At 47.0% G+C, this 144,179-nt stretch overlaps 1 protein-coding gene and 1 long non-coding RNA gene across 9 annotated transcripts; both read right to left on the bottom strand.

Annotated features, from left to right (window-relative positions):
- Positions 1-69,230: 69,230 nt before the first annotated feature.
- On the bottom strand, positions 69,231-142,043 carry LOC310844360 (uncharacterized protein). Of its 8 annotated transcripts, XM_083738526.1 has the most exons (5): positions 141,463-142,043; positions 141,162-141,235; positions 136,542-136,615; positions 70,676-70,831; positions 69,231-69,402 (listed from the first exon to the last, which is right to left on the bottom strand). In XM_083738526.1, the coding sequence occupies exons 1-5, from the start codon at positions 141,633-141,635 to the stop codon at positions 69,250-69,252; spliced, it is 630 nt and encodes a 209-aa protein (XP_083594652.1). In that variant the 5' UTR covers positions 141,636-142,043; the 3' UTR covers positions 69,231-69,249. The 8 variants fall into 8 exon arrangements, 2 of the variants coding, with proteins under 2 accessions (XP_083594652.1, XP_083594653.1); XR_014564050.1 differs by lacking the exon at positions 136,542-136,615 and having other exon boundaries at positions 70,676-70,835; XR_014564051.1 differs by lacking the exon at positions 136,542-136,615.
- LOC310852406 lies at positions 103,716-106,538 on the bottom strand. Its single transcript, XR_014568094.1, has 3 exons — positions 106,450-106,538; positions 105,320-105,395; positions 103,716-104,743 (listed from the first exon to the last, which is right to left on the bottom strand). It is a non-coding gene; the product is annotated as an uncharacterized lncRNA (long non-coding RNA).
- Positions 142,044-144,179: the final 2,136 nt, after the last annotated feature.

The raw sequence follows: 144,179 nt of genomic DNA, 5'->3' as shown, positions 1-144,179 counted from the left end.
CCATGCCGCTGCCTTAAAAGGAGATGTTCAATTCTGGGGGCATCTCAGCTGCAGAATAAGTATCGTTGCAACTCAAACACCCCCCTGGGCATTGTTATCTCCTTAACACATTCCCATATGTGCCTTCAGACTATTTTTATATGGAAATCAGGGAGCCACTTCTCACCTCTCTGTTTCTGCAAATGACATTACTCCATAAAACATCCTGTTTTAAGCATGTTCAACATAATATTCCATCTCCACCAAGGGAGATGCCATGGTTAGGGCCTCCGCAAAGAGACTCCCCACCCCCTCTGCTGGGTGCCTGCGGAAAAGCAAATACATTTAGAAGTTGGGATTTCCGCTTATCGACAAAGCATATTGGATAAAGTTCAAAAGCATTTAATAGGGAATGGTGTTAATAAGTGCCATTCTACTTGCAATTCATAATCCGCGTAGGTGTTCTCTAAAAATAAATTTCCCCCAGAAAAAAACAAACCCCACGGGAAAAAAGAGAGCTATGTAATTATTAAAGGTTAATGTATAATAATAATATAATAATAATAATAATAATAATAATAATAATAATAATAATAATAATAATAATAATAGGTGGCACTGCTACTTGTGAGGATGAGGGAGGAAGCTGTTTGGGTCTCATTAAAATTTGCAGCTCCTAAAAGAAATGTGCAAATTGAAACACAGCTGACCTTCTAACTATGCGCTTCTCTAAATTTCACAGTGTAGCTTTCCAATAACAAGAAACATGCATGCAAAACTGTATATATTAAGGAAAAGTGCACCCCAAAATGTGTATATGTGAAGAGGGAAGAACCAAGAGGGAAAATAGTGGGGGACACCAGTCCAGCTTTGGAGGTGGTATTCAGTTGTGTCTTTCTGTCTTTAGAACCAGGAGAGGGGGGAGGGAGCTTGAGGCTGTGAGCACCTGGGCTCAAAGCATCTCCAGCCTAATTTCTTGCAGAGGGTGGTCTGACCCCAATGGCAGGGAGAGAATGGCTTGCGAGGCCATCCCTTGCAAACCACTTATGATGTAATATGTGGTACCAGGGCTGGATTTAGGTTTGATGAGGCCCTAAGCTACTGAAGGTAATGGGGCCCTTTGTCAACAACAAATTGTTGCTGGTTTTTTTGTGTTGACTATATGTGAAACCACAGAGCCTAGGGCTTGCTGATCAGAAGGTCGGCGGTTTGAACCCCTGCGACGGGTTGAGCTCCCGTTGCTTGGTCCCTGCTCCTGCCAACCTAGCAGTTCGAAAACACATCAAAAGTACAAGTAGATAAATAGGTACCACTCCAGCGGGAAGGTAAACGGTGTTTCTGTGCACTGCTCTGGTTCGCCAGAAGTGGCTTAGTCATGCTGGCCACATGACCTGGAAGCTGTCCCTCAGCCAATAAAGCGAGATGAGCACTGCCACTCCAGAGTCGTCCTTGACAGGACCTAATGGTCAGGTGTCCCTTTACCTATATATGCTATATGGTAATTTATGGGCCTGATAGGTATCTAAATTGCACATGTTGCCATGCAGCCAGTACATGCAGAATGTTGGGACCCTGTATATAGAAATGAGCAAACCAGTGATATTTTAGGGAGCAGGCTAGCAGTCGGGGCCCATTACACAACACAAAACACTGTTGCTATATGTAGGTTTTATTTTATTTGTTTTTTATCTTATATTTTGGAAATGTACATCCAGTTTTTTCCCCTTTAAATTTTTTGGGGCCCCCAAAAGAGTGGGGCCCTAAGCTGCAGCTTGTTTAGCTTATACGTAAATCTGGAACTGTGTGTGACAACTGAGAATGAACCATTTGGAGCTTCAGATGAGCTCCTGGTTGTTCCTTTGCAAGCAAGGCTGCTTGACCCTGACAATCAGCTGATCAGGACTGACAAACAACCCCACTGGCATCAGCTCTACTAGGGAGCTGGGAACCCCCCAGGACAGCCAAGGGGACTCACGTTCTCCCTTTGGAGAGAGCGATTTGGATTCAGAGCCCTTCCGCCAAACAGGAATTTTCAGGTGCCTGCAGAGGTGAGCATGCTTCACTTGGAAGAAGCTGCTTGAATCCAAATTGCATCCTCCATATCATCTTCCAAAGGGCTCCAAGCATTGAATAGCTGGTTACAGCAAGCCTGTTTGAAGGTGCAGAGAAAGCGCATCTTCACAGGTCACTGCAACCACCCACCAGCTGATCAGCAGCTACAGCTTCAATCTCTGATGTCATGATGATGTCAGGAGATTGACAGGTGGACGATCCTGTCCAGATGTCAAAATTGGCCCATGGTGTGTGGGGGGGGAGGGGAGAATTAGGGGCCTGACCTGCCAGCCAGATCTAGCTCCCCACCTCTGATTCTCAAGAACCAGAGGAATGGCTGTACAACACAGCAGGAAAAGAAATGGCAAGAAGGCGGAGGCAATTGGTGCAAAAAACATAATTTAGCAAAAGATTGCTTTCAAAATGTTCCAAGTACTTGCAAATGTGGAAAAAAAATGAACAAAGACATGGGAAGAATAGGTACAGGAGAACGGTTTCTCTCGACAAAGAGTGCAGATGTTCAAAAATCAAATCAATAGTTTTGGTTAATTTCTAAACTGATTTTTTCCCCCAAGAAGTCATTTTCCCTCTACCTGCCTGGTTTTGTCATTTTTCATTCCATGCCGGCAATGTTTACAAAGAGAAAAAGGGAAGCAATATATCAGCCTCGGCGATCTCACGTACGTGGAACTTGTTCATCCCTAAGGAAATTTCAGAGGTTTGGAGTTAAGAGTTCGCAGCGGTTTCCATCTAACCCCTGAGCTGCTTCATCATTTTACAGCAGGTAAATTTTCTTCTCAGTGGGCAAACTGTGTGATAAAAACCATAGGCAAACTTTTGAAAAACTGCAAACACTTACACTTTACTGCATATGTAACCATAACAATTTAAAGTGCTAATTTTCTACCTCATAGAATATGTGTAAGTATGCCTTAGCAACACTCCCAGGAAAAATAATTTAGAAGAGTCTCTATCTTCCTTACCTCCAGCGGAGAAATTTCTGTCACATACTTAACAGAAAGCCTGCTGTCTCAGTTTTCCAGGTGCTTATCTGCGTGGGTTCTTCCCCCTCCCCCCAATGAACTTTTCCGGGAAGTGTTTGTTATGTTCTTTAACCCTTTCATTGCAGCTTTGCTCAGGAGGAAAGGACCATCGCTTTCCTCTTGCATATTCTACTACCACCAGTGTGGTGTAGTGGTTAAGAGCTTCAAAGATCTCTCTGTGTAGGGCTTTACTGGTGTGCATGAACATTTGTGTGCACTGGCTGAATGTTGCAAAAAGGCAACTTTGGGTGCAATTGCACACTCTGTTGGGTCAAGATTTGCAGGAGTGGGTGTGCAGGAAAACTAACAGATGAATAGCAAAGAATTTCTCTGCTGCACCAGAGAAGCGGACACGGAGCAATGGATCCAAACTACAAGAAAGAAGATTCCACCTAAACATTAGGAAGAACTTCCGGACAGTAAGAGCTGTTCGACAGTAAGAGCTGCCAAGGAGTGTGGTGGAGTCTCCTTCTTTGGAGGTCTTTAAGCAGAGGCTTGACAACCATATGTCAGGAGTGCTCTGATGGTGTTCGACTTGATGGCCCTTGTGGTCTCTTCCAACTCTATGATTCTATGATTCTAATTATGAAGAAGAAGAAGAAGAAGAAGAAGAGGAGGAGGAGGAGGAGGAGGAGGAGGACTTGATATCCTGCTTTATCACTACCCTGGGAGTCTCAAAGCGGCTTACAATCTCCTTTCCCTTCCTCCCCCACAACAAACACTCTGTGAGGTGGGTGAGGCTGAGAGACTTCAGAGAAGTGTGACTAGCCCAAGGTCACCCAGCAGCTGCATGTGGAGGAGCGGGGAAGCGAACCCGGTTCACCAGATTACTAGTCCACCGCTTTTAACCACTACACCACACTGGCTCTCTGAAGCAAATCAACTTGTTTTTTTTCCATATATATTGTGCATGTGGTATACTTGTGTGTTTGCACATTAGCACCATTGGGGTGGGGAGAAAAGAGATTGACTATCCATGTGGTAGATGGGGGTCTGCTCCACTAGAGTTCAGGTGCAATTGGCTGAAAGAAAATCCCATACAATTTCCCCAGTGAAGTCAGATGAACACAATTCCCTTTGTTGCAATTATATTCTGTAAATCTTCACAGCCCAAAGAAAATCCACCCCTTTTGAACTGCTGCCTCTGATGATGTTCGTAGAACCCAGCCAAGTTTATTTAGCAGATGACTTCAAAAAATGAAGCTAACTAATGAGTTTCAAAGAACTGCAACTGTGTAATAAACAGCTCCAGACAAGCCATAATAAGGCAGTTTTTACCACAGATGTTCATTATGCATCTGGGGATATTTAGCATTTCATGAATTTGGAAAGGTTGTTGGAAAGGGCAGTAAAAGCATGTTCCAAATGAAGGTTTTCAATACCACAACCACAGTTAAGTCATGCTCTTGAATTCCTGGGAGGGGAATTTGGAGAAAACTGTTATTCTACCAGCTGACCCGGTATACCACATGGAGCACAATTCGTAATTGTTGGTAAACTAAACATACAATTTTCTTAAATAATCTGAGGGCATGCTTGCACTCTATACTTTTTAAGGCATATTTCATAGGTAGGTATACTCATAACGTAATATCCTCAAGAACTTTTTAATTTGTGCTCTTGCAGGGAGGCTGTAGCTCTGTGGCAGAGTGCATCATTTTCATATAGAAAGTCCCAAATTCAGTGGTATCTCCAGGTAGGGCCAGGATAGACTCCCTCTTTGAAACCTGGAGAGTTCAGACAGACACTTCCAGACCTACCTGGGCAACAAACAGAGGCTTTTTGGACTTTTCAGATCAAGAGGTAAACTTGAATAAACTAGAAGATGCCAGAAATCAGGTGACAAATTGGTTACAATTTGTGTTTAAGTCAGATAAGCCCTAAGGGAAGAAGGACATTCTGGGGTCAAATCGTTGGAGAAATGTTGGAAGGTATGGAGTCATGTGACCCCCGAGCCCAGGAGATAAGTAACTATACAACCTTCAGAAGACATCAGAATGCAATCCTGTATAGGGAAGGTTTTTTTAAAAAATGTTTAATGTTCACATAAAACTGGGGAATTTATGCAGGTACAGTACATGCCAGAGAATGACCAGCAAATGTTTAAAGAACCTTTCCTGAAATTTCTAGGGAGATTTATCTACACAGATGCGTTCACATTTGCTTTGAAATTCTGCTTCAGGTGGAATAAAATGGCACTTCCAGTGTTTCCGTAGCTGTGACCAGAATCATGCCCAAACCATGGCAATGGGTGGCAGAAAGCAATTGGTTCAATGCTACAATCCTTCCAAAAGCTTGGTATGGAGAGCTGTTCTTTCATCACGGAGCAATTTGGCTTCTCAAATGACCTTGTTTCTCAAACCTGTCTATGCACCCCTAACTCATAAAGGCAACTTAATAAACCTCCAGGACCTGAAATGAACATTTTGATGACACTATGAATACAGTATATGCTAAAGATCCTCTATTCCATTTTTCTATAACCATAAACAGATACGCTTTAATGGTTGAATGCCTTTACCTTAAAAGATTCCAATTTAGTTCCCTAGAGCTATAATAATAAAAGCTGCTGACATTCTGTTTTTATTTCTCAGAGTAAAAAAATAACACACACACACACACACAAACACACACAACCTGTCTTATAAAAGCAGATTTTCCTCCTCATATTGATGGGATGGCGAAATGAAGTTGGGCCTCACTATTAAGCACCTTTGCTAATTGTGCTTCGTTTTCTCCTAAGAACACAAGAGCCCAACTGGATCAGGCCAAAGGCCCATCTAGTCCAGCATTCCATTCTTACAGTGGCCATCCAGCCCCAAATGGGAAGCCCACAAGCATGGCGTGAGCACAACAGAACTCTACTACACACTATGATCCTCAAACGGTATGTAGATGCATGCTGCCTGATACTGTAGGCAATAGATTGCCATCATGGCTATTACCTAAGTGAGAGCTGGACCATGAAGATCGCTGAAGAATTGATGCTTTTGAATTATGGTGCTGGAGGAGACTCTTGAGAGTCCCATGGACTGCAAGAAGATCAAACCTATCCATTCTGAAGGAAATCAGCCCTGAGTGCTCACTGGAAGGACAGATCCTAAAGCTGAGACTTCAGTACTTTGGCCACCTCACGAGAAGAGAAGACTCCCTGGAAAAGACCCTAATGCTGAGAAAGATGGAGGGCACAAGGAGAAGGAGATGACAGAGGACGAGATGGTTGGATAGTGTTCTTGAAGCTACCAGCATGAGTTTGACCAAACTGCGGGAGGCAGTGGAAGACAGGAGTGCCTGGCCTGCTCTGGTCCATGGGGTCATGAAGAGTCGGACACGACTAAATGACTAAACAACAACAATAACCCCGAATTTGTCTAATCCTCATTGAAAGTCATCCATATTGGGCTTGTTATATATTCTGAAGTGTGGGACATGAGGCAGGAGTTAATAATGCAGGTGAGCTGCAAGCAAGCTGCTGGCTAGCTCTGTGGAGCCTCCTTTTATTGGCACAAATATGCAAACCCAGGCAGATACATTTTGGGCTGTGACCTTTACACATCTTCCAGTCCCAAGATCGTGGGGTGGTACAAGGTTATTTTGGCACCTGTTTCCACCGTGTCATTTTCCTCTTGCACAGTGTATGACGAAGGAGACAAAAGGTCTCAGAGACAAAGGTTACAGACAGGGCACCGCAGACTACTGAGACAGCAAAAAGTTAGACAGAGGGCATGATGTTCAGACAGCTGTGGCTTTGTCTGTGAGGGGGAGTGTGCCCCGCACCCCAAGGTCATGCGTGCAGGCAGGCTGAGGCTGCCTGCGGGTGGGGAGTGTGCTCCGGACCCAGCGATCATCCCTACAATATTCTAACTTTATTTTTCAGTTTCTGAAAAACACTTCTAACAAAAAATCTCCACATACCACCAACCCCTCAAAAGCATTTCATGCCTATACAACGCAAATGATGCTGTCGAACGGGAAGCAGGTTTGCATAATGGTTTAGAGCTGATTATATCAGTTAAGCATCTTCTACTCCATGTCTTCAAAAAGGTCAAAGGTAGGTAAAGGACCCCTGGACGGTTAAGTCCAGTCAAAGGCAGCTATGGGGTTGCAGCACTCACCTTGCTTTCAGACCAAGCGAGCCGGCGTTTGTCCACAGGCAGCTTTCTGGATCATGTGGCCAACATGACTAAACCACTTCTGGTGCAATGGAACACTGTGATTGAAACCAGAGCACATGGAAACGTCGTTTACCTTTCCGCCACAATGGTATACCTATTTATCTACTTGCACTGGCATGCTTTTGAACTGCTAGGATGGCAGGAGTTGGGACAGAGCAAAGGGAGCTCACTCTGTCAAGGGGATTCGAACTGCTGACCTTCTGATCAGCAAGCCCAAGAGGTTTGATGGTTTAAACCACAGCGTCTCCTGCATCTCTACTCTATGTCTTAACAGCTTGTCCCAGAGAGAGCCAATGGTAGCCGGTGGTGAGGAAACAACACTGTCCTATCTAGTGTATTGAATAAACATGTACCATACATTTTCAAAATAATCTTTGTTCTTTGAGTTCCTTAGTGCTCTAAGATGCTTTGCTAGTTTCTCTGAAAGAGCTATGTTCCATAGTCTATCCCACCATGCCTCTAGAGCAGAGCTTTCCAAACTTTTCATGTTGGTCACACACTTTTAAAAACATGCATCATTTTGTGACACAGTAATTCAGTTTCACTAGCAAACCAGAGGTTAAACTATCCCCTTTCCAGCCCCAGGAGGAGTGCGGGGAGCATTCATGTTACACACTGCAGTGGACACACGAACGTGTCGCAACACACAGTTTGGAAAGCTCTGCTCCAGAGTTAAGAAAGTAGCTGCTTTCCAATATTGTGTTGATACATTTCCAGCTGCAGAAATATTTGGCTTCTTGATCTCTGGGTTGTTATCTAAGAGCTACAAAGGTGAGTTACTGATTAAGGTCAGACTAAACTGCCTCAGCTGGAAGGTCTATCAGCTGAAGTATTTTTGATTTTTTTATATTTATAATGGGGGAAAATAATGCAATATGTTAAAATAAGAGAGAGTCATTATTATTATTACTACTTGTAGTATTAGTATTAGTGATATACACACTGTACACACAGCTTTTGAAATGTCTGGATCTCCAAATCACCGGGATTCACTTTGGTCTTCAAAGAGATCCCTTCTTAGTTTTGGGATTCAGGGTTTTCTTCCACTAAGTGCAGCCAGCCAAGGATGGGCAATGGTTAAGGCAGATGAAAATTGCAGTCCAGCATTATCTGGAGGACCACAGATTCTCCAACCCTGAAATGGATTGATAGGTACAGGGCTTTTTGTCAGCCAGAACTTGCTGCAACTTAGTTCCAGCACTTCTCAAGTGAGCACCATTACCATTATAAGAGAACAAGGGAGGTTTTCATGGTGAGTTCCTGCACCTATTTTTTTTGGAAAAATAGCACTGGATCGATGGATAGATATTACTGGAGAATGAATTTGTTTGCTTGTTTTATTAAAAAAATAATAACAAAAAATGGCAAAAGGTTAGGCAAGCTCTGGACTGGATTCGCAGGATAGAAAAGAGGTAACAGAAATCACATTTCCATTATAATCTAAAAGAGCTGATACGAATATACAATATAATATTTAGAATACATTCAATATAAAAGAGGTAATAGAAACTACATTGGCACTAGAATGTTATTTTCCAGGCTTCACAGCAACAAATGATATAAATGAAATGAAATGGGGACCTATGATGAATATCACTGCATGCTGCAAAGAGCCTATCCTCCTATTATGACATGTCTAATCAGTATTATGTATTTGAGTCCAAATCTGAAAAGGCAATACCAAACAGGACATCAATACTGTCTATTGCTGCCTATTACATTAAGTGTTGGCTTTGTATTCGAAGCACAGCCCCACTGGGGGGGGGGGGTGGAACTGATTTCTTACACTGAACTGATGGAATTCAGTCACCAAACATTTCAGAACAACCAGCATGGGATTATTTCAGTGTCTGCAAAAGCCACCTTTCTAATAGATTTCTCCATGAATGATCCAGACATTCACCGGGCATGCCTGCTTTCCATTTTCACTTTGCACATTCGCCCACGTCTTTATGCTTAAATATCCATCTCTTTAATGTGCAAGCCTTTGCAAGGAGGGCCACAAATTCTATGCATTTCTAGCTCGGCTTCTCCTCTGCTGTTTCAGTCCTGCGTTGACCTCGTTCAAGAACATTTTTGTGGGAGAGCTTTCCTGCGCTTTCAAGCCAACACTTTTGAGCAGAAAAATGGTCAAAGATGGCCACAGATGAATGGATAGCTAGATAGATTGCTGAGCCAAAATGTCAGCAAATGTTTGCCCATTGTCAGGTGGCAAAACGTGTGTGTGTTGGTGATTTGGACAGTGTTTGTGTGGATGTAACAAGAGAAAAAAATGGGAAGCTCCTGGAGATATTAGTTAGGGAACTCCTAATATTTACATACAGTGGTACCTCGGGTTACAGACGCTTCAGGTTACAGACTCCGCTAACCCAGAAATATTACCTCGGCTTATGAACTTTGTTTCAAGATGAGAACAGAAATCGAGTGCCGGCGGCGCAGTAGCAGCAGGAGCCCCCATTAGCTCAGTGGGACCTCAGGTTAAGAACAGTTTCTGGTTAAGAACGGACCTCCGGAACGAATTAAGTTCTTAGCCTGAGCTACCACTGTTTTGCTTCACAAAGGTGTATGCATTACAGAACAACCCTATGTGTATCTACTCAGATGTAAGTACCGTTGAGCTTGAATACACCTTAGTGTGTTCGTGTGCAGGCACTTACATGCATGTGCAGCAGAGAATTGTATACTTCCCACTTACCCAAGAGATTTAATCTTTAGGGGTTGAAACCCTGAAGAGCTGCAAATCTAGCAACTCACACTATCAACATGTTGATGAGGTAGACTAGGAACGGAGGGTTGAGTCCACTGTGGCCCTCCTCAAATGGAAGGCACCTCCACTGGAGACTCCGATTGAAGGTATGGGGAAGAGGCAAGCTTTCATTGATTTCCTTCTTCCTGTAACCTCCAGCACAACATTCCACACTGTACCAGAACGTCCCTCAACCCTGCAGAACATCATTTATGGAGGAATATGTGGCAGGGAGGGTGATGGAGGAGAAACCAGTGAAAGTAGCCTCCTCTCTTGCTAAAGCAGCAGCATCCTACCCATGAGAACTCCTTATTCCCAAACTGTGATTTGCCAGGGCTATGGACCAAAAATGTGGGATTTTGTCAAAGATGTATAATTTGCTGTTGAAATGGAACACTCAGGATGAAACGGTGAAATCTGTTATGATTAAATGGGCACAAGATGTTGGACATAACATTATGTTTGCTGACTGGGAACAGTTGTGGACCACAGGTATGAAATTTACGGCATGTAATGCCTTAAGAGAGAATATTATGAAAATGATATACAGGTGGTACATGACCCCAGTCAAGCTCGCAAAAATTTATCATTTGCCCGATAATAAATGTTGGAAATGTAAAGAAACTGAAGGTACATTCTTTCACCTTTGGTGGACGTGCCCAAGGATCAAGGCTTTCTGGGAAATGATCTATAATGAAATGAAAAAGGTATTTAAATACACCTTTCTGAAGAAACCAGAGGCCTTCCTTCTGGGCATTGTCGGCCAATTGGTGTCAAAGAAGGATAGAACTTTTTTTATGTACGCTACAACAGCAGCAAGAATACTCATCGCAAAGTATTGGAAGACACAAGATCTACCCACTTTGGAAGAATGGCAGATGAAGGTGATGGACTATATGGGATTGGCAGAAATGACTGGCAGAATCCGGGACCAGGGAGAAGAGTCGGTGGAAGAAGATTGGAAGAAATTTAAAGACTACCTACAGAAATATTGTAAAATTAATGAATGTTAGAATGATGTTGGATAGAAATTAAGTGGTTTCAAGCTGTAATGCTTTAAGAGAATACGAAAAAAGGGTTAGAAACAGGTAAAAATTTAATGGTAAGGATTTGCTGAACCAACAATCTGAAGTGGAATACAAAAAAGGAAGGTATGAGGAGGTCCGGGAAACCAGCTAAAGGAAAATAAGCAATGGAAAATCTGTGTGTTTTTAATTATTTTTATTTTGTATTTTTGTTACTTTTTCTTTTTTTCATTTTTATTGTATTACTATAAAAAATCTTAATAAATATTCTATAAAAAAATGTGGGACATAGTGGGAAACTGGTAAATAGGAATGGTTGGAAGTTCTGCTGTTGGCTGCCTTATCCTGATACTGTAAGATACTTGCTCCCCGCCCCTACTGTTACCAATTGCCATGAGATCAGCTTTGGCTAGATGGCCTGGAGGGCCTGGAGAAAGTAGCTGGGTTGGATAGACATAAGAAGAGCCTGCTAGATCAAGCCAATGGCTCATCTAATAATTGAATCATAGAACTGTAGAATTGGAAGCAACCCCCTGCAATGCAAGGAAGCACAGCTCATTCAGCACCTGTTCTCACAGTGGCCAATCAAATACCTGAGGAAAACCAGCAAGCAGTGTAGCCTTGTTGGACTTTACTAATGGTAGGGTGAGCGTTGCTCCCGGACAGGAGGAAGGAAGTCAAATGACACAGAGGGTTGGTTCAGAGAAAGAGTTCTTTATTTCTGCTCTCCGGAACAGCAGAAAGGCACCTGCGTGGAGTGTCCACAGCAAGTCCAAAGAAATGAGAAATTTCATGCAGTATATATATCCTCCAGGCACCCTCTCCCCCTTCCCCAGGAATCTAGCTATGTCAGCTTGTACACGCAGGTTGACATCACAGATGTTCCTGCTCCGGCACTCTTAACCATAAAAGGGTATTCCTTCCTATACTTCTGACCATAAAAGGATATTCCTGTTCCTACTCTTGGAGCAAGAGGTCACCATCTCCAAGAACACCCTCTGGCACTGTTCCCAGACTGGGTTTGTGACTCTTTTGTGGTCAGGATATAAGATAAGGCACAGACGCATCATCCCTGCTCTACTGGAACTTGGCAAGGTCACTCATTGCTGTCATGGACTGATAAGCGAGAGAGCTTTGAGCACAACCGGGTTTTTGTTTATACATTGACTCAGAGCTCAAGTTAATGGATTTTAGCTAAGGAAAGTTTTGGGTTTGGGAAACCCATTCCTTCAGCAGGGCGCCAGCACAAAAGCACAATCCCCTGCTGTGTTTTCCAGCAACTGGTATTCAGAAGCATTGCTGCATCCGACTGTGGAGGCAGATCATAGCCGTTGTGGCTGGTAGCCACCCTCACCATGCTGTGAAGTGAGGGCTTCCAGATAACATGTTTCCGCCTGCTTCCTTGGGCAACTCATGACAGCCTGTCATTATGATAGTGTAAGGATAAAGTCATCACAGAATGTTTAGTTTCTTAGTTTGGGGTGTGTTCTTTTGGTTCAGAGAGAGAGAGAGAGAGAGAAATTAACCAACAGGATGGGGCTAGACTCAAGCACAATTATCTCAGGATAATGATAACAAGTTCTCAAATCCTATCTTAAATCTCATTAGTCAGCTGAGAGTCATAAGCACGTTATGTTTTTTTGTCTTTCCTGAAACAACAAATAATAATATGAGGATGCCACTGAAGAGATGCACCATCAATACAGGAAAGTCACAATGGATGAGAGAGGAATGATTAAAGCTGCTATGTGGTTGATAAGTTGAGAATATGTCAAGGTTAATGAGTTATTAAGTCTTGGAAGCCCAAGTGATGCAGATGGTCAGATCCATAAGGAGGTGAAACGAAGAATGGAGAAGTCAAGCAATTTGTTTTCTTTTTGTTTTGGAACTAGGAAATGCAAGGCGCTTGTCAGGGAACTGCCATCGGAGAAGCAGGAGGTGGAGGGGCTCTCAGAAGTTAGGAGAGACTCAGCAGCAAAGGAAGGCACCAGCAGGGGGAGTGTGGGAGAACAGAAAGAGAGAGAGACGAAAGAGTGGCTCAGGGAGTCTTCCAGCGATAACAGCGGAGAAGTCTCAGGTCCTCCCATAGCTACTCCAACTCCTCGCCGGAAACTGTCGAGCCGAGAGTCCAGACGACGCGTTTCTGTCAAGGAGCTTCTATGCTGGAGTAGATTCCGTAAACGCCCACTGTCGGATTCTGCCAGCGACTGAGGGAGCCATGCTTAAGGGCTCCGCTAAAGACAGAGCGTTGCTAAGTTGAGCAAACTCTGAGGGACTATTCTTTTACGCACAAGCAGCTCATCATCCCATCACAGCAATCCGACAGTGCCTGAAAGCAGCTTGTGCAAAGAGAGGCATCATGAGCAACCCAGCAGGAGCCGGAGAAGCGGGAGAAGCTGGAGGAGGTCCAAGCCTGGAAGAAAGGTACAGGATGTTGGAGGTCCAGCTAGCGCTGCAAACGGCTAGGCTCGAGGAGAGGAGGGCTCAGGATGCAGAAAAGGGGAAAGCCACCCCACTCACGAGGAAGGTGCCAGGATTGGTGCAGAAGTTTGGGGGGGATCCCAGGAACTATCAAGCCTTTAGAACAGAGATGCAATATGCCCTCAATCTACAGTTTGATGACTTTCCCGATGAGGAATCGAGGGTAGCGTTTGTGACTGGCCATCTCGAAGGGGGGGGGCGAAGGACTGGGTGAGGCCCCTGATGGCAGCTAATAATGACGCCCTAAAGGACTCGAGGAAGTTTTTTCGCGCCATGGACCTGATGTTTTCCAGCGAGATTGAACAGGGAGTGGTGCGCAGACAGTTAATGGGGTGTAAACAGGGGAGCTGATCTGTCCGTGAGCACTGGACTGAGTTCACCATGTTGATCCATAAATTGGGGTGGGATCTGTCGGCGGACCCCATTCAAATGCTCTTTGAAGAAGGGCTATCATCGGCGGTGAAGGACGAACTTTCCCGGGCACCCAGGGCGGAGTCTATGCACCAGCTGACTAAATCAGCGCTGACCATAGGAGCACACCAGGAGGCGAGAGCCTTGGAGAAGCGGGAAGGGAAGGGGGAACGTTGGAGGGATTTTCGCATTCCAGAGATTCCCGAGCAGCATTTACCGCCAGTAGAGCCGATGGAAATTGGAACTGCGCGCGCGGGGGCAGTTTCAAACCCCAGTGAAGGGCGGAAGAAGGAGGGAAAGAGCGCCAAGAAATGTTTTCTCTGCCAACAGCCAGGTCACTTTGCCAGAGTCTGTCCACAAAGAAAGGAATGGCAAGGGATGGCGGGAGCTGTTGGGAGGGAGGAGGAGGGAGTTACGGAGCAGGTAAAAGCCAACGCCTGGCTGCCACCATCGGGGCACAGCAGCCAGGCCAAAGAGCAGTGAATGTGCCCACGCCGGAACCACCAAGACCAGCGCTTGTAATAGAGGTGTTGCTAGAGCTGCCAAACGGACACCCACTAAAGATAAAGGCGCTATTGGACTCAGGCAGCTCCTGTAATTTTATGAGTAAGGAGTTTGCAGCCGAACACCAGATACAGACTATCCCTTTAAGTAACCCTTTGCAGGTGACCACGATTGATGGGAGGGCGCTGTTGGGAGGAGAAGTTAACCAGCAGACTGTCCCAATGATAATGAGGGTGGCAAGACACACAGAACTGATAGCGTTTAATGTGGCCACCTTGGGAGGAGCGCCCATTATTTTGGGAATGAGCTGGCTAGCGCTGCATGACCCGCTAGTGGGATGGCACCAGAGAATAGTCTCCTTTGGGTCAGCGCATTGCCTGGCACACTGCAAGGAAGGGGAAGCCCAAGTAAGAACCCAGGCCACACTAGCAGGGATGGAAGTAACAGATAAAGGGAAGGTACCACGACAATACGCCGACCTGATTGACGTCTTCAGCGAAAGAGAAGCAGATAAACTGCCCCCGCACAGACCTTTTGACTGTCAAATTAACTTACTCCCAGGAGCACAATTGCCAGTGGGCAAGCTGTACGCAATGTCAGACAGTGAGATGCAGGAGTTAAGGGAGTTCATTGACAAGAATCTCAAGCGAGGTTTCATCAGAGAGTCACGAGCGGTGGGGGGCAGCCCAGTGTTCTTTGTGGACAAAAAAAATACTAATAAACCCAGATTGGTCGTGGACTTTCGGGCCCTAAATGCAGTATCAGAACCAGTGACTTTCCCCATGCCCAGAATCGATGACATTTTGACCCGGGTGAGGAAAGGGAAAATTTTTACCAAGCTGGACCTAAGGGGGGCCTATAATCTGATACGTATGAGAAAGGGAGATGAGTGGAAAATCACTATGTTCACCCCCTTGGGGGCCTTTGAGTACCTCGTTATGCCCTTCGGTCTACAGGCGGGCTCGGCCTGTTTTCAATATTTCATGAATCACGTACTGGGACCATTGCTTTACAAGAACTGTGTAGCGTTCTTAGATGACGTCCTGGTGTACTCAGAGAATGAGGAGCAGCATGTGCGAGATGTAAGGGAGGTACTGAGGAGACTGCAAGAAAACCAGCTGTGGGTGAAACTGGAGAAGTGTCAGTTTCATACCAGGGAGGCGGAATTCCTGGGGTACCGGTTGTCAGACAAGGGATTGGCCATGGATCCCAGCAAGGTTCAAGCGGTACTGGAATGGAAGACACCGAAAACTAAGAAGGACGTGCAAAGGTTCCTGGGCTTCGGAAACTTCTATCGGAAGTTCATCAAAAACTTTGCCCACTTAACGGCGCCCATCACTGATTGTCTTAGCAGCAAGAAGAAATTTGTCTGGATGGAGGAGGCGCAGCGAGCGTTCGAAAGATTAAAGAAGGCGTTTGCGTCGGAAGAGCAACTTTTGCACGTGGATCTACAGCAACCGATGAGAGTGGAGACTGACGCTTCAGACCGAGCGGTGGGGGCTGTGCTTCTACAGCCGGGAAAAGATATGTCGGAATGGAGACCGTGCGCTTTCTTCTCGCGGAAGTTGAACAAATCCGAGAGGAACTACACCGTATACGACCGAGAACTGCTCGCCATTCATGAAGCGTTCCAGAGATGGTGACACTTGTTGATTGGGGCACAGCACAAGGTCCAAGTGCGGACCGACCACAAAAATCTGGAATATTGGAGAACTGCCCGAGTACTGAACCAGAGACAAGTGAGATGGGCCCAGGAGTTCTCCAAATTCCATTTTGAAATTCGTTACATACCAGGTCCAGAGAACGTAAGGGCGGACGCTCTTTCCAGAAAACCTGAGTATTTAGAGGAGGAGGGAGCGCCTGAGGAAAGGCATATCATCCCTGAGGACCACTGGGTGTGTGGGGCGGCATCGGTAGGGCAAAGAGAACTGGTAGAGGGTACCGAGAACGATGAATACGCCCAAGAGAAACTCAGAGAACTCAGGGGGACAGGGGAGAACACAAGGGGGTTTGAAGAAAAGAACGGGGCGTTGTATTACAAAGGGGCACTGTACATACCCGATGGGGAACTGAGGGGCAGAGTACTCAAGCAGTTACACGACAGCCCCACAGCGGGGCACTTCGGGCAGCACAAAACCATGTGGTTGGTTACCAGGGAGTTTTGGTGGCCCAAGGTGAGGGAAGACGTACGGGAATATGTCAGGGGGTGCGACAGGTGCCAGCGAGCAAAAGGGGAGAGGCTGGCACCAGCGGGGCTATTGGAGCCCTTACCCACACCAGAAAGGCCATGGGAGGCAGTATCCATAGATTTTATGACGGACCTGCCAAAATCCAAAGGGAAGACAGCGGTCATGGTGGTGGTAGACCTATTAACTAAGATGTGCCATTTTATAGCCTGTTCACACGCGGTCACAGCGGAAGAAACCGCCAAGTTGTTTGTAGAGCATATTTTCAGGTTGCATGGCGCCCCCTTGAGGGTGGTCAGCGACAGAGGGAAACAAATTACTTCCAGGTTCTGGAGGAAGCTCATGAGCTTACTGCACGTGGAAGTCAATTTTTCAACTGCCCGGCACCCAGAAACAAATGGGCAGGCGGAAAGGGCAAACAGGATTTTACAACAATACCTGAGGTGTTATGTAAGTGACAGAGAAAATGATTGGGTAGATAAGTTGGCCCTGGCAGAATTTGCCTACAACAACGCGGAGAATGTGTCCGCAGGGATAAATCCCTTCCTGGCTAATTATGGGTGTCATCCCAGGGCATTTCCAGGAGAAGGAGGGGAGAGATGGAGTGTCCCGGCTGCGGAACACTTTGTTGAAGAGATGGAAGCGATCCACCGGCAACTCCGACTTAACTTAGAGAGGGCCAAGGAAGAATACAAGAAGCAAGCAGACAGAAGCAGAAGGGAAGGTGAAACCATAAGGGTGGGGGACAGGGTGTGGCTATCCACCCAAGGACTGCCGTTCAAGGGAGGGTGTAAGAAATTGAGACCCAAACGGCTGGGACCCTTTGAGGTCATACAACAGGTCAACCCGGTGGCATTCAAACTCAGATTGCCCAACCACATGAAACTGCACCCAGTATTTCACAGGTCTCTACTGTCGCCATACCAAGAGGGGCGAGAGTGGGGGGGACGTGAGAGGGAGGTTACTCAAACGCCAGTCATAGAAGAAAGGGAACGCAACATACATGTGGCAGAAATCATTGATTCCAGGTGGAAAGGGAATCAGGTGGAGTATTTGGTAGTATGGGAAGGGGAAGCGGAGTCGGAAAACAAATGGGTACCGGCAGAGGAGGTCAATGACGAGATTTTAATAGAAACGTTTCATCAACGGTTTCCAAGGAAACCTCAGCCCGTGGGACGGTTCAGGAGGGAACACTTCGGTACCACCGATGAGGAAGAGGAGTTTGAAGGGTTTCCAGAATCAGGGCTGGAAGAGGGAATAGACTCCGACGAGGAGGAGGACACAGGGAGAAGAGACGGGAGGCTGTGGAGAGAAGTGTTTGAATCCTCTGATGATGAGGAGTGTTCTTTCCGGGGTTTTCCATCCTCACCGCCAGCAGGGGAGGGGGCGGGAGGGGGTGAAGGGGGCCCTGGAGGGGAGGTGGATGTCAGGGAACTGCCATCGGAAAAGCAGGAGGTGGAGGGGCTCTCAGAAGTTAGGAGAGACTCAGCAGCAAAGGAAGGCAGGGGGGGTGTGGGAGAACAGAAAGAGAGAGAGACAAAAGAGTGGCTCAGGGAGTCTTCCAGCGATAACAGCGGAGAAGTCTCAGGTCCTCCCATAGCTACCCCCACTCCTCGCCGGAAACTGTTGCACCGAGAGTCCAGACGATGTGTTTCCGTCAAGGAGCTTCTATGCTGGAGTAGATTCCGTAAACGCCCACTGTCGGATTCTGCCAGCGACTGAGGGAGCCATGCTTAAGGGCTCCGCTAAAGACAGAGCGTTGCTAAGTTGAGCAAACTCTGAGGGACTATTCTTTTACGCACAAGCAGCTCATCATCCCATCACAGCGCTCATACAATTGCTGGGACGACTTTCTTTATGTAAGATTTTATTGCTTGGGAAAAAAAGAAAACCATGAAGAATATGTGCCTTGTTTGTAAAGAGCGAATGGGAAAAAACCAGATTCATTCAGAAGCTAAATTTATCAGTGTGGGAAAAAACCCAACCCAACCCGAATTTAGATAGAAATGCAAGATTCATGCGTTTCTGTAATAACTGGTGCCGATCCAAATGATCAGCAAAAGTTCAAATCAAGTATTTGAATGGACAAGGTCTGAATCCAGGCCCTACACTCCTTCTCAAGCAAGTGATTGGTGCTCTCGCTTATTATCTGATTGAGGCTTCACAGTTCCTGAGAAAAGTGTACAACAAGCCTCTGAATGCTTAAAAAGAGCCCTGTAATTACTCAGCACACATAGATATTCCCATTTGGCAGTGAGTCATGCCATGAATAATCATAGCTCTAGGGAGATGGTACTGCCCCTCTCCAATTAAAGTACAGACCCAAACAATCTGGGGCTTGAGGCAGAAATTCAAATGAAGTGAAAATATAGCAATAAAAGATGGTGTTCAAGATTGCATGAGTTGTTGCAAGATTGCATACTTGCTGTATGGTTGTGAACCACCCTGGGATCTTTGGATGGAGGGCGCTATACAAATCTTAATATAGAAAAGGTAAAGGTAAAGGACCTCTGACAGTTAAGTCCAGTCGCAGATGGCTCTGGGGTTGCAGCACTCATCTCGCTTTACTGGCCGAGGGAGCCGATGTTTGTCCACAGAATGTTTTTCTAGATCATGTGGCCAGGATGACTAAGCCGCTTCTGGAGAAGCCAACGCAGCGCACGGAAACGCCATTTACCTTCCCGCCGGAGTGGTACCTATTTATTTATTTGCATTTTGACGTGCTTTTGAATTGCTAGGTTGGCAGGAGCTGGGACAGAGCAATGGGAGCTCACCCCGTTGCAGGGATTCGAACCGCTGACCTTCCAATCGGCAACCCCAAGGCTCAGTGGTTTACACCACAGCACCACCCACATCCCTTGTAAAATACTACTACTACTACTACTACTACTACTACTACTTTTTATTATTATTTCAGCTCCCTCTCACTTGCAGCCCCCTTCTTTCCCCCCTCAATAGGGTTTGGAGGGTCACCCATCCCTCTCAATCAAATTTTTGGGGTGCAGAGAGGAATGGGAATGTTAAACATTAAAATGAACCTTGCCATTCTATTTTCCATTTGACTTTTGATGGCATTTCCTTCCTTGTGCTTCGGGGATGCCAGCATTCAATAGAATAAATGCACAAGCAGAGTGATTTCTGTTTGGACAATGGGACTTTCTTTCCACTCCTTCCCCCATGCATGAGTGAATCACCCATAAGGCAATGTCAAGCAACCTCCTCAGGCAGCTGGATTCACAGGGACAGCAGATCCGGCCTTCAAGCAAAGCTTTGCCTGCTGTTGCTGCCGCTGCCCTCTCCCCTTGTTCCCAAAGTAAAATACTGCCGGTGATGGTGATGATAATACCCTGTCCATCTGGTTGGGTGTCCCCACCCACTCTAGGCGGCTTCCAACACAATATTAAAAACACAATAAAACATCAAACATTAAAAACTTCCCTAAACAGGGCTGCCTTCAGATGTCTTCCAAAAGTCCCATAGTTTTTTATTTCTTTGACATCTGATGGAAGGGCGTTCCACAGGGAAGGCACCACCACCGAGAAGGCCCTCAGCCTGGTTCCATGTAACTTCACTTCTCGCAGTGAGGGAACCACCAGAAGGCCCTCGGCGCTGGACTTCAGTGCCCGGGCTGAACGATGGGGGGGGGTGGAGAAGCTTCTTCAGGTATTCTGGGCTGAGGCCGTTTAGGGCTTTAAAGGTCAGCACCAATACTTTGAATTGTGCTCACAAATGTACTGGGAACCAGTGAAGATCTTTTAGGACTGATGTTATATGGTCACTCCCTTACATTCCTGATGTAGATCTGTATTCTCTGCTTCCCTCCCCCCCCCCAGCCCACCATTCGTGATATAGGTCTTTACTCATCCCTCCTTCCCTGAAAGGTTGAGGGGACGCCATTTTGTGGCTCACCTCAGGTGCCAAAATGTCTTTAGCAAGCCGTGGCTTCACACCATCCCCAAATCTTCTCCAGAGGGTTGGGGAGAGTAGGGAAAGCACCATTGTGCAAGCAGGTGGCTTTCCCGTTTGCCCAAAGCACTGTTTAGTGCTACTAACAATAGACCCTTTGTGTGGTATTCAACTAAGTTTTTCTCAGAGAAATGCTTTGAAATTATTATACCTAAATGTTCATTCATTTTAATGGGTCTGCTTAGCTAAATACCACTGTTTGTGCCTCTGTCGAACCTGCTTCTCTGCTTCATACATCTATAACTCTGCATTCTGCATAGCGAAAATGTTAGGAGTGGGGAACCTCTCTTTTCAGGGACCAAATAGTGAAATGAGTTGGGATGATATGGATGATTCCCCCAACCATAATCAAACTGTGATGTCAACCAAGTGTCATGAGTCAGATCAGAACCCATAGGAAGACACTTTTTCTGTACTCTCTACTTTTCCATCTATTATATCTCTACATGATCTATGTCTCTATACAGTAGTACCTTGGGTTACATACGCTTCAGGTTACATATGCTTCAGGTTACACACCCCACTAACCCAGAAATAGTGTTTCAGGTTAAGAACTTTGCTTCAGGATAAGAACAAAAATCGGGCTCCAGCAGCGCGGCGCAGCAGGAGGCCCCATTAGCTAAAGTGGTGCTTCAGGTTAAGAACAGTTTCAGGTTAAGAATGGACCTCCGGAACGAATTAAGTACTTAACCCGAGGTACCACTGTATTTCTCTACATCCATGTGATTTGCAAGTAGTAAGCTTCTCCAAATGCTGCATGCAGAGCACTGAAGAGCTCTTGATAGTTGTTGTTGTTTTGTTTCTGCAGAACAGTGGATTTTTTTTAAAAAAGAAAGAGCTAAAAGCTTCACTTAACTTCTTTTTTAAAAATCCCTTGCTGTTTTTCTTGGGAGGAAAGAAATTCCTTTATAGCTCTTCAGATAGCATTAAGGAGAACCTCTCGTTTCAATGCCTCTCACAAGATATCTCCTCCCAGCACAAACAAGCTCCAGGAAAACTAAGCTAGCTGGTGTGAAACGCTGAGAATTTAAAAAGAAAAAATTACAAGCAAGAATAGACTCTATTCAGCCACCTCTTAATTATTTTATGGTACGAAGCAGCAAGAGACAACCCCCTGTTCATCTCTGAAAATATGAGCCTTATCAATGCACTCATTTCATTAGCAGAAGGTATTGTGTTTTTGCAACTGAACACCATGCCCTCTCCAAATCCGGTTTAGAGGGTTGGGGGAACACCCAGAACAGATTTAGAGGGGTTGCAGAAGAAGGAAAGGGGGGAAAGTTCCACTGGGCAAATATGACTCCTTGGTCTGCCCAATCAATAAGGGCATTGCCCTAATATTGATTATGGAGGAAAGTCCTGCACTAAAGTACTTAGACCTGCAGCCTGGCAGACTTAAACTACTTTGGAGGGTTCCCTGTAACTTCACTTCTCGCAGGGGCTCTTGTTCCTGCTTGTACAAAAAGATTCTCCATAGCAATGAATGGGGTGTACAGAAGCGGGTAGAATGCAGAGCGACTCAGAAAAAAAGCAACTGCAACAACAACAACAACAACAACAACAACAATTTATTTGTATCTTGCCTATCTGACTGGGTTGTTCCAGCCACTCTGGACAGCTTCCAACATACAGTATATAAAAACACAGTAAAACATTAAACCTAAAAAACAGATAGAAGGTGAATCTTAAGTCCTGTGAACACCCCTAGTATATATTATATTTTGCAAACCACTTGGAGGTTTTCTTACAATCAAGCAGTGTGTGTATGTGTGTATGTATGTACACACACACACACACACACACACACTAAATGCCATATACATGCTTCATATATTCTCCATGCTCTAAATCTGGGCTTGCTCCAAGAAATGGATTGTTTAGGAAACAACATAGTGAATCATGAGAAATAACATAATAGAATCCAAATCTGCACTGGCAGATTGCCAGGGAAGGAATGCCCTTTGAATAATGAATTTGATTCATCTCCCTCTATTAAGAGACCAACTCCTTTTAAAGAAGAAAACCTCTCCCCAAATCCAACAATGTGAAAATGATTTCATGCCACGGATACTCGCCGGTATTCTTTAAAGTACCAAATAACTGAAGTATCATTAATGTACTTTAGATCATTAAAATAGTATGTGATTTTAATTAGATTTAGCAATTACTCTTCATCAATGAAGGCTTTCTCAATCAGGGTGTAGCATCACTGCCTTAAGCAACCTGCTTAGAAGGTATCAAATGAGTTGCATATTAAATCTATGCTTTCTTCAAAGAGGGACACCACCCAAGTCCACTAAAGGCATATTCCAACAAAGTTGTGGACCTAAATTGGATATATCTATATTCATGCTACTGTCTACCGCTGTTGCTGCCAGGCTGGCTATTCTGATGGCTTCACAGAAGAAGATATTTTGCATCTATTAGACACTTGCAAAATGTTCTCCAACTACTTGTGGGCTGCGAAGAGCAGTTCAAGGATCCAACCCAATACCCTTTCCTGCCAGCAAGTTGTGACAATTGTTGTGACATAGGCAAAGCCTCCAAAACGGCCCCATTTGTACGCAGGCAAATTCCTCGCTGGCCCCAAATACGGCGGTCGAGTAATTTCACAGCAAGGTCATACACATGCATCGCCCAGTTTCCTGAGAGCAGGGCCCAAATATGCATATGTCTGTTGCCAATTGCACTGCGAGAGGCAAGCACGGCCATTTAAATGGTTTGGAGGTGGACCTGGGTGAAGACAGACTTGACCCAGGTCCATCCCCCAAGGCCCTACTCTGCAAATTCAAAGTGTGGACGTGTACCATCACTCCCCATTGCCGGCTGAGTCTGATTGTGTTGCCAGTTGGCCGTGTAGGAGTTTTGGGGGCTCCCCCCTGGCTCGCCTGAGGCCGTGTCAAACCACAAAGCGTGTTCTCCTTAATAGAGAGCACGTGTTGCGGTGGGGTCTAGCAGGCCCCCCCACTGTTGCTGGGCAGATCTGTTTGGATGGCCACAGGCTGTGATTGGGTACTTCTGGGGAGATTTCAATGTTACCAATTTGTGGGTTGGGCTCAAAGGTTTTAAAGGTGCTTTTAAAAGGCACCCAGCTTTGGGCTTTCTCTTTTGCTGCGTGCACCGGATCACCCGCCCACCCTCCCTGAACTGGGGATTTTGCGCTTGACCTTGCTATGCCTGTCATGGGGTCACCTACTTTGGGGCAGGGGCCTGGTAGGAATTTTGGCCATTTGGCTGATTGGCGGGAGCCATTTGGTTTTTGCCTACTGCGTAGCAAATCGTCACAACTTGTAAGGTTTGCGGTTAGGCATTGGTTTAAAAATTGGTTGGTGGAGGGGTAAGTGCCTACCCCTCCAATGCTGGAGTTGCAAGGGAATTCCATTAAAGGAATCCAGGGGCTTGCCATGCTTTCGTCCAAGTCCCTGGCATCGGGCTTGGGCTGTGCAAGCCTCTCGGAGCATGCAAGGAGAGGTGAGGGTCTGGTGCCCAGCTTCATTTCTCCCCAAAATGTTTACCCTGACTGGCTTCCGCTGGAATCCAGAAGTCAGTTCTGTCCCTGGACAGGGGGGGACAGATAGTTGTAACCAATGCCTAAGCAACCACTCACAGTTATGTACAGTGGTACCTTGGGTTACATACGCTTCAGGTTACATAGGCTTCAGGTTACAGACTCTGCTAACCCAGAAATAGTGCTTCAGGTTAAGAACTTTGCTTCAGGATGAGAACAGAAATCATGCTCTGGTGGCATGGCAGCAGCGGGATGCCCCATTAGCTAAAGTGGTGTTTCAGGTTAAGAACAGTTTCAGGTTAAGTACGGACCTCCAGAATGAAGTACTTAACCCAAGGTACCACTGTATTTAAATAAAGTTGTGGCCAAAATTATGCCAAAAACCTTAAACAAAAATTATGTGTGATGTGTGAGTTTTTGGGGTGGCTTGGGGACCTCAACACGCAACTGCCTCTGCTGCCCAAAATAGGAAGCATTGTTTCTCCAGAATCCCTAAAATTTGCCCCCACACCACTATCTTGTTCCGAGAACTGAGTATTGGGCTGTCTGGCTTAATATACATTAATACCATCACTCTGTGACTGGCTATATATAGACTCTCCTTCAGATTTAGCAGACCATTGCAAGGGCATAATGTAATTAAAGGAATACTTTGTCAATGTTACTAAAGAGGGCCACTCAGTTTATTTAAACAGAAAGAACTTTAACAGCCTAATTTATTTTCCATTAGGTCTATCGCGTTTGCCATTTTTTCCTCGCTCGCCTCTGAAATGATCCAGTCTCTTTCACTTTTGTTCCGATCCCATTTGTAGTCAGTTTTGGTTTCAGATCCTTGGGCGTAGAAGCATCAGTACATGGTTCAGGTTGTAAAAGCATTGGAGGAAGGAAGCCTTCTGTGAGCTCGGTTGTTATAAAGTCCTTGAGGGCCTTTAAAAATTAATAACTTCTCTCGCGTCGGAGGGAGAACAAAACAGTAAATGGCATTAGGAGGCCTAGATCACCTCTCTCTCCCCTCTTTTCTTTGGTGACAAACTTTAACTGCTATAGTTTTTGCTTTTGAAAGAGAGAGAGAGAGAGAGATTTGATAGGGTTAGATATTATTCTTATTCTTATTCTTATTCTTATTCTTATTCTTATTCTTATTCTTATTCTTATTCTTTACTTATACCCCACCCATCTGACTGGGTTGCCTATGGCTTTCAACAAATATACAAAGACACAACAGAACATCACACATTAAAAACTTCCTGATACAGGGCTGATTTCAGGTGTCTATGAAAGGTCGTATAATTATTCCTCTCTTTGTCATCTGCTGGAAGGATGTTCCAAAGGGCAGATGCCACTACCGAGAAGGCCCTCTGCCTGGCTCCCTGTAACCTCACTTGTCACAGTGAGGGAACCACCAAAAGGCCCCCCGACCTAAATCTCAGTGTTTGGGCTGAATGATGGGGGTGTATACAGGTATACAGGGCCAAGGCTCTTTACGGCTTTTAAAGACCTGCAAAGGTCAATATATTGTGTGCCTCATAATTAGGCCCTTTGCATATTTTAGCCTGGAGGAAGAGGTGCCTGATTTTGCTTTTGAATATAATGGTGGATTGGCTAGTGTGCCACCAGAAGCGGTGGGTTCGTGATCCCAACTTTAGATGCACTGGGCAATTTATGCTTTGCACAGTAGTGACCGGCGAGGCAGCATGATTGGAGCTTCACTGCCGACCAGCCTTCCCAAAGCCATGCATTGGTGCTGCTTACAATTCAAATTACAATACAATTTCCGAGCACAATTCAAAGCGTTGGTGCTGACCTTTAAAGCCCTAAACGGCCTCGGTCCTGTATACCTGAAGGAGTATCTCCACCCCCATCGTTCAGCCCAGACACTGAGATCCAGCGCCGAGGGCCTTCTGGCGGTTCCCTCATTGCAAGAAGTGAAGTTATAGGGAACCAGACAGAGGGCCTTCTCGGTAGTGGCGCCCACCCTGTGGAACGCCCTCCCATCAGATGTGAAGGAAATAAGCAGCTGTCTTATCTTCAAAAGACATCTGAAGGCAGCCCTGTTCAGGGAAGTTTTTAATATTTAATGCTGTATTGTTTTTAACACTTTATTGGGAGCCGCCCAGAGTGGCTGGGGAAACTCAGCCAGATGGGCGGGGTATAAATAAAATATTATTATTATTATTATTATTATTATTACTACTACTACTACTACTACTACTACTACTACAAAGCAGTGGGACCTTGACATGCTATGGACACAGCATCTTTGGATGAAGGATGTAATAATAATAATAATAATAATAATAATAATAATAATAATAATGTCATTTGAAGACATTTCTGTGTCATGGGATTCCTGGAGCACAGACCTTTTTTAGTTCTCAAGGAGCAGCTATAAAGGGTGTGTGTGTGGAAGGGTTGGGCCCATGAAGATTGCCAAGAGGTCCAGAGATTGTCCAGAAGGAGTTCCACAACCAATGGAGAGACAGTGACACGGCATAGGTTTACAACACTATACCACTCCAAACAGTCATCATGGCTTTCCCCAAATAATCCTGGGAGCTGTAGTTTGCTAATGCTGTTGAGAGCGGATGAGACCCCTATTTTCCTCACAGAGCTACAATTCCCTGAGTTCCCTGTGAAGATGTATTGACTGACCACTCATAAGAGTGTTGAAAGAGCTCTGCTAAAAGTTCACCTAGTATACCCTCCAATGAAAATAGGGACATCCTGTGGGTTAAACCACAGAGCCTAGGACTTGCCAATCAGAAGGTCAGTGGTTCGAATCCCTGCGACAGGGTGAGCTCCCGTTGCTCAGTCTCTGCTCCTGCCAACCTAGCAGTTCGAAAGCACATCAAAAAGTGCAAGTAGATAAATAAGTACTGCTCTGTCGGGAAGGTAAACAGCGTTTCTGTGTGCTGCTCTGGTTCACCAGAAGCGGCTTAGTCATGCTGGCCACATGACCTGGAAGCTGTATGCCGGCTCCCTCGGCCAATAAAGCAAGATGAGCGCTGCAACCCCAAAGTCGGTCACGACTGGACCTAATGGTCAGGGGTCCCTTTACCTTTATTCCATAATAACAATAATAATTTTTTTATTTATTCCTCCTTCCATCTGACTGGGTTGCCCCAGCCACTCTGGGTAGCTTACAATGTATATAAAAACATAATAAATCATTAAACTTTTTTTTTAAAAAAAACACCTTCCCCATACAGGGCTGCCTTCTGATGTCTTCTAAAAGTTGTGTATTTACTTATCTCCTTGACTCGGGGATCACATAACTCCATACTCTCCAACATTTCTCTGATGAAAATAGGGACGTCCTAAGGAAAAGCAGGACATTCTGAGATCAAATCAGAAACTTCTCTAAATCCGGGACTGCCCCTGGAAAATAGGGACACTTGGAGGGTTTGATCCTGTTCTCTCAGTGGTCAACCAGGTGCAAACAGGACCGAACTGCAACAGCACTCTCCCCACTTGTATTCATAGCCATTGTGGCTTGTTTCCACTGTTAGCCTCACCTTCCAGGAATCTGTCTAAACCATTTTTTAAAATGGTCCTTACTGCCTCTCGTGGAAGCGAATTCTGTAGCCTAAGTACGCACTGCATTTTCTAACCCAAAAGTTGGCGTCCCTTATTCCAACTTCTGGGCCTGCGCATGGAAAAGTTACGACTTCAGAGTGAGGCATCCATCCCTGGCTGCGAGAGCCTCTGTAGCGAGTGCTCACAAAAGGAAATAAAGAGTAAGCAAACTATAATATAAAAGATGAAGCTGTTTTCTTTTAACGCGGCATCATCTCAGGAAACTTCCCCTTCCCCTCCCCTCCCATCGGTTAAATTAATTTCTACTTGTAGTAGGAGCATCTTTCTTTTTCTCTACTGGCATGCTCAGCATTTATAAAAACACACATACACACACACTTCAGAAATGTGATTTGGCAGCAATCTCCTAACTATTCTGTGCCAAACCTGAGAGGAAAATTATTGCCCAAAGCAGTCTGAATTATATTTTGTTTCTTTTTCACATTTCTCAGCTGCCTATCTTCCTCGTTAAATTGCCGTCTGTTGCCACTCGCTACAACGCCTTCCTCCGTGCCCCTGCCTCCCCCCACCCTCCCGAAATTAAAGTTTTGGGAACCGCTGGGAGGTGTTTTTGCTCTAAAACCCACACAACTTTGTATTCCTGTGCCTCAAATGGAAGCCAGCATGTGGGTGGCTTGGAAAGAGATTTCCTCCTTTTCAGAGGTCTATTCTCCTTCTGCAATTTAACCTGGGAAACTGGAGGGGAGGAGGGAGCTCTGATATTTTTGCCTGTGGTGAAATAAACTCATTTTGCGTTTTCTCTCTCTCCTTCTGCTGTCTCATTAATAGGCTGAGATTACATCTTTCCCCTCTTAATTAGGCATGTAAATGATTCTTTGGCTTGTTTTTTTTCTTTCTTCCAAAAATTATTCCCTCTTCCCCCCCGCCCCAGTATTTTTACAAACTTGATTTATTTTTTTTGGCAATTTCCCTCTCGTTTAAGCTTGGCATTGAGGTGACTTGGTTTCCTTTCAGTATTAAAGTCCTCTAAAATAGGGACAGGAACATTGAAAGCGGCCTTATACCAAAGCAGGCCATTGGACCATCCAGTTCAATATTGTCTGTTTTGATTGGCCGCAGCTTCCCAAGGTTTCAGGTAGGAGTTGTTATTTCCCCCCTGCCCTACCTGGAGACTCCAGAGATTGAGCCAAGGGCTTTCCACACAGGCTGCCAATGGCTCTCACATTGCACCTGTTGTGTTATGCAACTGTGGCATGCCACACTATATGTAATTCACACCAATTGACATGGTGTGACACAACAAAGAATGTCATTGGAGAACATCACCATCTTTTCCAGACATGCATGTTTCTGTTCCCCCATGATTCTCCCATGAAAAGAGAAGGAAATAACTGCAAAATGCTAAACCATCGTAAAATCCATCACTTTGCTCCTTTGATTTTTGGGCTCAATGGGGTTAACCTAAGAACAGAAGAGGATCCTGCTAGATCCATCAATGGTCCACCTAGTCCAGCTTCCAGTTCTCACAATGGCTAACCAGATCCCTGTGGGGGATCTGCAAGCAGGATTCAAGCGCAAGAGTGATCTCCCGCCCTTTGGTTTCCAACAACTGGCATTCAGAAGTTGCAAACAGATTTTTCTGGAAGGAATTAAAGGAGTGCTAAACATGGGCTATATTCTGCCAGATATATTCTGCCAGAAGTGGCTTTTGCGTCATGTGAAAGCTCAGATATAAAGTGGAAATTAACACTTAGGGAAAACTTGGAGAAATAAGCTGCTGTATGAATGCAGCCTAAATGTGCACATGCTTATTTATTTATATAGACGCAAAATTGAGAAACAATTTCCATAATTTCAATCAGAGATGGGGAACTTGTGGCTCTCCAGATGTTGTTGGACTCCATTTCCCTTCAGCCTCATCTAGCATGGCCAATGATCAAGGGTGATGGGAGGCCACAGATTCTGTATCCGTGACCTTGCCATAGTAAGGAAGACTGACCAGGCACTCAATCAGGCAGGGTCCTCACAAATCAAACAGGTTGCTCAGACTGAGATCATGTTCCAAGGCTGGGGTTTTGTAGAATCTGGTGGAGCCAGATTGGTTCTTTGGGTCAACTGGCTGAGTATTAAGCTAGGAGTCAGCTGGCAAAATGCTTGCCTTGAAGTCAAGAGGGCATCCTTGACTGACATAGTCCAGTCTTCATGGTAGTGCTCTTTCTCCCCCCCACCTGCCTGTCAGGAATGAGCCAGCTCCTAACAAAGGTTTGCAGTCAACTGCAGAAACTGCAGAGAGGCTTAGATGTTAGCCAGACAGGGGAGAGCTAGCAGCTGCAGACTTCGGCTCCTCCTGACCTTGATGGGCAGGCTAATAAGGCAGGAGCTGAAAGCAGGCTAGAACACAGCCAAAGCTTGCTGGAAGCACAAATAGACATGAATAGATTCATAGACAGCCTCTCAGAAAAGGAAGAGGTTGGAGCTGATCCACTAAGTTAAAAGAGTCGGCAAATGGGAGGGCTGCTAGATATGAAGCAAAACAAAAGACATAAAGGTTGTAAGTTCAATATCTGCTGGAGAGGCCGGAAGTAGTCTTCAGAAGGGTCATCTTGAGTAATGATGCCAGAGGTTTTGTCAGAGCTGTTCGGAGCTGTTTGTTTTCGCAATAAATCCTCCTTTTAATTACCTACGCTTACTGTGTTATCAAGCTGGGAACCTGGACTCCTGACACTGCCTGATCTTTGTGCTGCAGCTACCCCCACCTACCGCTGCCTTACCTTAGCTGGTTGTCTCTCCTCCACCACCACCATGGTGGCTAGGCCTCGGCTGTAGGTTGTAGGATTGGCTTCTGTGAATCTGTGTTGTCTCGCTTAATTCGGGACTATGGAGTGGTATTCAAACACCATGGAAGAAACAGAAGCTCGAAGTGGGAGACCAAATCAGGGAAATGGTGTGATGGGGAAAGTGCATGCATTTGAAACTGATCGATCATCGCTTTGTGCAGCAAGAAGTTTGGCCCTGGAAATGTGTGGTCTTCTGGACCGCTGAAGGGTTAGTACAGAAAGGAAAATAATTAGTCAGTTTTCCAGCTGCTGTAAACTAACCAAGCTTTTACTAGAGGCAACGGCACTACTGCGACTCTCATCAACTAGCAATCTGGCCTGAAACACTGGCCCTGATGCGCAAAGAAACAGCTGCAGGTAAGGAAGAGAGAGGTCAGGGTTTTAAGCTGCTTGAAAGCAAATCTGGCTGCATATCTTCCATGCAGGAGGTAAGCAATCACCTGGCTAGCGAGCGGCCTGGAGCAGGCAGGAAAATTGGATAATAAACAGAGCATGATAATGTATCAGATTGCTAAGCAGTGGTTGCAATCTCCTGGTTGGGAGATATTGTCAGACACAGCTTTATGGGCTCGCAAAATGATGCCTGCCTCCATGAGTAAGTAAACAGAAAAGGTCAGCACTTTCTGATATAGCTCCTGGCAGCCTGGAATTATGTCTGGCCTCTGAGTTCGAGCGGCAGTTCTAAACCATACATTATTGAGTGTGTGTTTGGGATATTTCTAATCATCTGGTGTTGGCCAATAAAACAGCTGTTTTCACACTGTGTCTCTAGAAGGCCTGGGGTGATAGAGAAGTTCAGCACTAGAGACGAGGCTCTCTGAAAAAGAGTTTTCATGCTGACTGATCTTCTTTTGCATTATGCCACTACAGTAGAATATTTTGCGTGTGTTGGAACACAGTTCTTACGAATTGCGGCTGGTTTGGCCAAGTCATCGTCCACCCATCTTTTAGGTTTTTGCCCTGTTCAGCTAGCTTACACAGATCCAGTGATTTTCTGTACCCTCCACATCACTCTCAAGGCTCAGCTCTACCATCTTCCATTGCTTTAGGATGGCTCTGTCAAGAGTGCGGTGTGTGTGTGTTCCTGTTGCTATCTTCTTGGGTTTTCATGATTCAAGTTTCTGCTCAGATTGCTTTGTTTCATTTCACAGATCAGGGCTTCTTAGATGAAGAGTTTGTGAGTACAGTCGAGTTTTAACACTGTCTTGTGTATCTCATATATGGTCTCATATATTAGTTACTGTGCATTTAGTTTTTATTCTCTTGTAAGAAGCTGATCTTTTGTGTAGACCTGTGTGAGAGTGTAAGAGTTTGCTGAGGTGCATGTGGTTGTCTCCATACACAAGTTTTTGTGTATTCGGGATCATATGTTGTCTTTGTTCCAACATATACATGTATAACAATAGAAACTAGCCAGCTGTGAAAGTTCCATTTGCATCCACTTCTGCCTCTGGCCTGGACCACCAGCGACAAGTGGCCCCCAGAAGATCTGGAACACCTTCTGGTAGATGTAGCTCAGAAGCTGAAAAAGTCTCCCTCTTCCCTAGAATTGCGGGATGTAATCCACCGGGCGGAGTCAAATATAACATTCCTTGTTTTCCTAGAGTGGACATGCAAGGGGATGTTGGTCTAGCCAGTCGAAACTTCCTGTTTCCTCCTGGGCTGGAGCATCCTTCCTTGCATGTGACTAGAGATGGGCGTGACTTTACCTGTCCAGGTAACAAAAGGACAAGGCATGCTGCCACTTTCTCTCTTTTTGACTTCCTTCTTCGTTGGACCAGATTTTTAGCTAGGAACTGCTATGCTAGCTTCCAGCTAGCATAAACACTGTATTATTCCCCCATATGGGGTAGATCCACATTCAGGAATCCAACTGTGAACTGAAGTGAGTAAACTTCTTTTATTGACTTTGAATAAGATTGTCATGTCTTTATTCTTTTAAGGGGGATTAAAGGGAATTTACCAGGAACTATACAATTCAATCTGAGACAGACTGAATTGTATAATAGTGAGAGGCTTATACAAGCCTGCAACCAGCTATCTGCTATGAGTGCAAAGGGGAATGTAAATTCTGCTAAGTAAAGGAACTTGCTGAGGAAAGTTAGGAAGGATATTAATAAACAATATATCCTCTCCTGCCACTCTGAACATTCCTACAAGAATTTAGGGCTAAGTAAGAGTTTCCCTAAAAATAAATTTCTGATGTGTTTGTGGACATTTTATCTTTCAAGGTCTGTTTGAAGAATGGGAGATTTTTCAGCCCTCTCCTGAAATCTGTCTAAAGCAGCCCACTTCCGTTCTGGATTCAGAACTCCTCTGAATCCAATGCACACCCCTAATGCAGACATTTTGTCTGTTCCTCATTTATTTCCATAAAGGGGGCAGCTCTCGGTGTACCAAACAATACAAAATGTGCTCCCCTTCATTAGAGTGAACTGAAAACTCAATGTATGCCTCATAGGACTAATCTATACTGGTGAATTATAAGGTTATAAATGCGTTATGAAATGTGACACCAGGAGGCGCAATGGAAATTAGCATTGAGAGCTATATAACGTTTTCCCACCTTGGTGTTTCAGTATAAATTCACCCATAGTTCCACATTTGAAGGGTGTCAGGGAACTGCCATCGGAGCCAGAGGCGGAGGGAAGGCTCCAGAGGGATGCCGGAGAGGGTCCCAGCAGGCAGAGAGGCAGCCCATCTGCTGGGGAAGGAAATCAGCGAAACACCAGTGGAGAAGGGGGGCAGATGGGGGAATCGGAGAGGAGACTCCAGGACTCTTCACCTGAGACCAGCGGAGAGAGCATGGGTGCTCCGCTGCCCACACCCTCCCTGCGCAGAAGACTTCCACGCAGGGAGAGTAGGAGGAGACTTGGCATCAAAGAACTTCTGTGCTGGAAGAAGTTCAAGAAACGCCCACTGACGGATTCTGCCAGTGACTGAAACATCCACAAAGTGAAGGGCTGTCCAGACAGAAAGGGTTCAACCAGGTAACCTAGCCAGGAGTGGCGGCAACTTACGCACGAGCAACCCCTAGAACCATTACAAAGGGCTTGCCAGTTCTGGTCATTCCTCTTCGCGAAATAGCCACCCATGATCCCAGTGGCTGTTGTTGATCTGGTAGGATGGAAGTCAGGGAGGCCAACAGTAGGTGACGCCAGAGCGACTGTCAGGCAGAGACAATTATTTCAGTTGTGTCCCCCATCCACCACCTGCAACACTGAGGCTAAGGAGGAGGAGGAAGCAGCGCCTCCACCTGGTCTGGTTGTAAGTAAGGAGGCAGGCAGGCAGGTGAGGGCAGATGGGTTGGTGAGGCAGTGCCCCATTTGCCCTAATGGGGCAGCCTACACTGCATGATCCTCATTCAAACAGCTACTCTTAATCCTCATTCAAATCTCAGAAGAGAACCAGGGTATGTATTCCCACTAAGATCTGAGTTCTTACAAGCAGCTGCAACAGAGTGATTTAGGATGGGCTAAGTATTGCAATTACCTGGGGGTTGCTTTGAATACTACTTGTATTTTTTTTTTTATGGTCTCCAGCTTCTCCTGATTACCAGAGGTAATAGACTTTTATGCTACGATGCAACTGTTGAACATTTTAATTGGAATGCCATGTCAAATTTTTAAATTAAAAATCAAATACTCAAAGCACCAGTGCATTTTTGATTACTGAGATTAAAACCTAATTGAATTCTCTCTCACAAGCAAAAAGGAAAAGGGGAAGAAAAAAAAAGTCGGCTGGAAATTTAATTAGAGCAATGTAAAAAGCAGTTGATTTTCTTAAGCAAAAGAAAATACATATACAGTATATATTTATTTTTGATGTTTCTTAAAATGAAATGCAAAATGGCAGCCTTTCCATTTTCTGCACACCCGCTCCCAAATTCTGCTATGGAGATATCACAAATATGGTGCGGAATGAAGGCCTACTTAGATCTCACTTTCCAAATGATTGCATAATAAAAGACCTGGGTTTTGCTTGAGTGAAGACTGCTTTGCCCTTTGATCAATACTGAATTATTCATGGTGGGTTCTTGGCAAACTTCCATGAACTTACACATGTCAGAGAGCGAGAACAAAAACAACAGACACATCTGCACACAAAAAAAGAAGAAGAGCCCCAAAGAAGTTTTATTTGATAAGTCAGAAACGCGTTTCAATCAATATCAGTGGAAATGCCATTGCCAATATTATCCTAATATTTGGATAAGTTCTACACCGGCAGCCCAAAGAAGGATAATTGGCAGTAGATCAGCAAGGATTTCTGGCTCCCAATTGTTCAAGAATAGCAATGGCTTTTTGTTTCCTGCATTAAGGACAAGAAACTAATAACGCTGGCGGGGGGGGGGGGGTCAGATGCTGATAGTGAAGAGACTGCGCTGATCAGTTCTGGTGCTGAAAGCACATCTTTGGGTTGAGCATGTGCTCAGAGGCAATCTAATTCTAAGCGCACTAGTGGGATTTGCAGCAAAATGTTGCAGTGCTGGGTGCTTCTGTTCAGAGTTCCAGCCAGCTGTGTACCATTTCCAGGATACTCCATTCCACCATACCTGTCAGGCTTCGGGGACTTGGCTTCATCCCGCCCCCCTTTGCAAAAGAGCAAAGCAAACATTCTTGGAATGAAGGCGCTCCCAATTAAGGTTTCCACCCACTCCTCCCCCCCGTCACTTCCGCACCTTGCAACCTGGTCTCGCGACCACTGTGCTTTTTGTGTAGCCACCTTATCTGCTCTATGTGACCTTGGACTGATAGGCTGGACACTTTCTAGCAAGAAAGCCAGTCTGGTGTAGTGGTTAAGAGCGGTAGACTCGTAATCTGGTGAACCGGGTTCGCATCTCCACTCCTCCACATGCAGCTGCTGGGTGACCTTGGGCCAGTCACACTTCTTTGAAGTCTCTCAGCCCCACTCACCTCACAGAGTGTTTATTGTGGGGAGGAAGGGAAAGGAGAATGTTAGCCGCTTTGAGACTCCTTTGAGTAGTGATAAAGCAGGATATCAAATCCAAACTCCTCCTCCTCCTCCTCCTCCTCCTCCTCCTCCTCCTCCTCCTCCTCCTCTTCTCTTCTTCTCTTCCAGTTCTTCTTCACCTTGCTGTTCACCCCCCAGTACTTCCCAACTTCTGTCTTCTGAACTATGCCCCTCTGCAAACCACTGTTCCAAATCTATACTGCTCCACTGCTCCTGGGCAACTTCAGGATCCTGGTCAGGCGGAGGGGGAGGCTCCCAAAATTCCTCCTCAGAGCAGTACTCCTCAGCCTGGTCTCTGACAATGCCCTTGCGATTTCATTATACACCCGTCCAGACTGGTGTTTTAGTGCAAGAGTACTCTGCAACATGATCCTGCCTGACACAATAATAAGTGTTGGATTTGTTCCACTTTATTAGTGGTTCTGTGATGTGTTTAGAGGACTGGGAACAATGTGCCCTCTGCCCAACAGATCCAATGCACAGGGGCCCATTTTGCAGAGTTGTACAACTGGTTTTCTGGATAAAATCCAGAAATAAACATACTTTCTGGGCTATTGCATGGACCCAGGGATGTGGGTCAGGTATGGAAGGTGGATCGGAAGCCTCATTCTTGCTCCTCTCCACATGCGTGGGACAGATTGGGGGCAGATATTGTCTGATCCAGCCCAATTGTCAGGCAGCAGAGGAAACAACCCGCACGGCAGGTTGCCAGAAAGGGACAAGACAAGGGAAAAGTCCTTACCATCGGCTATTATTCAATATTCACAGAGAGAGGCTTGGGAACGTGGCTTCTCTGAATAATGACGTTGCTCCGAGTGAGTCTCCACCCCCGCTTCATGCATCATCACTACTGGTGCTGAGCAGTGCCCTCTGCCTCTGAGCTCTCTGCTCTCCTACTTTCAAGGCTCGCCGGGTTCTGGGGAAGGGGTGGGTGGGTCTGGAATGCTTTCTTTAAAGACACTGTTTCCATCTGCTGTCCCCCCCTGGTGCTTTTTCTTCCTCCTCTCCCATTATTTCCCAGCTTCCACCCTCATCTTCCTCTGAACTCTGAGCTCCCTCAAGCCCCTGTTCTAATTCTGAGCTGCCTTCTTCTTCTCTGGAAGGTTGAGGCTGGGAGAGGCGGTCTCCACCATTCCTCCTCTGCCCAGTTCCTGACACCAATAATGTTTAGCCCAGGGGTTGGCAAACTAAGGTCTGGGGGCCGGATACGGCCCCCCAGGCTCATACATCTGGCCCATGGACCCTGCTGCCCGCTCGGTCAGTCCCCGCGCACTGCAGACACCTCACTGTGTGGGGACTGACTTCTGTGACACTGGCACGACTTCTGGTGTGGGCGGCAATGCTGGCATGGCTTTGGATTGGCTGCAGGAGGTTCCTGCAACCAATCCGAAGCTGCGGATGGCTCTGGGCAGGCAGTGATGCAGGAGTGGCTTCGGATTGGCTGCAGGATATTTTATGGTGCGGCCATAGACGGAGAGGCTGGTGAGTGGGCGACAGGTCTGGGCATTGTGATGGGTGCATCGTGGGGCTTCAGCCGGAGCTTGGTGCACCTGCTGGCCCCGCGTCTGGCACCCAGCTTGGCACTGCTGCTGGTGGCGCACTCGGCCATGCTGCAGCAGCTGGAGGGTGAGCTGCGTGTCACCTGCCCGGCGCTCTGCGTGCGTGGCCTGCCCGCTGACCTGGCCTCAGATGACGGGCCGCAGGGTGTGGTGCACACTGCCTCGGAGCTCCACAGGGACGGGCCGATGGAGCAGCTGCTGCTCCTCAACAATGCCAGTGAGCGGGCGGAGCCAAGACTCGCTCCTGAGTGCGTGCAGAGTGCATTCCTCCTCCAGGTCTGGAGGTGGCTGTGGGACCGGCTTGCAGTTTCTTTATATTTTTCAAAATATAGTCCAGCCCCCACAAAGTATGAGGGACAGTGGACCGGCCCCCTGGTGGAAAAGTTTGCTGACCCCTGGTTTAGCCCCACATATAAGAGGAGCCTGCTGGATGATGCCACTGGCCCATTAGTCCAGCAACCTGTTCTTACAGTGGCCAACCAGATGCTTGAGGGAAGCCTGCAAACAGGATCTGACCACACAAGAGCCCTATCCCATCCTCTGATTTCCAGCAACTTGTAATCGAACTGGCACACCGTTATAGGAACTCCTAAGCTTCAAAACCAGGTTTAGTTTCTGTCTTTGAGTAGCAATGAGTCCCATCACACATATACTTACCATTTTAATTTCCAGCTACTTCCAAGTGACACCGAAAAGTGACAGGAGTATAATGAAATACTGGTCTCATACAGCTTATACGGCAGTGCATTCGGTCCCTAACTTATCACTGCTTAATTAAAATTTGTTACTGTGACACCAGCCTCATTGTGCATAGCAGCCCCCTGCATACATTATCAGCGATTTGCCAGTTTGATAAATAAACATTACATTCACGTGGCGGCTTTTTGCCATCAAGCATGAAGTAAGCCCTGTGATTAAAATAAAAAAAAAGAAGAAGAACAAGGAAAGACGTGAAAATCTTTTAATTACAAAATTCATTAAAATCAATCTCAAATAATAAAAATAATAATAAAGCTTTGCATTTCTAATGCTAAAGCGATAAAAGTGATCAATGAACAACAGCCAAACAAACCCAAACAGATTCATTGGAATTGTCAAGTTGGGGGGCTGGAGAGGGAGAGAGCAGTTTAATTGATCAGACTAATATTACACATACTAGAAGGAGAATAAAGGCGCAGAATTAAAAAAGGTCTTGATTAGAAAACTTCTGGGTTCAGAGAAGTTCATTGGAAATGGGAGCAGGAATTCCCACCGTTCGCATGTTTGTCAGAGGTCACCAACAGAAAGCACACAAGTAAGAGCAGTATTTGCTACCTTTTTTTGGTGTGCAAACATTATGTAAATGATTACAATATTTTCTGCATGTTTTCCTTCCATTTAAATTAATTATGTAATGTATTACATTCGTTTTGGCCATAGTAGATAGTGAAATCAGTGAGTGACATAGGTTTCAGTGGAAGCCGAACTGCAGCAGAATGGAGACAGCGCTGATGTTGGCGACCCCAGGATGGCACATGAATCTCTGCCTCCTTACATCCCTAGTTCAGAGAGATACTTGCATAGGGTAGGAATATATGTTTGGGGACAGTGCACTGATATAGGTTTGGGTGGTGCACTGATAAGGCAACCATGTCTCCTACTTTGCAGAGGACAATCCTCTGCATTTGAAAGTGTCCTCTCTTTGAAGTCCTTCTGGTCCAAATCTGATTCAAAGATAATGAACCCAAAGACAAGAAAGAAAAAAGTTGCCCATCAACAGTTGAAATGCATGTTCTTGCAATTATTTCTAAATGTGCATTTGTGCATATAAATTAGCCTGTGCACATTTTTGTCAAATCCGTGTCTTCTTTTGTCCTATTTTCTTGCAATGCCTAAGTGACCAGAGTGAGGCTGAGCTTGTGCACTACCACGGTGGGACAGGGCAAGCTGTCACACAACATCCATAACCCTCTTGCATGTGCTTTCAGCACATAAAGGGATAAGGCAAACGGCTTATACCACACCACTAGATTGGCTGAGTGAGTGGCAGAAAACCCTGGAGTTGCCCACTGTTCATCTAAACAGCCTTGCAGACTGTCCTATTACCCGTTTGCTTCCTTGCTTGTGTGTGTAGATTCTGTTCTTTCATCACAGCTGCTTGCAGCTCGCCATCACTTCGTTTTATGGCTCTCTGCAGCTCAGTTCTTTGTTGATTTCAACATGACAGCAGCTGAAAAGACGGCATATTCTAAGTAGATAATTAATGTATCACCACAGCTTGTTGCTCTCACCCGCTCATCCTTTCCCCCCCTCCTCTTAGACAAACTGATGATTCATTTTAAATATTTCTGTCTTGCATGCAGGCAATCAGAAAATTAAAATGAAACACGACAGTACGTGTAGAATTCCATTTTGGAAGGTCCTTTGATTTAAATGGGATGGCCTTGGAGACTAAAAAACAGGGTGGTGTAAATATGGATCAGAGTGTTGTGCCTCTCTGTATCCTGTGCTTTGTGGTATCTACAAACTTAAAGGTTTCTTCCACCGAAGGAGGGTTTGGTCCAGGTGAACCTTACCTAACTTACACTTTCCGGAACAAAATGAAAACTGAAACACAGCCATCTTTTTAAAAATTGCACTTCTCCAAATTTTGCAATGCAGTTCACCAGCCAGAAAATGCATACAAAAATACATGCACTCGGATAAAGCATGCACAAAAATGCATACATAACATGCAAAAGAAGATTGTGTTAGTCTTTTCCTGCAAAGTAAGAACGCGGGTGGCACTGTGGGTTAAACCACAGAGCCTAGGACTTGCCGATCAGAAGGTCGGCGGTTCGAATCCCTGCGACAGGGTGAGCTCCCGTTGCTCGGTCCCTGCTCCTGCCCACCTAGCAGTTCAAAAGCACGTCAAAGTGCAAGAAGATAAATAGGTACCGCTCCGGCGTGAAGGTAAACGGCATTTCCGTGCGCTGCTCTGGTTCGCCAGAAGCGGCTTAGTCATGCTGGCCACATGACCCGGAAGCTGTACGCTGGCTCCCTCGGCCAATAAAGCGAGATGAGCCCCGCAACCCCAGAGTCGGTCACGACTGGGCCTAATGGTCAGGGGTCCCTTTACCTTTACCTTTAAGAACAGCACATGAGACAAGCCTGCTGGATCAAGCTAATGTCCCATCTATCCAGCTTTCTGTTCTTACAATGGCTGACCAGATGCCTGTGGGACAGTGGCGTAGCGTGGGTTGTCAGCACCCGGGGCAAGGCAAGTAATTTGCGCCCCCTAACCCTAACCGCCAGATGTTGCGCCCGGTGCGGCCAGGCCCCCCCTGCACCCCCGCTACGCCACTGCTGTGGGAAACCTGCAAACAAGACCTGAGCACAAAAGCACTCTGCCCCCTCTTGTCCTGAAGCTGCTGCCTCAATCTGCCTAACTGTAGGGCCGAACCTCTTCTTTTAAATTCGCCGCAGAAAGTTCCAGGTAGAAAGGACATTCTGTTCCGCCAGTCACTGAGCATCAGGGAGCTGGTTTTCCCTGCCCTGTCAACAAATTCTGATTCTGCCTCTCCACCTTTCATCTCACTCCCTAGCGAAGGGATTATTTGCTGCGGCTGTTGACGAGTCACCTCGTTTCCATCTGTCTTTTCCTCTACCAGCTGAAAAGAAAACCCTCCTTACCTTGTCATCAGCTTGTGAGGAGAGTGCCTACTGAGGGCTGTGAGTGTCTTAGAAACCAAGGTCTCATAAATGCAGTAAAAAGCAGGAATCATCAATACCTGTTGGAAACGAAGCCTGGGTCAGCTCAGCAGCCTGAACCAGAGAGACCGCTTTGCAAATATAGCCCACGTCAAAACACTCTACTTTTTTAAAATTATTTTTCCCACCCTGAATGTTTAAAGACAACTGAATCTGTGAGCAAGACAGCATCGTTGCTGGACTGCATCAAGAGATTTTGTATGCACCTGTGTGTGTATCCAGGTGTGTCAGGAACACAAGAACAGCCTGCAGGATGAGGCCAATGGTCCATCTAGTTTGGCATCCTGTTCTCACAGAAGCCTACCTGTGGGAAACTGGAGAGCAGAACATGGGCATAAGAATACCCTCCCCTCCCATGGTTTGCAGCAGCTGGTATTCGCACTGCCTTGCACTGTGGAAGCAGAGCGTAGTCATCATGTCTAGTAGCCGTGGACATCCCTCTCTGTGAATTTGTCCAGTCCTCTTTTAAAGCCATCCAAGTTGGTGGCCATCACTGCCTCCTCTGGCAGGGAGTTCCCTAGTTGCCAGTCGGGAGAGGATCCAACCCCCATGGCAGATTGCCAGTAACGAATAAGACAAGGAAAGTTCTTACCAACTGCGTTTTATTCAATATTGACACAGGGAGAGGCTTGGAAATGACGCCTCTTGGAATACAGTGGTACGTCGGGTTACAGACGCTTCAGGGTACAGACTCCGCTAACCCAGAAATAGTACCTCAGGTTAAGAACTTTGCTTCAGGATGAGAACAGAAATGTGGCGGCAGCGGCGCGGCGGCAGTGGGAGGCCCCATTAGCTAAAGTGGTACCTCAGGTTAAGAACGGTGTCAGGTTAAGAACGGATCTCCAGGACGAATTAAGTTCTTAACCTGAGGTACCACTGTAATGGCTGTGCTGAGCCCGGGGGTTAACCCAAGCAATGCAGTCCAGGTCTGGTCCCAAATCCAAGGATTCCGTGAGCAGTCAGTCCAACAGGGCCAAGGCAGGACATGAGGCAGGAAACCAGGCTGGGTCAGGCACAGGGTCTCAGGCAGGTTCCAGCAAGCATCAATGTTGCTCCCGCAATCTGGGGCGGGGTCTGACAGCCTTTTATCTTTGTCGGGGTAATGGCCGGTCCTGATCACCCGGTGACTCACCTCCCTGTCTCGCCCAAAGGCGGGCACTCCTCCTGCGAGTACTCAGGTCTCTCCTTCTGTCTGACCTTCTGTCTGCAGCTCGGGAGATGTTGGTGGGTTACTAGACCCAGAGGCAGCCACAGCGTCTCCTTACCAAACCGGTAGTGGAGCAGCTGTAAGTGATGGCCCAGCTGGAGGCAACGAGGTAATCCCTGCATCTGGAGCCAGGGCAGGCTCAGGCCCCTGACTCGGCCCAGCTGGTGTTTGTTGCAGGGGAACCTGTGCAGACTGGGCGTCTTATGAATCAGGCCCCAGACTTGGTTCAGATGCTGCCTGAGGCAAAGGATCCGGTGCGGACTGAGACTCTTCTCATTCCGAGCCCGAGTCCCAGGCCATCACAATGGCGTTGCCTGAGTGAGTCTCCACCCCCTCCCTCTCTCCCATTACACATCACCACTATGGGTGCTAAGTCTCTGCCTTTGAACTCTTTTCTCTCCTACTTTAAATGCCTGCCAGGTTCGGGGTGGTGGTGGTCTGGAATGCTTTCTAAAGACGCTGTGTCTGTCAGCTATCTCCACCTCTAGTACTTCTTCTTCCTCCTCTCCCATTATTTCCTAGCTTTCCCCCTCATCCACCTCTGAGCTGTGATCTCCCTCAAACCCCTGTTGTAATTCTGAACTGTCTCCTTTTTCTCTGGGAGGGTTAGGCTGGGGAGGTGGTCTCCACCATTCCTCCTCTGCCCAGTCCCTGATGCTAGTCTGACTACATATTGTGTGACAAATAACTTCTTTTTATCTGTCCTGAATCTTCCAAGTTCAGGTTCATTTGGATGCCCATGAATTCTAGTGTTATGAGAATTATAACCTTCTAGCCCATGAACAAGCAATAATTCCAGAGTGTGAGAAGAGCCCTGCTCAATCGAATCCCCAAAAGCTTTGCCTTCCTTCTCACATGTGAGAGAAGATGAAACAAATATTTTATGACGGTACCTAACACCTGGGACGCGGGTGGTGCTGTGGGTTAAACCACAGAGCCTAGGACTTGCCAATCAGGAGGTCGGTGGTTTGAATCCCTGCGACGGAGTGAGCTCCTGTTGCTCGGTCCCTGCTCCTGCCAACCTAGCAGTTTGAAAGCACGTCAAAGTGCAAGTAGATAAATAGGTATCACTCCAGCGGGAAGGTAAATGGCGTTTCCGTGTGCTGCTCTGGTTTGCCAGAAGAGGCTTAGTCATGCTGGCCACATGACCCAGAAGCTGTACGCCGGCTCCCTTGCCCAATAAAGCGAGATGAGCGCCACAACCCCAGAGTTGGTTATGACTGGACCTAATGGTCAGGGGCCCCTTTACTTTTACTAACTCTTGAAGATGATGCAACTCCCTGAATTAAAAATATTTTGCATTTTTAAACAACCTGATGCCTGAGCACATTTTCAATCATCCCAAAATGTGCTGTCCTTTTCTTTTCTTTTCAGTCATTGGATCTAATCAATTAATTGACTAAGCACTGGGTCTCATCTAGCTGGGCAATGAAGACTCATCGCCAATCTACAATTACCAACTCTTGCTCAAATGAAGTTGTTTTGGAGCTAAGTCCACTTCATGCCTGCTCTCTCCCATCCACTGCTACGTGGGCACGTGGCTCACTGAGACATAATAGGCCTAATTTATGGCTTATTTGTTATGCCAACTGCACACCTATAGAGCCCTTTTAAATGGATGAAAGAGAAATACAGGTTGAATGCATTACAGCAGCCTAATTGTGTTTTTACTGCTCATTAAATTTTCAGTTAATTGCATAGCAACCCGGTTTATGTTTCTTCACATTACATTTTACTCCTTGTGCTCTTAACTTGAAGGAGAAAAGCTATTTTTATTGCTTTATTTATTCTTTTCTCTTTTTTGAAAATGCACCTGCAATGAATAACTGCATACAAATGTGAAAGGAGTGGAAAGCGCCTTGGACGATTTGACCTCTTTGTCAACAGGGGTGGTGCTAGAAATTTTGCTTCCATGAGCTGTGGTGAGAGTTGCCATTGGCGATCCCTAGAAATCTGTTCTCCATTCTCACCATACATTTAAAATACTGCTATGCCATTTTAAATGGCTGTGTCTTCCCCCAAAGAATTCTGGGAACTGCTAAGGGTGCTGAGAACAGTTTGGAGACCCCTGTTTCCACTCAGAGAGTTACAATTCTCATAGTGGTTTGACAATCAACCCATCTTTACAGGGAACTCTGGAAATTTTAGCTCTCTAGGGGAAATAGTAGCTTCTGGTGACTGGGAGCGGCCGCTGAGACCATATAACACTGGTCTTGAAAGACCTACACTGGCTCCCAGTACGTTTCCAAGCACAATTCAAAGTGTTGGTGCTGACCTCTAAAGCCCTAAACGGCCTCGGTCCAGTATAACTGAAGAAGCGTCTCCACCCCCATCGTTCATCCCGGACACTGAGGTCCAGCGCCGAGGGCCTTCTGGTGGTTCCTTCACTGCGAGAAGTGAAGTTACAGGGAACCAGGCAGAGGGCCTTCTTGGTAGTGGCACCCGCCCTGTGGAACGCCCTCCCACCAGATGTCAAAGAGAACAAAAACTACCAGACTTTTAGAAGACATCTAAAGGCAGCCCTGTTTAGGGAAGCTTTTAATGTTTAATAGGTTATTGTATTTTGGTGCTTTGTTGGAAGCCGCCCAGAGTGGCTGGGGAAACCCAACCTGATGGGCAGGGTATAAATAATATATTATTATTATTATTATTATTATTATTATTATTATTATTATTCCAAACAACTCTCACCACCCTTAACAAAGGGTGAGCGCTGGTACAAACTGCCAGTACAGATGTTTGTATGACAGAGGTCTCATCCACACTTCCACACTCCTACTCATAGAAAGTATGGATCTGAGTGGTTTTCTACTTGTCAGTGTGGTGTAGTGGTTAAGAACGGTGAGACTCGTAATCTGGTGAACCGGGTTCACTTCCCCACTCATCCACATGCAGCGGCTGGGTGACCTTGGGCTAGTCACACTTCTCTGAAGTCTCTCAGCCTCACTCACCTCACAGAGTGTTTGTTGTGGGGGAGGAAGGAAAAGGAGATTGTGAGCCGCTTTGAGGCTCCTTAAGGGGAGAGGAACTGGGACGCGGGTGGCGCAGTGGGTTAAACCACAGAGCCTAAGACTTGCTGATCAGAAGGTCGGCGGTTCGAATCCCCACAACGGGGTGATCTCCCATTGCTCAGTCCCTGCTCCTGCCAACCTAGCAGTTCAAAAGCACATCAAAGTGCAAGTAGATAAATAGGTACTGTTCTGGCGGGAAGGTAAATGGCATTTCCATGCGCTGCTCTGGTTTGCCAGAAGTGGATTAGTCATGCTGGTTACATGACCCAGAAGCTGTACGCCAGCTCCCTCGGCCAATAAAGCGAGATGAGCACCGCAACCCCAGAGTCGGTCACAACTGAACCTAATGGTCAGGGGTCCCTTTACCTTTAAGGGGAGAGTAAGGTGGGATATCAAGTCCAAACTCTTCTTCTTCTTTTTCGTCTTCTTCTTCTTCTTCTTCTTCTTCTTCTTCTTCTTGTCATTTGCTTTCTGATAAATTGGAACAAACAGCAATTCGTGGATAACCCAATTGCTATTTGTTACAATTCAGCGCTAAAGACTGGGTTTCCCCAGGGCAAATGTGGCAGGGCAAATGGAGGTGTGGCTCAACACCCTTGCTGTCAGTTCTGATGGGTGCAATGTACATTTAAATTGTTGGGTTTTCCTGCAAAAAAGTGTTTTGTGTGTGTGATCTGGGTGCTTTAATTAGGGCTGCCCTTTGTCTGAATTTTCCCAGACATTACCGGGAATTTTGGGAAGGCGGCAGTTTGTCCTGGTTCTTTGGCAAGTATACCAAAAAATTGTGGGTTTTTGGCATTTTTGTAAAAAAAAAGGGGGGGTTTGTCGAAACATTTTTTTTAACAATTTCGGTGGTTTCATTAAAAAAAAAGAAGCTCAACAATCTGGTCATTTCCATGTAAAGTGTACCATTTGCAGCTGATGAAACCATTCTTGTATTTTTCCATTTAAAAAACTCCATTGGTGTTTTTCTTTTTTCTGTACTCAAGTTCACAAAGTAAAGGCTGAATCGTCCCTCGCTGGGACTCGCTTCCAAGTAAATTAATTTCAAGCCAGGGTGAAAACGATGCAAAACAAGGTTTAGGATTTGGATGTTTTTGTTGGATGAATCTCCAATATAGTAGAACTTTATCTGATTAGGTGAGAACAGAATTGTCAACGAAGCAGAAAACAGGACACAACTGATAAAACATTTGAGCGAGAGATAAAGCCAGCGCTGTAGAGCCTGCCAGATCGTTCCATATAAATTTGTTTCAACCTGGTGTCAACCCAGCAGGCTTGCGAAGTCAGCCAGTAGGAATGTTCCTTCTTCAAAAAGAGAAGCTGCATTTGTGTTGTGTTTCCTATTATTTGTGAATTATTTGTGAATGGTTACTTATACATGATAAAGTTCACAACACTGTGCTTGATAACAAACGTAATCTAATAGGCCGTTTTATTAAATCCACAGGAATGGCAGTCTCTGGTGTGAGGATTCAATTGTTTGAAACCAGAGGATGGAAGGAGAAGGGCTTTCAAAATCGGACTGCAACACCATGAGGTTGTGGGGAAGGGCTGTAGGTCAGTGATAGAGGCAGAAGTCCCAGGTTTAGTCCTGAGCATCTTCTGAGTCTGAGAAAGACTCCCTGCCTGAAACCCTAGGGAGTTGCCTCCGTGTTTCCATACTGAGGTCAATAGCCCAGTATTCTGATTCTGTATAAGGCTTCTTCTGCTCTTTTCAGTCCAACTGACCGAACCACAAAACACTAAAGGAAGATTCAGGGATTTCACGCACCTCAAAATGGTAAAGGCTGCCCTTAAGGGGAAATCATGGCAGCTGTCCTTCTGAAATGTAGCAGGATCCATCACCTTGTCTGCAGATCTAGTTGGGCCTCTTGGGCCTGCCGATCAGAAGGTCGGTGGTTCGAATTCCCGTCACAGAGTGAGCTCCCACTTCTCTGTCCCAGCTTCTGCCAACCTAGCAGTTGAAAAGCACACCAGTGCAAATAGATAAATAGGTACCGCTGTGGCGGGAAGGTAAACAGCATTTCTGTGCACTCTGGCTTCCATCACAGTGTCCCATTGTGCCAGTAGCGATTCAGTCATGCTGGCCACATGACCTGGAAAGCTGTCCGTGGACAAACACTGGCTCCCTCGGCCTGAAAGCGAGATGAACGCCACGCCCCATAGTCGCCTTTGACTGGATTTAACCATCCAGAGGTCCTTTACCTTTTTACCTTTTCTGCCCCAAAACTGAAAGGTAATAGATGCTTCCTCTTTTTAAAGATACTGGACTGCCCATTGCTTTTGTTTTCAGAAAATGCTTTTCTGCAGCATTTTTGTTTCATGTCTGGGTCATCGAGGCACCATTTCAGAAATCCCCACTTTGACTTCTTGCTTCCCAATCCAGTGCATACTCCTAGTATACAGGAAAGCTGTGCCTGAGACAAAAGCAATTCCTCCCTGCCCCCCCCCAACCCATAAAAAACAAAAACAAACAAACCTTGAATGGAAAAATATGCTGCAGAAAAAAAAAAATTATGCTCTAATTTTAAGTGAAAGAGACTCTTCTGTCTGGCTGTTAATAGATCAAATGAATTATTTGCATTTGTTTAGTTGGCTGGTGCTCTTGGGCTCAGAAAGGATTGCACAGTAATTTCCAACTGATATAAATGCTTGGAATAAGAATTGAGAAATGTTTATGGTTACTGGCCAGCTGTGGAAGAAATAGGCTCAGGGCAGAATATCAAATACCTTGTAATTATTCTGAGGAGACGATGGAATCAGACCTTCACCTTATTGTCCCAGTTCTTTTCTCCACATAAACAAGAGGGTGGGCCACCGTTGAAAAGGAAAGCCATTTTCTCAGTTGAAAGGCATGGATTTGTTGTTATTTATTACCGGAATTATTAGTATTAAATGTAATTGATTGTTATTCCATGGACCTTGTTAACCATGTGAGCCTCTTTTGAGAAAGATGTGAAAGAAACAAATACTGTTAATGCTTTAAGACAAGTGTGAAGAAGCTTTCTCCCTCCAGATGTTTGGCCTACAACTCCCATGATCCCTAGCTAGCAGGACCAGCGGTCAGGGATGATGGGAATTGTAGTCTCAAAACATCTGGAGGGCCAAGGTTGAGGAAGCCTGTCCTAGGCCATTGGCTGTGCTTGCTGGGGCTGATGGGAGTTCAGCAGCATTTGGGGAGCCAAATGTCCCCTCGCTCCTGCTCTAAGAGGTATATTGGCTGGATTTCTCTGCAGCTGAGGAAGGCTACATGCTTAAGCACTGAGGAAATGAAAAAGTCAATAACGGGATGTCTAGAAACTTCTCAGTTTCTGTGAGGTAAGCAAAGGTTATTTATGGTACTCATTTGAACTGGAATGATCAACTAAATCGGGCATGGAGAGCAAAGCAGGGGTCGGGGCGGGAAATGTATTTGAAGAGACTAAACCTCAATAAAAACAAATAAACCAGAGTCACAAGCAAGTCAATATAGGCCAGTGTGTGTTTGTGTGTATCTAAAGGCCTCCATTAGCCATTCTCCAGTGTGCTGGTTGCCTTTTGCCACTAGCACTCTGGTTCATAGAATGATAGAAATGTAGAGTTGGAAGGGACTCCAAGGGTTAAGTAGTCCAACCCCCAGTTCCTCAACACACTTAGCTCAGGGACCTAAAAGGTTGCCTTGAGGGAAACCTTCGGGAAGCTGTTGCTTAGCAGGAGGGATGAGGTGTTGTGGAGATTGGCATGGTGTGAATGCACTGGCAGGAGAGCTGCATTGGCTCCACCAATGCACCCATACATGTTGACCTCTGCAGTGCCTCACTTCTCTGTGTCTCCCAGGAAACAGCAGCACCCAACCTTCAGGCTGGCAAGTGTGGTGGCTCCACTCCACCCAGTGAACCAGTTCTGATCATATCTCTGGAACCAGTGGTTTCTTAACATCCCCCAGGACAAAACACGCACCCCCAACCCACTTCAGCTGGTGGAAGAAAACTTAGAGAGAGCCAGGCCCTTTCAATTGGCCTAGCAAGAGACCTAGTATATTTAATAGTACTTGTGTTGGCTACCTTGGTTTTCCGTCTTTCATGGAAGAAAGTTGCCATATAAATATGAAGAACTAAACAGAAATGCCAGGGGTCAGGGAGTGCTTTGGCCGTCCATCATTTTGACTGCCAGCTGTTTTTCAGCTTGATGTTAGCCGTTTTTTCGGTTTGATGCCCCCTTCTCATCCTTTGACCCCTCCGAAACAGTTGCACCTCCCTTCAAAACAACTGATGAAATAAACATCTCCTTTACTTTAAACAAAAGAAAAGGGGTGGTGCTTTGGCACTAGTCCACAGTACCACTCACTCAGGAGCGATCCAATTATGGTAATAGGACTACTTTGGAAAGAACTGCCATAATGCGTGGGGAAACAATTGTTGCGATTATTATTCCTCCGAGTTGCATTTCTTATTACAATTGCTGCTGGTTTGATCAACACGGGGTGATTTTGCAAGAGACACTAAACAGCTTTGTGCGTTTCTGCACAATGCCTTCACACCAACTCCTGACAGTTCATGCGTGCATGCTAATGTTTTTGTCGCCTTAGAAATAGCACCCTCTCCATCTTCTGGTGCAGGAGGGGTCAGACAACAGGAAGAGAGACAAGTAAGTTATAATCTAATAAAGGTAATAGCTAAGAAACAGCAGCCAAGAATGTGGCAGTTTAGTTCAAATCAGCACGTGAAATTCACCCTGCCTTTCACACTTTGACACTTTGTGCCGGTTCTCATTGGCTATAGAGCTCCCTTTTCACGAAATTCACAGTTTATATACATCAGTAAATGAATGGCCCTGTCAATGCTTTTATTCAAATGCTTAAAGGTTTTTTTCCAGCTGTCTCCACCTCTGCCCTGGCCATAGGTCACAGGGGAAGGAATGTGGCTCAGGGGTGGAGGACATTACATTCGTGCAAAAGTTACCAGGGTTGATCCAGGTAAAGGTAAAGGTAAAGGGACCCCTGACCATTAGGTCTAGTCGTGACCGACTCTGGGGTTGCAGTGCTCATCTCGCTTTATTGGCCGAGGGAGCCGGCGTACAGCTTCCGGGTCATGTGGCCAGCATGACTAGCCGCTTCTAGCGAACCAGAGCAGCGCACGGAAATGCCGTTTACCTTCCCGCCAGAGCAGTGCCTATTTATCTACTTGCACCTTGTGCTTTCAAACTGCTAGGTTGGCAGGAGCAGGGACCGAGCAACGGAAGCTCACCCCGCCACGGGGATTCAAACCGCCAACCTTCTGATCGGCAAGCCCAAGCTCTGTGGTTTAACCCACAGCGCCAGGTATGGCTGGGAAATACTCCTTCCTGAAACCTTGAGAGTTGATGTCAGTCACTGTTGGCAAGACTGAGCTTGATGGACTTGGCTGGGGCAGATGGGAAGTTTGGGGGAAGGGCCATAGCTCAGTGGTAGAACATCTGGCCTATATCTGGCTGCTCAATCCTCTGCATCTATTTTTTTCCTTTTCTTTGCATCAGTTAAAATCTTAAATTTTATTCTGGGCTTCTTGCCCTGCCAGACAAATCTAGAGATATCTTTCTGCCACTTCTTGAAACAGTCCATCTTGTCCACAATTTGTAATGTTTGAAACAAAACCAACATTCTAGGCAATACATTCATCTTTATAGCTGCAATTCTGCCCAACAAGGAAAGCTTCAAATTCGACCAAATTTCTAAATCGTTTTTCACTTCTATCCAACATTTTTCATAATTATCTTTAAATAAGTTCACATTTTTAGCTGTCATGTTAATCCCCAAATATTTCACTTTCTTAACCACGGTCAAACCTGTCTCATTCTGAAACCTCTCTTTTTCAATTGCTGTTAAATTTTTCTCTAGAACCTTAGTTTTGGACTTGTTCAGTTTAAATCCTGCCACTTGACCAAATTCTTGAATTAGTTCTAAAACCCTTTTGGTACTAGATCCTCTGCATCTACAGGTAAGGTTAGGAATGTCCCTTGTCTGAAACCTTGGAGAGTCACAGACAGTCAGTGTCAACAATTCTGAGCTAGATGGACCAATGGACTGCCTATGTTGCCTGCTGCCCATTGTTGAAGAGCAAGAGCGGACTAGGCTGGTTTACCTTTTCCTTTAAAGCGGACAGTTTCTTAGACCTGGCTTCCTCACAACAAATGAGCAGCATCTGGATTCCCCCAGCACAACTGAGTGATGTCCGTCTGAGCCCATCTAGCACTGAAAATGATTGTGTGGGAGGCCCCTTGGCAGCCAACCCCTAGGCCTTATCTGAGAGCCCAGGGATTGAGATATATGATATCTCAGCAGGCCAAAAAAACAATCAATCCATCACTTGTTTTCGCTCAAGACGTCTAAACTATTGACACGAGTTCTAACCGAGAAGATTAAGAGCTGTCCCCCAAACAATTTAATATTGAGAGCTGGGCCTCGCGTGTGCCATAAGGGAATGAGATTGCCTGTCTGACTTTCAGAAACTCTGCTTAAATAATGGGACTCTAGTTGCTGAAGGAAGGAGTGATGGGTTGGCTTCCTTTCCTATGTGGCAACAGAAAAAAGAAAGACTTCCCTGAAGTCATCACTTCTGAGATTCAGGTGCTGCCATAAGTGAGGCAGGAACATGCTAAAGAATAGGGGGTCAATCCACCCTCAAATGATAACTTTTTTAGTCCATGCTGGGGGAGGCGGATGGGAGTTATTATCACCAGGTTCCACTATTGCCACCATTTCACTAAAAGTTCATGACTCCATATCCATTAATACAGAAAGCCAGAACTAATCGTCAGACTGGCACAAACCTGTGGCCTTCCCAAAATTTCTGAACTACAACTCCGGTAATTCCTGACTATTGGACATGCTAGCTTGGGCTGGTGGCAATGGAGTCCAGCAACATTTAGGGTCATAGGTTCCCTGCCCCTGGGGTGAATGGACACCAATCTACCAAGGTGATAAAGGGTCTGTGAAAACCAAAGCTAATGAGGAACAGTTGAGGGAGCTGGGTATGTTTAGCCTGGAGAAGAATAGAATTGTAGAGTTGGAAGGGACCCCCAAGGGCCATCAAGTCCAACCCATTGAAATGCATTCAACCCCCTGCCCATGCCCCCAACCCATGACCCCCTTCCCAGCTTCAGACCCCTGAAGGTGGTGGATTCTCCTTCGTTGGCAAACACAGGTTGGATAACTGACAGGAGCGAGCCAGCAGTAAATCACACCGAGTGAGTTGGTGTTAACTCTTCATGAGCCAAAACAGGATCTGCACAGGAGTATCAGGCCTAAAGGGCACAGCAACTCATCTCTGGCAGGTCCTGCCTACATGAAGCAGTTGCTGAGACTGAAAGTCACCGCCTCCCCACAACAGTCTCCCTCCTCTCCAGGGTTTTCCCCAAGCAATCCAATACTGCGCCTGTGTGAAGCTAACTTCTTCTCTGCCCTCTTCATGCCTCTCGTGATTCTGGGAGACTGGGGAGGTAAAGGTAAAGGGACCCCTGACCAGTAGGTCCAGTCGTGACCGACGCTGGGCACTCATCTCGCTTTATTGGCCGAGGGAGCCGGCGTACAGCTTCCAGGTCATGTGGCCAGCATGACTAAGCCGCTTCTGGCGAACCAGAGCAGCACACGGAAACACCGTTTACCTTCCCGCTGGAGTGGTACCTATTTATCTACTTGCACTTTGACGTGCTTTCAAACTGCTAGGTTGGCAGGAGCAGGGGCCGAGCAACGGGAGCTCACCCCATCGCGAGGACTCGAACTGCCAACCTTGTGATTGGCAAGTCCTAGGCTCTGTGGTTTAACCCACAGCACCACCCGCCTCACACCTGGGGAGGGAGGGGAGCTTAACGCAGCAAGAGGGGGAACACCTGTGCCTCTTCACTAGATGGACTCATCTCTGCTTCTTGGCCTCCCTCCTCTCCTGCTTCAGCTTCTGGCCCTGATTCTGGACTTTTCACTGCCACAGATGCCCCCACCCAATAAGCCCCCCTCAGTTCTCTCCCTCTTCTCCCTCTGACCACTCATTGTTGTCCCACCACCAATCTCCTGGCTCTGAGCCTTCTTCCCTTGGGGGTTTCCCAGCTGGTTCATCCCACCATTCCTGTGCATCCAGCTAGTCTGTGACAATGTCCATCTGTCAGAGATGCTTTAACTGTGATTCCTGGATTATAGCATGGGGCTGGACTAGATGAACCTGTGAGGTCCTTTCCCAACTCTACAGTTCCATGATTCTATGATCATAGCTGAAAACTTCTGACACCGATACCCATGCAACGGTATCTATTACAGATGCAGTGGTGAACCCAACCTTTTCCCATTTCCTCAGGCTACCTAGATCAGAAAATGATTAGAATCATTATAATCAAGTTGGAAAAACTGTTCGCCAATAATTGCTCTATTATGATGTATCTGTAAGAGCAAGGTATTCTACTTCTAACCATAATTACTATGATTTTTTAAAAAGCAGTTATAGAGGATAAAAGGTAGACTGTACTGGGATCAAGGGAATTGTTATTAATAAATTCCTGCCGCTGTACAGTGCTAATTAATAGGGAGCAGAACTATGAGTAGCTAATAGGTATTGCTGTCACAGATGACAGTAATATCAAAATTGGAAAGCAAAGGGCTTTAAAATATGTGCTATTGGCAAATGAATTGAGAACCATATACACTTAAAGTGTAGCCAGCTTTGTCCCAGTAGTAAGAGCAGAATATGGATTGGTTTGGTATCCAAGGATAGTACATCATTACTTGGGGGGGGGGGGAATGATGGCACACTAGAAGTGTTTTGTGCAATGCAAAAAGGGGAACAAGACCAAAGCAATCAGTAACATGCCCCCCGCTCTCCTTGATTTCCTCACCTTTGGCATTATGTTGAAAGACAGACTTTTTGCATGTACCATGGAAGGCAAGGCAACCAGTTGTGATGGCTGTATATTAGGGATTTGCCCCCGATTTGTCTTAAGCCCAAACTGAATCCATAGCTGTCAACATTTCCCCTTTTTAAATGGAAATTCCCTTATTCCAAATAGGATTCCTCGCAAGAAAAGGGAAAAGTTGACAGCTATGACTGAATCAGGCCAATCGAAAAGGATCCAGGCTTTAGCTGAGTTGGATCAAGACATCTCCGGACCACTCCAGGTTGGCATCAGGCGATGAGCCTACTCAGAGGTGCATTCCCAGGATCATTGCAGGGGGCTGAACCAGACTGACCCATGGGGTCCCTTCCGACTCACAATTCTATGATTCTTTGCTTCTATGATCACAAAGGTAGTTTGTATTGAAAACCCCGTGAAAAGGGATCAGCTGCTGGGTGGTTGGAGACTGCCTTGCTGCACCATCACAAAGGTGGTTTGCATTGAGATTCCTGCTAGAACAGATTCCTCCTTTTTTTTGCCAGGAACAGCCTGGTGGGCCAAACTCAGACCCCTGGTGAGCCAAAGTTGGCCTGTACGCCGGAGGCTTCCCAACCCTGAGTCATATTCTGCTTGATAGCCTCAAGATGCTCTCACCCAAGATTTGCAAAACACACAGCGAAAAGGAGTCGTACTTATAATCGGAAATAACATGGTGCCACAGGTTTATTCAGGCAGCATTTAAAATTGTATATTTTTGTAGGAATTACATTCTGTTATGTCGTTTTATATTTTGTTTGATTGTTTTGTTAAGGCTGTTGGTTGGCTGACAATTCTTTCTATATGCTGTGTGGATTTGTGTTATTCACACCGTTGGTACTTATTCACACATTGTCCTTTCGATGAAGGGTGGGTAAGAAATATTTGAAATAAAACAAAACTGAAAAGAAACAACACAGCTACTAAATCTTTATCAGAAAATAAAGCAGCTAATTTGCAAATGCCAACTACGACTGCAGCACAGAAGCTTTATTGATTGCTGGAGGTTCTCCTTCTCCAACCTTGTCCACTCCAGATCACAGAATTGTAGAGTCCAAACCCCTGCAATGCAGGAATCGCAGCTAAAGCATCCATGACAGATGGCCATCCAACCTCTGCTTGAAAACCTCCAATGAAGCAGAGTCCACCACCTCCTGAGGGAGTCCCTTCCACTGTCGAACAGCTCTTACTGTCAAAAAGTTATTCCTGATGTTTCGTCAGAATTTCCTTTTTTTGTAGCTTCAATAATGTAGGACTCCAATTTCCCTCATCCCCAGACAGCCTGGCCAATGACCAGGAATGATGCGAGTTTGTAGTCTAAAATTGTTGGAGGGCTTCAAGTTGGGAAAACCTGCTCTGAGTAAAGAGGTTCATAACGGAGCCACCACAGAGAAGCCAGTGCTCAGTTCCCCGCATTGAGAGATGGAATTCGAAACACAGCCTCATTTGGAAGGACAGATGGTATATAAATTTAACAAAACACAAGCTCTTATTTTTTGAGGGGTGATCAAATCATTCTATTCCCCCCCCCCAATAAATTTTTATTGTTTTTCCTTACACACTTTTTCAAACAACACATTGATCAACAAATAAATCTTTTTTTGCTCCTCCAAGCTTACAACTTCCCTCATTTCCTTCAGCTGGTATCCCATATCAAATCCACTCATGCATTCTGATTCTTTACAATTTCTCTACATTGTAGGATTTACTTCAATCCTGCTAGTGTCTTCAAATTTTTACAATTATCATTTAAATATACAATAAATTTACTCCATTTTTTCTGAAATTTCTCATCATCCTGGTCTCGGATCCTGCAAGTCAGTCTGGCCAAATCAGCAAAGTCCATCATCTTCGCCTGCCATTCTGCAATAGTAGGAGTTTCTTGTAATTTCCATTTTTGGACAAATCATTCTATTTCCAGTCTCTCATATGCATTCACCTATTGGCCAATTCGATTTCGTTTTCTGCATAGTTAACCGGCACACAACCTGCATTCAAATATGTGTGAAGACATATTTCTGAGCATCGTTTCTCTCAAAATGGGTATTTCAAGACGTGCTGAAAATACTTTCTTTGAGATAAGGCCTGCACTGTAACACGCGGAGAACTACCAAACCCAGTGGACAGCTGTGTCCTCCTGATTTGCACATTAGCCTGAGAGGTGTGCATCAGGGCAGTTTGTAGTGGTATCTGGGAAGACCAAATTCCTCAAGCATCCCCTCTGCTTTTGTAAAAGCCTAGCTGCCCTCCTGAAAATGCAAACACTGGAGTATTCCCAGTTATGTAAACAGGGTTGCTGCAGAGTAAGCATCCTTTTCTTGCAGAATACATAGTGGCATGTTTATTCCATCAAACTGTTTCTTTTATAATAGATTCCCCGCGGCTTGTTGTTTTCCGCCAAAGGGCACCTTGCTTGGGGACAGCCTCCGTGCGCTAAGCCAGAAAAGCAGAGTGCAAGCAAACAAACATTATGCCTAAATGGATCCCTCGGAAACCTGCAGCAACCTTGACTTTTAAATAAATGCTTAGTGCAAACGGCAAAGTATATCTGACTTGCCTGCGTCAGGTGGCAATTATACATTTCCATTATCCTTGGGTCTGCTGGGTGTTCTTCAGGGGGAGAGGGTCTCTTTCTTTATCCATTTTCTCCCATGGTATTTGGCGAGTCAATATTTATTCTGCTTTCCTACAACAAAAGGGCAATTGCTTATTTCGATGGAATGCAGAGGAAGCGCTTGTTAGACAGGGGAGTGTCGAAACCTTTCCCATGCTGGGAGTGTGTGTCGGAGCGCAGAGATGCACACGCAGTCTAGTTCTGGGGTCCTCCCCTCCCCCAACCCCATCCTCTTTGATCAGGTAAAGCAGCTATGGGTGGCTCCCTCAGCTGAGGAAGAGAGGAGAGGGCTGTTTGACTTGTCTCTGCAGTTTTCTTGCTCAAACTCATTGCCTTGGCTCTTTTGTTTCCTAAGCCACACAGGCTGTTGCAGTTTGAACATCATAATACTGGCCCACTTTATGAACCTGTTGTAAGGAAGGAGGAGGGGTGGCTTGGGGGCCTCTTATATAGTGTTGGTGCTGACCTTTAAAGCCCTAAATGGCCTCAGTCCTGTATACCTGAAGGAGCGTCTCGACCCCCATTGTTCAGGCTGGACACTGAGATCCAGCACCGAGGGCCTTCTGGTGGTTCCCTCATTGCGAGAAGTGAGGTTACAGGGAACCAGACAGAGGGCCTTCTCGGTAGTGGTGCCTGCCCTGTGGAACGCCCTCCCATCAGATGTCAAAGGAAATAAGCAGCTATCTTATTTTTAAAAGACATCTGAAGGCAGCCCTGTTTAGGGAAGTTTTTAATGTTTGATGTTTTATTGTGTTTTTAATATTGTGTTGTGTTGGGAGCCGCCCAGAGTGGCTGGGGAAACTCAGTCAGATGGGAGGGTATGTATGTATGTATGTATTAATAATAATAATAATAATAATAATAATAATAATAATAATAATATTCTGCATCATCCAGTAAGACAACGCATGGGAAAGAGCCATACCAGTAGTATTACTAAATGGTCAGCAGTTGAAATTTTGGGGGCAAGTCCGACTTTCTGATGGTTTAATTATTCTGGATGGAATTCAACTAAATAATTTCACCACCAGAATGACTTCCGCTTGATCAGAGAAACTTCCCTCCCTCTTCTCCCCCCCCAACCCCAAATCTGCTCCAGAGGGCTGGAAGAAACCCCAGAAAAGATTTAGGGCCATTCAAGGGAGGTAGAGATTTCCTTAAAGTTTTCCTACCAAACATTTGCTTCCAGGTCTCTTTTTCTACTAGTGCATTTACTGTTCTGTTGGAAGCGGAAAGGCATATAAAGAATGGCTTCTGAAAAGCCTCTGTGCACTAAAACTCCTTTACATTACAATGAAAAGCTATCCTTACCAAGTATATGACACTCCATATCTAGCCAATTCATTGCTATTACCATATATTGAATGTCAAATGAAACCATAATGTTGGCAAATTGAAAGTATAATGTTAGGCGAGATTCAAACGACTGAGTAAGTGTTGGAAACTCAAACCATTTGTTTCACAAATGGGGAGTTCAAAAACAACGAAGGAGGAGGTGAGGCAGGTGAATGGATCACCTATTCAGAGACTGATCCCGGAAGAAGTTGAAATAGGGCAGTTGCACAGAGATGGACATGCTCTGGTTATCTCCTGCTTGGACTACTGCAATGTGCTCTACATGGGGTTACCTTTGAAGGTGACTCGGAAACTACAACTAATCCAAAATACGGCAGCTAGTCTGGTGCCTGGGAGCGGCCACCGGGGCCATATAGCACCAGTCCTAAAGGACCTACACTGGCTCCCAGTACGTTTCCGGGCACAATTCAAAGTGTTAGTGCTGACCTTTAAAGCCCTAAATTGTCATGGGCCAGGAGTCAGCTTCACCTGTTGAGCAGCAGCCTGAAGGAGCAGAAAGCAAAGTGACTCCACCTGCTGCTCATCAGCCTTCTTGCTCCTGATGTGAGGCAGCTGGCTCCAGCTTTCTTCAGCAGGGTTTCCCACCTCAGTCAGATGCTGGAAACAACATTCATTGTTCCTGGGCAGACCTTGCTGCTGCTTCTTGATTCTTGAGACCTTGGACCTTCGGCTTTCTTGACCCCCAGATCATCTGACTATGTGAACTGAGATACTCTTGACCTTAGGACTGGACTAAACATTGTATACAGACTCTGCCTCCAGGCAAGTACCCCCCCCCCCGAGACTCAGCTGGTGGTCTAGTTTCTTCCTCCACTTAATTCTGCTGTGGCTGGCAGTAGAGGACTATGGCATAAATGGCCTCGGCCCAGTATACCTGAAGAAGCGTCTCCACTCCCCATCATTCAGCCTGGACACTGAGATCCAGCTCAAGGGCCTTCTTGCAGTTCCCTCACTGTGAGAAGTGAAGTTACAAGGAACCAGGCAGAGGAGAAGAAGAAGAAGAAGAAGAAGAAGAAGAAGAAGAAGAAGAAGAAGAAGAGGAGGAGGAGGAGTTTGGATTTGATACCCCGCCTTTCACTCCCTTTAAGGAGTCTCAAAGCGGCTAACATTCTCCTTTCCCTTCCTCCCCCACAACAAACACTCTGTGAGGTGAGTGGGGCTGAGAGACTTCAAAGAAGTGTGACTGGCCCAAGGTCACCCAGCAGCTGCATGTGGAGGAGCAGGGGCGCGAACCCGGATCACCAGATTACGAATCTACCGCTCTTAACCACTACACCACACTGGCTCTCTGAGGACATTCTCAGTAGTGGCACCCACCCTGTGGAACACCCTCCCATCAGATGTCAAGGAAATAAGCAACTATCTGACTTTTAGAAGACATCTGAGGGCATCCCTGTACCTCGGGTTAAGAACTTAATTCATTTCAGAGGTCCGTTCTTAACCTGAAACTGTTCTTAACCCGAGGTACCACTTTAGCTAATGGAGCGTGCCGCCATGCTGCCACCACACAATTTCTGTTCTTATCCTGAAGCAAAGTTCTTAACCTGAGGTACTATTTCTGGTTAGCGGAGTCTGTAACCTGAAGTGTCTGTAACCCGAGGTACCACTGTATTGCAAAGTTTTTAATGTCTGATGTCATACTATGTTTTTATATGTCCACCCACATGGGTGGGGTATAAATAATGAAATGATGGTGATGTAATATTGTCCAAAGAGGATCTTACTTAAAGGAGATGTGGGGTTTTTATTCACTTCTCTATCTCATGGGGCCACACCAATAATTCCTGCTTGAGAACTTTCAGCTTCAGTGTGGGAGAGCTCTTAAAACTGTGGGTCATTTCAATACCCCAGTTCAATTCCCAGAGAACCTTCAGGGGCATAGGAATCCCCTAACAGCTCTAATGCCCTTAGCAAATGCCCAAGGTTCTTTGGGTCAAACCAAGACTTTGGGTGAAGCCACATTCCTGGGATAGAGCGCTCACATGTTCAGGCACATGCTGTGATGTAACAGCTATTCCTTCAGACACTTGAATCAGCCTTAGGAAGTTTTCCAGTAGCCTCCTAAGGGAAGTGTACTTATTCCCAAAGAATGCAAGCAGAATTTACTAGCATGTATAGCAATTTCTTGCAGTCACTTTTTTTTAAGGGGGAAAGGTAAAAACATTCACAAATCTCCTCCCCTTTCCTGAAAATATTTGTGTCTGCTTAGATAGTTCTTAATTATGAGTATCATTCTGTTTCCTAAACCAGGCCCATTCTAATGGTACATGGAAGGAAACTAACATGACAGAGGTCAAGCCAAGGCAGCCAAGCGCTCTGCCACATGTTTCCGCTGAATGAATATATATATTTCCATCACATTGCTTAGGCTGAATTTAGCAGTGTGCATAGCCCACAACCAAAACAAAAACAGAGCCATGGAGAAAAAGGTCAGCTGTCAAAAAATCCCTCCCCAAATGGGAGTTCATGCAGGACATTCCACCTATGTTTGCATCCATCCTCCTCTGGAGAACAATATTGTAGAAATGTTTAATTGTAATTTATCTTTAAGAATAGTTATTATACAATCTGTGGCACTTAATCTCAAGGCAGGGTATGTGGTGCATGTCAAACAACAATGCTTCTCAAAAAGCATACTGTGAGGAAGGGATGGGGGGCGGCCTCTGGTCCTTCCAGATGTTGTTCTACTGCAGCTCTCATCAGCTCCAGCCAAGGATGGCAGGCGTTGTAGTCCGTCAATATAGCGGCACAGAAACATATGAGGTTGCCTTATAACAGGTCAGTCCATTGGTCTATCTAGCTCAGTATTCTCTACACCAGAGTTTCCCAAACTTGGGTCTCCAGCTGTTGCGTGGGGATTCCCGCCCCCTCCCACAGATGGAATAAATAAAGACACTGGACACCAGAATTTAGGTTAATGGGCGAAAAATGGCCACAACTTTATTGATTGCAGGTAAGAGCGGTATTGGCTTTAGGCATTGGCCCTATCAGACTAACCGGAATAGAACCAGGAAGGGTTAAGCACCAACAGGGGGAGCCCCTGAGATGCACATCCCTAAGCGCTCCCCGAGGGGTTACTGCTTGGGAGCGCGCTTTAGGCCCTAGCCTCCATAGGTTTCGGACAAGGCGATGCCCCCCGGAGCCCTTTATTGGACTACCCTTCAACATTTGGGGGAGGTGATGGCACTCCTCCCCCAACTCATTTGCATAATAATACCCCTGCCAATTCCTAGCCGCCCAAACCAAAGGTGTTGTGACGTTTTGCTACGAGGTAGGCGAAAAAACCAAGTGGCTTCCAAAATAATGCCAATTAGCCAAGTGGAAAAACTCCTACCAGGCCCCTTGCGGCGACCAACCGAAGTCCATAGCAAAGTCCAAATGACAACCTAGAGGGTGGGTGGGTGGGAAACCGCAGCTGGCTGTAAAAAAAGAAAGGGGCGAGCACGGGCTGCCCCGACCTTAAATGAACTCTACTAAGCCCGCCCTCGCTGCCAGCCGATTGGCTGGCACGGTGAATGATGAATAATGATGAATCCTGGGATTCCCAAGTCTGGTGGGGCTGCAGCCAGCCCCGCGAGGATGTAGGTGGGGCGTGAGCCCGCAACCCCCTCTCCTTATGTCGGGAGTGGCTTTGTGGGACTACAACTCCCATCAACCCTAGCTAGCAGGACCAGTTGTCCGGAATGATGGAAATTGTAGTCCAAAAACAGCTGGAGACCCATGTTTGGAAACCCTGCTTCACATGGACTAGCAGTGGCTCCATAGGGTTTTTGTTGTTGTTTAGTCGTGTCCAACTCTTCGTGACCCCATGGACCAGAGCACGCCAGGCACTCCTGTCTTCCACTGCCTCCCGCAGTTTGGTCAAACTCATGCTGGTAGCTTCAAGAACACTATCCAACCATCTCGTCCTCTGTCGTCCCCTTGTGCCCTCCATCTTTCCCAACATCAGGGTCTTTTCCAGGGAGTCTTCTCTTCTCATGAGGTGGCCAAAGTATTGGAGCCTCAGCTTCAGGATCTGTCCTTCCAGTGAGCACTCAGGGCTGATTTCCTTAAGAATGGATAGGTATGATCTTCTTGCAGTCCATAGGACTCTCAAGAGTCTCCTCCAGCACCATAATTCAAAAGCATCAATTCTTCGGCAATCAGCCTTCTTTATGGTTCAGCTCTCACTTCCGTACATCACTACTGGGAAAACCATAGCTTGAACTATAGGTAGGGGATATTCCCAGACCTACATGAAGAGGCCAGTAATTGAACCTGGGGACTTCTGCGTACAGAGCAGATGTTCTACCACTGAACTACAGAACAGGTTCCCTCCACCTGTTATAAGGGGAAGCCCAGACACTTTAGGCATATACCGTATTTTTCCTTCTATAACACGCAGATTTTTTCTTCTAAAAAGGAAGGGGAAATGTCTGTGCGTGTTATAGAGTGAATGTGTGGTCCCTGGAGCCAAATGGTGCGTGGGGAGGCAAAAAAAAAGCAGGCAAAAATCGTGCGTCTCCTAGAAGGGAAAGCTGAAAACAGGAAGTGGCTGCTTTCCTGCATTCTGCCTCAGGGTCTTACTGCCCACCCACCTCTGTTTCCTTGCTGTGTTTGCTCAAACGGAACAAAGAGCAGGGAAAGCCCCTCCCCTCCAGACATGCAGAGGGGGAAACATGCAGGAGGGAGAGAGAGAGAGAGAGCGTGCGAGCCGGCTGGCTTGGGTGGGTAGGTGAGGGAAAACTTTTGCCTTCCTTTCCTCCCTCCCAGTTATACCCCTCTCCTGCATTCTTAGCCAGCTGCTTCTCTGCACACCCCTCTCGTGCTCCTTGTCCGTTCTGTGTTTTTCCTTCCCTCCCCACTTAAAATGTGGTTAAAAAGCATGGATCCACATGGATCCTCAGGATCTTTGCATTGGGTCAGCCCAAATTCACCATCAGATCACATAGCATGTCCATGGCTACAGCCTGCCCCCCAAAAATCACGCACCCACTGTTGCCTGGGGCTGCAATGGTGCAAAAACGTGGTTAAAAAGCATGGATCCACATGGATCCTCAGGATCTTTGCATTAGGTCACCCGAAATTCACCATCAGATCACATAGCATGTCCATGGCTACAGCCTGCCCCCCAAAAATCACGCACCCACTGTTGCCTGGGGCTGCAATGGTGCAAAAACGTGGTTAAAAAGCATGGATCTACATGGATCCTCAGGATCTTTGCATTGGGTCAGCCCAAATTCACCATCAGAGCACATAGCATGTCCATGGCTACAGCCTGCCCCCCCCCCAAATCACGCACCCACTGTTGCCTGGGGCTGCAATGGTGCAAAAACGTGGTTAAAAAGCATGGATCCACATGGATCCTCAGGATCTTTGCATTGGGTCAGCCCAAATTCACCATCAGAGCACATAGCATGTCCATGGCTACAGCCTGCCCCCCCAAAATCACGCACCCACTGTTGCCTGGGGCTGCAATGGTGCAAAAACGTGGTTAAAAAGCATGGATCTACATGGATCCTCAGGATCTTTGCATTAGGTCACCCCAAATTCCCCATCAGATCACATAGCATGTCCATGGCTACAGCCTGCCCCCCAAAAATCACACACCCACTGTTGCCTGGGGCTGCAATGGTGCAAAAACGTGGTTACAAACCATGGATGCACAGGGATTCTCAGGATTTTTGCATTGGGTCACCCCAAATTCACCATCAGATCACATGTCTGTGGCCACAGCATGAAGCACAAAAATGATACATCCACTGTTTCATTCAGAATGTTTTTTCCCTTGTTTCCCTCCTCTAAAAACGATGTGCGTGTTATGGTCAGGTGCGTGTTATAGAGCGAAAAATACGGTAGCTATGTCAACTCCAGGTTTGTTTGTTTTTTTGGGGGGAGGCATTCCTCAGGTAAAATGCCCTTAGGAGGTTCCCCCCTCCCAACTGAATCTGCCTCTTTGTCAATGTCAAATCTCTCCTTTCACCAGACCTCTCCCTACAGGTCCAATATGCACTACCGTCCAGAGGTACAGGGCAAGCAGGCAAGTAAGAGCTGCATCTTATTTACCCTGTTCATAGGTAAATACATCAAGAAGGAAGGTCTGGAAGTCACCAGTGGTTTCTCCCACGGAAGTGTGGGCTTCAGCAGGTTCCCAGTGATGCTAACCACTGGTACCAGCGCTGTGTAGGACTCTGTTTCGACCAGCAGAAGTGCATCCTGTTATAGGAGGAATGCATTATTCACAACATACCTGGCACAGACTAGGAGACGGTGGAAGCCATTATCTCGGGGAGAGGCGCAGCTTAGGAAAAAAAGCTTTTTCCTTGTTACTGCAAAGTGCTATCAGTAGGAGTTCCGTGTGATTTACAGCTATTCTGAGGAAAATGCATTTTGTCATCAAGCCGAGTGGGAAATTGCCCAGATTGCAAGACTCCTTTTTTCTTTTTTTAAGAAAAAGAGAGAGAGGAAAATAGATACATTCTATATTCTGTATCGGGCCTGGGAGGAAACAAAAATCTCAACTTGCTCCCTCCCACATCCTTTCTCCACGGTCTTTCTCAGTTTTGGTTCACAGTTTCGTGTGATTCCCCTTTTCCTGTGTTCTGCATTTCTCCAGTGCTCCTTACTTTCCCGTCAGTAGCTGAAATATTGGAAATATACCCTCAGTATGCTTATTTTCTGTGTGAAGAGCTGGCCTATGATTCTTTAGTGCCGTCAATAAATCTATCAATGGCTACAACCCATGACAGCTATACAGAAGGGAGTCTGTGTTGGGAGACCTGTTTGCGGTTTTCAGGAAAACATCTGATTGGCCGCTCTGGAACACAGGATGCTGGGATAGAGGGGACTTGACTAGATCAGTGATGGGGAACCTGTGGCTCTCCATAAGTCGCCGGACTAGTTGATGCTGTGGAAGATGAAGCAGAGCAAGAGGTTGGATGACCATCTGTCATGGATGCTTTAGCTGAGATCCCTACATTGCAGGGGGTTGGACTAGATGACTCTTGGGTCCCTTCCAATTCTACAGTTCTATGATTCTGAGATTCTTTAAGGTTTTTGTTTGGAGAATACATGGAAGATGCTTGTACTTAGCATAGGGTGGTTCCAAAATGGTAGCAGTTCCTGAAGTATGTTGGCTGAGCAGCAGAGCCTGGTTTGCAATTTGGCTTCAGGACATGGAACTGTTACATAATGTGCATCATGTGTTGTAATATCTATGCACTAGAAACTGAACTGTTCAACAGCTCTGTAAAAAAAACTCTGGGATCTTTTCTGCTGTATATAAATACTTGATATAAATAGACTGCCATTACCCCTGGCCATTGGTCATGATAGTTGAGGCTGATGGGAAGTGTAGGCTGATGGGCCAGTGTGGTGTAGTGGTTAACAGCGGTAGTTGAACCGGGTTCGAGTCTCCGCTCCTCCACATGCAGCTGCTGGGTGACCTTGGGCTAGTCACACTTCTTTGAAGTCTCTCAGCCTCACTCACCTCACAGAGTGTTTGTTGTGGGGGAGGAAGGGAAAGGAAAATGTTAGCCGCTTTGAGACTCCTTCGGGTAGTGATAAAGCCGGATATCAAATCCAAACTTTTCTTCTTCTTCTTCTTTTAGTTCAAAACATCTAGAGAGGTCCAGGCTAGGAATAGCTGATCTAGACTAATTTCTTCACAAAAATGAAGGATCTCTTATACCCAGCAAACACAAAAATCCATATAAAGAATCCAGAAAACATGGAGAAATGTTCTTCAAATATACCTATAGAACATACACTCTTTCTAATCTTGACTATTTCCAAGATAGAACCGTTTCAAACTTTGCTACAAAACCTGTCCTACCCGTTCTGAAATTCACAGATAATACACCTCTAATCCACACCTAAATCTGAAATAACACCTGCTGAGATAAAGGTTAGAGGAAGAAATTCAGTTTGCATTCCCAAAACAATATGCAAACTGAAACATAGTTATCCTTCAAAAACACAATTCTCTGAATTTTGTGATGCAGTCTTTCAACTAAAAAAAAAAAAAAAAAGGGCGCTCATAAACACAGGAGAAAAATTAAGAGAGAGTGTGCATAAAACATTTTTTAATGAAAATAACATATAAAAATTCATTAGATGAAGGGAAAATATATTGCAAAAATGAGTATTAGGCAAAGTTGCATACAGAAATGTGTAAATTAGAAGGAATGCACTCTAAAGTGCCAGCATTTGTGAAAACTGTTGCAGAAATGTGACAAACTGTACTTAAGATTGTAAAAATGAAAAACTGACAATCTAAAATTGACAGATTTGGCCATCCTTTCCCTGAGATTGCTAGGAAGAAGGAAACTGTGGGCATCCAGATATTGCTGGACTACATCTCTGGTTATCCTTGGCTATCAGCCTTGATGGGGCTGGTGACAGCTGGTGATGGGACTCCAACACCTGGAGAGCCACAAGTTCCACACCCCTGGATAGATGTTCCACCTTGGAATGATGACACCTCCCATAATCACCCAATAACCCTTCAATTTTTCAGGTGATAGGAGTACAAACAAAGTCAGCTTGGCATCACAACGATGCTATTTATTGAAAACCATCCTAGTCAAAGGACAAATCTGCAACCTGGAGTGGAGGCCAGCAGAAAGCAGTTAAAAGTATGTTGCCCAAAAGCAGCTTTTGCTGTAAACATATAGAAGCAAGTTGCTAAATTTTGCCATGGCTCAAATCCTAGATGAGTGTAAGCAATTAAGCCCATAGCATCTAGAATTGATGCTTTTGAATTATGGTGCTGGAGGAGACTCTTGAGAGTCCCATGGACTGCAAGAAGATCAAACCTATCCATTCTGAAGGAAATCATCCCTGAGTGCTCACTGGAAGGACAGATCGTGAAGCTGAGGCTCCAATACTTTGGCCACCTCATGAGAAGAGAAGACTCCCTGGAAAAGACCCTGATGTTGGGAAAGATGGAGGGCACAAGGAGAAGGGGACGACAGAGGACGAGATGGTTGGACAGTGTTGTCGAAGCTACTAACGTGAGTTTGACCAAACTGCAGGAGGCAGTGGAAGACAGGAGTGCTTGGCGTGCTCTGGTCCATGGGGTTACGAAGAGTCGGACATGACTAAACAACTAAACAACAACATCTATACCTTCTGGAGCAGTATAGCGTTATTGAGTAAATGCAACAACCCATCATTAGTGTTCATCAATTTTTTGAATCAGCTTGCAGCAGTCAGTCTGCTAGGGCAATAATGGGAGGAGTGTATACATTTATCTGTAACTGGCTATGACGTAACATGGTGTTTTTTCTGATTTAAAATCCCACCAAAACTAGGGGGAGGGGGTTGTTTTGAGTGACCCGGTATCAAATGCAGCCTATGTGATCATCGAAAATGCCAACACAGGCCAGCTCCTATTATTGCAAATAAAATAGGGCATGGGGCTATCGAATGCAGATCAATATACAGCGAAGCTTTCTGTTTATGAAGGTCTGTCCCTCTCTTGCTGTATACAAGCTATCTTCATACCCCAGCTGAGATCAGCAGAGATTAAAATGGCTGTCAGATACCAAATTGACCTGCAATTAAGTCTCCATGGATGCTGAAAAGGCTGATGTCCTCAGAGAGCCATCAGTGATGGATGGGGAAAGTGGTTGTCCCTGTACTAGGAGCCTAGCCAAATACAAATAGGAGGTGAGAGTTCAATGTGATACAAGGCACATGACTGCACAAATAAGAGTGGAAAGAATGGAAAGCTGTTACTACAGTGTTTAGATGGAGGTGCCCCAGGGAGCCATTGGACATTTGACTGGTTGCCAGTGAAAATTCTGGGCATGCCAAAAGCTTTCAACGTTTGCAAAAATCTGGCTCAAGCTACGTATCCCCTGTTGAGACTGTCTGTGGAAAACCAACTGAGGTAGGAAGAGTCAATAATGTCAAGGCTCTTTTCAGCTGGCAATGGCAAAAGGATTCTGCATGGAATGCGTCATGAGATTCTTTGGCATATTTAATAGTTCTCTATGACATGCTTTAGTTGCTTTTCCAGTCTAGCATTGACCAGCTCAAAGCACTAAATAAATTTTAGTGTTGTTGTTGAATAGGCCGTCCCTATTTTCATCTGTTTATTTCCACCCCTCCCATCCATAGCTGTCAACTTTTCCCTTTTCTTGGGAGGAATCCTATTCGGAACAAGGGAATTTCCCTTTAAAAAGGGGGGAAATTGACAGCTATGCTCCCATCTGACTGGTTTGCCTCAGCCATGTTGGGTGACTTACAACATATATAAAAACATAATTAAAAATTTAACACCCCCACCTTAAAAATGCTGTATTTATAACTGACAATGTATCTCCCTTTAAAGTGGTTGCCATCTAGTTTGGAAGGATCAGGCACAATGGTTGGACGCTCTGCCTTTCGAGGGGGCATGGGGATTGGCATTGGGTGGGGTGGGAGCTGGCATAGTTGGATATGTTTTTTCTGCTCCCCCCCCCCTTTCCCCTTGCCTCACTCCCCCTTGCCCCCCACCTCTATGGAATGCCCACACCTCTTTCCTCCTTGCCTGATTAGGTGGTTTTGGTTACATGCCCCTTGCCTGCCCCGACTCCTGAGCCCATCAACGGGGTCTCGTCACAGTGTTTTAATTGGCTGAGTCCAAAAAGACCAAAGTTATCTGTAGAGAACTGTTAACCTCTTTGTATAGTAAACCTTAAAAAAAATCCCTATACAGGGCTGCCTTCAGGTGTCTTCTAAAGGTTGTATAGTTACTTATTTCCTTGCCTCAGGGGTCACGCAACTCAGTACCCTCCAACATTTCGGCGATGAGAATAGGGACATCCTAAGGAAAAGTGGGACATTCCAGGATCAATTCTGAAACAGCAATGCCTTCTGTAAATCTAGGACTGTCCCTGGAAAATAGGGGCACTTGGAGGGTCTGGTGAGGTAGGTTAGCTTAAGCAGCAATGACTGGCCCAAAGTCATCCAATGAACTTCATATCCGAGTCGGGATTTGAATCCTGGTCTCCCTGGTCATAGTCGGACACTCTAGCCACCACACAACACTGGCTCTATGGTCAATCATAATTGACCAAAGACTATGCCAGCTTGTCCTCATGGGAAGTGGAATCCAACAGTATTGGCCAGGCAACAGATTCCTCATCCCCATGACATACAGTGCCTTGAATTCTGCATTAAGCTACAGTCTTTCCAGCAGACTATTTGCCCATCTAGTCCCGTATTGTCTCTTCTGTCTAGTAGCAGTGTTCAAGTGTCTCAGAACGAGGTCTTCTGCATCACCTGTGACCTAAGCCTGGGAGATGCCAGGGACATGCTTTGTTATCACTCAGTGACAGTCTCTCCTTGAATCTTGCACAAATGGGAAGGGGTTCCTCGGCAAAGCAATCATCGTGGAGAGGCTCCCTGAAGATTAAAAAGAAACAATTGCAAACCGCTGCTGTGGCAAAGCCCACAAAGGCGACGCAAAAGGGGAATAGCAAACCAAGATCTCATTTCACAGAAGCGAATTTACTTGAGTTCTCGACATGGCCTCCGATGATCAATTCTTTTCAAAACTTTCCTCTTCCCATCAGAGAAGGAAGCGAGAGCCATCACATTCATCACAAAGAAATGATCAGCCGCAATATCCTGCATCTGAGCTGAAACGCAGCCTCCCAGCTCCTTACATTAATAAAACAACACCACGTTTTGGAAAAGGATTAGTTATTTGTTGAATGAAAGGATATTTCTGTCAATAAATCATTCTGGCTTCTGTGGGGGCATTTCAAAGGCCATTTTAAATTAAGGGAAGGGTGGCTGGCCTGCTCCATCCACTGCTGAACAAACAAGGTTTTTGTCTGTAAACACTAACTCAGATTCTCCCCACAACCAGCACCACCCTGATCTTAACTAACACAACATGCCATAAATATTGCAGGTGGAATTTTCCATGTTCCATGAGCAGGACTTTGTCAATGTGATTTTCCACTCCCAAATGGAAAACATAATAATAATAAAATGAACCTACTACACAAAGGAGGGTCCTGAGTTTATGCCATGGGTAGGCAAATTAAGGCCCAGGGGCTGGATCCGGCCCAACCACCTTCTCAATCCAGCCCATGGACGGTCCGGGAATCAGTGTGTTTTTACACGAGTAGAATGTGTGCTTTTATTTTAAAATGCATCTCTGGGTTATTTACGGGGCATAGGAATTTGTTCATTTATTTTTTCCCCAAAATATAGTCCAGCCCCCCACAAGGTCTAAGGGACGATGGACCGGCCCCCTGCTGAAAAGGTTTGCTGACCCCTAAATTAAGGAGTTACAAACTATGGCAACATCAGAGCCCATGGTAATTTTTTCTAGCCTTGTTCAGATTCTTTTATCTTTCTTCAACGTTCCTATAACTTTCTTACCTTAGCAAGTCAGTATCTACATTATAAACCCTAAATCTGCATCCAAAGATTATGCAACATGTGTACATCTCCCTCTGTACTGACTACTACACTGATTGACAGCAGGTCTCCAGGGTTTCAGGCACTGGTCTATCCCAGACCTACTTGGAGATGCCCAGGATTTAACGTGGAACCTTTTGCATGCAAAGTAGACACAGTACCACTGAACTATGACCCTTTACCAAACTACAAAAGGTAGCATACTTTTATATTTCCAGTATTTTCCTCTATCTTCCATAAAGCACATAAAGTAGCTTTGATTCTTGAAGGCGTCCGGGCAGGGGAATTAGAAAGATTGATTCTATTCTTGTCTCAGACATTTTCTTTGTGAACCTGTACATATTACTTAACCTCCTGATTTAACACTGCTGCATCAAGTCTCTCTCTCTCCCCCATCCTTTTTCTAGGATTGCTGTGAAATTCACGGTTCAAAAATGGCAACTGACTATTATTTGTAGTTTTTGTCCTGCTTTCAAATTATCCAAGAGGAAATGATAGTTACTTTCAGGAGGCTGGTTTCGAAAACATTGTTCAGGTAACAGAATGTGTACACATCTGTCTTTGTTACACATTCAAATATTGATCTTTTGCAGCTCTTGTCAATCAGCCTGCTGTGTTGCTTTCTTATCCTGGAGTTAGAGGAACCGAGGGCTGTTCCCTTCCTCAGCACAATGGAGAACAAAGGAGGCATAGGATAAAGAAAAGGTGAATGATACTTAGTAAGACTGCAAGCAAATACAGATTCAAGCCCATTGTAGGAGCAGAACATACATCTTAGCAGAAACAGTTTGCTGGGTGGGATAAGAGCCACTACACTAACTTCATGCCAGGTGAGTCACAGTTGCTTGCTGGAAGGCCAAGCTGGAAGAGAGGTCAGCATGGTGCAAGCACACCAGCAGGAGCATCAGATTGGTTCTGCCAGGGTGTTTGCACCATGCACCACCTCACCTTGCTAACTTGTGGTGCTTCATGTATGCATTCTTGGGGAGAACCTTGAAAGGAGGACCCTGGAGATATGCTCTTTGATAGATAACTCTAAATAAATGATACTGGGGAAAATACCAGCTATGGCAATAGTGGCCAAACTTGGCCCTCCAGCTGTTTTTGGACTACAACTCCCATCATCCCTAGCTAACAGGACCAGTGGTCAGGGATGATGGGAATTGTAGTCCCAAAACAGCTGGAGGGCCAAGTTTGGCCACCACTAAGCTATGGGAAAGGCTTAATGAGAAGCCTTTAAGATAAGCTAATGTGGTAAACTGAGTATATCGAAACCCCTGCTGAGTGCCTGAGGGCCCCTTTCCTGCCTCTCCCCACCTGACCTAGGGCGGGGACTGACAGGCCTTATAAGGACTGTTGCTGTGGCTACTGCCCAGCAAGGATGGAGTATTTGGGGGGGAAGTCTTGTTGGGAGTTTTTGCTGTTGTTACTAATATTAACTGATATTACCTTTTTGTATCTTTCTTTTTATGTGGAGATTGTTCAGTTTGGTAATGTAGTTTTAAATGTGTTTTATTTATTTTTATGCCTGCTTTGCTACGTTTGTAACTATGTAAATCTTTTCATATTGTAAGCGGCCTTGAGCGTTGTTTTAACTGTGGAAAGGCGGCATACAAATAAGGTGGTGATGATGTTGATCATGAGATGAGATAGATGTTGAAAGAGTGGGGATGGTTCTGCTAGAGTATAGTCATTTGTAAACAGCTGATAGCAAGAAATAGTAAATATGCTTAGGATGAAGGAGACTGTTTGCTGATGAACAACACAGCAAAAACAAATCGAAACCTTAGTCATACATTTGGTCCCATAAGATAGTGTGAAGATGTGACATATTGGAAAAACACGAGGGGTGTAAGTTCCCAACAAGCCACATCATTGGCTAACCAAGTGAGAATCACCCAAGGTGAGGACAACTCTATAAATTGACCAGTGTTAGCCTTTTGGGAATTAATTGTTTATAGTCAGCCACAACCGACCGCTTGAAAGTGGATCACTCAAAAACCCGTGTGCTCCAACATCAAGAGAAGCTGATCCAATTAGTGGCATCTCTCCTGGGGACAACCTCTCCCGCTCTAGGCCCTGTCCAACTGGTGAAGTCGCCTTCAAGGACCCATCCTCAGTTTCTTCTTTTAAAAAAAATATATCAAGAAATCAAGAAATTAAAACATCTATCGCTGAGGTGGTGATACATTTCCAAACCAAGGGTCGGATTCCTTTGTGGGCAATTTTCCAGGGCAGCATGCCAGTGGTGGGCAAGGCCAGAGACAGAAGCGATTGGGGCAAAGGCTTGGACTCTAACCTCTCTAAAGTAGGATGTGTTTCTGCTGCAGAAAAATCAAAGGTCTACATACACTCACCCCCCCCCCCACCTCTTCACCCTCAATCAAAAGGTCTCAACATAGGGAGGCAGTCGCAGCTGCTGCAAACTAGGTCTGGTACGGCAATAGGTGGAGCCAGCAGTAGGTGGAGTCAGAGCCAATGAGAGCTAGAGCCAAATAATTCTTGTTCTGTCACCATCCTCCTTCCTGCTCAGTTCTACAAAGGCAAGACCAAGACTAAGGAGGAGGAAACTGACAGTCAGGGCCACCCCTTGGGCTGGCTGTAAGTAAGGCAAACAGGCAGGTGGAGGCCGGCTGAGGGCTAAATGGAACAGCCTCCATGGGATTCCAGTCAGGCCAATAGCACTCAAGAAGCAGGCAGAGCAGGACTGCTGATGAGTGTGGCCTTGAGAGAGAAGGTGTGGCCTCTGGAGAATCTCAAGGCCCAAATAGATGGGCTGATGGGGGCTGCCTGAGGTCCATTACCCCTGATCTATCAAAAACATATCCTTCTCTGTGCTTGCCCCTGTAATATGGGACCCACCTTCTCAATTTTAGGTTCCTATGTATAAAGTTTGTCAGTTCTTAAAAGCACTTGGAGGGGTGATTAATAGAGCTTCATTGTCCGATGGCTTTTTTTGGTGTGATTGCTGGTACAATTTAAAGCTTGCACTTTAAAACAGAGCTTTAATGTAAAGGATTGTTTTTTCAGTCATGCAGTCAGCTGCCTTGAGCATGCAGGAACAGCAGGACAGAAGAGTTTTCCTTATGATCCTTAGATTTTCTACAGACTGAGCTGAACTCTTCCTATCAAATACCCAAAGCGTGAATTATTATTATTATTATTATTTGCACAGCTGGTTGTAGCATTTGCTCACCGTAGCCAAAGGCACAGATGACTGACAAGAAGAATTCCTCTGTAAAGTCACTCAAAGAAGGAGGCAGTAATGGGTATCTCTCCCTATTTGTTTACAGCAAGATAAGACAGTTCTTCAGCTACCAAATAAAGTCCATGACTGCCCACAATAATCTTCATGGTAAGTCCCAGAAAAACAATAAACAGCACCCAGTGCATTTTGTTGCTTCAGGCTTTTCTCTGTTGATTATAGTGAAATACTGAAGGCTCAAACTATAGGAATTATTTTTTTAATAAAAAAAAAATCCATAACAACATTTGCATATATGACTCCCCCCCCCAAGCATTCATATTTTTGAAGAATTGTTTATCTATTTGTTTGTTTGCTATAATGCTGCACTTCCTTTTTGCCAAAGCACACAAGATGGTTTGCAACTTAAAGTAATGGCTAATGGACATGGGAAAGGGGACAGAGAGATGAAAGGAAAGGCATCAAATTCCCATTGCAGTCCTATACCTGCCTACATTGAAGGAAGTCCCATTGGGTGGCCAAATGTTGTTGGACTGCAACTCCCATCATCCTTGATCACTGGCTATACAGGCAGAGGCTGATGGGAGTGTTTGAGGAATGGCTATAACTCACTGGAAGAGCAACTGCTCTGCATGCTGAAGACCCCTGGTTCAATTTCAGTAGTGGGGTAGGAGAGCTGGGGGGAAAAATTCACAACTGGCAACCTATGCTCCCCTTTGGTTTCACATACTACATGGGTAAAGGGACCCCTGACCATTAGGTCCAGTCATGACCGACTCTGGGGTTGCAGCGCTCATCTCGCTTTATTGGCTGAGGGAGCCGGCGTACAACTTCCGGGTCATGTGGCCAGCATGACTAAGCCGCTTCTGGCGAACCAGAGCAGCGCATGGAAACGCTGTTTACCTTCCCGCCAGAGCGGTACCTATTTATCTACTTGCACTGGCATGCTTTCGAACTGCTAGGTTGGCAGGAGCAGGGACCGAACAACGGGAGCTCACCCCGTCGCAGGGAATCAAACCACCGACCTTCTGATGGGCAAGTCGTAGTTCTGTGGTTTAACCCACAGCACCACCCGCGTCCCTTTAAGTACATGGGTAGGCAAGTCTAATAAGCCTGGGAAACAAAGCCTGGGCGCTCTAGCAACTTTGCCAAAATTTATTTAGCATTAACTCTGGAAGTGTATACAGTGGTACCTCTGGTTCTGAACAGGATCCGTTCCGGAGGCCTATTCGCAACATGAAAAGAGCACAACCTGCAGTGGAGCATCTGTGCACACATGGGTTGCGATTTGCTGCTTCTGCGCATGCGCGTGACGTCATTTTGCAATTCTGCACATGCACGGGCGGCGAACCTGGAAGTAATCCTTTCCGGTACTTCCGGGTCGCCGTGGTACGTAACCTGAAAGAACGTAACATGAAGCAAACGTAACATGAGGTATGACTGTACTTGATTCTGACCAAACTAAGCCTCCTAGAGCAAAATATCTGTGGAGGTTTAGTTTGGTCAGAATTGATGTCAAGATGTCCAGTCCCTGAGGGCTTGATAACACAATGATCGTAGTTAATTAAAAAGGATGATTTCTTGTCAAAACAAACAGATAACTCCAGACGGCTTTAACACAGCCTCTGCCATCATCAATCAAGATGACCCTTCTGAAGACTGCTTCCTGCAAGACCAGAAGCAACTGAACTTTCGCTTCATACGTCTTTTGCTTTGCTTCCTATCTTGCAGCCCTCCCATTCGTGAAGACTTTGGACTGAGTGGCTCCCACTCCCTCCTCTTCCCCATTCTCTGAGAGGCTGTCTCTTAACTCTTTCCCTGCTGTTTCTGCTTCTGGCAAGCTTTGACTGCGTTCTAGCTTGCTCTCCACCATTCGCTTAGTCATGCTGGCCACATGACCCAGAAGCTGTATGCCGGCTCCCTTGGCCAGTAAAGCAAGATGAGCGCCGCAACCCCAGAGTCGTCCGCAACTGGACCTAATGGTCAGGGGTCACTTTACTCATGTACTATCTGAAACCCAAGGGGTGCATTGATTGCCAGATGTGAAATATATTGGCATGATCTTCAGCTCTCCTGCTCCCACTACAGGCATACCCCGGGTTGAGAGACAACTGTGTTTAAAATCCTGGGGAGTCACTGCCAGTCCATGTAGACATTGCTGATGGGTCAGCTTAGTATAAAGCAGCTTCCAATCTTATCACATGTACATAACAACATCAGAAGAGCCCTGCTGAATCGGACCAATGGCCTGTCTAGTCAGTCCAACCAGATGCCTATGGGAAACCTGAGTCCCACAGCCGCCTTCTCTCCTGCAGTGCCCAGCAACTCATTTTCAGAGGTATGGCTATGGAAGCAGAGCCTAGCCATCATGTCTAGGAGTCACTCATAGCTTTATTCTCCGTGAATTTGTCTAATCATCTGGTAAAGCAATCCAAGTCGGGGGATGCTTGGGAGAACCGTCAGGTTTGCAGAAATACTATCCCTCCCCTTATTTTTGTAAACCTCTCTCTGATGAGGAGTAAACATGTTCAGTGATCGCACTGAGTGTCAGCTGAACAACCAACAACTGAGAGTGAAATGGAAGGGAGAATTGCCTGGCTGCCTGGCTGGCTAGAACTCTGGGCAGGAGCACTGCCATTAGAGGATATTCTGCAATTCTTTGTCACAGTTCATAATCTCCACAAACCAGAAAATTCAGCCATATCTGTGAGCTTTTCTTTTCCTGGCTAGGGCTTTTAAAACTTAACAAACATCCAGGAGTTACTGCTTTACCCGTCGTGGAAATTCACTGGCAGCAAAAATTTGGCTGGCAGATTTCATTATTTCATTTTGTAAATTCTGGCTTTTATCTGATCAGTTCCTCTATGCCACTAGGGCCCAGATACTGCAGTCCACATGCCAGACAGGTTCTGTGATTTGCCCTTGGCCTCAGAAAGAACAACATCCTTGCAAATGATTCCCCCCCCCCCCCATGAATGAAGCAGAAGATAAGATTTCTATGGATGGAAACTGAGCCACGCGCTCTGCACAAACTATTTGGCTTCTGAAAATAATGGAACTGGCCCAAATGGGCAGGCTTCCCTACTTTCAACCACTTCCAAGAGCAACACTTTCACCTCGCAAGTGGACTGAAGGATGCAGTTGCAGCAGCGATTTAATGTTAATTTAGGGCTGCCCCAGCTGCTAGGAAACCATCTGTTTATTTCTAACATCGGCATACCACTTTTCCATTAAAAAACATCCAAAGAGGCATGCACAAATGAAAATGGCAACAATAAAAGCTTCCGTCATAAGAACATAAGAAGAGCCTCCTGGATCAGGCCAAAGCAAAGCTGTCAACTTTTCCCTTTTCTTGCGAGGAATCCTATTCGGAATAAGGGAATTTCCCTTTAAAAAAGGGAAACGTTGACAGCTATGGGCCAAAGGCCTTTCCAGTCTAATCAATTCCTCCATATAAATATGTATTTATGTATTGCCTTTCTATTTTAAAACAACAACTCCAGAAAAACCAGCAAAAAGATTATATTGAAAAATATGTGTATTAGAATGGAGAAATAAATGAATTTTCATTTACAGATAGGTAGCCGTGTTGGTCTGCCATAGTCAAAACAAAAAATTCCTTCCAGTAGCACCTTAAAGACCAACTAAGTTAGTTCTAGGTATCAGCTTTCGTGTGCATGCACACTTCTTCAGATACGGAACATGAATTTTCATGTTCATCTTTCCCTCCTCCTCATACTCATTCCTCTTCTCCTACAATTCTCTTTTGCCACTGACTTCCTCACTGTGGTGCATCTTCTGCTAAGGTCTAAATCCTATACAAATCTGGAGTGGGGGCCCTAAGATGGTTGCATGGTGCCTTATACGTCTCCTTCCAGAAACTCCTGCAGCCCAGCTGGTGCCAAATGTTTTGCTCTGCTTTCCTTTGGTGCTTGCTAATGCAGCGGTTTCACTTCAACCCCAGAGGTGTAGTCCATTGTCTCTCCAGGCAGATGGGTGCCAACAACTGCCTTTGACAGTAGGGGAAGAACTTAGCCATCATGGCTTGTGGCTTTCTCAGCAGTCAGCCCGAGAACTATATGGAACAATCTCCCTCAATATCTTTGGCTATGCTGCTAGCGAATGTGCGAAGCTCATTAGCTGAGAAAGGCCTTTGAGAAAGCCTGAAAGATATGGCTGGATTGGAAGTTCTGCTGGTGGTGGATTGGCGCTCAATCACCTGTCATGAGTCATGTCACCCTTTGGGTGTTTATTTACCAAGATTACATAAAACAATATAAAATATGCATTCCAAATAATCCGATAGAATCAGCCTTCAGAAGCAAGTAGATGTAGAAATGACCAAAATATAGATAAAATCAGCATAGATAAAATTACGTGTCTGTTTAGCCTTGACCAGACGCAGGTGGCGCTGTGGGTTAAAGCCTCAGCGCCTAGGACTTGCCGATCGAAAGGTCGGCGGTTCGAATCCCTGCGGCGGGGTGCGCTCCCGCTGCTCGGTCCCAGCGCCTGCCAACCTAGCAGTTCGAAAGCACCTCCGGGTGCAAATAGATAAATAGGGACCGCTTACCAGCGGGAAGGTAAACGGCGTTTCCGTGTGCGGCTCTGGCTCGCCAGAGCAGCGATGTCACGCTGGCCACGTGACCCGGAAGTGTCTCCGGACAGCGCTGGCCCCTGGCCTCTTGAGTGAGATGGGCGCACAACCCCAGAGTCTGTCAAGACTGGCCCGTACGGGCAGGGGTACCTTTACCTTTACCTTAGCCTTGACCTATACAATTTATTTATTAGGTACTGGAAATAATACAGTAAAGGAACCCAGCTAACATCGATAGACAGGGATTTCCAGAGATTAGATACCACCTTTCTGACATGGGTGGTGCTGTGGGTTAAACCACAGAGCCTAGGACTTGCCGATCAGAAGGTCGGCAGTTTGAATCCCCATGACGGGGTGAGCTCCCATTGCTCGGTCCCTGCTCCTGCCAACCTAGCAGTTCGAAAGCACATCAAAGTGCAAGTAGATAAATAGGTACCGCTCTGGCGGGAAGGTAAACGGCATTTCCGTGTGCTGCTCTGGTTCACCAGAAGCGGCTTAGTCATGCTGGCCACATGACCCGGAAGCTGTACGCCGGCTCCCTCGGCCAAGAAAGCGAGATGAGCGCAGCAACCCCAGAGTCGGCCACGACTAGACCTAATGGTCAGGGGTCCCTTTACCTTTACCTCTGAATGATTAATTCCTTGCAAGCGGTACATAGATGGCTTTTATTTTTCTTCTGATTCTGTTATTTGAATGTGAACTCCTTTCAGCTCACTTGGGACATCAGCATTGGCCAGTGTACAGAGAACCACAAGAAGTGCTCTTCTTGAACAACTGTGCTTTCTTTTCTCCCCCCCCCCCAACTGTTCTTGTGGGTCAAAAGAACCTTATAGAATGGAATAAGACATAGGAATGGAGGGAGGAATCGCTGGCAGAAATCAGCCAGTGCAAATGGACTCTCTGGATCCCATCCCTTTTTAACAAATGCAATCACATCATTTGCAAAAATGCAGCACCACCTATAGGTTTGTTAATGCTCCTCTTCTGCCACGGTACTGAAATCCATTCTTAAGAAGGGACTGCATGACACATCAATAGGAGCAATGTTTCTTGATCAATTGGTGCAAAAGAACTATGATGATTTGGAATGCATTTGCTGTATACTGGGGTACTTCCTCTGCAGTATTTAAATGTGTTTATTAGCTTTCCAGTTTTGCGATGTATACCCTTATGTACTCATGTACAGTATGAAAATATCTGAACAAAAAATATGTATAAAAAAAATCAAGGAATTTAGCATCTCACAAGCTCGGTCAGTTTGCATCCCTCATTACTGCAATATTTTGGTTCCAGCAAATGTCTTTGTTGACTATAGTAGCATTAGTATATGCAGAGGAGGCTTGTCTGGATGAATTCAGTAATTATGCTTTTAAAGACCTAACTAGTCAATTAGTAGCTGCCTTGGTGCATACACACATATGCTGACAATATTCATGCTCATCTGTTACTGTCGTTGCCTATTCTCTGTCCATTCGCTTTGCCTGTTTCCTTCACCTACCCAGAGAAGTCCTATTCCCTCGCAGGGAGTGCCTGGCAGCTGCACTGCTCCAAAGCCAACGTCTGGAATTGGCCTGGGAGAACCTGCCTCTTGCCTGGCACTGCTCTCTTCCAGGTAGGAGACTTCCCTACGCTGCCCATTTTGATGGGCCGATGCTGAACACCATCTTGGCAGCTGGGTGGCAGCTGGATTGTGAATCTGGCATGGGAGCAGTTTGCTGATGGATTACATGGCCTTTCACAGTGACATTTCTATTTGACCCACCCTGAATTTATCAACCTTTACTAATAATTAGTATGTGTACCTATGCGTGTGTGTGCACATGTGTGTGAAATAGTATCAGGAGACATGCACGGTGACTGCCAGATTTGTCTGCTTGACAAGAATGCTCTCCTACGATGCTAATGGGAAATAATTAGTCTGGAGGAGAAAACGGCTGTTCGGTGGTAACTTATGGGTCTCTGAAATGGTTGGATTTCCATGCTTTCTCTGTTTAAGCGCTAGTTCAAACGTGACAGCAGGACGCTGTTTATTATGCAACTGGAGAAGCGGTAGCTAAAGTGGTCCCACTAGGTGCACAAACACCATCTCCAACTCCTCGAAAGATTCCATCAATGGTGTCTCCGAAAAATCTTACACATCACTTGGGAAGACAGGCGAACTAATATCAGTGTACTGGATGAAGCAAAGATCACCAGTGTTGAAGCAATGATTCTTCAACATCAGCTTCGCTGGGCTGGTCATGTTGTGCGGATGCCTGATGATCATCTTCCAAAGCAACTACTCTATTCCAAACTTAAAAATGGAAAGCGTAATGCAGGTGGTCAACACAAGAGGTTTAAAGACTGTCTCAAGGCAAATCTAAAAAAAAGTAGAATAAACACCGACAACTGGGAAACACTGGCCTGTGAGCGCTCCAGTTGGAGAACAGTCTTGACCAAAGGTGTCATGGACTTTGAAGACACTCAAACTCAGGATGCAAGGGAGAAACGTGCTAAGAGGAAGGCACGCTTGGCAAATCCACACCGTGATCAACTCCCGCCCAGGAACCAATGTTCCCACTGTGAAAGGATTTGTGGGTCCAGAATTGGCCTCCATAGTCACTCATTGTTAAAACCATGTTTATGGAAGACAATCTTACTCGGCTACAAGGGATCGCCAAAGAAAGAGACTAGGTGCTGCAGACTACAGCCGGCATTGACCCTTGATCCTTGGTCATGCTGGCTGGGGCTGATGGGAGTTCTAGTTCACCTCTGGAGGGCACCCTATTGGCTATCCCTGATCTACAGGGACTGAAAAGCTTTGAACCTCGCCAACAAAGTTTTTGGCCAATTCTTAGAAGCGGGTCTGCTATGCCACACACCCTGTGCCATAAACCAACAAATTTAGTCAATTGACTGAAAGCTTTCAACGGCTGAAGAAACAACTGTCTGCGTACTGCAGATCTTCTGGCTTGAGGAAGTACTGGATAAGAAGCTTCAGGACCAAATCGTTTGTATTCCCTGTTCTGCAGTGTGTGTCACTCCAGCCTCCAGGAAAGATTTTTTAGCAAACACGAGGATTGGTAGTGGGAGTATACACATGGCACTGTTCATGTGATGATTTAAGTTAGGGATGTGGAATCTTTTTCAGCCTAGGGGCCTCATTCCCTACTACACAACTTTCCAAAGGCCACAGGTCAGTGTTGGGTGGAGCCAGAGGGGTGCAGCAGTGAATCCAGATTTTAACTCCGTACGATAGGCTCGTTTCAGCATTCAGTCACAGATCCCTCTGTATCCTCAATCCACACAAGCGAGAAGTATGGTCAGAGTTCAAGGACACATTCCAGCCAGCAACCCCCTTCCCCACCTCCCAAAAAAACACTGGGTGAGAAGGACCAGTGAGGGCTGTGACATGGAAAGACCAGGGCCATGTTCATAACATACATCTACAGCTGTACCTTGTTTTGCGGCCAGGATCCGTTCCGGAGCCCTGGTTCCTAGCCGAAACAAGCTGTGCTATCATAATGATTAAGGCCTTAAATGATAATTTTAGGTTATATGCTAGTGACTAAGTTTTAATTTATATATTTTTAAATTGTTGCTATATCTGTATTGTCCCTGTTATACCTAATTGCAAATTCAAATGTATCCCTATCATGTTTTATGACTTCCTTAATATTGTATGTGGGCTGGAACTGGTCTATGACTCAGGGCAAAGCGCAACGCCTGTGCACACGTGGAGCAGTTTGCGCTTCTGAGCATGTGCAAAGTGCGATTTAGCATTTCTGCGCATGTGCGAGTGGCAAACCCGGAAGTAACCCGTTCTGGTACTTCTGGGTTTGCCGCAGATGTTCACCAAAATGGATGCTAGACGAGGTGGGCGTTCGTGAAGGTATTACTGTAAAGTGCTACAATGCCCGCCCCTCATTTCCCTTACAACAAATTCCAGAGTTGCCCACAAAGAGGGAATGATTGCTAAACCGTTCTGGAAATTGTAGCTCTTTGAGAGGAACAGGGATCTTACAACAACTCTCAGCACCCTTAACCAGGGCAGCCAACTTGTGTCCCAGATTATGGGTGCCCAGTGTGCATGATGTCACGTCATAATGTGACATTATGACATCAACCACGCCGACCAGCCTCAGAACCTGACTTCCAGTGGTACCGAGGTCTCAGAAGGCCTTAGAAAGCATCTCTAATGGCTTCCAAGATGCTGTCTGAGGCCTTGTGAGACCTTGAAAGTTGCATGGGGGCCCTGCGGTATTGGGTGCTAACCACCCACAACAATTTTTTGTGTGTGCTCAGGCACTCAGAGCCACCTATACTTGGCTCCCCTGCCCTTAACAAACTGCAGTTCCCAGAATTTCTCTGGGGAAGTTATGAATATTTAAAGTGGTATCACAAAAATTTCATTGTATGGTGTCAATGTGACCCAGGTCTGGCTTGGGGAGAGCTCCATGGGACAGATAGAGTGTCCTGGGGCCCCACGTTTAAATTCTGACTAAAGAAGGTTTACCGTGAATGCTCCGTCTTTACGTTGAACAAATACCCTGACCACTGAATATAAGCATGATGCTTTGTTCTCTTTGATATTTGATATTTAAGTTATTGTTGTATCATTCCATTTTATATATACCTTGACGACCTTCATTTCTTTGCCTAGTTGTGAAGATCAAACCCCTTCATCCTGCAGCGAGGAGGCCGAAAGCCTCCCTTTTCAATTATCATTTTATTATATACCTTTAAATTTATAAGAAGTCCCTCTAAATTTTGAATTTAGGCCCTGTGGCCCGTAAACAGGGCATTTCTTCTCAATTAGCAGTGGAGGTGAAAGGGCCTTATCAAAGTTTATTTGTTCATATCAAAGCTTCTCTTTTTTTGATCTCCTGAAAGGGATTGGGGAACGCACCATTAAGAAATCCCCTCCTATGTTCTTCCCCCAAAGGACAGAAAGCAACCTGCTAGGGCCCATTAGCATTTCAATATATTTCTCACCTCAGGAAATGAATTGGCTTCCCAGGCTAATTTAGCAAAAGGAAAAAGGAAAAATCTTGCACATGAATATCTACATCATGTTTAAAGGCCCACCACATCAATGGGACTACTGTATTCCACTTAGTCTGCTGAGGATTGAGCAATCATAGCAGTGCATTAGAAAGGTCAAATATATAACCATTTCAGCACTTGACAAGGGGTTTGAGGTGTGCTTCATGGCCCACTCTGACTCTTTATAGTGGGCTTAGGTTTGCAAACTATCAACCCGGAGGTCCTATGTGTCCCCTTAAGCCAGGGGTCTGCAACCTTTAAGACAAAAAGAGCCACTTGGACCCGTTTCCGAAGAAAAAACAACAACTGGGAGCCGCAAAACCATTGCGACATTTAAAACAAATATAACACTGCATACATTGTTTCTTAGCCCAATGTTATCCTCGTCATTATAAAAATAACTTTTTTGACACTTTTTAATTATTTTTTGTTTGACCCCTCAGAATTACTCCTCCTCATAGAAATAAACGTTATATTAACAAGTTACCTTTTTTTGAGTGTGTGTTCTTCACTCCCCTTCAAAACAGTAGCTGCAAATTGCAAAGCAATAGCAGCAAATCAGCCAGCAACAAAGACATGCTATATACCGTATTTTTCGCTCCATAGGACGCACTTTTCCCCTCCAAAAATGAAGGGGAAATCTGTGTGCGTCCTATGGTGCGAATGCAGGCTTTCGCTGAAGCCTGGAGAGCGAGAGGCATCGGTGCGCACCGACCCCTCTCGCTCTCCAGGCTTCAGGAAGCTATCCGCAAGCCTTGCAAGCCCGGCGGGAGTTCCCACAGGCTCACAAGGCTTGCGGGCAGCAGCCTGCAGCCCCAGCGAGTGTCCGCAAGCCTTGCGCGCCTGGCGGGAGCTCCCGCCAGGCGCGCGAGGCTTGGGGCGGCAGCCTGTTGCCCGAAGCACAGGGAGCCCTCCGGAGGGCTCCCCGTGCTTCAGGCGAGTGTCTGCAAGCCTTGCGCGCCCGGCAGGAGCTCCCGTCGGGCGCGCAAGGCTTGGGGCGGCAGCCTGTTGCCCGAAGCACAGGGAGCCCTCCGGAGGGCTCCCCGTGCTTCGGGCGAGTGTCTGCAAGCCTTGCGCGCCCGGCAGGAGCTCCCGTCGGGCGCGCAAGGCTTGGGGCGGCAGCCTGTTGCCCGAAGCACAGGGAGCCCTCCGGAGGGCTCCCCGTGCTTCGGGCGAGTGTCTGCAAGCCTTGCGCGCCCGGCAGGAGCTCCCGTCGGGCGCGCGAGGCTTGGGGCGGCAGCCTGTTGCCCGAAGCACAGGGAGCCCTCCGGAGGGCTCCCCGTGCTTCGGGCGAGTGTCTGCATGCCTTGCGCGCCCGGCAGGAGCTCCCGTCGGGCGCGCGAGGCTTGGGGCGGCAGCCTGTTGCCCGAAGCACAGGGAGCCCTCCGGAGGGCTCCCCGTGCTTCGGGCGAGTGTCTGCAAGCCTTGCGCACCCTGCAGGAGCTCCCGCCGGGAGCTGCTGCTGCTGGGAGCCCCCACAACCCCCGAAAGAGGACTCGCTCCAGAGATCCTGGCGGCTCCCAACCCGGGGTCGCTTCACCGCGCGGGGCAACAATGAGTGAAAGGAGGCGCACTAAAAACAATGGCTCACGGGGAAGGCGGGCGCGTGCCGCTCGGCCCTTGGGGAGCCTTCCTGCTGCCGCTGCCCTGCGCCCAACTCGCGAGGAGAGTGGCGCTGCCTTCTGCTCTCCGCCGCCGCCTCACAGATGACAGCGACTGCACGGGAACAAAGGAAAATGCGCCTCCTCCCCTCGCCTCCACCCCGGAGCCGCGGCAAAGGCGTTAAAGAGCCGCATGCGGCTCCGGAGCCGCAGGTTGCCGACCCCTGCCTTAAGCCATCACCACAACAGCTCTACCTCCACTGTCAGAGGCAGTAGGCCTTTGAATACCACTTGGAGGGAATCACAACAGGGGAGAACAGCGGGTGGCGCTGTGGTCTAAACCACTGAGCCTCTTGGGCTTGCCGATCAGAAGGTCGGTGGTTCAAATCCCGCAACGGGGTGAGCTCCCGTTGCTCTGTCCCAGCTTCTGCTAACCTAGCAGCTCAAAAGCACACCAGTGCAAGCAGATAAATAGGTACTGCTGTGATGGGAAGGTAAATGGCGTTTCCGTGTGCTCTGGCACTCATCACGGTGTTCCGTTACACCAGAAGCAGTTTAGTCTTGCTGGCCTAATAATAATAAATCATCATCATCGTTATTATTATTATTAATAATACTATTATTATTATTATTATTATTATTATTATTATTACAGTGGTACCTTGGATTACATATGCTTCAGGTTACAGACTCCACTAACCCAGAAATAGTACCTCGAGTTAAGAACTTTGCTTCAGGATGAGAACAGAAATCATGCTCTGGCGGCGCAGTAGCAGCAGGAGGCCCCATTAGCTGGTGGTGCTTCAGGTTAAGAACAGTTTCAGGTTAAGAATGGACCTCCAGAACGAATTAGGTTCTTAACCCAAGGTGCCACTGTATTATTTATTTATACTCCACCCATCTGGCTGGGTTTCCCCAGCCACTCTAGGCGGCTCCCAACAGAATTAAATGTCTTCTAAACCGGAAAGTTGTCTGTGGACAAATGCCAGCTCCCTTGGCCTGAAGCGAGGTGAGCAGCGCAATCCCATAGTCGCCTCTGACTGGACTTAACCGTACAAAGGTCCTTACCTTTTACCTGCTTGTGGGCTTCCTGCAGGCTTCTGGTTGGCCAGTAAGCGAACCAAATGCTGGACTAGTTGTTTTCAATGTGACCATACCCTGGAAGTGTCCTGGAAAAACTGGGACACCCCATTTTTTATTGTGAGAGAATGGCAGCATTTCCTCCCTGAAGAAAGTGCTTTTGGGGGGCACAATCTTGTGCAGTAAACCAAAACATGTGTTTTGGAGCATCGTGCCTGATAAAAACCAATCCTTTTTTTGGGGGGGGGGGTGGCACAAAGTTACAGCAACCCAAATGACTGCTGTGCTTTTGTGATAAAAAACAGGAAGATGGCGTCCCGGACTTTGGCATCAAAGTGTTGGCGGGTATGTATGACTCAACAGGCAACATGGCCTACAACATCAGGGGCACTTCAGGAAGTAGTGTGTCATAGGGGCAGCATTTCTTTGTTGTGCGCCATTATTATTCAATGGGTTCACTCATAGGTAGCACAGTGGCCAACTATGCCTCACTTAAGAAAAGAAGAAATGCACCAGTCCAAAAGAGGACTTTTATAAATTTTGCATCTGCTAATATATATGTATAAGCATAATTTTAGAAATAATTATTGCAATTGGAATTGCAATGCAGCAATCTCACCATAATGAGGGAGATGGCGACTGGGCTACTGGGTTGTCTGCTGAGTTTGTTGTCCTGTTGATCACTGTTGACATACGGTTTCAGGGACCCAGGTTTACTTTATGGTTTATTTTATCTTCAGGTAGAAAGCAGTTCCCTGACATCCTTTCAAACTGATGGATGCCCTCTGCAAAGCAGGACCCTATTCTAAGAAGCCAGGGCTGAAATTTCAGTGATCCCCCACCCCCGAGAATGTTCTTTTTTGTGAGTCTTTGGGGAGCATACCATCCCATCCCTGTGAATATGCAGCAAAATAGCACCCAGCACCAGGAGTTTCTCTGCCCAGGAAGAAGGGTGGAGAATTCCAGGTGCAAATGTTGATCCTTCAGCAAAGGTGATGAATGCATTGTCTGCATGACTGTTTAGAAAGAAACGTGCTTGTCGCCCAGCAATCGATAAGAATTCATTTGAATTTCAAAGCGGTGACGGCAATCAGAAAGGATTCATTAGGGAGTTTGTAGGCAATGTCATAAGCTCTTCCGCAGTCATTCCGCCATCATTCAGGATTCATTAAGTGCTATTTCATGTTGGAAATAATGAGCTGTGGAAGCACTGTTAGCAGAGAATAATGGAAGGAAAGCAGGTTTACATATTGTAAATACTTTTCAGCTAGAGGTCTTGACTGCCTCACCGCAAGAGAAGATGCAAAAGGCTACTCTTCTCCTTCTCCCCCACCCATAACCCGATCTTTGCTAGTTGAGTACACCTCAATTAAGTAGTGCATTAGAGTCGTGCAAACTCAAAATTGGAATTTTTAAAGTTCTCTCTGACTTAGTGGCTTCAAAATGTCAATGGTTTAATTATCATATTGTTTCCAAGTGAGTACCGTTTGTTCAGGAATCCGGCTGCTTAATAAGAGTTTTACTGTAATTGGATCTGTGTAAAACTCCTCCTTGTTTATAACGGTGGAAATTTTCCACATCAGCAACAAAAACAACCTTTCTCTCTTTTTCGTCCTGCCTGCCACTGAGCTGCAGCTCTTCTGTTGACAAAGAGCCTGGCTGCTGAGTTAGGCCAAGGACCCATCTAACCGAGCATCCTTTTCTCACAGTGGCCGATCAGAAGCCTATGGGATGCTGAGAAGTAGGACCTGAGCTCAACAACACTCTACCCACGTGATTCTTAGCAGCTGGAATTAGGAAGCAACAGAACTCAGTCATTTTATAAAATATTAGTAGAAATAGAGAATCAAGAAGATCAATTAAAAGAGGTGCGGGGAAAGGAGACAACAGGGCATATAGATAGTCAAAGCTGGGGGGAAATACGGGAGCGTCGTACACTGAAAATGTCTGTAAGAAGAAAAGAAAATTATTATATATATTTTAAAAATATTTTTAAAATTTATTTAACATAATTGTTACAAACTATAAGCAAAATATTGCAAATACATACATATATATTTCAAATAAGCACACACAGACACACATATATATAGGAACAAAAGAGAAGAAAAGAAAAAAAGAAGAAAAAATTAAGAGAAAAGAAGAAAAGTTGGAAGAATTTCTTCCAAGTTTATTCTACAAATATCTCAATATGAAAATAATAATAAAATTTCATTGATTGACTTCCATCACTTACAGAAAATTATTATACCGTATTTTTCGCTCTATAACACGCACCTGACCATAACACGCACATTGTTTTTAGAGGAGGAAAACAAGGGAAAAAACATTCTGAATGAAACAGTGGATGTATAATTTTTGTGCTTCATGCTGTGGCCACAGACATGTGATCTGATGGTGAATTTGGGCTGACCCAATGCAAAAATCCTGAGAATCCCTGTGCATCCATGGTTTGTAACCACGTTTTTGCACCATTGCAGCCCCAGGCAACAGTGGGTGCGTGATTTTGGGGGGGCAGGCTGTAGCCATGGACATGCTATGTGCTCTGATGGTGATTTGGGCTGACCCAATGCAAAGATCCTGAGGATCCATGTGGATCCATGGTTTGTAACCACGTTTTTGCACCATTGCAGCCCCAGGCAACAGTGGGTATGTGATTTTTTTTGGGGGGGGCAGGCTGTAGCCATGGACATGCTATGTGATCTGATGGTGAATTTGGGGTGACCCAATGCCAAAATCCTGAGAATTCCTGTGGATCCATGCTTTTTAACCACATTTTTGCACCATTGCAGCCCCAGGCAACAGTGGGTGCGTGATTTTGGGGGGGCAGGCTGTAGCCATGGACATGCTATGTGATCTGATGGTGAATTTGGGGTGACCCAATGCAAAGATCCTGAGAATCCCTGTGGATCCATGCTTTATAACCACATTTTTGCACCATTGCAGCCCCAGGCAACAGTGGGTGCGTGATTTTTGGGGGGCAGGCTGTAGCCATGGACATGCTATGTGATCTGATGGTGAATTTGGGGTGACCCAATGCAAAGATCCTGAGGATCCATGCTTTGTAACCACATTTTAAGTGGGGAGCGAAGGAAAAACAAAGAAGGGACATTAGAGGGGTGTGCAGAGAAGCAGCTGGCTAAGAATGCAGGAGAGGGATTTAACGGGAGGGAGGAGAGAAAGGCAAAAGTTTCCCCCCACCCAAGCCAGCCATCTCTCTCTCTCTCTCTCTCTCTCTCTCTCTCTCTCTCCCTCCCCCCTTCCTCCCTCCCCCCCTCTCTCTCCCTCCCCCCTCTCTCTCTCCCTCCCCCCTCTCTCTCTCCCTCCCCCCCTCTCTCTCCCTTCCCCCCTCTCTCTCCCTCTCCCCCAGCAGCACCGGAGCTTGCCTGGAGGGGAGGGGCTTTCCCTGCTCTTTGTTCCGTTTCAGCAAACACAGCAACGAAACAGAGGAGGGTGGGCAGTAAGACCCTGAGGCAGAATGCAGGAAAGCAGCCGCTTCCTCTTTTCAGGTTTCGCTTCTCCGTGCAGCGTGCAGCGCCGCGATTTGATTTTTGCATGCTTTTTCGGCTCCAGGGACCACACATTCGCTCTATAACACGCACAGACATTTCCCCTTCCTTTTTAGAAGAAAAAATCTGCGTGTTATAGAAGGAAAAATACGGTAAATCAGTTTGGAGATGGTATTTAACACTAGACAGATTAAATCAAATAAACAAGGAATATTTCGTGTTATGTTGGAGGGGATGCCAGGAAACCGGGAATTATGTTCACATGTGGTGGAGGTGTAAATATGTACAATATTTTGTGGCAAAGCGTGTTTAAGGAGATAACACAAATCACTGGGTTAAAACTGACTGAAAGTCCAGAGGTGGCATTATTATCAATTTGCGATGGGGTGGAAGGTTCGCAGGCTATGAAGGACTTGCTTGCAAATTTATTGACAGCTGCACAAATTATGATAGCTAGGAAGTGGAAGGGGCAGGCAGAATGTAAAATGGAAGAATTGTATAAAGAGGTGTGGGATATAGCTATTAACGATAAACTAACATGTTCCGTTATGGTAAGACGAGGAATATGCAGGAGAAATGATTTTGAGGGGATATGGAGGGTGTTGGTAGAATTTGTACTGTTGAAATGAAAAGGGGTTTTGCAAAAGGCGTTGAAATTTTGGGAGGTGGGATAGTTACAATGGAATGGTCTCGGTGGTGGGCTGCACATTTTTATTCATATTTATGTACGATTATTATTTTGTCAAAAACAAAAAACTCAGTCATCATGGCTAGTAGTCATCCATACATTTGCTTGCAGAACGTACCAGGTTTAGCCTCTGGCATCTCTTGGTAGCTATGGGAATATCTTTGAAGAATCACTGCTGAGCTACACTGACCAATGGTCCTATATGCTCAAGTCATATGTGCAAAATCCAGTGCAGAGATTTGCACAGTTGCCAGTTTGCTACTGGGCTAACTTCAAGGTGCTACTATTAGTATATAAAGCCTTTAACAACTTGGGGCCAGTTTATCTACGAGATTGTCTTACCCCATATGTGCCCATCCAACCACGTTCATCAGTAGAATTGGCACTATTACAGGTGCCCCATAGTATTTGTTCTGCTTTTGTAAGAACTCGTTTAGTGTGGCAGCACCTGCACTTCGGAACTCCCTGCCTTATTGATATCAAGCAAGTGCCTTCAATGCATTATTTTTAGACCTGATAAAATCAAGTCTACACAGGTGTTTAGAAATGCAGAATGCAGCAGCGAGGCTCCTCACGGGGTCTCTGCCATGGGAGCATATTCACCCAGTGCTTTTCCATCTGCACTGGCTCCTGGTGGAGTACAGGGTCAGATTTAAAGTGCTGGTTTTGACCTTTAAAGCCCTTCACGGCCTAGGACCCTCGTACCTACGGGACCGCCTCTCCTGGTATGCCCCACGGAGAGCCTCAAGGTCCATAAATAGCAACGCCCTAGTGGTCCCGGGCCCTAAGGAAGTTAGATTAGCCTCAACCAGAGCCAGGGCCTTTTCAACTCTGGCTCCGGCCTGGTGGAACGCTCTGCCTCATGAGACCAGGGCCCTGCAGGATCTGATTTCTTTCTGCAGGGCCTGTAAAACAGAGTTGTTCCACCTGGCCTTTGGCTTGGAGCCAATTTGATTCCCTCCCCCTCTTTCTTTTTCCTTTTTCCTTTCTCCTCCTGTGACGAGGCTGCATTTTAATATTTTAATGTTTCAGTATTTTAATTGTTGTATTTTAATCTTGTTTTTAAGTTGTATTTATTCAGCTTGTTTTTATTATTGCTTGTTAGCCGCCCTGAGCCTGGCCTTGGCTGGGGAGGGTGGGGTAATAATAATAATAATAATAATAATAATAATAATAGAAAGCTAATGTGAGCTTTAATTTCTTCCAGTCTATTGTTGTTTTAACTTTCTATATGTTTTAAATTATTGCCGTATTTTCTTTTAAAGTGATAATTTTATTGGGTTTTCTTTTGGGGGTTTCTACTTTGAGGTCCCCCCTCCCCCCATAATTGAGCAGTGAATACATTTTATGAAATAAAATAAATAACTAAAACCTGAAGAACTGCAATATATTGTCACTTAGAGGAGGTAATGGAAACATCCTTTATCCAAAGCTCTGGAAGTTTTTGTTTAATTGGAGTTTGTTCAAGGTGCATTGTTTTCAGAATGACATTGGTTGGTGCTGTTTCAACCTCTCAATCAGCCTGGCATTTGCTCTAACCTTTATTGACTTACAACACCCGTCCATTTCCTCCTCTAGCTTTCCTCAGCTCTGAAATCCAATATATAGGAGACAGAGATGTAAGAAGGCTTTGAATCTTAAATGAATCAGCCTCTCTCAAATGAGAGGTTCAGTACACTACATTAGCAAAGATCCCCTCTTCTCTTCCCTCTCTATTTCAGTCTTGATATATATGTATAGCTTTTCGTTCAGCCATGACCTTCTGTTAAAAGTGAAGAGCCTTTTTGTGAAGGATCCAAGAGATGGAGACCGTCTGAATTTAGAAAAACATGCTAGGGGCTGATGAGAACTTGAGTCCAACAACATCTGGAGAACCACAAGCTTCCCCACCCTTGATGCAAAGCATGTTCTCTATCACCAAACACTGAAAGCTGCCTTATATCAAGACTGATCACTGGTCCATCTAGTTCAGTATTGTCTACACCAGGAAAGTAGAATGTGGGTACAGTGGTACCTCGGGTTAAGAACTTAATTCGTTCCGGAGGTCCGTTCCTAACCTGAAACTGTTCTTAACCTGAAGCACCACTTTAGCTAATGGGGCCTCCCACTGCCACCACACGATTTCTGTTCTCATCCTGAAGCAAAGTTCTTAACCTGAGGTACTATTTCTGGGATAGTAACCTGAAGCTTCTGTAACCCGAGGTTTCCACTGTGCTTGTTTCTGAGTAGCTCTTTATAGACAGTTATTGGGCTGCTTTATCTGTTGGGGTAGAAGGTATGAGAGCAAGCTTGCCCAACCAGTCGCTTTGTTTAGGCAATGTTTCTGACTGACTAGTTAAGTACCATGATCAGCATCACCAAAGAAGCTGCTCCGTGCTATAGAATGAATGAGTTAGCCTTCCCCACTCATCTGGCTGCTAGGTGGAAGAACAATTGTGAGAGAGGGTGTGGGTTCGCGTAAATCTGTGTTCAGATCTCAGCTGAATCCCTACATAATACCACTTGTACATGGGCTGAAGTCTTTTGTTTGGGCTTCGATTGCTACGTAAAGTGTGTGCTTCCCTCTGTTGCTTCTTTCCATTTCTCCAAGCGGCAACTCCCCCCCCCCCCCCCGCATACTTGGCTTCAGACAAAAGGAGATGCTGCAGCTTTAATGAAAATTTAAAAGTCAATGAGACACAGACGGGGGTTGGGGTGGTCGGGGAGAGAAAGGGAGAGATGGAGAGGGGGAGAAATGACCCGGGATGAGAGTAGTCCAATGAATAAATTCAAACCATTTAGAGAATGTTTGGAAAGATCAGAAGGGCATCTTTGCTCGCAGCATTTTAACGAGCCTTGGAGAATTAGCGAGAGGGCTGAAAAATGAGTGGCACTGGCAAAGAGTAATTTGGTTGCGATCACTTGAGGGTGATAAATGAGGATGTGGCATAGCCTCTGCAGAGAGGGATTGTCTCTTCTCAAACAATTGTGTTTCGCCGACATGGGAGGGAGACATATTACAGCTGGCTTTGGATGCAATGGTGATGTGGGACACATCGGAATTGCCTTGCTGGAATGACACTGAGGATCCGATCTGCATTCTCTTGTTTATGGTGGCCGGGAAGCTCAAGATCAGGCTTGAAAGCAGCGGTGCACAAAGCGGTCCATTTAGATTTTTCTCTGATGCAAAACCCTTGCCCATATTTTTGCACACAATTTTTCTTAATGAACACATTTTTGCAAACAATTTCCCCCTCTTTAAAAAGTAGTAGTAGTAGTAGTAGTAGTAGTAGTAATAATAATAATAATAATAATAATAATAATAATTTATTATTTATACCTCGCCCATCTGGCTGGGCTTCCCCAGCCACTCTGGGCGGCTTCCAAAAGAATCTTAAACTACTGTGATACATCATACATTAAAAGCTTCCGTAAACAGGGCTGCCTTCAGATGTCTTCTAAAAGTCTGGTAGTTGTTGTTCTCTTTGACATCTGGTGGGAGGGCGTTCCACAGGGCGGGCGCCACTACTGAGAAGGCCCTCTGCCTGGTTCCCTGTAACTTGGCTTCTCGCAGTGAGGAAACCGCCAGAAGGCCCTCGGTGCTGGACCTCAGTGTCCGGGTAGAACGATGGGGGTGGAGACGCTCCTTCAGGTATACTGGACTGAGGCCGTTTAGTGGTACCTTGGGTTACATACGCTTCAGGTTACATACACTTCAGGTTACAGACTCTGCTAACCCAGAAATAGTACCTCGGGTTAAGAACTTTGCTTCAGGATGAGAACAGAAATCGGGCTCCGGCGGCGCGGCAGCAGTGGGAGGCCCCATTAGCTAAAGTGATGCTTCAGGTTAAGAACAGTTTCAGGTTAAGTACGGACCTCCGGAACGAATTAAGTACTTAACCCAAGGTACCACTGTATGTGGATTTCATTACAGCACACTTTTCAGCATGCACTTTTCCCAGATAGATGCATTTTTGCATTGGCTGGAGAATCCATTGGCAAGCTCGGGGATGTGCAAATGTTGAAGGCTTGCTGCACTTCAGTTTGAGTCCTGCTTCAGGAAGTACATGCTAGATAAGTTAAAACATGGGTAGACAAACTAAGGCTCGGGGGCCGGATCTAGCCCAATCGCCTTCCAAATCCGATCCGCAGATGGTCCCGGAATCGGTGTGTTTTTACATGAGTAGAATGTGTCCTTTTATTTAAAATGCATCTCTGGGTTATTTGTGGGGCATAGGAATTTGTTATTTTATTTTTTTCCAAAATATAGTTGGCCCCCCACATGTTCTGAGGGACAGTGGACTGGCCCCCTGCTGAAATGTTTGCTGACCTCTGAGTTGAAATGAAGGGGCAGGTTCACAGCCTGGGGTACTTCTGGATTCAGCCTTGTCCCTGGAAGCCCAGAAGGGTGAGACCTTGCCAAGACAGAATCATAGAATTGTAGAGTTGGAAGGGACCATGAGGGTCATCTAGTTCAATGCCCATATAACAGCTCAGAGCTCTGAACATGTTGCCAGGTTACTATTAGTATATAAATCCCGTGACTTCTTCAATCTGTGGAACCGGCACTGTTACACGTGCAATAAAGAAACTTCTTCTGCATTTGCATTTCCAATGGCATTTCCACTAACATTTTTGTGCACACATTACCCTAGTCCATGAATTTCTGAACACACCCATTGGCTGATGGACTGCACTGCGAAATCTGGGGAAATGCAGATTCTGGAGGATGCCTGTGTTTCGGTTCACAAACTGTTTCAGAATGCAAACCGGATCAGCTTGCCTTGAAATGTGAACCGAATTATCCCCCTTTGTCACCCATTGCTCTGTGGCAAGAGATCTAGATTCAATTCCCGGGGGCATCTCCAGTTATAAACCTTGGAGATCTGCTGCCGTTCAGAGTAAACAGTGCTAGGCCAAGTGGACCAAAGGCAGCTCTGTGTGTTCAAAACCAAGAAGCCTGTGGAGGAGAAAAAACCCAAGTCAATTGATCTCCAAAGACTGAAATATTCTTTAATAGTCCCTGCTGCTGTAGGAGGCTGATGAATTCATCTTGAGCCAGGAAGATTGAACTCAGTTTAAGAGCAAGGGGGGAGGACATGAGATATGTATTAAGGTAGATGAAGGCTGAATTAAGATTAATGATAGCCTTTTGGAGTGGACTGGGATCTTCAACCCTGATATGAAAGCAGGAAGTCCAGAGATGGAATACAAATTACTTGTATTACCTACTGGTAGCCTTCAGCTGTTATTAAGTCTCACCTAAAGCAGCCCATTCATATGCAGGCTGGAGAAGCATGAATGTCCCCATATTTCCTTCACACCTACAGCGGAAGCCATTAGACTGAGAGCACACAAGTGTTCACAACACCTCTTTCCAAAATACCACTTCAGGTGAGGGTATAAATGAGGTCTAAGCAATAACAACAACAATAATAATGCACATTTCTCTCCAGGCTTTCTTCCATCATGGTACTCAGAGCAGAACACTCACAATTCCCAGGTGATTTCCCATCCAGGCAATGATTAGGGCCAACCCTACTCATCTCATGAAACAAATATGGATTTTGGAATTTTGGTTGGCCTCATATGGATTATGGAGGGATGTTCCTCCACAAAAGGCCCTGGACCTATTTCTCGGCTATTTGGCAGGCTTAATCCAGAATGGGTGTGCCTGTAAATTTTATCCACTTTGGCCAAAAGGGGGAGGGGATTTATAGCTGTTTTCAGGTCCTCCATGATAGCGAATGGGGAACATGGAACTTCATTTTCTACAGAACAGCTTGGAACTTAAACACAGATCAAAGTGTAGAGAGAACACAGACTTAGAAACAGATTGGATTAAAAAATAAAATCATGAAGAGTATAAAATCATAGAATTTGTAGAGTCAGGAGGGTTATCTAGACCAATCCCCTGCAATGCTGGAATCTTTAGAGATAATAATAATAATAACAACAACAATAATAATAATAATAGTAATTTATTATTTATACCCTGCCCATCTGGCTGGGTTTCCCCAGCCACTCTTGGCGGCTTCCAACAAAATATTAAAATACATGCCCCCCCCCCACTTCTACTGCCGAGGCATTTGGAATTGGCAGCAGGGCAGGCCATGGACCTTCCTTAGGACTTGGGCCATTAAGAGCCACCCAGTCGTGTTGACCCTTGTGCTGAGCCTGAGATATGGCTTCCCCACTCACTGAAGTACCAAGATGGCAGCCGAGTACTCTTGGTAAAAGTCCCCCTCATGTGCCAGAGCTCACCTCCTCACCATAATATTCCATTCCCTCCTTACTTGTACCTTTTTTTTGCCCTTCCCAGTAGACATTCTGCCTTAATCCCACCACCACAGCCTCTCCCTCCCAAACTCTGAACTCGGCCACATCCTGCTATTAACGTACTGAAAGCTAACTAGACCTAACAAAGCGGCCTTCAAATAAGGCCGCAATGGTAAGGGTTTAACGACACCGTACAGACACCCATCCCAGCAATATAAGCATTAAAATTTGTCAAGCATAGAAAGGAAATGGCAAAACATTGCCCTGGAGCAAACTCGCTGTATCAATGCAGCAAGGAAAACTGCTTCAATTGGCTGCTTTGGATATTTGCTCCGCAATCTGAAGTTGCAGGACTCTGGTTCCATCTCCTCGAAGGGCAGGGGTTCACAGTTTTTCATGGGGAAGGAAGGATTAAAGGGATTCACCTTCCATGAAGGGTTGCTGCGGCTCAGCTGAAGATTAGTGCAGAATTTCTAATAAGAAAGCTGTAGGACAATAGCAGTACGTACGTCCGGAAAAATGTGAGAGACGCCGAGCGGGTGTCTTACGGAGGCCTTTGAGTTCCCAGAAGCGTGTGGGCCTGATTCCACATGAAATATCCTTTGCATCGAAACAGTTGGCAAGAAAATTGGTAGCCCAGAAGATCAGGTCTCTATCTTGCCAACACAGATAATCATTATTATGCAGCCCGAGCTCCAGGTGTGCAGTCATGTACTGTGGAGTTTACAGGTGTCTCTGGAACATGCAGCACTACGGGCATTGCCCAATGGAGGCTGAAATTGAGAAAGGCCCCAGTGTCTTATGAAGCTCAACAAGGGAAGATTACCTCCGGCATTAGGAGAGACATGAACTACGGTTTGCCAAAATAACATCTGCCCTACGTGCTTGATAGTAGGCTCGTTCTCCAAGCGTGGATTCTTGTGCAGCTGAAACAGCACCAGCCCTGTGCAAAAGGAAGGTATTAGGAGGCTCAGGGGAAGTCCAAGTATTAAAAAACAAAGCAAAATAAACTCCTTTGCTGGAGCAGGGGATCAAAATGGGGGAAAGCTGCAAAAAGTGCCGTGAGTTTTGAGCTCACTTGACAGTCACAGAATGCCAGCTGATTGTTGAGAAGAAAAATGGGGGAAAGGGAATAGTGTAGAGGAATAATGGGAAATGACGCGGGTGGAGGGAACCCTGAAGGGTGTACCTGTCCACGCTGCAACATTTTGTTGCAGATACCTCTTGTCAAGAATATCAGGATAAACAGCCAGAGCTGTGTTGTAATTCATGGATTTCATTTTTCTACAGCAAAAACAGTACCTTTGGGGGGAAAAGAGTGTTATTTTCTTCTTCAAAAGGGCAGTGATCCGCAGGGAGGAGGTGATGTCACCCAAGTGGCTTCCTCTGCCGCTGCATAGAATAGGAGAGACAGAGGGGTGGGACTCACTGGGAGCAACACCACTATCTAAGATAGACTGCTTTCTTTTGTCTCTCTCTTTCAATATTGGATAAATACATGGTAAGAACTCTTCTCGTTTATGGATTGTGGTTCTAATCAAAGATACATTTTAGACTATTGAGCAGGAGAGGTCTAGAGTACAAAGCGATACCATGTTGGTTTCGTGGTTCACTTAACTATCTGCTGAGTCAATATACAAAGCTGCTGAGCACTGTCTGAGTATTGTCTGTACCAGGGTAGGGAACCTCATTACAGCTGAAATCCTACCAAAACGATCTGTGAGCTGAAATCCTACTAGAATGATTGGTGAGCTAATAGCCTATTGGAATGGCTATTCATAGTTGCCAGCCATACTCTAATGCCAGCCATACTCAGAGTTGACTCACTTAAATTAGGAAGCAAGACTAATTTAAGTCCAGTAATTTTAGCAGCTGCATGCAACCCATAGTCAGCTAGTGTTTTCCTAGGACATTTATATTTCTTGAGTAAAACTGATTTTCAGATCCACCATGTAAATAAAGACAACATTCTTAGCTGTGAGTACTTAAGAGCAGAGTAAAACATACCTTTTTTTTCTTGTTGGAGCTCAGTTTTCAAAAATCAATGAGATGAGAAAGGTCTGCTGTCCAATTTGATTCTCTTGATACTCAAACATTGCAAAGATTAATGACAGACATAAGAATGGAAAGGTGTGCCCTCCTTCGATCTGGTCTGGCTAATGCTGCTTAATGCCTCCATCCATGCTGTGAAGTCAGGCAAGAGGCCTCCTTGAGATCCTCCTAGGTTCAAAGGAAGTCCTGCTCAACCACAACTTCCTGGCTCATAATAAGGGGGTCCCCTATGCATCTTTGACAGAACATCAATGTGTGCACTGAGAAGCCTTTGATCTCCAGTAAGCATGCCCATGTTCAGAGTAGGCAGCAGCGAAGAGGGGGGTGGGGGAAGCCTTATAATAGAGAAGAATCTATTCCAGTTGCAGGTCTCCTCTAAGAACTCAGAGACGGCCCAGGTGAATTGCATGCACTTATGTCAGAGACATGTAGGCATCTTGCTGATTTACTAGAGGTTTGCAGGTTTGCTCCCATTTACAGGATTTCTTCATTTCTGAATGAATTGTGCAATAGATTAGGGATGTTCAGTTCTGTTCAGGAGGAGGGGAGGCAGCGGAATTGTGTGTATGTGTGTATGTATGATAAGATTTGGGCAAATAGCCTTTTATAGCATTTTGCTCCTGGCTTTGGAAGAAACCTAAACAGATGATGCTGTAAAGAATATATATATATATATATATATATATATATATATATATATATATGCTTTCGTAGATTTTCACGGGTACAGGAATGCAGGTTTTGGTGTCCTCGGGTGTCTTCCCGTGTAAAAGTTGGGGTGTCTAGGCGACGTTTCGACGAGGTCTCACTCGTCATCTTCAGGCTGGTGCTTTCGGCTTCTTGTTCCAGTAACAAGAAGCCGAAAGCACCAGCCTGAAGATGACGAGTGAGACCTCGTCGAAACGTCGCCTAGACACCCCAACTTTTACACGGGAAGACACCCGAGGACACCAAAACCTGCATATATATATATATATATATATATATATAATAAAAGCAACAAAAGTCCATTTTTTTCCTCCCCCACCCCATTCTGGAGTTGCGTACTGAAAGACCACCTCGGTGGATTGTACCTAATCACAACCTTTCAACACTATCAGGCATGGCCCATTAGAGGCACCAGTCTTCCAAAACAAATTACTTACTGTAATCCCTCTCCTGATGTATGCAGTAAAAGACAATAGCACAGCTCATCGGCCAGCATTGCTCTTTGAGATTTATAGTGTGCAGCTAAGCAAACTTCCATTTATAGTTATATCCCCAAACTGACCCACAAGCCACAAAGAGTATTAAAACAGTTGCACTCTTAATGGCACAGGCCCTTTACTGCTACAAAACTAATGTCGGCTCATTGTGGATTCATGGAACAACAGAGGTTTACAGCCGATAAGGATCTCATACACCTTTTCCCTCTGCCTGATACTGTGCTGTCATTTCAGCAGTGCAAACAGAGGACTCTTGATGGTTGCAACAGGATCAGTACCCCCAAGTGATGACTTGCTAAATTTATGGAAGCAGCGAACGCTTCCGTTCTCCCATTGCCACTGCTACATATTTCAAAGGGATAAGCGTCAGATCATATTAATATGTCCTTCTCACAAGTGCTGCAGGACATATTAACTTGTAGACATGCCACTATCCTGCTGTCAAAAGCCTCTTGCTATCAGAAAGTTATTCCTGATGTTTAGTCAGGATCTCCTTTTTTTGTAACTTGAAGCCATTGGTTCAGGTCCAACCCTACAGAGCAGGAGAAAAACAAGCTTGCTCCATCTTCCATGTGACAGCCCTTGAGATATTTGAAGATAGCTATCATATCTCCTCCCAGTCTCCTATTTTCCAGGCCCAACTGCCTCAACCATTCCTTTAAATCCTTGGTTTCCAGATCCTTGATCATCTTGGTTGCCGTCCTCTGCACACATTACAGCTTGTTATTATTTTTCTTAAATTGTGGTGCCCCAAACTGGACAAAGGACTCCAGGTGTGGTCTGACCAAAGCAGAATAAAGGTAAAGGGACCCCTGACCATTAGGTCCAGTTGTGACTGACTCTGGGGTTGCAGTGCTCATCTCGCTTTATTGGCCGAGGGAGCCAGAGTACAGCTTCTGGGTCATGTGACCAGCATGACTAAGCCGCTTCTGGTGAACCGGAGCAGCACACGGAAACACCATTTACCTTCCCACCGGAGCAGTACTTATTTATCTACTTGCACTTTGATGTGGTTTTGAACTGCTAGGTTGGCAGGAGCAGGAACCGAGCAACAGGAGCTCACCCTGTCGTGGGGATTCGAACCGCCGACCTTCTGATCGGCAACTCCTAGGCTCTGTGGTTTAACCCACAGAGTGGTACTATTATTTCCCTTGATCAGGACACTAAATGTTTGTTGATGCAGCCTAGAATAGCATTAGCTTTCTGTTGTTGTTGCTGCGGCTGCAGCATATTGTTGACTTGTGTTAAGCTTGTCGTCTACTAAGACTTCTAGATCCTTTTAACATGTACTACTGGGAAGCCAGGTGTCCCCCATCTTATATTTGTGTAGCTGGTGTAGAACCTTACATTTATCCTTTTGTAATTTACTTTATTAGTTTTGGCCCAGTTCGCCAATCTGTTAAGGTCATCTTAATATATGTGATATAACTTTATTTCACCTGGGAAAAGACACAGGAGAAGTATTAACACATTCTTCCAATGGTGTGACAGGGGTGGTCTGCGAGCTCCAAACCAAAATTTCAAGGTATTTCGGTTGCAGCATGTTACACAGATCATTAGAGACACAAAACACATTCCTTGAGTTCAACTTGAATAAACTTCATAACCCACAATCAAGGCACGGCCACTTCTGAACCCACCTTGGCCATTGATTTGGAAAATTAGCCACCCTTTTCTCTTCATTAGTGTAATGTTATGGGGAAAGTGCAGTTGTAGCCTTGCCTGCATCTCCAATCAGTTCCTCCTTTGTGGGTATATATTTCCCTTTCCAATTTTTCACGAGAAGTAACCTTGCTGTAGCAGTTGCGCATAAAAATAATGTTTTCCTGTCTTGTGGTATTTCTTTACCTATTATAAAAGGTAAAGGGACCCCTGACCATTAGGCCCAGTCGTGACCGACTCTGGGGTTGTGGGGTTGTGGCGCTCATCTCGCTTTATTGACCGAGGGAGCCGGCGTACAGCTTCCGGGTCATGTGGCCAGCATGACTAAGCCACTTCTGGTGAACCAGAGCAGTGCATGGAAACACCGTTTACCTTCCCACCAGAGCGGTACCTATTTATCTACTTGCACTTTGACATGCTTTCAAACTGCTAGGTTGGCAGGAGCAGGGACTGAGCAACGGGAGCTCACCCCGTCGTGGGGATTCGACCGCCGAGCTTCTGAATTGGCAAGTCTTAGGCTCTGTGGTTTAACCCACAGTGCCACCTGCGTCCCTTACCTATTATACTCAGTAGATATACCTTTGTTTTTTCTCTCTAAAGTAACTCTGAGCATCTTTTCTATTTCCTCATTAATTATACCCCCCCCTTTTTAAAACTTTTCCGCAGCCCCACCATAGATGTATCAGTGTGTCCTCTGCCTCCTTGCATTTCCAACATAAATTGGAGTTTGATTTGTATATTTTGGAAAGTTTTACTGCGGTCATATGCCATCTGTAAAACGTTTTCATTATATTTTCTTCTATAGTATAGCATGCAGTAAATTTTATATCATTCTTTAACAGCCTTTCCCACTGCTCCAATTGTATTACGTACCCAATGTCCTGTGCCCATTTAATCTGTACTTCTTTTACTTGGTCATCCTTTAAACTCCATTCCAATAATAAATCATAAACTCTTGATAATAATTTTTGATTACTTCCTAATAAAACTTTTTGTAATAACAAATCTTCTTTTCCAAATCCTCGTTGCTTAATTGCTGATATTGGAGCCAGTCTGTGATATAATGCCTTATTTCTACAAATGTTTTCAACTTTGGTTGTCCCCGGTCCTCCCTTAATAATTGACTGTATGTTCCCAAATTTCCAGTCATATTTAGTTTTTTAGCTGAAAAGGCCTCTAGTGGTGATAGCCATCATGGTGTGTATAGTTGTAACAATGATTGATAAGCAGTCTAAACCTTATACAGTGCACCTCTGATTACAGTGGTACCTTGGGTTACAAACACCTCGGGTTACAGACTCCACTAACCCGGAAGTAGTACCTCGGGTTAAGAACTTTATCTCACGATGAGAACAGAAATTGTGTGGCGGCATCAGGAGGCCCCATTAGCTAAAAGTGGTACCTCAGGTTAAGAACGGTTTCTGGTTAAGAACGGACCTCTGGAACGAATTAAATTCGTAACCAGAGGTACCACTGTAAATGATTTGTAAAACCTTTATGGACTTTAACTTTATTGTAGGCCAGATAGGCGTGCCACCCATATCTATTGTCAAAATTTTCTATATCCAAAATATCTAATTTATCTTAACAAAATCCTATCTTTAATCCAAATTGTACACTCTGCTACATAATATATTTTTAGATTTGGAAGGGCGAAACCTCCTCTCCCTGTCCTATCTGTCATTAGTTTATATTTGATGTGGGGCTTTTTTCCTTGCCAGATAAATTTTGTCAAAATTTTCCTCCATTTCTCAAAGCAATCATATTTTGTTATTATTGGAATCATTTGAAATAGGAAGAGAAACTTTGGAAGCATATTCATTTTTAACACAGAGATTCTTCCCCATAGTGATAATTTCAATCTTGACCAGATTTCTAGGTCTTTTTAAATTTCTTTCTAAATCTTTTTATAATTGTCTTCATATTAATTGACATTTTTCATCGTAATTTCAATACCCAGATATTTTGCTTTAACTATCTCTAAACCTGTTTTTTCCCTTTAATTCTGTTTTCTCTTGGTTCTATATATTCTTAACCATTAATTTTGTTTTTACTTTATTGAGTTTGAACTCTGAAACTTCACCAAATTCTGTTATTTTTTTCTAAAGCTTTGGGAATGCTCTTTAATGGATCTTCTAATGTTAGTATCAAATCATCAGCAAAAGCTTTTAGCTTAAAATACCGACTTCCTAGTGTTATTCCTATGATTTCTTCCTATTTCCTGATTACCGAATTTAGTATTTCCAGTGTTAATATACATAATAAAGGGGATAAGGGGCAGCCCTGTCTTGTTCCTTTTTCAATCAAAACGTGTTCTGTCTTTTCATTATTGATTATTAAATTTGCTTTTTGCTTTTCGTAGATGGCTTTTATTCCATTGGTGAAGCATTCTCCCATTTCTGATAGGTCTATCACCTTTCTTAAGAATTTCCAAGAAAGATTATCGAAGGCCTTCTCGGCATCAACCAACATGAAGGCAGCTTTTTTATTAGGTCTCCAGTCTAGATATTCTATCAGGTCTATAATATTAGTAGTAGTAGTAGTAGTAGTAGTAATAGTAATAACAATAATAATAAATTTATTTGTAGCCCAGGGCCGGGCTCAGAGTGGCTAACATCATAAAACTAACGCAGTATACAAAGAACATAAAAACAGGTAATCAATTAATTAAAATTCATCTTAAAATTAGTTCAGAACAAATGAAAATCTGGACAGATGGCAGTCTATGGGTAAAATTGAGAGTGGTTAATATTCTCCAAAGCCAACTGTTACCATTGGTCTTATTGCCCTCATATTGTTTTTCATATGGCGATCCAGGAGAAACCCCGACTGGTCTTTGTTAATTATTACTTTTAAGACTAATTTTAATCTATTCACTTAAATACCTGTATAAATCTTGTAATAGTTATTTAGAAGTGAAATTGGTCGGTAGTTGCTGACCATTTCTCTGGATGACCCCTGTTTGTGGATTAAAACAATGTTTGCTTCTTCCCATGTATGTGGAATTTTCCCTTTTTGTATTCTATCATTCATGAGTTTTGGAGTGTTGGTGCTAAGACTTCTTCCAATTTCTTGTAATGTATTATGGGGAGCCCGTCAACATGCAAGTTCTTTTTATTAATTTGGCTTCTACATCTTCATTTTGCTTTTCTGGTATGCCTCTGATGCGCAGAATAAGTTCTCTGTGGTGCATCTCGAGTATAGCTATTTGATCTAATGTTTCTTCTTGCACTTTTTAAAACTCCATCATTTCATCTGTTAAATCGCCCATCAGAATCTTTTTCTGGTCTGCAAATTAAATCATTCTTTTTTTCTTTTTTAAAAACATTGTCCCATTTTAACTTGAAGGCTCTCTGAACTGTCTCTCAGTAGAGGTTTGATCTCTGCTGTAGCAGTCATCTCAACAAGTGCACCCTGAATTATTTCACACACATAGTGGTACTTTGATGTGCTGGTTCTTGTGTGGAACTTCTCACTCTGCAATAACTTCAGGCAAATCTGTTTCTCTTCCAGTAGGCCATTGGTTTTCAACCAGTATGCTGTGGCACCCTGGGCTGACTTGATGGATGTTCAGGGGAGCCCCAGTGACTTTCCTTTCATTAACTCGCAGCCCATACCTTTCGGCATTCTCACTTTCTTTCCAGGGAACATTTGGGGAGCAGGTAGCTTTAACTTGTAGCCCATTATCTTCCTGAAATAAAACAGGAGCAACAAAAAAGTGGGGAAACACTTTTGTATTTCTGTTTATCTACTTAAAATCCCCCCCCCAAAAAAATCCCACAAAAATCCTCCCCAGCTTCATTAACTTAACAGTTCCTTGGTTTTAAATACAGAGGGCTTGAAAAATGCAAGAAAACAGTAAAGTAGCTTGATGGTGTGCATGTGTGTGTGCTTTATCAGGAGGAATTTAAAAAACAAAACCCAGAACTGGGAAAATTTATTTCTCTACACAAGTATAGCAGATTGAATGATATATGCTCAGAAATGGAAAGAGGGAACAATACCAACAAAGGAGGAATAGCAGATGAGATTGGTGGAATATATAGCATAGGTATCAACTTTTCCCTTTTCTTGCGAGGAATCCTATTCAGAATAAGGGAATTTCCCTTAAAAAAAAAGGGAAACGTTGACAGCTATAGAATTAGCTAACTCAACTAATAAAATAAGACATTGGTTTTCAACCAGTGTGCCGTGGCACCCTGGGGTGACTTGTGTTATGTTCAGGGGAACCCCAGTGACTGTCCTTTTATTAACTTGCAGTCCATACCTTTCGGCATTCTCTCTCTCTATCTCCAGGGAACATTTGGGGAGCAGGCAGCTTTAACTTGTAGCCCATTATCTTCCTGAAATAAAACAGGAGCAACAAAAAAGTGGGGAAACACTTTTGTATGACTGTTTATCTACTTAAAATCGCCCCCCCAAAAAAAATCCTCCCCAGCTTCAGTAACTTAACCGTTCCTTGGTTTTAAATAGCAGGTTTCGATTAAACACTTACAATTAATAGAATAAATATAGCATATATAAGGATGGTGTAAAAAGCGTGGAAAGTTTAACATTATAAATCTAATGCACAAAAAATGTAAGACATACTAAAAAATGCAGAAGAAGGCATTATGTAAAAACAAACCAGAAAAGGAAGTTGAGGGAAGTCATAGAGGGGAAAGGGTTTTTTGGAAATTGTATTTCTTCTTCTTTATATGATGTGAAAAAATGATGTATTAAAATATAAAACCTAAGAAAAATGGATTAAAAATAATAATAATAATATTTTTAAAAAATGAAATAAAAAAGGACTTTAAGAAACTTTTCCGTGTCTTTATACTTTCCTGGGCAACGAGCCAGGAGCCACTAACAGCATCTTGACAACACCTCAATCTCGGCTACATTGTCAGAATCTGTGGAAGATAAGACTACACAAGTTACCGTACTTTTCTGTGTATAAGACAACCTTTTTTTACCCAAAATTTAATTATAAAATGGGGGGGTCGTGTTATACATGGGTAGTGCCTTTTTTGGGGATGTGCGATGGTTGTTGCAGCAAGCAGGAGAGTGTGAGTGGTGATTGAACGGATGATTGGTAACTGCGCCAATGTCCGCTGTTTATTGGCTAGTGCTGCTGTCAATTGGGAGTGACTTGCGGCTGCTTTCCTCATCAGGGAGGCGATAGGCTGCTTTAGCGACATGTGCGATTGAAAGTGGCGCTTCAGAGGGCGGGTGATTTTTGCTAACTGCCTCCCAAAGACAACTCTGGGCAATTTCCCCCCCATTTTCTTAATTTTTAGTCCCCCAAAATAGGGGGGCATCTTATACATGGGAGCGTCTTATAGATAGAAAAATACGGTAGTTTACAGCTGCTCCGAAAAATGGGACTATTTACAAACATAAAGACATACCTACCTGTTGATTTGTAGTCCTTAATGTATCCTTAATGTTGTGGAAGTGGAACACTTCTGTTGGGTCTTGATAAGCATCTGACATCTTGTTCTTGTTCCTGTCGGATGGCACTGCTACTTGGACACTGGTTATCTGTTTCTTCTTGTTCATCATCTCTTGTAGGTGGCAGAACAGTAGAAGGCAGATCTGAACTGCTACATATTACTTCAGGAAAGTACACGAAGTCTTATGTTTCTCCCTCTGACTGCTGAGAAGTTTCCTCTCTTGTCAGATTTACTGTGTTCATCAAACCTTGACTTTTCCTGTTTTCAAGTCTATAACTCTGCAACCCAGAAGAACATTCTACCATAATTTCTTTTTCTGCTCTGGAGTCAAGCTTGGGCCTACTTGGGTACACAGACATAAGCGATGCTGTCTAATACAGGTATGTGTGACAAGTTAGGTACTCTTCTGTTCCAAAGTTCAACGTAGCTGGCTACTGCATCTTCCCACCTGTGCTTGGGAAAGCCTGTACCAGGCAGCATGCACTGGGTCATCTTCATAAGAGACCTAAACTTTCTCTCTGCAACTGAGTTCTTGTTGTAGAGCGGGACAAACGCTCCTCGTGTGTGCAATTCCTTCCTCTTCCAAGAGGGTTCTCATATTTTATGAACAAAACTCACCACTGTTGTCATCCATAAGTGCTGTGGGTTTCCTGTGGAGCCATGGCAAGGTATTTTCTGAACATCTCAAAGGTTCTGTTTTTCTCCTTGAGAAAATGCACAACGCAGTATCTTGGAAAATCACCAAGGATATTAAAATGTACGTATTTTTCCTTAGTGAGGGAACATTAAGTGAGCCACACACATCAGCATAGATGGTATCAAGCACTCACGTGCTTCTCTGCTGAGTACACGGGGGGGGGGGGAAATGGGGTTCAACACTTCTCTGCTTGATGCACCAAGGGTTACCTTCATCCCTCTTGCGAACTCCTTGCATTGCAACTCTTAAATGCCTTTAACGTCTCTGTGGTCAAGCTTTCTGTGCCAAAGTTCTAAGTCTGTTCATCATTCTGGCTGATAAAGCACTGCAGACTGGAGTTATGAAAGATTAGTCTCATATACACTATTAAGTAGACTTGCTTCTGTATACAGTTCCCCATCTCTGGTTACCTGGCACTTTCCATTCTCAAACAATACATGGAAACCTTTTCTGTCCAAGGTTAGGAACATTGTCATCTGGCTGTTACAATCTTGGATTCAAGCCGCGAACTAAACAAATATTTCACAAACGTGGGATGAGATGCTTTCTTGCAAATCCAAATGTGCTTTCCAAATTTTGAAGCTTTGCAGTAGCTGGTCCACCTTGTTTGGTTTGAATCATCCGGGCACCTCTGATATTATCGAAGATAACAGAGACTGCTGATTTATTTTGCTTTCCCCATATCTTTGAGGCATCATTATCACTGAGATTTTCTTTCTTAACACATTCTAAAATGCCCAGTCTATCAATCCAGCCCGTAGGCATCTCCTCCAATGTATAAAATTGTTCTGAGTTAGCTTAAGTGATTTGAAGCTTTCTTCCTCAGCTGGATTCTCCACATACACACCCACCCACCCACCCACCCACACACAGAGAGATTCTACACACACACACACACACACACACACACACACACACAGAGAGAGAGAGAGAGAGAGAGAGAGATTGGAAAATTAAAATCAGAAAAAGTGCCAAAAATCCAAAATTCAAAAAAGCAAAAAATTAAAATTCAAAAATATAGCTTCTAAAAGAAAAAACTATGTTGCAACAGAAGGGGAGGAGTTAATCCCTTTACAATTAAAATGGCATCACCACGTGGTTACCAAGAAATAATATTTATCTACGTTGGTTTGAGTCCTATCCATAAAAGAAGGCAAGTTACCAAAATCATTTTTTGATTTAGTGGACAATCTTGGATTAACTGATGTTTGGAGACTTAAAACCCCTACAACAAAACAGTTTACATTCTTTGCTAAACCAAATCAAAGTTCGGGAAGAACAGATTACATATGGCCCTGCAGGGAGTAAATTCCAAGAGTATCCAAAACTGAGATTCTCCCAAGGCCATTAGCGGATCATAATTTGTTATATATGGAGTTAGAAGGAAAAGAACAATCATCCTTTAGATGGAGGATGAAAGTCTGTTTGATGATTAAAAAATAGTGAAAAAAGCAAAAGAGACAATAGCAGATTATTTCAAGTGGAATTTAAATAAACGAACCGGCATTGACATCGTATGGGATGCAAGTAAAGCAGTAATGAGAGGTTTTCTGATACAAAATAGTTTCCAGAAAGAAAAAGAGAAAAATATAAAGTGGAAATTCTGACCCACCTCATGGAGAATGAGAGATTGTTAACAATAAAGCCTAAAGATGAACCAATAAAACAAAATATTAAGATGTTGCAAACTCAGTTTTCCATGATGGTGAACCAAGAAGTGGAGTGGAAGATAAAATTAATGAGACAAAAGAATTTTGAATCGGCAAATAAAACTGGCAAATTATTAGCATGGCAATTAAAGCCACATCAAAGTCAAAATACAATCAATAAAATAAGAGAAGCAGATATGGTAATTGAGGTTCCAGAAGAAATCGGAAAGATCTTTCAGAAATTTTATAAAGACTTGTATAGGAAAGAGGAGGATACAAGAAAATAGATATTTACAAAGATATAAATTACAGCAAATCCCACGAGAAAAAAGTGAACAGTTGAATCGACAAATAACGGCGCAGGAAATTGAAATGGCAATAAAGTGTATGAAGTTGGGGAAAGCCCCAGGACCGGATGTTATTTTGGCAAAATATAATATTCTTAGTGGATAACTGACAACAATATTGTGGGAAGTTTGAATAATATCCTGAAAGAAGGGAAAATTCCAAATACCTGGAAAGAAGAATATATTACGATTTTATTACTGAAGAATAATTGCAAGTTGTTTGCTGATATTTTGACCAATAGATTAAATGAGCTAATCCATAAACATCAAGCATGTTTTATTCCTGGTTGACAATTGAAAGATAATGTTAGGAAGATAGTGGACATAATTGAATATTTGGAGACCAGGAATGAGACCAGGAATTGACGCGGAAAAAGCTTTTGAAAGAAAATTTGAAAATGATGGGAGTAGGGGGGACTCTTTTGAGAGGAATAGGAGTTATATATTCAAAGCAAAAAGCGAAATAGATATCGAACAACACTTTGACCAAGAGCTGCCTTTTCTCCCTTCATGGAGGGAAGAGCCCCCTTCCTTAATAGGGGGAACAACCTCCTCCTCTCATGGGAAGAGCTATTCCTTTTCTCCTGTTTTTCTTGTTTTCCTCCTCCCAAAAGCCTTATGGTCTGCTGCGTCTTTTGGAGCGAAAAATACGGTATTCCTTTTCTTCTGGTGCAATCAACTCATGGGAATGAGAGCAGCCTCATCCACTCACGGGAAGAGCAGTCTTTTCTCCTCTCATGGAGGGAAGAGCCCCCTTCCTTAATAGGGGGAGCAACCTCCTTCTCTCATGGGAAGAGCTATTCCTTTTCTCCTGGTGCAAGAAACTCAGGGGAATAACCGCCCACTTTCACTCACGGGGAGAGCTGCCTCCTTCCCTTCCGAAACGAGCAGCCTCATCCACTCATGGGAAGAGCAGCCTTTACTCCTCTCATGGAGGGAAGAGCCCCCTTCCTTAATAGAGGGAGCAACCTCCTCCTCTCATGGGAAGAGCTATTCCTTTTCTCCTGGTGCAAGTAACTCAGGGGAATAACAGCCCATCTTCACTCACGGGGAGAGCTGCCTCCTTCTCAACCGAGTCGAGCAGCCTCATCCACTCATGGGAAGAGCAGCCTTTACTCCTCTCATGGAGGGAAGAGCCCCCTTCCTTAATAGAGAGAGCAACCTCCTTCTCTCATGGGAAGAGCTATTCCTTTTCTCCTGGTGCAACTCATGGGAATAACAGCCCACCTTCACTCAGGGGGAGAGCTGCCTCCTTCTCAACCGAGTCGAGCAGCCTCATCCACTCACGGGAAGAGCAGCCTTTACTCCTCTCATGGAGGGAAGAGCCCCCTTCCTTAATAGAGGGAGCAACCTCCTCCTCTCATGGGAAGAGCTATTCCTTTTCTCCTGGTGCAAGCAACTCATGGGAATAACAGCCTACCCTTCTCTCATGGGGAAAGCTGCCTCCTTCTCTTCTGAGTTGAGCAGCCTCATCCTCTCATGGGAAGAGCAGCCTTTTCTCTTGAAATATACCCAGAGTCGAGTGTGGATTTCATGCTCTTTATTCAGCTCCTAGTAGCGAGAAAGTTCCCCCAAAACATCTGCTTTATATACATTATTTACACAATGGGCCCCATGTGATTGGCTAATTCTGGGAATCTCCTGAAGGCCAATCAGGTTGCAGATTCACTTCCACCTGAAACTGGATTGGGTGGCTCCTGCAGACCAATCAGACTGCTGCATTCTGAATCCTATTGTTCTAGGACCAATCAGACTGCTGTATTTTTGATCCTATTCAACTCAGTACATAACACCCCTCCCCTTTAAAGTCCAGTCCTGCCCGGGAGGTTGCATTCATAGTCCTCAAGGTATGCCGGCCGCCTACGTATGCGTTGAGGCCTGGGGTGTTCCCTGGTCAGGGGTTCGGGTTTTGCTTGTTCTGAGGATGCTGGCTGTGATGGGGCCGTTTGGTCTGGCGCAACCAGCTCACTCAGTCATGGCTCTGGTTTTGGCATCATTTTGGCCTCACGGGTCGTCTCTGTATTTACTGATTCTGCCTACCCTGCTGGCCCCTCCTGCTCTACGGGCCTCACTGCCCTACTGTTCCGTTGGGACTCCTCTGACCTGTCCTCCTCCTGGTTTTTTCCCGGGAATCATCGCCGTAGCTGGTTGCAGTGGCAGCGCCAGCATTGCCCCCTCTCCGTTAGCACCTCGTACGACACGGGGCCCGTGACCCTGGTGACTGTGGCGGGTACTCATGAAGGGCCTGCCCCAAAATTCTTTGCGTACACTGGGTGCTGGGCCATGAAGGTCCGGGGGTTCCTGCCTTCCACCACCACTGCCTCATCCTGAGTTCTGTCGGGGTGAAGGTGGTCCAGTCTGATTGTGAGGTGCCGGCCCATTAGTAGTTCAGCGGGGTTCCGGCCAGTCGTTGAGCTGGGGGTGCTGTGCTGTGCTAGAAGGAATGTGGCCAGTCAGTACGCCCAATCCCCTTGTGTCATGTAGCGGAGGGTGTCCTTGGTGGTCCACACCATGCGCTCTGCTTGGCCATTGGTGGCAGGGTGGGATGGCGCAGAGCAGACGTGGTGGATGGTGTTCTGCGCTGTGAAGGTCTGGAATTCTCTTGACATAAATGTGGTTCCGTTGTCTGAGATGACAGTGTCAGGGAGTCTGTGTGTTGCAAACAGCCTGCGTAGTACCTGGGTGGCTGCGGACGTAGAAGTGGACGGTACTAGTGTGACTTCCAGCCATTTGGTGTAGGAGTCCACCACTATGAAGAATATTTTCCCCTGAAAGGGGCCAACGAAGTCCACGTGCAGGCATGACCATGGTGCTCGGGCGGGCTCCCAGGATTGGAATGGGGCCCTTGGGGGATCTGGGCAGGATTCTTGGCAGGCCTGGCAGTGTTTGACCCAGGCCTGTATCTCTCTGTCAATCCCCAGCCACCACACATAATGCCTAGCGAGGGCCTTCATTCTCACTACCCCGGGTGTGTCTCATGTAGGGCTGTGAGGACCCTTTTGTGGAGGGGCTGGAGAATGACTACCCTGCTTCCCCATAACAGGCACCCTTTGTGGCCCGACAGTTCATGTTTACGGGTTGTGTAGCCTGCGAATTCTGGCCCAGGGCTGCTGTTGGGCCATCCTCACCACACCCAGTCCAGGACCCGAGAGATGACCCTATCTTTCTTGGAATGGTGTGCAACTTCTTGTGCCTGAATGGGGCGGTTGGGGAGCAGCTCCAGGATCATAACCTCTTGTGCGAGTGCTGGGTCGGGGCCTGTTTCCAGTAGTAATAGCCTGCTGAGGGTGTACGCATGGCCCATCACCTTCCCAGGGCAGTGAATCAGTGCATACTGGTAGCCGGCAAGGAAAATTGACCACCTGAGGATGCGAGGAGACAGCACTTGGGGGGGGGGTCTGCTTTTCGGCGGCAAACCAAGTAACGGCTTGTGGTCAGTCTCCACAGTAAAGGGCCGCCCGTACAAGAAATCATTGATTTTTTTTTACTCCCTTCACGATTGGCAGACCCTCCTTGTTGATTTGCGAGTAGTTCCGAGTGTCTGGGAAAAGTATGCCACCGGCACCTCTCTTCCGTCTGGGAGTTGGTGTCCCAGGACAGCGCCGATGCCGTAGGGTGAGGCGTCGCATGCTAGCATCACCGGCAGCCTCTTGTCGAAGTGTGCCAAGACTGAGTTTGAGACGAGCAAGTCCTTGACTGCCTGGACTGCAGCCTCCTGACAGTGCCCCCATACCCAAGGAGCCTGCTTGTCCAGGAGTCTGTGTAGGGCTCCGCTACCGCCGCCTTATGGGGAAGGAAGGCATGGTAAAAGCTCCCAAAACCAGAAGGCGGATGCCCTGTCCCGGAAACCTGAAGACAACGCAGACACGGTACAGCAAGCAGTACCCACCACGATCTTACCACCGGCTGCATTCCTGGCCACCCAGGAGGCTGAGCCACTGCAGGCTCGGGTGCGGGAACAGCAGCGGGTCGACGCTTGGGCCCAGGAACGACTCCGGGAACTGGCCAAAGGGTCATGCCTTCAGTATCCGGGGGCTGGTCTTGCATCAGGGCCTTCTGCTGCACCACGGTCGCCTGTACATCCCGCCAGGGCCACTGCAGGCTGAGGTTCTCCGGATGACCCATGATGCCCCGGCAGTGGGACACTTTGGGCGGTATCGGACCACCCATCTGGTAAGCCGTGAGTTTTGGTGGCCCCGCCTGAAGGCTGACGTGGCTCGCTACGTCGCTGGTTGTGATGTCTGCCGGCGGGCCAAGGGCCTACTTCAGCCATTGCCAGTCCCACCACGTCCTTGGCACACGGTTTCGCTGGACTTTGTAGTGGACTTACCCCCGTCTCATCGCTGTACATGCCTTCTAGTTTTCTCAGACCATTTCACTAAGATGGTGCACTGTGTCCCCTGCCCATCCGTACCCACAGCTAAGGAAACCACTCAGCTGTACCTTCAGCATGTCTTCCGCCTGCATGGCCTGCCTGAGCATGTGGTGTCCGACCGGGACGTTCAGTTCACATCCCGGTTCTGGCGAGCATTGCACCAGACCCTCGGGACACAGGTCTGTCTCTCATCAGCCTACCACCCACAGACCGATGGCCAGACGGAACGGGCGAATGCGGTGCTGGAGCAGTACCTCCAGTGTTATTGCAGCTACCAGCAGGATAACTGGGTCGACCACCTAGCATTGACGGAGTTCGCCTACAACGCGGTGAATGCGTCCACCCCGTTCCAGGCCAGTTATGGTTATCATCCACGGCTGTTTCCGGATGTGCTGCCGGCATCCGCGGTCCCTGCGGTGACGGAGTGGCTTCAGGAGCTCCAGTCCCAGCAACAGCTATTGATGGAGCAACTGCACCAGGCCAAGGAGGCATACAAGGCTCAGGCCGACCACCACCGCCAGGTGGGGCCGGAACTCCACGTCGGTGACTTGGTATGGCTCTCCACTCGCCACCTCCACCCCTCTCGACCTTCGCGGAAGCTGGACACCCATTTCACCAGCCCATTTCCTATCGTGGACCAGGTCTCGCCTGTGACATTCCGTCTCCGGTTGCCCGCAACCCTGAAGGTTCACCTGGTCTTCCACAGGTCCCTTCTGAGTCCGGTGGCCCCACCCGATGAGTTCCACCCGAACCATCCCCGACCGCAGCCAGTTTTGGTTCAGGGGGAGCCTGAGTACGAGGTGGAACGCATTCTGGACTCCCGATACTGCAGGGGAAAGCTACAGTATCTCATAGACTGGAAGGGGTATGGACCGGAGGACCGTTCCTGGGAAGCAGCAGCCAATGTCCACGCGCCTGCCTGCCTCCGAGATTTCCATGCGGCGTACCCCAGCAAGCCGGGTCCAGACCCTCGATTGAGGGGGGGGGGCTGGGAGGGGGGATGGTGTGATGGCCTGGGAATCCAATTCAGAGGCTGAACCGGAGGAATCCCAGCCTGCACAGGAGTCCCCGCCTCCAGGGCTGGCTGAACTGGGGCAGGGCCTTGATTCTGAAGTGCCTGCACCTGTGCCGGATCCTCAGGAGCAGGCACCAGGTGAATCCACTCTGGCTCTAGAGGTGGTTGAGGACTCATGCCTACAGGTGAGTCTCCCCCTGGGCCCAGTAACCCTTCAGCCTCTCCTGAACTGCAGAGGCTCAGGGCAGAGAGGCGAAGGGAACTGGTTTCTCCCAGGAGGAGTGCTCGCCTTAAGGCCAGGAGAGGCGGGTCTCCTGGGGGCCGGGACCGCCCCTGGCCTCAGAGAAGATAAAGGCCAGTCAGCCCGGTCCCAGGTTGCGGGAGCAATGCCGTTGTTGAGTACCTGTTCCTGCCTGGACCCAGACATGACCCTCCAGTGTTCCTGTCCCCGCTCGGCTTCCGGCTTCGGACCTCGCCCCGCTCCTTGTGAACTGTTTCCAGCCTAGTGACTTTGACTACGCCAACGGTAACCTTCCCCCCGGGACCAGCACACCCTTCTGCGGTTCTTCTTTTTGTTTATACCAGCACTTTGCCTTGTCTTTTGTTGGTCTCTTTCTTAAGTTCTTTCCTTTCTCATTGAGGAGAAGGTCTCGGGGAAACTCCAACCCAAAGATATCTCCATCTCCCCTCAACAGATCAGTCCAATCCCCACAGTCCCATTCCCCACATTCAACCAGATAGTCCAGAAAAAAATTAGATGCATGTTTCAAAGTCCCTCCAAAATTAAACCCCCCCCCAACTCCAGTCCCCCTCTGGCCCACTCCAGGTTCAATATTTATAAACAGCGGCTTATGCTCCTGCAGGGCCTCGGTTCTATCCATTTGTGTTGTTTGAGGTTCAACAGCAACCTCCTCTATTGTCTTCTGCATTTGCACTTGCCCTGTCAAAACAGGGTCCTGGGTTGAGTCCTGAGTGGTTTCTATATAAGTATTCACTGTTAGTCCAAAATTTTGAACTGCATCAGTCATCAGATTCATCTTCTCATGCAACTGCTCCAACAAAACGTTTGTCTTGCAAAAAGCAAGCACCAAAACTTCTTCTATATCGATTTTTGTTCAAGGTCAGAGTCTGGTCTCACGATCCTAATTTCCACAGCTGTGGATTCCCCAGATCGACTCCAGCAACAATTTAACAAGCTCCCTCTAGAGGGAACAATTTCCATTTGTATCCATCTTTTGAAGGAAAGTCCAGCAAAAGAAAGTTACTTTCATTTTTCAAATTTTGTTTCTTTTAAATGCAAAAGGTAACTGTGGAATCAATTTGTTTCTCTTCTTTAACTGTCAAAAAACATTCCGCTCACAGTTGATGGGCTCCCAAAAGTTTCTATCTCTATCCCAGGTTTAAACAGTTTAAATTCCCCCTCTTTTCCCCTGCTTCCAAGAGGGGTTTTGATGGTTAAAAATGAAGGAAATTTAGGTCTTTATATACAACTTTCCAGACTTTAGTTTGCACAATTTTTGCTTCAGTCTATATACAAAAAGTGGAAGGTGGACTTCCTGTTTAGACATTCCCGCTTCAATGCCAAATTCAAGTGTTTCTTAATCCAATTTTCCGTTCTACTCACGGGTACTTGTTTAGAGTCCAATTGTCCACAGGAAAAAGTCAGCGCTCTCTGGCAACGGCTGTGCGGCTTCACTCCGTAAAAGTAGCGGTCAATTCAAGACACCGCGCTGCTCACCCCACGTCACTTCGGAGCCCCGAAAAGGGGTTTTCCTGCGAGTAGGGGAGGCGCTCCTGGTGTCAGCTGAATCCCACGTTCCCAGGCTTCCTCCGCCTGGGATTTTTAAGGGGTCTCCGCCCTCGCCACGGCAGCAAGACCCAATTTTCACGGAGCGGGTTCCTCTGAATCAGAGGAATTCCGCCATTGCCGATGGCGCTAACCCGGAAGTCCCCACAAATGGCCCGTACCTTGACCCCAGTCAAGTGGACTCCTTCTGCATCCACCATAAATCCCAGAAAGTCCACCTGAGGCACACCTAGTAGACACTTTCCCCGCTTCACCTTGAGACCCGCTATCTGGAAACGGTGCAGAACGGTGCAGAGGCAGTCCTCAAACTCCTCTGGCATGGGCCCGGCAATCAATACATCATGGAAGAAGGGGGTGCCAGGAGAGAGTCCATTAGATTCTGGAATATGCCTGGTGCCACGCTGACACCAAATTGCAGCCGCTTTACCTTGAACGCTCCTCTATGCATCACAATTGTCTGTGCCTCTGCTGTGGCCTCATCCACTGGCAACTGTTGATAGGCTTGGGCAAAGTCCAGCTTGCCCAAAAAAAATGACCCAGCCAGGGTGGCAAGGACATGGCTGACCACAGGCACTGGGTATGTGTGGGCCGCGAGGGCCTTGTTTATGGTACATTTGTAGTCTGCAGAGATGCAGACCGAACCATTAGGCTTGACGGGTGTGACGATCGGGGTTTCCCAGGGGGCATTAGGCACAGGATCCAGCACTCCTTGCTCCACAAGCCAGTCCAATTCCTCATATATACGGGGTTTCAGGGCGAACAGGATCCGGCGGGCCTTGAGCTTGACAGGTCATACTGCGGGGTCAAGCTGTAGGGCAATGGGAGGGCCGTATACTATCCCAATTTCCCATCGAAAATCCCCGAAAATTCCTTGCATATGACATCCACATCCACTTGTAAGCTAGTGCGGTTCACCCCTGTGATGGCTAGCCCCAGTGGTCCAAACCATGCCAATCCCAGTAAGCTAACGTAGGGGCCCTTGATCACAAGCAAGTCCAGTTGCAGCGTCCACCCTTGATATTGCACCCTGAAGGTCCCCACCCCTATTGTGGGGACCTTACATTTCTGGAAGTCACGGAGAGTGAATGGGGCCAGCCTGAGTTTGGGACCCCTACTAGGGCACAGTTTCCTTACGGCCCTTGCCAAGATTATGGATAGAGTTGAACCCGTGCCAAGCTCCATGCGGCATGGGGCTCCCTCTATCTGTACCACTACATAAATTTTCTCTATGTTGGGGCAGGGCAACTGGTATACCTGGCATTCTGTGATCTCCATCGAGTTGCCTTGGTGTGTTGAGCCCCAGGACCTGGGGCTCTTGGATCGTTCATCTGATGTCTGGCGTCAGTGTTCAGATTTTCCACACTGCCTACACTCTGCATTGCGGAAATGGCAGGTTCTCCTCTCGTGATTCTCCCTGCAGCTTGCGCAGTTCCCTCCTTCTCGTTGAGGCAGCTGTCGTCTGTGCGCTCCTTGAGTGCACCTCCCTGTTGGATCCTGAGTTGTCGGTGAGGTCTTCGTGATGGACCCTCAGTTGGGACAGCAGGTTCGCCCATGCCTCTTGTGTCGACCTCTCAGCAGCTTCAGTTGCCAAGTCCTTCTCCAGAGCGACCTGGAACGTTCGGTCATTCTTGGTGTAGAGGCGTCATTGCAGCTTCTCATCCTTCAGACCAACAATGAGGTGGTCAAGAAGCATGTTCTCCAATTCTGAGAAGTTGCAGATCCGGGCGGCTTGGCGGAGGTAGGTCACATACCAAGTTATGGTTTCCCGAGGGGCATTTCGACAAGCCACCACTGAGGGCTGCAGCGAGAAGTGCCCCTTCAGCCGTTCCACTATTGTTTTGTAAGGACCAGTAGTGCAAGGAGAGCCCGGGCGATTTCGAACGTCTCGTCTGCAGACGCTGAAGAATATCACCCTCTTCTTGGCGTCGTTGGTGACCCCTTTGGCTTCTAAGAGGAAGGTGAAACTGGAGATGTACGTTTCCCAGTCTCGTGCTGCTGGGTTGAATGGTGAGAAGCTGCTGATCATTGCCATTCTGGGTTCCTTGGGGCCCAGAGCTGAAGTCTAGATACACGGTGGGAGGCAGGGGTGCGGCAGCTGGTGGTGCTGCGGTGCTGTGTGGGGCAGTCAGCTTCCTATCACGGGGAGAGCAGCCTTTTCTCCTCATATGGACGGAAGAGCCACCTTCCTTAATAGAGGGAGCAACCTCCTCCTCTCATGGGAAGAGCTATTCCTTTTCTCCTGGTGCAAGCCACTCAGGGGAATAACCGCCCGCTTTCATTCACGGGGAGAACTGCCTCCTTCTCTTCCAAGATGAGCAGCCTCATCCACTCATGGGAAGAGCAGCCTTTTCTCCTCTTGTGGAGGGAAGAGCCCCCTTCCTTAATAGGGGGAGCAACCTCCTCCTCTCATGGGAAGAGCTATTCCTTTTCTCCTGTTGCAAGCAACTCATGGGAATAACAGCCCACCTTCACTCACGGGGAGAGCTGCCTCCTTCTCTTCTGAGAGGAGCATCCTCATCCTCTCATGGGAAGAGCAGCCTTTACTCCTCTCATGGAGGGAAGAGCCCCCTTCCTTAATAGGGGGAGCAACCTCCTCCTCTCATGGGAAGAGCTATTCCTTTTCTCCTGTTGCAAGCAACTCATGGGAATAACAGCCCATCTTCACTCACGGGGAGAGCTGCCTCCTTCTCTTCCGAGACGAGCAGCCTCATCCACTCACGGGAAGAGCAGCCTTTACTCCTCTCATGGAGGGAAGAGCCCCCTTCCTTAATAGGGGGAGCAACCTCCTCCTCTCATGGGAAGAGCTATTCCTTTTCTCCTGGTGCAATTCATGGGAATAACAGCCCACCTTTACTCATGGGGAGAGCTGCCTCCTTCTCTTCCGAGAAGAGCAGCCTTTTCTCCTCTCATGGGAAGAGCTACCGTATTTTTCGCTCCATAAGACACACTTTTTTCCTCCTTGAAAATACGGGGAAATGTGTGCCAATGGCGCTGCGCAGACAGGTAGACCTGCGTAGCACCCTTCAGCGAAGCAGGAGGAGGAACGGAGCTCCTTTTGTTCCTCCTCCTGCTTCGCTGAAGGGGTGCTGCGCAGCTCTCCCTCTCTGCGCAGCGCCTATCCTACAAAGCTGGAGGAGGAACAGAAGGGAGATCTTCTGTTCCTCATCTGGCTTCGTGGTGACGCACCTGTACTGGATGCCGGAGGAGAAACAGAAGGGTATCCTTCTGTTCCTTCTCTGGCTTTGCTGAAGGGGCACTGCGCAGTTCTCCCTCTCTGCGCAGCGCCTCCCCTATGAAGGAGAGCTGCTGCGCGGAGAGAGAGAACTGTGCAGCGCCCCTTCAACGACGCACCTGTTATGCGAAGCTGGAGGAGGAACAGAAGGGACTCCTTCTGTTCCTCATCTGGCTTCGCGACGACGCCCCTGTCCTGGAAGCCGGAGGCGGAAGAGAAGGGTTTCCTTCTATTCCTTCTCCAGCTTCGCTGAAGGGGCGCTGCACAGTTCTCTGTCTCTGCGCAGTGCCTCCCTTGTGAAGGAGAGGCGCTGCGCGGAGAGAGAGAAGTGCGCAGTGCCCCTTCAGCGAGGCGACTGTACTGGCTTCTGCCTTAGCCGTGCACAGCCTCTTCATGCAGGGGGAGCCCTCATCTTGCTGCCCTGAAGGGGCTTGGCGTGGTTATCCCAGAAGCTAGAACAGCCACACGGTATCCCAGAAGTTCTGGCTTCTGGGATTCAGATTAATTTGTTCTTGTTTTCCTCCTCCCAAAACTAGGTGCGCCTTATAGTCAGGTGCGTCTTTTGGAGCGAAAAACACGGTATTCCTATTCTCCTGTTGCAAGCAACTCCTAGGAATAACAGCCCACCTTCACTCACGGGGAGAGTTGCCTCCTTCTCAACCGAGTCGAGCAGCCTCATCCTCTCACGGGAAGAGCAGCCTTTACTCCTCTCATGGAGGGAAGAGCCCCCTTCCTTAATAGGGGGAGCAACCTCCTCCTCTCATGGGAAGAGCTATTCCTTTTCTCCTGTTGCAAGCAACTCCTAGGAATAACAGCCCACCTTCACTCACGGGGAGAGCTGCCTCCTTCTCAACCGAGTCGAGCAGCCTCATCCACTCACGGGAAGAGCAGCCTTTACTCCTCTCATGGAGGGAAGAGCCCCCTTCCTTAATAGAGGGAGCAACCTCCTCCTCTCATGGGAAGAGCTATTCCTTTTCTCCTGGTGCAATTCATGGGAATAACAGCCCACCTTCACTCACGGGGAGAGCTGCCTCCTTCTCTATAGAGAAGAGCAGCCTTTTCTCCTCTCATGGGAAGAGCTATCGTATTTTTCGCTCCATGAGACACACTTTTTTCCTCCTTGAAAATAAGGAGAAATGTGAGTGTGTCCTATGGAACGAATGGCGCTGAGCAGAGAGGTAGAGCTGTGCAGTGCCCCTTCAGCGAAACGGGAGGAGGAACGGAGCCTCTTTTGTTCCTCCTTCCGCATCACTGAAGGGGCACTGCGCAGCTCTCCCTCTCTGTGCAGCGCCTGTCCTGCAAAGCCGGAGGAGGAACAGAAGGGACTCCTTCTGTTCCTCATCTGGTTTCGCGACGACGCCCCTGTCCTGGAAGCCGGAGGCGGAAGAGAAGGGTTTCCTTCTGTTCCTTATCCAGCTTCGCTGAAGGATCGCTGCACAGTACTCCCTCTCTGTGCAGCGCCTCTCTTGTGAAGGAGAGGCACTGCCCAGAGAGAGAGAACTGCGCCGCACCCCTTCAGCAACGTGCCTGTCATGGGAAGCCAGAGGAGGAAGAGAAGGTACTACTTTGTTCCTCCTCTGGCTTCGCAGCGTCCTGGAAGCTGAAGGAGGAACAGAAGGGTCTCCTTCTGTTCCTTGCCCAGCTTCGCTGAAGGGGCGCTGCGCAGTTCTCCCTCTCTGCGCAGCACCTCTTCTGTGAAGGAGAGGCGTTGCACAGAGAGAAAACTGCACATCGTCACTTCAGCGACGCGCCTGTCATGCAAAGCCGGAAGAGGAACAGAGGGGACTCCTTCTGTTCCTTCTCTAGCTTCGCTGAAGGGGCGCTGCGCAGTTCTCCGAGGGAGAACTGCACAGCGCCCCTTCAGCGATGTGCCTGTCCTGGCTTCTGCCTTAGCCATGTGCAGCCTCTTCGGGCAGGGGAAGCCTTCATCCCTCTGCCCTGAAGAGGCTTGGCGTGGTCATCCCGGAAGCCAGAACAGCCACACGGTATCCCAGAAGCCAGATCCCTCTTACTGTTCTGGCTTCTAGGATTCAAAATAATTTTTTCTTGTTTTCCTCCTCCAAAAACTAGGTGCGCCTTATGGTCTGGTGTGTCATTTGAAGTGAAAAATAGGGCATTCATTTTCTCCTGGTGCAATCAACTCATGGGAATAACAGCCCACCTTCACTCACGGGGAGAGCTGCCTCCTCCTCAACCGAGTCGAGCAGCCTCATCCTCTCACGGGAAGAGCAGCCTTTTCTCCTCTCATGGAGGGAAGAGCCCCCTTCCTTAATAGAGGGAGCAACCTCCTCCTCTCATGGGAAGAGCTATTCCTTTTCTCCTGGTGCAATCAACTCATGGGAATAACAGCCCACCTTCACTCACGGGGAGAGCTGCCTCTTTCTCTTCCGAGTCGAGCAGCCTCATCCTCTCACGGGAAGAGCAGCCTTTACTCCTCTCATGGAGGGAAGAGCCCCCTTCCTTAATAGAGGGAGCAACCTCCTCCTCTCATGGGAAGAGCTATTCCTTTTCTCCTGGTGCAAGCAACTCATGGGAATAACAGCCCACCTTCGCTCATGGGGAGAGCTGCCTCTTTCTCTTCTGAGTTGAGCAGCCTCATCCTCTAACAGGAAGAGCAGCCTTTTCTCCTCTCATGGAGGGAAGAGCACCCTTCCTTAATAGGGACAACAACCTCCTCCTCTCATGGGAAGAGCTACCGTATTTTGCACTCCATAAGAGGCACTTTTTTCCTCCTAAAAAATAAGGGGAAATGTGAGTGCGTCTTATGGAACGAATGGTGCTGAGCAGAGAGGTAGAGCTGCGCAGCGCCCCTTCAGCGAAGCAGGAGGAGGAAGTCCTCCTCCCGCTTCGCTGAAGGGGTGCCTCACAGCTCCCTCCTCTCTGTGCAGCACCTGTCCTGCAAAGCCAGATTAGGAACAGAAGGGACTCCTTCTGTTCCTCCTCCGGCTTAGCGGCGACACGCCTGTCCTGGAAGCCGGAGGAGGAACAGAAGGGTCTCTTTGTGTTCCTTCTCCAGCTTTGGTGAAGGGGCGCTGCGTTGTTCTCCCTCTCTGCGCAGCGTCTCCCCTGTGAAGGAGAGGCCCTGCCCAGAGAGAAAGAACTGTGCGGTGCCCCTTCAGCGACGCACCTGTCATGCGATGCCAGAGGAGGAACAGAAGGATCTCATTCTGTTCCTTCTCCAGCTTCGCTGAAGGGGCGCTGCACAGAGAGAGAGAAATGTGCAGCACCCCTTCAGCGACGCGCCTATCATGCGAAGCCGGAGGAGGAACAGAAGAGACTCCTTCTGTTCCTTCTCCAGCTTTACTAAAGGGGCGCTGTGCAGTTCTCCCTCTCTGCGCATTGCCTCTCCTTTGAAGGAGAGGCGCTGCACAGAGAGAGAACTGCACAGCTCCCCTTCAACGTTGTACCGGTCATGCGAAGCCGGAAGAGGAACAGAAGGGACTCCTGTTACTACCCCAGCTTTGCTGAAGAGAGGCTGCACAGTTTTCTGAGGGAGTACTGCGCAGTGCCCCTTCAGCGACGTGTCTGTTCTGGTTTCTGCCTTAGCCGTGCGCAGCCTCTTCAGGCAGGGGGAGCCTTCATCTTGCTGTCCTGAAGGGGCTTGGCGCGGTTATCAGAGAAGCCAGAAAAGCCACACGGTATCACAGAAGCCAGATCCCTCTTGCAGTTCTGGCTTTTGGGATTCAGAATAAATTTTTCTTGTTTCCCTCCTCCCAAAACTAGGTGCGCCTTATGGTCTGCTGCGTCTTTTGGAGCGAAAAATACGGTATTCCTTTTCTTCTGGTGCAATCAACTCATGGGAATGAGAGCAGCCTCATCCACTCACGGGAAGAGCAGCCTTTACTCCTCTCATGGAGGGAAGAGCCCCCTTCCTTAATAGGGGGAGCAACCTCCTCCTCTCATGGGAAGAGCTATTCCTTTTCTCCTGGTGCAGCTCAGGGGAATAACAGCCCACCTTCACTCACGGGGAGAGCTGCCTCCTTCTCAACCGAGTCGAGCAGCCTCATCCACTCACGGGAAGAGCAGCCTTTACTCCTCTCATGGAGGGAAGAGCCCCCTTCCTTAATAGAGCGAGCAACCTCCTCCTCTCATGGGAAGAGCTATTCCTTTTCTCCTGGTGCAACTCATGGGAATAACAGCCCACCTTCACTCACGGGGAGAGCTGCCTCTTTCTCTTCTGAGTCAAGCAGCCTCATCCTCTCACGGGAAGAGCAGCCTTTACTCCTCTCATGGAGGGAAGAGCCCCCTTCCTTAATAGGGGGAGCAACCTCCTCCTCTCATGGGAAGAGCTATTCCTTTTCTCCTGGTGCAAGCAACTCATGGGAATACCAGCCCATCTTCACTCACGGGGAGAGCTGCCTCCTTCTCAACCGAGTCGAGCAGCCTCATCCTCTCACGGGAAGAGCAGCCTTTTCTCCTCTCATGGAGGGAAGAGCCCCCTTCCTTAATAGAAAGAGCAACCTCCTCTCATGGGAAGAGCTATTCCTTTTCTCCTTGTGCAACTCATGGGAATAACAGCCCACCTTCACTCACGGGGAGAGCTGCCTCCTCCTCAACCGAGTCGAGCAGCCTCATCCTCTCAAGGGAAGAGCAGCCTTTACTCCTCTCATGGAGGGAAGAGCCCCCTTCCTTAATAGAGGGAGCAACCTCCTCCTCTCATGGGAAGAGCTATTCCTTTTCTCCTGGTGCAAGCAACTCATGGGAATAACAGCCCACCTTCGCTCATGGGGAGAGCTGCCTCTTTCTCTTCTGAGTTGAGCAGCCTCATCCTCTAACAGGAAGAGCAGCCTTTTCTCCTCTCATGGAGGGAAGAGCACCCTTCCTTAATAGGGACAACAACCTCCTCCTCTCATGGGAAGAGCTACCGTATTTTGCACTCCATAAGAGGCACTTTTTTCCTCCTAAAAAATAAGGGGAAATGTGAGTGCGTCTTATGGAACGAATGGTGCTGAGCAGAGAGGTAGAGCTGCGCAGCGCCCCTTCAGCGAAGCAGGAGGAGGAAGTCCTCCTCCCGCTTCGCTGAAGGGGTGCCTCACAGCTCCCTCCTCTCTGTGCAGCACCTGTCCTGCAAAGCCAGATTAGGAACAGAAGGGACTCCTTCTGTTCCTCCTCCGGCTTAGCGGCGACACGCCTGTCCTGGAAGCCGGAGGAGGAACAGAAGGGTCTCTTTGTGTTCCTTCTCCAGCTTTGGTGAAGGGGCGCTGCGTTGTTCTCCCTCTCTGCGCAGCGTCTCCCCTGTGAAGGAGAGGCCCTGCCCAGAGAGAAAGAACTGTGCGGTGCCCCTTCAGCGACGCACCTGTCATGCGATGCCAGAGGAGGAACAGAAGGATCTCATTCTGTTCCTTCTCCAGCTTCGCTGAAGGGGCGCTGCACAGAGAGAGAGAAATGTGCAGCACCCCTTCAGCGACGCGCCTATCATGCGAAGCCGGAGGAGGAACAGAAGAGACTCCTTCTGTTCCTTCTCCAGCTTTACTAAAGGGGCGCTGTGCAGTTCTCCCTCTCTGCGCATTGCCTCTCCTTTGAAGGAGAGGCGCTGCACAGAGAGAGAACTGCACAGCTCCCCTTCAACGTTGTACCGGTCATGCGAAGCCGGAAGAGGAACAGAAGGGACTCCTGTTACTACCCCAGCTTTGCTGAAGAGAGGCTGCACAGTTTTCTGAGGGAGTACTGCGCAGTGCCCCTTCAGCGACATGCCTGTTCTGGTTTCTGCCTTAGCCGTGCGCAGCCTCTTCAGGCAGGGGGAGCCTTCATCTTGCTGTCCTGAAGGGGCTTGGCGCGGTTATCAGAGAAGCCAGAAAAGCCACACGGTATCACAGAAGCCAGATCCCTCTTGCAGTTCTGGCTTTTGGGATTCAGAATAAATTTTTCTTGTTTCCCTCCTCCCAAAACTAGGTGCGCCTTATGGTCTGCTGCGTCTTTTGGAGCGAAAAATACGGTATTCCTTTTCTTCTGGTGCAATCAACTCATGGGAATGAGAGCAGCCTCATCCACTCACGGGAAGAGCAGCCTTTACTCCTCTCATGGAGGGAAGAGCCCCCTTCCTTAATAGGGGGAGCAACCTCCTCCTCTCATGGGAAGAGCTATTCCTTTTCTCCTGGTGCAGCTCAGGGGAATAACAGCCCATCTTCACTCACGGGGAGAGCTGCCTCCTTCTCAACCGAGTCGAGCAGCCTCATCCACTCACGGGAAGAGCAGCCTTTACTCCTCTCATGGAGGGAAGAGCCCCCTTCCTTAATAGAGCGAGCAACCTCCTCCTCTCATGGGAAGAGCTATTCCTTTTCTCCTGGTGCAACTCATGGGAATAACAGCCCACCTTCACTCACGGGGAGAGCTGCCTCCTTCTCTTCCGAGTCGAGCAGCCTCATCCACTCATGGGAAGAGCAGCCTTTACTCCTCTCATGGAGGGAAGAGCACCCTTCCTTAATAGAGGGAGCAACCTCCTCCTCTCATGGGAAGAGCTATTCCTTTTCTCCTGGTGCAACTCATGGGAATAACAGCCCATCTTCACTCACGGGGAGAGCTGCCTTCTTCTCAACCGAGTCGAGCAGCCTCATCCACTCACGGGAAGAGCAGCCTTTACTCCTCTCATGGAGGGAAGAGCCCCCTTCCTTAATAGAGGGAGCAACCTCCTCCTCTCATGGGAAGAGCTATTCCTTTTCTCCTGGTGCAACTCATGGGAATAACAGCCCACCTTCACTCACGGGGAGAGCTGCCTCCTTCTCAACCGAGTCGAGCAGCCTCATCCTCTCAAGGGAAGAGCAGCCTTTACTCCTCTCATGGAGGGAAGAGCCCCCTTCCTTAATAGAGGGAGCAACCTCCTCCTCTCATGAGAAGAGCTATTCCTTTTCTCCTGGTGCAACTCATGGGAATAACAGCCCACCTTCACTCACGGGGAGAGCTGCCTCCTTCTCAACCGAGTCGAGCAGCCTCATCCTCTCAAGGGAAGAGCAGCCTTTACTCCTCTCATGGAGGGAAGAGCCCCCTTCCTTAATAGAGGGAGCAACCTCCTCCTCTCATGAGAAGAGCTATTCCTTTTCTCCTGGTGCAACTCATGGGAATAACAGCCCACCTTCACTCACGGGGAGAGCTGCCTCCTTCTCAACCGAGTCGAGCAGCCTCATCCACTCATGGGAAGAGCAGCCTTTTCTCCTCTCATGGAGGGAAGAGCCCCCTTCCTTAATAGGGGGAGCAACCTCCTCCTCTCATGGGAAGAGCTATTCCTTTTCTCCTGGTGCAACTCATGGGAATAACAGCCCACCTTCACTCACGGGGAGAGCTGCCTCCTTCTCAACCGAGTCGAGCAGCTTCATCCACTCACGGGAAGAGCAGCCTTTTCTCCTCTCATGGAGGGAAGAGCCCCCTTCCTTAATAGGGGGAGCAACCTCCTCCTCTCATGGGAAGAGCTATTCCTTTTCTCCTGGTGCAACTCATGGGAATAACAGCCCACCTTCACTCACGGGGAGAGCTGCCTCCTTCTCAACCGAGTCGAGCAGCCTCATCCACTCACGGGAAGAGCAGCCTTTACTCCTCTCATGGAGGGAAGAGCCCCCTTCCTTAATAGAGGGAGCAACCTCCTCCTCTCATGGGAAGAGCTATTCCTTTTCTCCTGGTGCAACTCATGGGAATAACAGCCCACCTTCACTCACGGGGAGAGCTGCCTCCTTCTCAACCGAGTCGAGCAGCTTCATCCACTCACGGGAAGAGCAGCCTTTTCTCCTCTCATGGAGGGAAGAGCCCCCTTCCTTAATAGGGGGAGCAACCTCCTCTTCTCATGGGAAGAGCTATTCCTTTTCTCCTGTTGCAAGCAACTCATGGGAATAACAGCCCACCTTCACTCACGGGGAGAGCTGCCTCCTTCTCAACCGAGTCGAGCAGCCTCATCCACTCATGGGAAGAGCAGCCTTTACTCCTCTCATGGAGGGAAGAGCCCCCTTCCTTAATAGAGGGAGCAACCTCCTCCTCTCATGGGAAGAGCCATTCCTTTTCTCCTGGTGCAACTCATGGGAATAACAGCCCACCTTCACTCACGGGGAGAGCTGCCGCCTTCTCAACCGAGTCGAGCAGCCTCATCCACTCATGGGAAGAGCAGCCTTTTCTCCTCTCATGGAGGGAAGAGCCCCCTTCCTTAATAGGGGGAGCAACCTCCTCCTCTCATGGGAAGAGCTATTCCTTTTCTCCTGGTGCAACTCATGGGAATAACAGCCCACCTTCACTCACGGGGAGAGCTGCCTCCTTCTCAACCGAGTCGAGCAGCCTCATCCACTCACGGGAAGAGCAGCCTTTACTCCTCTCATGGAGGGAAGAGCCCCCTTCCTTAATAGAGGGAGCAACCTCCTCCTCTCATGGGAAGAGCTATTCCTTTTCTCCTGTTGCAACTCATGGGAATAACAGCCCACCTTCACTCACGGGGAGAGCTGCCTCCTTCTCAACCGAGTCGAGCAGCCTCATCCACTCACGGGAAGAGCAGCCTTTACTCCTCTCATGGAGGGAAGAGCCCCCTTCCTTAATAGAGGGAGCAACCTCCTCCTCTCATGGGAAGAGCTATTCCTTTTCTCCTGGTGCAACTCATGGGAATAACAGCCCACCTTCACTCACGGGGAGAGCTGCCTCCTTCTCAACCGAGTCGAGCAGCCTCATCCACTCATGGGAAGAGCAGCCTTTTCTCCTCTCATGGAGGGAAGAGCCCCCTTCCTTAATAGGGGGAGCAACCTCCTCCTCTCATGGGAAGAGCTATTCCTTTTCTCCTGGTGCAAGCAACTCATGGGAATAACAGCCCACCATCACTCACTGTTGGACTTTACATTCTTGGAAGAGTTTGAATTCCAACAGATATTGAGGTAGTTGAAGTCACCCATGGCTACTCTATATCTCCTTTTATAATCTGCTGTAGGAAGGCATCACCCACGTGTTCAGTTTGGCTTGGTGGTCTCTTGCCGACATCCACAGGAAAGTCACTGTTTTTTCTCTCTCCTCCAGTTTTCATCCAAATACTCTCAATACGCCTTCCAGGCTTCAGGTCATGGATTTCTTCACATATAGTGCTACTCCTCCTCTCTTCCTGCTTGGTCAATTCTTCTGTACAGGTTTTACCCCTCAATTTCTACATTCCGGTCATGAGTCTCATTCCTCCAGGTTTCAGTAATGTCTGTTAGATCATATTTGCTATCCTCTATTTAGAGTAGGAATTGCTTCACTTGCTTTCTGTTCTCTGTACATTAGTAGAGAGACAACTGAAACCACAAGTCATTCTCTCCAGGTGTTTGCTTCTTGAAATTTCTTGTCCTTTTAACAGGTTTCTGTAGTATCACATCTGATTCCTGTGCATGAGTGAAGCTCTTATCCCCAGTACCAGGTGCCTCCCTCTTGTCTGTAGTGTTGTATCCCTCATCCTCAGGATTTAGTTTAAAGCTCTGCTGATCAGGTTCCTGAGCCTCTTTGCTAAGACCTTCTTGCCAATGGCTGTGAGGTGCAATCCATCTCTTGCCAGAGGTCCTTCCTCAAGGAAGCAGAGACCGTGGTCCAAGAAGCAAAACCTTTTCAGACAACTCCACCTGTGCATCCACTGCTTTATTTCCAGTATTTCCCACTCTCTTCGTGGGTCACAATCCTTCAACAGGAAAGAGTCATGAAACAAATTGTCTGTTCCCCAAGACCCTTCGGCTTTCTGTGCAGCGTCTGATAGTCCCTTGCTGTATGCTGGAAGCCATGCCTGGCAGTATTGTTTGTGCCCTGATGATTCAGAAGGAAGGGATTGTGGTCAGTGGTCTCTATAATACTTGGCCACTTCTCTGTCACATCGTGAATCCTTGCAGCTGGAAGACAGCATACCCCCTGGGACACCCTGTTACCTTCACCAACTGCTGCCTCTGTCCCTCTCAGCAGGGAGTCACCAATTACTAGCAAATGTCTCCTCCTCTTCTGGCCAGTGGCAGCAATTCTTCTGCAAAATCTGCCAGCTCAGTGACACACCACAGCTCCAAACTGTCCTTTTGTGCGTCTCCTCCTTCCAGCGGTTCGTTTCCTGCAATGGGTGATCTTCCTTCTCCCTTGGGGCACTCCACTTCAGTTGCTGTTGCAGGAGACTTCGCTCTTTTCTAACGAGATATTCCTCCTCTTGTTCAGTAGTCGGGCTTCAACTTGCTGGACCTTCTCTTCCAGCAAGGTAACCAGCTTGCACTTACTGCAGGTGTAGTTTGACACATTCTCAGGAAAGAAGACCATTATGGCACAGGCATTGCAGGGCATTGCAGGAGCTGCCTTGCTGTTCATATGTCTTGGTCTCCTCAAAATGCCCTCGCAAATGGGATTTACATAGTTAATCTGTTATTCCTGGGTTGGGCACTGCTTTCCTTTGGGGTGAAGACAGAGGCGAAGTAGGTGTTGAATAGTTCCGTCTTCTTTCTGTCACCTAACAGCTTTTTCCATCTTCTCCATGCAGATGAGCTTCTACTTGTTTGTTCTTCCTCTTACTTTGAACATAGGCAAAGAAAGCTTTATTATTATTTTTATTTCTTGCAAGTATGAACTCTTTCTGAGCTTTGGCACACCTGACCTTTTCCCTGCAACTGTTGCTACTCGTGTATCCTCTTCCTTCACGATTTCCCCTTTCTTCCATTTCTCATTTATGCCCTCAGCTCATCTGTAACCTCCTTACAGTGTGGTGTAGTGGTTAAGAGCGGTAGACTCGTAATCTGGTGAACCGGGTTCACGTCTCCGCTCCTCCACATGCAGCTGCTGGGTGACCTTGGGCTAGTCACACTTCTTTGAAGTCTCTCAGCCTCACTCACCTCACAGAGTGTTTGTTGTGGGGGAGGAAGGGAAAAGGAGATTGTAAGCCGCTTAGGGCAGTGATAAAGTGGGATATCAAATCCAAACTTCTTCTTCTTCTTCCCCACATGGGTTTCTTTGGAGGCCTGCCACTTTTCATTCTGCCTGCAATTGTCTGCATTTTTGCCTTCAACATTTTACCTTTAAGAAACTCCCATCCACCTTGGACTCCCTTTTCTTTGAGTATTTCTGACCATTCAATCTCATCCAATAGTTCCTGAAGCTTTTTGAAATCAGCCTTCTTGAAGTCCAGAGGGCATGCCCAACTACACTCTGCTTTCCCTTGAAACCCAGGAGCACACAATCACTTCCTCCCATGTCTCTTGGTGCTTCCAACTCATCAATCAGTTCCTCTGTGTTGGTGAGGATCAGGTCCAAGAGAGAGGATTCCCTTGCTGCTGCTGCTTCCAGCTTCTGGGAAATGAAATTGTCAGTGAGGCAATGCAGAAATCTGTTGGACTTTATATTCTTGGAAGAGCTTGAATTCCAACAGATATTGGGGTAGTTGAAGTCTCCCATGGCTACTATGTTGTATACAGTGGTACCTCGGGTTAAGAACTTAATTCGTTCCAGAGGTCCGTTCTTAACCTGAAACTGTTCTTAACCTGAGATACCACTTTAGCTAATGGGGCCTCCCGCTGCTGCCGCCGCACCACCGCCATGCGATTTCTGTTCTCACGCTGAAGTAAAGTTCTGAACCCAAGGTACTATTTCTGGGTTAGTGGAGTCTGTAACCTGAAGCGTCTGTAACCTGAAGTGTCTGTAACCCAAGGTACCACTGTATCTCCTTTTAGATTCTTTGGTGATCTGCTCTAGGAAGGCATCACCCACGTCTTCAGTTTGGCTTGGTGGTCTTTTGCAGACATCCACAGAAAGTCACTGTTTTCTCTCCTCTAGTTTTCATCCATATACTCTCAATACGCCTTCCAGGCTTCAGGTCATGGATTTCTTCACAAGTGTACATATCCTTTACATATAGTGCTACTCCTCCTCTCTTCCTGCTTGGTCTATTGCTTCTGAAGAGGTTTTATCCCTCAATTTCTACATTCCAGTCATGAGTCTCAGTCCATCAGGTTTCAGTAATGTCTGTTAGATCATATTTGCCATCCTGTATTTAGAGTAGGATTTGCTTCACTTGTTTTCTGTTCGCTGTACATTAGTAGAGAGACAACTGAAACCACAAGTCTTTCTCGACGGTGTTTCCATCTTGTAGTTTCTTGTCCTTTTAACAGGTTTCTGTAGTACCACATCTGATTCCTGTGCATTTATAAATTTTGTATTAAACATAAATCATACACAATCAAATTCTGAGATCCCCATTCTCCCCCCACCCCCCCACCTGAGGGGTCCCAGCCTGCACAGGTTTCCCCGCCTCCAGAACCAGCTGAGCTGGGGCTGGGGCTTGAGCCTGCAGGGTCCTCACCTGTGCTGGATCCTCAGGTGCAGGCACCAGCTGAGTTTGCTCTGGCTCCTGAGGTGATGGAGGACCCATTGCCTGCAGGTGCTCCACTCCCAGCCCCGTCAGGGGAAGAGGAGGTTGCCTCTGGGTCCGGTAACCCTCCAGCCTCTCCTGAGCTACAGAGGCTCAGGGCAGAGAGGCAGAGGGAACTAAGCTCCCGCAGGAGGAGTGCTCGCCTCCAGGCCAGGAGAGGCAAGTCACCTGAGGATTGGGGCTGCACTATGGCTTCGGGCAGATAAAAGCCGGCCAGCCCCAGTCCCAAGTTGTGGGAGCAACATTGTTGGTTGCTAGTTCCTGTCTGAACCCTGTCCTGCTTTCCTGCCTGAGTTCCTGACCCACCCTGGCTCTCTGCTTGCATGCCTTTCCCTGACTTCACCCGACTCCCTGCCCTGCACCCAGCTTCAGCTTCTACAGACTGCCTCCTTGCTGCACCTTTGACCATGGACCGGACTTGGACCTTGCCTCTCGGGTAACCCACGGGACCAGCAGAAAACCATTGAAAGGAGTTGGCGTACTAAACACTTTGACCTAAGATGTTTGGCTGCCTGGTGGGGGGACAGCAAAGTGCACCCCTTCTCAGCACCAGATTTAGGGTGGTGTGGGGCAGATTCCCGGCACAGAGTGCCACGTTGAGGGGGTGCAAAATTGAGAAGGTGCGTAACTTAGAAGATCCATTTGGGGGTGCTAAAGTTTGGCCTCCCACAGTGTGGGGAAATAGATCTTTTGGGCCTGATTTGTTAGTCTGTATAAGAAACTGCTGGGATTCTTGAATACTGAAGCTGAGCACAGGTGTCCCTTATTAGGCCTTCAAGGTTAAGACTAATGAGACCAACCTATGATTGGTCATACCAGGTCTTATGATTCCGGTCAATTTTGCTTAAACTTGGGGTTTGGGCTATTGTAAGACAGCTGTGGGGATGCAATGGAGGCTGCAAAGCATGCCTTCAATGCAGCCTTCACTACCACCAGGTAAGCTCAATGATGAGCCCTCACCAGTGTTTGGTTGCATTCACTTCCACTTACCTTCTCTGATGAAAATAGAGACATCCAGTTGTATTTTTCTAGAAAAAAGAGGGGCCGGGACGCAGCATGAAACTTCCCTCGTTCTCTGAAAGGGTCCGGAAATGAGTTCCGGTGAGTTCCGGCCAGAAAAAAGCCCCAGGGGAAGCCTTACTCCATTCCCTCCAACATTTCTCCAATGATAATAGGGCCCTATCAACATTCCCTCCAGAATTTCTCTGAAGAAGCAGGACATTCTGGTATCAAATGAGAAACCGGGACAGCTTTTGTAAACCCGGAACCACCCCAGGAAAATAGTGTATGCATTTAAGTCACCTCCCAATTGGTTTCCGCACCCAAGACCCTGAAATATGTAAATATGGCATATTTGTGTGAGATGCCTGAGCATGGGAGGCAGTTAGTGCTGGCAGGAGCCAAAGGATGTTTCTGCTGCAGCTGATGACCCCAGGATCAAGCAGGCCATCCACAGAGGAGGGAATCCCTTTCTATGGGTTGTCCTTTAAGAACACTCCTTGTGCTTCAGTCCAAGTCCCTTCATCCTCCCCCCAGCCACACAAACCAAAGGCACAAATGTCTTTGAACAAGACCTCTTCCGGGGGGGGGGGGGGGGGCGCTGTACTGGGACTTCTGTCATGCTGCTTGTGAGCTCCTGGGAGACCAGACCACAGGTCTAACTGAGCCACCTTGGGCTTGACCCAACTGCCAAGGGCTCTTGTGGTGTTCTGCTCCAATTGTCCTTCTGGGGGGCTTGGGAGGGAATCTCGCCTCCTGCTTCCAACCCACCATGAGGAAGCAGCAGCCTGTTCCAGCTACAGAACAGGGATCTAGTGGACTGTGGTTGAGCAAAGGAAGTGGACTTACTGTGGTTCTTCTTGAACACTGCTGGAAGAGAACAGTCTGGACGCCCAGGAACGGCAGTGAGAGGCAGTTCTGCACAAAGAGGGCAGAAAAGAGGGGAATGTCAGGAAAAGGGCAAAAATGCCAATCTCAGCAGGGTCTAGAAAATGAGCTAACACGTGTGTGTGTGTCTTTTAAGTATTGGGCTCTGCCTTCCCAGGTCTACCTGGCATGGCAGTTCAATTCTTGGTACCACAATTTAAGGATATTGATAAACTGACTTTACCTTCTATAGAACCCATTGAAACAGACCCACATTGTGCAACCGTGGAGCCGAGGCAGATTTTGAGCAGTTTGCCCAGTTCCTCCACACTGGGCGCTGAGCCTAGGGGATGCTGCAGGGCGTCGTAGTGAATTGAGCACAATTGAGGGCGAGAGATGGGGGACACTATTGAATTTTGGCCTTGCACAGGGTGCCGCTGAAATGGTAAAGACCAAGGTCTGCCTCTGAGGGGAGGCAGAGGTCCTCCCTGCTGGCTTTAAGGTGAACCAAAGACAGTTAACTGAAGGAGTCTGTGCTGCCAACTGATCTCAGAATCAGTTCAAAGCAGGCATCTGGTTGCCAGGGAAGCAAGAGAATTCCACAGGATTCCACATCCCTCTGTGGAGCCAGAGCCTGGCCAAGGACTGGCCAATGGACTCTGGGCTCCAGGACTGCTCTGTCTCCCAGGCCCTTGTCACCCCTTGAAGGGAGATTGAGCCACAGGCTCGGAAACCAACAATTGGGGCGGGGGAGTATGAAAGGGAGGGACATGGGAACTAGCAGCAAGGAGATTGGTTTAAATGCCCTTTTACACTAAATAAAACCTCCTGCCCATCCTCAGGGATGCTCAGTAATGGTGAGGAATGAGGAACTGAGCTTTTTAGGGGAGTGGGGGACAAGCCCTTGTCTTAACAGATCCCTGCTGTCAACTTCTTCATCCTGCTGCTCTCCAGATGTTAAGCCAAGCAGAATGAACAAAGGGATGGGAAGGTTGCAGCATTTTAGTTGCAGGAAAAAGCGAGGAAGAGGCAACAGGACAGACCTTTGCAAAATGATGCCCAGCATGGAGAAAGTGCACAGAGAAAAGTCTTTCTCCCATTTTCGTGACACCAAAAGCTGAACTTTGGAAGATACACGGGAGAGAAAAGAATGTTCTTCTTTGGACAGTGCCATGGTAAACAGTGAAACTCTCTCCTTCAGGAGGCAGTGATGGCCAACAATATGATGGCTTTGAAAAGGGATCAGAAAAGTTCATGGAGGCGGCTATGGAGGGCTTCCACCCAGAATGACTATGTTGTTCCTCCATAGTTGGAGGCCACAATGCTTTTGAAGACCATAGGAGGGGGGAGAGCTGTTGTGCTGGGATCCTGCTTGTGGCTTCCCATTAGGGCATGTGCTTGGCCACTGTAAAAACAGGAAGTTGGAGTAGATGGGCCACTGGCCTGATTCAGTGGGCTGCCATCATTACCCCAGAACTTTGGGCATACTGGCTGCTGGGATTTGTTGCCTGACAACATCTGGAGGGCACCAGAATGAGGAAGACCAGATTACTTTAATCCCAGCTACCTGGATCCAAACACACATAAACACACAATGAAAATGGCCTGTATCAAGTATCAATGTCATTGCTCAGACCACTTTCAACTGTCATGGCTTCCCCCAAAGAATACTGGGAATGGTGGTTTGTTAAGAATTCAGGGAGTTGTTAGGAAAGGTGACGAAAGCAGTTTCTGTGCCAACACTGGGCCTAAACTCTGATTGAAATGGAACTAGAAAATCAATGGAGACTCAATTGAGGCAGCAAAGCATGCCTTCAATGCAGCCTTCACTACCACCAGGTAAGCTCAATGATGAGCCCTCCCCAGTGTTTGGTTGCATTCACTTACCCTCCAACATTTCTCTGATGAAAACAGAGACACCCAGTGCTATTCTTCTAGGAAATAAGATGCCGGAACTCACCATGTACACCTCCCTGGTTCTCTGAGAGGGTCCGGAACTGAGTTCCAGTGAAAAAAGTCCCAGGAAAAGCCTCATGCCACTCCCTCCAACATCTCTCCAATGATAATAGGGCCCTATCAGCATTCCCTCCAAAATCTCTCTGAAGAAGCAGGACTTTCTGGTATCAAATGAGAAACTGATATGGCTTCTGTAAAACCAGAAGCATCCCAGGAAAATAGTGTATGCATTGAGCTGGATATATCTCCCAGATGCATTCAAGTCATTTCCCAATTGCTTTCCACACCCTAGACTCTGAAGCATGTAAATGTGGCATATTTGTGTGAGATGCCTGAGTGCTGGCAGGAGCCAAAGGATGTTTCTGCTGCAGCTGATGACCCCAGGATCAAGCAGGCCATCCACAGAGGAGGGAATGCCTTTCTGTGGGCTGTCCTTTAAGAACCCTCCTTGTGCTTCAGTCCAAGTCCCTTCATCCTCCCCCCACCCACACAAACCAAAGGCACAAATGTCTTTGAACAAGACCTCTTCCTGGGCGGTACTGTCCTTGGACTTCTGTCGTGCTGCTTGTGAGCTCCTGGGAGAACAGACCACAGGTCTAACTGAGCCACCTTGGGCTTGAACCATCTGCCAATGGTTATTGTGGTGCTCTGCTCCAATTGTCCCTCTGGGGGGCTTGGGAGGGAATCTCGCCTCCTGCTTCCAACCCACCCATGTGGAAGCAGCAGCCTGTTCCAGCTACAGAACAGGGATCTAGTGGACTGTGGTTGAGCAAAGGAAGTGGACTTACTGTGGTTCTTCTTGAACATGCACTGATACAAGAGAACAGTCTGGACGCCCAGGAACGGCAGGTGAGAGGCTGTTCTGCCCAAAGAGGGCAGAAAGGAGGGGAATGTCAGGAAAAGAGCAAAAGTGCCAATCCCAGCAGGGTCTAGAAAATGAGCTAACACGTGTGTGTGTGTCTTTTAAGTATTGGGTTCTGCCTTCCCAGGTCTACCTGGAATGGCAGTTCAATTCTTGGTACCACAATTTAAGAAGGATACTGATAAACTGAATTTACCTACCGTATTTTTTGCCCTATAAGACGCACTTTTTCCCCTCCAAAAATGAAGGGGAAATGTGTGTGCGTCCTATGGGGCGAATGCAGGCTTTCGCTGAAGCCTGGAGAGCGAGAGGCGTCGGTGCGCACCGACGTCTCTCGCTCTCCAGGCTCCAGGAAGCTATCCGCAAGCCTTGCACGCCCGGAGGGAGTTCCCCCGGGCGCGCAAGGCTTGCAGGCGGCAGCCTGCAGCGCGGAGCACGGGGCGCCCTCCGAAGGACGCCCAGTGCTTCGCGCAGGTGTCCGCTAGCCTTGCGCACCCGGGGGATCTCCCCCCAACCGCCGGGATCTCCCCCCGGGCGCGCAAGGCTTGCAGGCGGCAGCCGACAGTGCGGAGCACGGGGTGCCCTCCAGAGGACGCCCTGTGCTCCACGCAGGTGTCCGCAAGCCTTGCGCACCCGGGATCTCCCCCGGGAGCCGAATGCTTGAGGGCGGCAGCGCGGAGCACGGGGCACCCTTCGGAGGCCGCCCCGTGCTCTGCGCTTGTGTTGGCCAGCCCTGCGCACCCGGGGGATCTCCCCCCGTGAGCGCAAGGCTTGCGGGCGGCAGCACGGAGCACGGGACGCCCTTCGGAGGCCGCCCCGTGCTCCGCGCTGGTGTTGGCCAGCCTTGCGCACCCGGGAGATCTCCCCCCAAGAGCGCAAGGCTTGCGGGCGGCAGCTGGCAGCGCAGAACACGGGGCGCCTTTGGAGGCCGCCCCGTGCTCCGCGCTGGTGTTGGCCAGCCTTGCGCACCCGGGGGATCTCCCCCCGTGAGCGCAAGGCTTGCGGGCAGCAGCCGGCAGCACGGACCACGGGGCGCCCTTCGGAGGCCGCCCCGTGCTCCGTGCTGGTGTTGGCCAGCCTTGCGCACCCGGGAGATCTCCCCCCCCAAGAGCACAAGGCTTGCGGGCAGCAGCCGGCAGCACGGATCACGGGACGCCCTTCGGAGGCCGCCCCAAGCTCCGCGCTGGTGTTGGCCAGCCTTGCGCTCCTGGGGGATCTCCCCCCGAGAGTGCAAGGCTTGCGGGCAGCAGCCGGCAGCACGGACCATGGGGCGCCCTTCAGAGGCCGCCCCGTGCTCCGCGCTGGTGTTGGCCAGCCTTGCGCACCCAGGGGATCTCCCCCCGAGAGCGCAAGGCTTGCGGGCGGCAGCTGGCAGCGCGAAGCACGGGGCGCCCTTCGGAGGACGCCCCGTGCTCCGCGCTGGTGTTGGCCAGCCTTGCGCACCCAGGGGATCTCCCCCCGAGAGCGCAAGGCTTGCGGGCGGCAGCTGGCAGCGCGAAGCACGGGGCGCCCTTCGGAGGACGCCCCATGCTCCGCGCTGGTGTTGGCAAGCCTTGCGCACCCGGGGGTGCGTGGGGCGCCCTGAAACAGAGGGTTCCCCATGCTGCGGACTGTAGCCTGCCGCCCGACGCGCGGGGCGCCCTGAAGCAGAGCGCCCCTCGCGCCAGGCAGACATGGGCCAGCCCCACAAGCTCGGGGGACAGCGGGGAGGCGCAGCACCGCCATCCCACTGTTCCCCGACCTGGTTTGGGGGGGGGGAAATAAAAGAAAAAATTTTTCCCTTTATTTCCCCCCCAAAAAAGTAGGTGCGTCCTATGGGACGGAGCGTCCTATGGGACGAAAAATACGGTAGTTTTACTATCTGTAGAACCCACCAAAACAGCCCCACATTGTGGAACCGGGTAGCCGAGGTGGATTTTGGGCAGTGTGCCCAGTTCTTCCACATCGGGCACTGAGCCTAGGAGATGCCGCAGGGCATCGTAGTGAATTGAGCACAATGGAGGCCGAGAGGTGGGGAACACTGTTGAATGTTGGCCTTGCACAGGGTGCCGCTGAAATGGTAAAGACCAAGGTCTGCCTCTGAGGGGAGGCAGAGGTCCTCCCTGCTGGCTTTAAGGTGAACCAAAGACAGTTAACTGAAGGAGTCTGTGCTGCCAACTGATCTCAGAATCAGTTCAAAGCAGGCATCTGGTTGCCAGGGAAGCAAGAGAATTCCACAGGATTCCACATCCCTCTGTGGAGCCAGAGCCTGGCCAAGGACTGGCCAATGGACTCTGGGCTCCAGGACTGCTCTGTCTCCCAGGCCCTTGTCACCCCTTGAAGGGAGATTGAGCCACAGGCTCGGAAACCAACAATTGGGGCGGGGGAGTATGAAAGGGAGGGACATGGGAACTAGCAGCAAGGAGATTGGTTTAAATGCCCTTTTACACTAAATAAAACCTCCTGCCCATCCTCAGGGATGCTCAGTAATGGTGAGGAATGAGGAACTGAGCTTTTTAGGGGAGTGGGGGACAAGCCCTTGTCTTAACAAATCCCTGCTGCACACTTCTTCATCCTGCTGCTCTCCAGATGTTAAGCCAAGCAGAATGAACAAAGGGATGGGAAGGTTGCAGCATTTTAGTTGCAGGAAAAAGCGAGGAAGAGGCAACAGGACAGACCTTTGCAAAATGATGCCCAGCATGGAGAAAGTGCACAGAGAAAAGTCTTTCTCCCATTTTCGTGACACCAAAAGCTGAACTTTGGAAGATACACGAGAGAGAAAAGAATGTTCTTCTTTGGACAGTGCCATGGTAAACAGTGAAACTCTCTCCTTCAGGAGGCAGTGATGGCCAACAATATGATGGCTTTGAAAAGGGATCAGAAAAGTTCATGGAGGAGGCTATGGAGGGCTTCCACCCAGAATGACTATGTTGTTCCTCCATAGTTGGAGGCCACAATGCTTTTGAAGACCATAGGAGGGGGGAGAGCTGTTGTGCTGGGATCCTGCTTGTGGCTTCCCATTAGGGCATGTGCTTGGCCACTGTAAAAACAGGAAGTTGGAGTATATGGGCCACTGGCCTGATTCAGTGGGCTGCCATCATTACCCCAGAACTTTGGGCATACTGGCTGCTGGGATTTGTTGCCTGACAACATCTGGAGGGCACCAGAATGAGGAAGACCAGATTACTTTAATCCCAGCTACCTGGATCCAAACACACACAAACACACAATGAAAATGGCCTGTATCAAGTATCAATGTCATTGCTCAGACCGCTTTCAACTGTCATGGCTTCCCCCAAAGAATACTGGGAATGGTGGTTTGTTAAGAATTCAGGGAGTTGTTGGGAAAGGTGACGAAAGCAGTTTCTGTGCCAACACTGGGCCTAAACCCTGATTGAAATGGAACTAGAAAATAAATGGGGATGCAATGGAAGCAGCAAAGCATGCCTTCAATGCAGCCTTCACTACCACCAGGTGAGCTCAATGATGAGCCCTCCCCAGTGTTTGGTTGCATTCACTTACCCTCCAACATTTCTCTGATGAAAACAGAGACACCCAGTGCTATTCTTCTAGGAAAAAAAGATGCCAGAACTCACCATGAACACCTCCCTGGTTCTCTGAGAAGGTCTGGAAATGAGATCCGGTGAGGTCCGGCCAGAAAAAAGTCCCAGGAGAAGTCTCACTCCACTCCCTCCAACATCTCTCCGATGATAATAGGGCCCTATCAACATTCCCCCCAAAATTTATCTGAAGAAGCAAGACATTCTGGTATCAAATGAGAAACGGGTGGCTTCTGTAAATCCGGAAGCATCCGAGGAAAATAGTGTATGCATTGAACTGGATATTTCTCCCAGATGCATTCAATTCATCCCCCAATTGGTTTCCGCACCCTAGACTCTGAAGTATGTAAATGTGGCATGGGAGGCAGTTAGTGCTGGCAGGAGCCAAAGGATGTTTCTGCTGCAGCTGATGACCCTAGGAGCAAGAAGGCCATCCACAGAGGAGGGAATCCCTTTCTGTGGGCTGTCCTTTAAGAACCCTCCTTGTGCTTCTGACCAAGCGCCTCCATTCTCCCCCACACAAACACACCAAAAGCAGCAGATGTCTCTGGACCAGATCTGTACCTGGGAAGAGCTGCACTAGGGCTCCTGTTATGCTGCTTGTGAGCTCCTGGGACAACAGGCCACAGGTCTAGCTGAGCCACCTAGGGCTTGACCCAACTGCAAAGGGTTATTGTGGTGATCTGCTCCAATTGTCCCTCTGGGGGGGGGGGTTGGGGGGGGGGAATCTCGCCTCTTGCTCCCAACCCACCCATGTGGAAGCAGCAGCCTGTTCCAGCTACAGAACAGGGATCTAGTCTGGGTGGACTCTGGTTGAGCAAAGAAAGTGGAAGTCCTCAACCGAAACAGCCCCACATTGTGCAACTGGGGAGCTGTGGCAGATTTTGGGCAGTGTGCCCAGATCCTCCACACTGGGTGCTGAGCCTAGGGGATGCCACAGGGCATCATAGTCAATGGGTGGACTCTAGTCTGGGTGGACTGTGGTTGAGCAAAGGAAGTGGACTTACTGTGGTTCTTCTTGAACATGCACTGGTGGAAGAGAACAGTCAGGACGCCCAGGAACCGCAGGTGAGAGGCAGTTCTGCACAAAGAGAGCAGAAAGGAGGGGAATGTCAGGCAAAGGGCAAAAATGCCAATCCCAGCAGGGTATAGAAAATGAGCTAACGTGTGTGTGTGTGTGTGTTGTTTTTGTTTGTTTGTGTGAGTGTGTGTTTTAAGTATTGGGTTCTGCCTTCCCAAGTCTACCTGGGATGGCAGTCCGTTTCTTGGCACCACAATTAAAGGAGGATATTGATAAACTGACTTTACCTGACTTTACCTTCTGTGGAATCCACCGAAACAGCCCCACATTGTGCAACTGGGGAGCTGAGGCAGATTTTGGGCAGTGTGCCCAGTTCCTCTACACCGGGTGCTGCGCCTAGGGGATGCTGCAGGGCATTGTAGTCAATTGAGCACAATGGAGGGCAAGAGATGGGGGACATTATTGAATGTTGGCCTTGCACAGGGTGCCGCTGAAATGGGAAAGACCAAAAGGTCCGCCTCTGAGGGGAGGCAGAGGTCCTCCCTGGTGGCTTTCAGGTGAACCAAAGACAGTTAACTGAAGGAGTCTGTGCTGCCAACTGATCTCAGAATCAGTTCAAAGCAGGCATCTGGTTGCCAGGGAAACAAGAGAATTCCACAGGATTCCGCATCCCTTTGTGAAGCCAGAGCCTGGCCAAGGACTGGCCTATGGACTTTGGGCTCCAGGACTGCTCTGTCTCACCTTTTGGCATCTTCAGGCTGCTGCTAAGCCCATCTTTGTGACCTCACAGTAGCCACACAGGTGCCTCTTCTGGGAAGCTGAGAAAGCAACAGCGGCAGCAGAGTTGGCCCCATTTGTGATTCCCAGTAGCAACCAAAAACTCCAAAACCAACAGTGGGAGGAGCAAGCTGACAGTGGAAGGCTGCAGAGACAGCAGCAAGGAGAGCGCCGTTTAAATGCCCCTTTACAATAAATAAAATAAAATAAAATCTGCACGTCCTCCTTAGCGGATGCTCAGTAAGGGTGTGGAATGAGTAGTTGAATTTTTTTAGGGGAGTGGGAGGCAAGCCCTGGTCTGAACTGGTCCCTACTGTAGCCTTTTTCAACCGGCTGCTCTCCAGATGTTACATCAAGCAGAATGAACAAAAGGATGGGAAGTTTGCAGCGTTTGGGACTTTCTTATTTGAGAGAAACAGCAAGGAGGTGGCAACATGACAGATCTTTGTAGAATCACGCAAAACATGGAGAAAGTGAATAGAGAAAAGTCTTTCTCCCCATTTTGCGACACTAGAACACATGGACATCAAATGAAGCTGAATGTTAGACGAGACGGGATGGAGAACATTCTTCTTTGGGCAATGCGTAGTTAACCTGTGGAACTCTCTGCCTCAGGAAGCAGTGATGGCCAACAACCAGGATGGCTCTAAAAGAGGATAAGAAAAGTTCATGGAGGAGGCTATGGAGGGCTATTAGTCATAATGGCAGACCCTCCAAGTTGTCAGCAGTTTCATTCTCTCCCGTTGCTGGGTGTGTGTGTGTGAGATTACTAGATCACATGCTCTGTGTTTTGCATTCCATTCTTTGGAAGCATGAGAACAGAAGAAACTGTGTGCCACTTCTGCACTTTGTTCTTTGTACTTTCTGTTTTTGTTGTTCTCTTTCAGGAGGAGAAGAGACACGCCATGATTGCTCTGTTCTTTATTTTGTTCCTGTAAATAAATCACTAAACTCAGGTGCCATGCGTCCTCAATCTTAGCTTCTGCTAAACTCTGCTGTTTACTATGTGCATGCATTTTCAGCTGCATGTCGTGCTTGGACGTCCGGAGGAGTGAATGCTTTTTGTACGTTATTTTCACTAATACATGTGCCTTTTTATGCTTTACACACTTTACCCTAATATATGCATTTTGTACCCATTGCTTGACTGGAGAATTGCACTGCAAAATTCAGAGGAGGATAAATTTTGAAGGATGGTTGTGTTTGGATTCGTATATTATTTCAGAAACTGCAAATAATAATAATAATAATAAATAATAAATTTTATTTATATCCCGCCCTGAAGTGAATTTCTCCCCTAGTTCTATTTGGCCTTGAGACAGCTAACTGCAAAGAGCTTTTCCATGTGCAGTCATCAAGCAGGAGAAATTAAGTGTTCCAAGGTTGTCTGAAGAATGGATTCTCTACTATTTCTCCTGGGATATACCATATTGTTTTTGCAACATATTGCACCTGATAACCTAAAATAGCTGAGTAGGCATTTTCTCTTAGAACTTTGGAAAAATGGAGGTGGAGAGTTTTTTCATGGTCGTTTAACCTCCAACAGATTACCTACATTGAGCATTGCTCCACTTCCCCAAATGATGCTGGTAATATTTTTTTCAATTTCTTTGACCACCTCTCCTCACCCCCAAGATACTACAGATATTTTCTCTAAGCAATGCCTTGTATATTAAGCCCTGGACTTCAGGCTGAATTTTGCTGGCAACCTAAACATGTTCAGAGAAATGTTGGCGACCTTATTAGAATCCTTGTATCTTTCCTTGCAATTCCCACAGGTGTTTCAACTAAGCAGAACACTTTAAACTAGTCTTCACCAACCCAGTGCCCTCCAGATGTTTTGTACTGCCACTCGCATCAGTCCCAAACAGCACAGCCATGCTGATTGCCCCAGACCCAGCACAAAAAACCTGTAGACATGCCTCCTATGTGTGCTGGCTGGAGTTATGACCCTAAACATCTGTTTTTAGGAGAAATGGTAAACCTCCTAAAAGCTGCAGTAGGTAGGTTGATCATTGGAAGGGACATGCTGATGCTGTCATGGCGGGAGGAACGAAGCGTTTCACGAGTGGGTCTATGGAGGGAAGGAGTTCACAGGAACACCATCTAGTGGGGGGGGGGCTGAAAAAATCACATCTGGAAATCAAGGCACCCCTCTGGTTTCAGAGAGAACATGGGTAGATGAGTCTAAACAAAACAACTGGACACAAATTTTCATGGCCCTCAA

The sequence above is a fragment of the Podarcis gaigeae genome (assembly GCF_964106915.1).
Source record: "Podarcis gaigeae genome assembly, chromosome: 1".
Lineage (NCBI taxonomy): Eukaryota > Metazoa > Chordata > Lepidosauria > Squamata > Lacertidae > Podarcis > Podarcis gaigeae.
The sequence above is the reverse complement of the archived record's forward strand: the minus strand, read 5'-3'. Positions and strand labels throughout refer to the sequence as shown.

Bases quoted from the DNA above. Each gene is read 5' to 3' on its own strand.
- LOC310844360 (XM_083738526.1), bottom strand. From the start codon at position 141,635: ATGTCCCCCATCTCTTGCCCTCCATTGTGCTCAATTGACTACAATGCC. The intron at 70,832-136,541 runs GTAAGTCCACTT...GTGCTGAGGAAG, and splicing joins CATGTTCAAGAAGAACCACA to GGAACAGCCCTCGGTTCCTC. The intron at 69,403-70,675 runs GTAACTATCATT...TATTAATGTAAG, and splicing joins TCGAAACCAGCCTCCTGAAA to GAGCTGGGAGGCTGCGTTTC.